Source organism: Astatotilapia calliptera, chromosome 7, assembly GCF_964374335.1.
Source record: "Astatotilapia calliptera chromosome 7, fAstCal68.1, whole genome shotgun sequence".
In the NCBI taxonomy this organism is placed as follows: Eukaryota; Metazoa; Chordata; class Actinopteri; order Cichliformes; family Cichlidae; genus Astatotilapia; species Astatotilapia calliptera.
In genome coordinates, this window is record NC_137428.1 from 45059645 (window position 1) to 45166986 (window position 107342).

The window sequence follows — 107342 nt, forward strand, 5'->3', positions numbered from 1 at the left end:
GATGCCCAGCATTGTTCATAATGTCCATCAGTTTCTTTAATGTCCTTTTCTCTGCCACTGTCACCAGAGTGTCCAGCTTCATGCCGACCACAGAGCCAGCCTTCCTGATCAGTTTCTCCAGCCTGGATGAGTCCTTCTTTGCTGTGCTGCTCCCCCAGCACACCACAGCATAGAAAAGTACTCCAGCAACCACTGACTGGTAAAACATCCTCAGGAGCTTCCTGCAGATGTTAAAAGACCTCAGCCTCCTGAGGAAGTACAGTCGGCTTTGGGCTTTTTTATACAGGTGCTCTGTGTTGCATGACCAGTCCAGTTTATTGTCCACCCACAGCCCGAGGTACTTGTACTTGTTGCACTTCATGTCACTGTTGGCTCTGTCATGACTTTTGTATCTTGCCTGGATTCCGGTTCTTTTTTTTTTCTAGTACTTTAGACCATTTGTATCTCTGTTATTTTTATAAACCATTAAAGGTTCAGCTTTTTTTCTTTAGACCATTTTCTGCATATAGGTTTTCTCTCCTGTGAAACTTCACATGTTTCCTGATCAGTATAACATAATGGCACTAAAAACTATCAAAATAAAACTATGAAAGGTACAAAAAAAAAAACCAGAAAAATGAAATGAAATGTTTTCCGACACAGACAAATATAGTAAAATCTATATCTGACAATAACACCTTTTCCCCCTTTGACTTAAAGAAACATTAAGCAGCATTTAAGCTGCCTGGTCTGTTAGCAAATAATTCATCTGAATGACAAACAGGACATAAATGAATATTACAGGGATAACAGGTAAATGCAAAAAGCAGCCACTGGTTAATTTGACCATTCATAGGTAAACTGGTTTATGGACAATTTTACTTTTTAAATGGTGGCACTAACCTCAGAGAAAGCTAAACCCATCTGCTGCTTCCTTTGGGAACAAGCACGTTGGTTCAAGGTAAAGCAATCTTATCGCTTGTTGCAGGTGTGTTTATACCTCATATCATTCACAGGAACTGTTTACGGAGCTGCAGAGAATCACTGACCTAACTTATTCAGCACATGTGGTGTAAGTGTGAGCTGATAGCGTTTGTTTTTTGCCTGAGATTAACTCTAGTTCTTCTCTAAAGACTTTCGTTGGTTTAAAATGACATTTGATGTTCAGTTTTAAAGTTAAACCCATAATTTTCAGTGACGGAGACATTTGGGACAATTTTGAAATAAAACTGGCTTTTTCTATGCCTTAACAAGGCAGCTTAGGATTTACAGCGAGGTGGCAGAGCGGTGTGGGACAAAGGACAGCACTAAAACTGCATTTCAAAGACATTTCAAAACCTGGAAAATACTGATTTAAGACGAGTGTGGCGTTTTGTTTGTTCATTTGTTGTTGTTGTTTTGTTTTTTAGAAAAACACAAAGCTTTACATCCTAACCGATTGTCCATTATAATATTTTACCTTGAAGTTGTTGATGTTTCTTTGTGAACAATATGTCACTAAGAATAATTCAAATAGCTTTTTAATCTGAATATTTGTAACAAACGCTCAATAAAAAATAAATTAAAAAAATATGTATAATAAGCCAGTGCTGAAAAATCCTTCAGTGGAAAAATTATGCATGACTCTATCTGCAGTTCATGAACAGAGATGCACAAGTTTCTCAGTAGCAGCAGTTGCCAATCAAAGCTGGCATCATGACATTGCACCCTAATTGTATAGCAAGTAAGAAATTAAAATCAAATCTATCTAAAAGGTGACTCCTTAAACCCAAAATAATGACAAAAAGCATCTTTGGGATATTAGTGGACACAAAAATAACCCCAATTACTTTAGAACAAGGGTCTGAATAATGTCCCATAACATGTTCAGGGTTACCCTCAACTTCAACCCAGTGTGTGTGTCCTCAAAGCATACACTACCTAGGTCCAAGTCTCAATGACTATAGTCGACTTTGGTTATTGTTTCAATAATGACTCTCACATTCTGAGTTCTGTTAGATTCATTATTCTGTTTGGAGTTCACTCGTGTTCTGGTTTTAATTAGTCTGCCCTTCTTAGCATGTTTGCTATCAAATCTTTGTGACTGTCGTAGGTATTTCTGAGTTAGGTTTCTACCTGTCTTATTTTGATAGTCTGTCTCCTGTACATTGCATTTCCTTTTTTTGTCACTCCCCTTAAAATCTTCATCATCTTAGAACCCAAATTTGTGTCAATTTTCCAGTAAGGTATTGACACGCAGTTTGTGGGTATAGGTTAATTGATTAATCCAAATTGCCCATAGGTGTGAATGCGGGAGTGAATGTGAGTGCGAATGGTTGTCTGTCTCTGTGTGTTAGCCCTGCGACAGACTGGCGACCTGTCCAGGGTGTACCCCGCCTCTCGCCCTATGCCAGCTGGGATAGGGTCCAGTGCCCCCCCACGACCCTGAAAAGGATAAGCGGAAGCTAATGGGTGGATGGATGGGTGTATTGATTATCACATTTAATTAGAAATCACAAATTCAGTGAAACAACTCTAAAGATCATTTTATGCTTTTCTAAGGTACCTGTTTTGTATTTCCAATTGAGGTATATGTCTTCGGACTATGGGAGAAACTGGAGTTCAAAACACCTCACAGAAAGCTCAAAGACTTAAAAGCTAAAATAAATAAATAAATAAAAATCTGTCAACTTCCTTCTCTGAGGCAGCTATGCTGCTTTCTTTTATGACCCTGTTCCCCAAACAGTGGGAAAGGCCACTGAGCAGGGTGTGTGGCTGAATGATTGTAAGCTGTTGCACAAAGAATTTTAAAAATTAAAAGGAAGAAGAAAAAACAATTTCTTGATACTTTGAGTGGAATCAGAAAGGGGGCGACACTTTCTAATTATGATATCATAATTTATTAGAGTTTAGAGGCGCTTGTGTGATATGTATGGCTGAAAATACACTGAAACCTATTTATACTCCAGCAGAGGGCGACACATTCTCACATTGAGGAATTTGTTAGAGTCTCAGTTTAATCTCTTTTTTGCATCTGAATATGTAAACAATGTAAACAATAAATATACTTGCTGCGAAGGCAAAAAATGTTTCTGCCATGATCTCAATGCAAAAAATACAAAGAAAAATATATTAAGTAAGATGGTCCTGTTGGCAGTTCTGCATGATATTTATTTACATGTCTCTACTGCAAAAATTGCGCATTTACCAGTGTTGCCCTTTTATTTATTTATTTTACATTTAACCATAGTACTTACCAGAGGAGGAGCCAGACATTTGAAACACCCGGGGCTTAGCCCTAAAGGGTAGTATGCATGTGGGATTTTTTTTTTTTTTTTTTGAGGGGGGGGGGGGGGGGGGGACTTAACCAAGACATAACCACAATCAGAACTAGATGATAGTAGCACTAAAAATCATCATAGACCTGCACTACACTTATTTATTTAATTCTACCAAAGTACAATATTTAGATTGAGAAAAGTTTATATAATTATTTAGCCTTGTTGTGCAAACAAGCCTGCAGAACTTAATAAATATAGAATTTGAAAAATAACAAACCTAAAAAGAAACACTAGGTACGAGATACATGAGTACCTATGATACAGTGATACTTTTAGTAAGCAACCATTTGACTAACATGTGTGTCTCACCTGCTCTTGTTCATCTCTGTTCTGTCCTCATTCTCCATCTCAATCTCTGCTCCTCTCTCTCTCTCTTTGTGCTGACAATCATCAAATATACAGTTGAAACCAGATATTTACTCTTCAGATCAAAACAAACACTTTTTTAATTGTAACATCAAATCAGACTAAATGTTTATTTTTTTAGATTGATAAATATAAAAACATATTTGTTAACTTTAAGAGTAAAGAGAGAAACTGTCTGTGTTTTTTAATTGCAAATGGCACCAAATTGTATTCAAACTGAGCCACACTTATGGAGCTCCACAGTTCTTTTCCTGGTGTTTTGGTTGACATCTCTTGATTTTCCCATGTCACAGAAACAGGCTCTGTGTTTTGCCTTATATGCATCCACAGCTGTGCCACCTGTTTACTCACATGGACTCTACTAACCTATCAGAAGCTTCTTCAGCTCAGAATGGAATCCTCTGGAGTTTTCTTATTAATTAACAATAAACTTAGTGTACATGTACTCCTAAATTTGATGAAAGTGATAAAAAATAGACAGCTCTGTCTCTCTTTATTCTGACATTTAACTAATTCAAAAGATATTTCAATATTTATCTAAAACAAAAGTTTACTCTAAATTGATGTTGTACAGTAAAAATGTTTTATGTTTTCTCCCTAAAGTGTATGTAAATATCTGGTTACAAATGTGAATATCCTGCTGTGTACTGAAATCCCTCTTGTTTTGCATAGAAATATACTGAACAACATACAAAGCATAATATATAAAATAACATTTACCTGAGTTTTTTCTTTGAAAGAACCCTCTAATGTCCATTCTTATATTTCAGTACATAACTGAAACCGATTTAGTCGGGGAGGGTAAGAACTGAAAATATGAAATAAACACACATAAGCTAAGACTCTCTAAAAAAATAGCATTTGTTCGGCTTTTCATTTCGCCATTTGTTGATTCACTTGAAGAGCAAGTAAAATAATATTGGTCAAGTGATCAGTTTCATATCAATCTTTCGTGATGCACCGTCATATTTACATTATTTGTACGGTACGAATGATTTGCTTTGGTACCTGGTCAAACTTAAGCTCTCCTTAGTATGGCTGGCTCCGTCTCTCCAACAGCGCACTCACGGGCAGCAGCTGCCCCCGCCCCCTCGCTCAGTCGCTTAGTGCCTGAGCTTGGATCATACCAATATCAGGGGGGATTCACGCTCAGTCGTAAATTCCCACAGTGTGCACTATGTGCTTCGAATATTGTGTGTACTTTTTGTTTTATACAGTTGTCAGCCAGGCATCTAACTATGAAAAAATTACACTCCAAAATACCCCGGGCTTCTGACAAAACAACCCGGGCTTAAGCCCCGTAAGCCACCCCCACGCTCCGCCCCTGGTACTTACGATGTCTAATAACAGGACATCTTAACATTAGCTATAACTCTTTATCACACTCAAGTTGGAAAACTTGGATTTAAATTCTTTACTGCCGACAACTGTAACGATAAAATAAAAATATAGATCAGTCATAGATTTCAGCCCAAATATTGAACACTGAAAAGATATAAAGTGAGTAAGACGAAATGTCTGTGTTTGAATATTATAAGCTATGCATGCAAATATCGTTATGTGAGTCTTTCACATATGTATGTAGCTGCAGCGCATTCTCGGAGGGATTCAGGGAAAGTGTGTCAGTACATCTAGATCTCCACAAAGGTACTCCTTAGGTCTATTTTTTGGTCCTCAGAGTAACTGCACCTTTATAAGGATTGAAAACCTCATATAGCGTAATATATGCAATATTAATTCCAATGTTTCCAATGTGCATTAGGTGCAGGAAACGGCCTGAATTTCACCAAATAGAAAAAACGAATTACACAAATTATTGTTTTTACTCTTAGATTTTGAGGTTTTACTTTTTTTAAGTTTTATTTATCATAATCTGATCTTGTGGTGTTAATTATTAAAGACAAAATGTGATCCAGTATATTTGTGGTTTTACACATTTACATGATAGCACCAAAGAAGCTATCACAAAACACATTCATATGTTTCTAGTGTTAAACTCAAACCTTTTAATGAAGACATGGTAACTTATTTATCAGATAAATCTGACATAAGTCTCCATTGAACACAGAGTACACAGATGTGATACAAATATAATGTTACATTTTTCAAAATTTTAAATCGTCTTATAATCATTGTAGTGTTTTTTAAGTTGGATTCGGTTTCAGCGGTCATCATATTAAGGAGAGTACTCAAACCAATCTGTTACATATATGTGAAGATATTCTCGGCCATTCATCACAGACCTTCTTTGCAGTTTGTCTTTGCTGGAATGATTTTATTAAAATCATCCAAAGTTGCTTTGCTGAATGAAAATCCATCTATTTCTAGTGCAACTGTTACAGCGTGAAAAGTCTTCTCCTGTTTATCTATAGTATTTGGGGAGGGTACACATCATTGAACCAATGCTAAATCCACACTCCTATCAGCCTTCTTACCCCTGTGCACGTACTGTGGTCATTCTACCCATATGGAAAAGAAATAGAAAAAACTTGCATCTGATGTGCCCTCCTTCATATAGTGAATCATATAAGGCTTATATGATTTTCTCATGAACATACAAGTTTCATTTATATGATTCTTCAAGCAATCTTATATCTGTTTTCACTCTTGTATGCTTTTCGTACAAGTTTCACACAAGACAGATACAAATGTTATAAGATTTGTATATATATATTCTATATGGGTAAAGCTAATGCCCAAAAAGACGTTTAAATTTCATCTTATCATCTTTATCTGTCATTATTGGCCATAGAGCTTCAGGTACCTCATAACCAGTGTTGCAACTGTTTTAAACTTCTGTAGCTACTGATGCTCCTGCACCCGCTCCTATGTTTTATCATCATTTTACCCTTTTAGTTACAGTCCTCGTCAGTTTTATTGTACGAAATAGCTCATTGTAGACAATGACGAACAAACATCAGAGCACAAGTTCATCCATTTTTAGTGAAAGAGGCCTTTAAGGATATTACCCTTACAAGGACACTCTTCTCCTTCAGATTTTAATTCATTTATACCTTTCCTCTCTGGCTAGTTTTGCTGAGTGAGTCTTTAAAATAAAATTGGGGGAAAAAACCCACAGAGAATAGAGCCTTTCACTATTTAGTACAAGCACCTGCTCCATCCACTCATGAGCCATGGGCTAGAGATTAAACAGAGGGAGACAGTGTGAGGGAGAAAATGAAGGGAAGATGCAAGGTGAATGGAGAGACTGGAGCTCAGTGAGAGAAGAAAAACAGTTCAGCCAGAATGGTGACTGAACAGAGGTCTGGTTCAGCTACTGGCAGCCCCTCAGGGACAATCAGACAGAGATGTGGCCTAGATCCCAGAGCTTCATGCCCACCTCCTCCTCCTTCCATTTCCTCTCGCAGACTGTAGAGTCACTATCTAAACCTTCCATGTCCTCCTGTTTGAAGCGATGGCCAGGATATGGGATCCAGGGCTCGTTGTATCCCGTCTTCTTGTTTTCTTTCCTGTCTCCCTGCTGGCCGACCAATGCCTCAGAGCACACAGGCTCCGGTGATGGCCTGGCCTGTAAGTCCATTACTCTATCATCAACAAAAAGGGAGTCATTGTACTTACTGTGTGCCCCAACAATAAGCAAGTTAATATGAGCCATGTATTCCCGCAGGGATTCTGATGATCATCATTTACGCTCAAGGCTGCTGCACTGTCTTCTCATCCATGATCTCCCTTCCTGTAATAGAACCCTTGGACCTTGTTTATGGGTCAAATTGACACGTAAGTAATGAGGCTGCTGCCACATCCAGCACAGAAGAAGCATTGAAACACAGCCTCTTCCCCATTACTAGGTAGTTTTCCAGTAAATACACAATACATTTACAAATGATCATGTACGGCTGAGGCTAAAAAATGTACTCAGTTAACCTATAATATGACACTGTACTCACATTAAATGTGAATTATAATCAGGCAGCCAAGGCAACTATTTGAAATAAAAATAGCCCCTAAAATAGGACTAAATGTTACTCCACCCTCTTTCTACTCACATGTAAAAATTTGTACTTTGTTGACTTGCATGCTCCTCACATTGAAGAGACTTTCATGCATTAGTATTCACATGTTTTCATATGCTACTGATGTTATTCAGGTCCTAACATCATTACAGAGGCTGAACTGGAGGCAATGTTATCCATATACTTCATACCTCATATCAGTGACTTCCCCCGTGATGGTGCAGGCCTCCCTTCTACGCTCCAGTCAGGCCAATTACAGAAAATATAATTAGACCAAGCTGGCACTGAGTCAGTGTTCTGTTAGATATAGTGAGCAAACTAACTGAGCTGCCTTCAGCTGCTTGTAGATGATAAAGTCTGCACATGACCTTGCACATGCAGGGTCCTGAATAGCAGCACTTAAAGTACTTGGAACTATGTGAGTGAAATTTAAACTAAATAGATAAATAAAAAAGGTAGGAATTAATTATTACCAGGAGAAAAACACACACATATTACTTATTTTTAGGAATATGGGTCAATTTCTGTCCCTATAGGTACAGTCCACACAACTGTGGTGCCTAGAGCCAGTTACTGGACCTAAAGATAACTGTGTTACCTTTCTGAGATACAAAAAGGTATACATTCATACTATGATACCGGGAACTGATGTTATAAAATAAGTATTATTTTATGCTCCCATTTCAAGGTTTTACAGTCTGTAATTAAAGTTTCATTCTGTTTCAGTGGAGGCAAAGTAGTACAATGGTTAATGCTATTCCCTCACAACAAAAAGTTTTGGGGTTGAACTCTTCTGCTGAGCTTTTTTCTCCATGTTCTTTGCAGGTTTTCTTTGAGTGAGCTGCCAATTGCTTGATACTCCAAAATATAATAAGATTCCTCCACTGCTATTTCTACGTCTTCTATTTCTTCGAATTCTACAACCCCAATTCCAAAAAGGTCAGGACGTTGTGTAAAATATAAATAAAAAACAGAATGCAATGTTTTCCAAATCGTATAAACATATATTTTATTCGCAATAGAACATAGAAAACATAAAATGATTAACAAAGCCATTTTAATATTTTCACGAAAAATATATCATGCTGAATTTGATGGCAACACGTCTCAAAAAAGTTAGGATAAAATTTCGATAAATAAATGGTACTTACAGCTGGAGGGATATTTTGTAACTAATTTGGTTAATTGGCAGCAGGTCAGAAACATTATTCAATACAAAAGAAAAATCTTATGGAGACAAAGTTTCTGCATATTTGTGGAACAATTCAAGGATAAATTTGGCCTTGAATATCTCATCATCTGCAGTACATAATGTCATTATAAGTTTCTGAGAATGTGGAAAAATGTCTTCGGGGACAAGGCTAAAAATCAGTACTGGATGCCCATGATCTTTTGGCTCTGAGCTTACACTACATTAATGCAACCATAATGCTATCATGGAAATCAGTGTTCAAAATGGATCTATAGACTGTTATGCTGGCAACTAGTAAACCAGACATTTAAATTTTGCTGGCTTAGATAGTCAGTGCCAGAAATACCAAATGTTACTAAATGTTAAATGTATTATCTTTATTTTATTAACATGTAACTTAACAGATAACATGCAGTACTTCACATTAAGGTACTGTTGCTCGATGTTAAAAATGACCAAAAAAGTAGTTATACATTGGTTTTTTCAGTATAATACACTGGTCAACTAGGTTTTGTTTCTCTTCTCTTTTATATGATTAGCAAATTGGACCCTACACATTTCCAAATGCACTTGCTTCTGGCTCCAAAAAAGCCAACATGGCACCAGCCATAAATCTAAAATCAAGGCTTCACAATCCGGAGTCCACAAAGTAACAGGTGATGTTGCAACAGATATGTAATCTATGGAAACAAGCAAAATCTTCACATTCCTTTAATGTTTTTCAAGTTATGTCAGTTGTCTACACTCACTGGGACTCAGCCATTCTCCCCTGATATCTAATGCCAGTGATCATAGCCTAAGGAGAATTGTCAGACTGCTTTGAGTTGATGGGAAAGCATCAGTAATTCAAATAACCACATATTAAATCCAAGGTATGGAGAAGAGCATACTTTGAATCCACAGCACATGGAACCATGGTTTAAATGTAACCATTTCTTTAAATGGTCACAATTAACTTTCAATAACGTCTCCAGAGTAGTCATGAGAGCTCCATGTGTGCTGCTCTACATCAGAGTGAAACACGAGTTTGGCATTTGACATATCAAGATAGAGTAAGAAAAAGAGGAAAAAAATCTCAGCAGGAAAGGGAGAATTTTATGTGTAAATTTCCCTGAGGATAACAGAAAAGTGGGAAACGTGTGGTGTAAATTGTAGGCGTGTCAGATCAAAGAAAAAAATTAAATCATAGTTGAATGAATCTGATTTTTAAAGTTCTGAGGTGAACTGTTGACATTTCTCCCATTTCTAAAAGATTGCTTAAAGAAGTTTTATGCTTCAACTTTAAATATCAGGAATCTATGTTTATTAACAGCCTACACAAAGGCTTTTAAGGTAGCAGTAATCAAATCACTACTTAAAAAAAGTCAATAATTGATCGATTTGTCTTATAAACCAATTCTTAACTTTCATTTTATTTCAGGAATTCTCGAATTCCTTTATTGTTTCTTTAATTCCTTTATTGTTTCTTTAATTCCTTTATTGTTTCCTCTATTCCTTTGCGAAGGAATAGAGGAAACGGTTTAGAGTGCAACAGCCCAGAAACAGCACCAGTAAAAGTTCCAAATGATCTTATGTCCCCTACAGTGGACAGATCCTGCTAGACCGACATGTTATGTGCAGCACTCAACGTCACTCACCACAATATTTTGCGGCAGAGATTAGAAAAAAACATTGGTAATAAAGAAACTGCACTGCAGTTGTTTGAATCATATCTATCTGATAGAAATGATCCCATCCATTGTGTAAATGGGGAGTCTCCTTCACACACAAAAGTTAGTCACAGCTTACCACAGGGTTCGATGTAAGTATTTCTTCTTCTCTCATCTCCTTCCACTCTGTGTGTTTATATGTCACTGCTTTATTTAATCATCTGTAGTTATTGAAATTTGGCTCTCTTTCCATAGTTTTGCAACTGAATTGAATTATTTTTCAACATTTAACAATTCCCAGATTTTCCTTAAAACTACTTGCAAATTAAGCACATTATCACACTTCTGGTGAAACCAAAATATACCTCATTAATCAACACACAGTCAAGCCCTCAATGAAACCAGGAAACGTCAATCATGCAACATGTGACCTAAATGGAGATTTAATAACATCATTCCAGAAGTCCAGGCTGGATCAGCATCAGTTAATCCTAAACGCCACATCTGGGAGCTGGGAGAGCCCCATCCTCTATCCTCTGTTTTTCTGGGATAAACAGAATCAGAACTGAGAGATTTGAACTCCGAGCATCAACTTGTGTAAGATTAACAGTGGGGCTTATAATTTGAAATTCTTTGCTTTTTGGCTGTTGTTGGTGTGTATTCTCGTGGCTATTGAATACAAGCCTGATTGTCTGTTTAAGGCTCATTTTTGTAGGTTTTTTTTGCTCAAGTTTGCAGCTACATTCAGCTATTGAAACATTTGTCAAATGTACATTGGCACTTATTTGTGTGTAGTGTGCTAAATATGGGTGCTTTTTAAGTCTTGAGCAAGAAGTCATTAAAAGTGCAGTTTACTTAAGAAAAAACAACTAAAAGCTTGTTCAGTGCTGCAAACCACTTGTCATGCAAGTATTCGCAGGAACGAATGAGCATGTGAGGTTTTGATGGTTTGTAAAGGGCAGAAGAGGACGGATGAAGAGTCACTGTACTAATTTAATGAAGGAGTGCACTGTGCTAAAGTACAATTTTTAAGTAGTTGTACTAGAGTTCTTTCCATTAGTTCTCCATTTACACTGACAGTAAAAGTTGTCAACTGGTATAACGTAGCGTTTTTAGCAGGACAAATGTTTCGTCACTCATCCAAGTGACTTCTTCAGTCTCAGCTGACTGTAGGTTTCCCCACTCTTATAAACACTACCTTTGCACATTGACTGAAACTAGCACCACTGATGAACAATGGACTGTGAGGTCAGTTTCTTGATCATTAATATGCAAATTGCCATGACCACTGATCAACAACCACTGATCAAAAACCATTAATCTATGGTCACTGCCATGAGTACCATTCACAGAGAGTTGGGGAATGGCTGCAATAACAGCATTGTGGCCTTAGGCCCCCTCCTTGATTCAGAGATGGTCTTTCCTTTTTCACATAAATGGCCTCCTTGACGCCGCGCTCAAACCAGCGTTCCTCCCTGTCCAGGATGTGTACATCCTCATCATTGAAAGAGTGTCCACTGGCCAACACAGAGGGTTAACTCCTCTGTGTTGTGCCATCCACGTCACAGAGGTTGTTTGGTTTCCCCGATGTATAAATCAAGGGAATCCTCCTGGCACTTAACAGCGTACACTATATTACTTTGTTTTGTGTCAGGGGACCTGATCCTTGGGGAGGACCAATTTTTTGGCCGAGTGGGTTTTGGGGTTTCAAAGCCACAGAGACTCAGTGTTTAGAAAAAATGTGTCCTAACTGTTCCGATACTCCTGACACATAATTGATCGCTGAGGGTTTTCACTTAGGCAGCAGTTGTCCTTCTTCTCTCTATGATCGCCTGGAGCTTTCTTTAGGTGTCTTCCCAGCTTTGACAAATGTCCACCTGGAATGACCAGATTTACTCAGGGCCTTCTTGATATGGCGTTCTTCTGCCTTCTTGGCCGCTCAGACTGTGGGGATGGTGTTCGCTCTGTGTTGTAGTGTCCTGATGACATCCAGTTTGTGCTCTAGTAGATGATGAGTCAAACCTTAGATACTGAGTTGTATGCGCTGGTTTACGGTACACATCAGCTTTTAAATGTCCCAATAACTGATGGACATGGGTCTCATTTCAGGGGTTTATAAGTATTTTTGTCACTGAGCAGTGAAATATTTTTCTCATGATAGTCTTTCTGGTTTTGCTAAACTGTGCACCCACCCTTGTCTGCCAGAAGGACATTAATGTTAATGTTATTGTCATTACAAAGTGATGTGAGAGTTTTCCTCTCCTCCATGCTGATGTTGGATGATAGGGGCTTTACATTGCTGAGAAAGGATAAACCTTTGATCCTCAGTTGCTCTGCTTCCACATTTGTATTTTTGTGTTTCAAACTGCTGTTACGCTACAACCAGATGAAGAGAATCAACTTTTTGGGGATTTCCTTACCTGGATGATTGAGCAAGCATCAAGGCAACATCATTGCTAGGTTTAAGTAAAGAAATGAATGAATTACATTATTGAAATACATATACAAATTGTTAATAATGATAATTTCACTGAAAGCTGTTTATGTTTTATTCATGTTTTTTCTTTATGAAGCTTTTCTATAGTGTAACACTGTAGAGTTATTACAAATTAGAATGAGACTTTCACTGATCTGTGAATCTCTTAAGCAGTAGCCTTTCAGCATATAATAACCTGAAATTCTGTTTGGACGTTATGAGATTGAGAAGGCTTTTCATTAAGTGAAAATTATGATGTCAAAGTGAAGTTGATTATTTATAAAGACTGCACACCATAAGTAGACTAACTATAAGAATTTTTAATGTACGTTTTGTGATTTCAGTGACCTTGACTTTAAACCTTTAAATTTTGGATATATTTCAGTCAAACTTTATTTATTTGCAAAAATATGGAAAAACCTTTAACTTGGACTTGCACTCTAAGTTAAATGTACCGAGTGTAAAACCTTACTGCTAGATAGATTCAGTAGATTACATTTTTCAGTCAGCTGGAATATGTTTTCTTACCCCTCCCAATTCAAGTACATAATTCCATCTATGGTGGCCTCTGTGTGCCTCGTATCTGGCCAGTATTTAGCCAGTGTCCATCTCAAGCGCTATATTCAAGATCGTAGGGTAACATGGGGGCTTCCACAAACTAGCACCGCTTCTATGTATTTTTAATGGATTAATTATAAGTTAATGAGAATGCATTAGCTGATGAAAGATGTATTTACATACTAATGAAACTATATTTATTAATACAACATTCTATTTTTGTATTAAAGAATCTAATAAAAAAAACTACTGTACTTTAATGATTGTTGACTCACTGCATTAGTTTGTGGTGTTACATGAACACCCAGCTCTTTATGACTGTCAGGTGATATCATTGTAATGCATGTCTTGGAAATAAGGCAATTTTTAAATAAAGACATTTTTAACATCTTAATGTTTATTATAGTTACAAAAGGCTTCTGATCAAAGTTTGAAAAGCACTCATTTGTTGATTTTATAGCTACAGTGGTCAACAAATGCTGTTGTCAATCAGCCTGTCAGAAAGCACCTCCTTTCCAGTTGGGAGCGCACCGGGTCTTCTCATCTGGATTTTACGCGTAGCTCGGTCCACGCCCACATTGCCCACCCCCTCCCAGCTGCAGCACCCCGCACGCATTCAGTTGTAGGCTTTTAACGACGGACACTTGTCATCTTTTCCCCTCACTTCAGATTGTCAAATCTCGTTTGTCTTTCCTCTTCCATGGCCGCGCGTGCTGAGATTTGCGTTCAGCAGTGCAATAGTTAATGAGTGCCGGATGCGCCCTCACTCCAGCAGACCGCTACAGTACGAAGATGGCGTCGGAGGGAGCCAGCGGAGAGCAGCCTCCCCCGGTACAAACACTGGCAACCACCGTGCTGGGCAGCGTTGACACGGTAGGAAGCTTTGGGAAAAAGCGAAAGCCACACGTGTGTTTTTATCGGCGTGTTCCTTTATCAGTCACCCAGGAAAGAGGGCGAAATGTCGCGCGCATCTATTTTCGCACGGGCTCGTGAAGCAACAGCGGTGGCCAGCGCGAGCCTCGCGACAATGTCTGGGGAAAAACAAGGGCTTCGTCTCTGCTTGGGCTGATGAATAACCCATAATTACTCTCAGTAGCCTCCGTAAAAGCCAGAACAGTGTTGGTTTTCCCCCCAGCAGTGAATTCTTTTGTTCTCCTCTAGCGGCTGCTTTAAAGGCAGGCATCCCTCAGTTGTAATGTAATCGTGTGCTTGATGGAAGAGAAAGCGTCGGTGGCTGTACAGGTTGATATACAGTATTACATTGCAGTAAATGAGTTAATGCGTAGAGACTTGGAGCGAGCTGTTCGCCTGGCTGCAGGAGACTTAAAACTGAGTATAGATTTATTAAAGCTGTCGTTTGCTCCCCCAAAGCTCCGCCGCTAGAGGTGAAATCTTTTTCATTCCATCTTGATTTTGTCTAAATTTTTCCGCAAACGATGAACACTTGGCATGTGGAGCTAAGTGTGGTGTGAAAGTGGTTTATTTAAATTGGCAGTCCTTAGAGACCTCACAGGCTTCCATAGATTCAGACTGTCAGACCTGAGGACTCAAGGCTTAAGCTTTTTTTCTTTTTCTTTTTTTTCTTCAAGCAGTCCTTTGTTATCACCAGCTGGTTTTGGGTTTCACATGTGTACAAGCACCTAGTTGTGATTTCTCTGTGCCCTTTCTCAGGTCACAGCAGCTCAGCACCCCCTATGTGCAAATGGATCGGTCTGTTGCCCCATCCGGCAGTAGGCCATGAAACCTTCCCGTCCTTTTGCTTGTTCCATGATATAACCTGTCTGACTGCTGTTATTGACTGGAACCCTGAGGCAGGATGAGCAGTGACACTCTTTTTAGTTTGTCCTTGTTTCAACTTTGTTACACATACAGCAAGTTTAGAAGAAAAAAAAAATACCTCTTTGGATGAGAGTTTGAAGAGGTAGGCTAGTGGAAATGTGTGGTGTTGCAATAATAGAACAGCAGCCACAGTCCCTGAGGTGGGTGGGTGGTAGTGTGGGTGTTGAGGAGATGGTGGGAGAAGAGCTGTGGGGGTGAGTGGAGGGCAGAGCCAGTGAAAAGGAAGAGGAGGGGGTGCTGGCCCCGTTCACCATACACCTTTCTAAATTGGTCTTAATTTCAGTGACTCAGCTGGCATAGCTGGGAGTACTGTGTCAGCCAGCCCCCACCCCCTCTTGAGCGTGCTCAGTACTGCCTGGAAGCTGCTTTACATTTAGCGTTGAGGCGAACAGGTGCGGCGGAGACATGGGAGTCAGGCAGCCACCTCACCTCTTCAGTACCAGTGCACTCTCCCTTTTCCAGGTTCCAGGGGGCTTCCGCCTTGATGGCCTCCCACTCCCCCCTTCTCACCACCAACACCAACACCATGCCTGCAGTGGTTAAATAAAGCACTTTGCTCTTTGCTTACCCCTGTCAGACTCTGTTGTTGGCCTGAGCGGGGGGAAGTTTCTCGTTTGTGAGGATTCTGAAGTGAGGGTGGTTCAGAGAGGCTTTAGAGGTCAGTGAAAGGCACTCTGCCTGTCACCTCCCACCCATTTAATAGATGTTAGTGAATCAGACAGTATGTCTAGAAACTGAATTCTTTAAATGTTTCATAAAAAAACATGAGCACATAAACAAACAGGATTAACCCAGAGTGAACTACTTAATTGGGCAGTGCTAGGAAATTTTGCTTTTAAAAGAAACTTGTAACTCTACAGGATTGTCACTGAAAAGTACGACATTGCCTACAGAGGACGGTCAAGTGTCATTGTAGAATAGTTTTGTGTTACCAGATATACACCTTTGCAATTCCTTGTGGATGTTGTCCAGATGCTCTAACTTAGACCTTTCTTTAAATGATGTAATGACTTGATGTTGGTAGCATTTCCTTTACCAAATAACAAACACCAATCCTGTTAGCTTCCTTCTGACTGACAGCTTTTGTTGACTTTAATGCTAACTGCTGTTTTGGAACTGTATCTTTCACCTCGTAATCAGCAAACACTGTTGAGGAGATGCTGTACTGCAGGTGTGGTTGTTAATTGGAGATCTTTGCAGCTGCCATGTTCAGAATACTGTAGATTCTGGTAGTTTATAATGTGTTATCCTTTCAGAAAAATGAAGCTAGCGTGAATGTTCAGTTCCTCAAAAGGTCACTTGAGGTTGACTCCAAAAGCGAATCAATCCCCATAGACTTGCATATGAAAAGGTCCAAATTTACAAAAGTAAAAACGTGTTTATAGCACAGGTATAGCCAGTTGGTGCGTGTTTAGAATCACCACTACTAATTGGAGTCACTAAACTGGACCTCTTCACTATATTTATGCCTTTTGAAACATTTTAATGGAATTATCTGAAAATCAATATGGCTTGTTGTGTGTCACTGACCATTTAAGATGTGTTTGTCAGTGCCTTGCTGTGGTGCAGTTTATAGATACAACTTGCTAAGCCACCTTCTAGCATTAGCTAATGATATGGTAACTTCCGGTACCAAAGAACTAACATGTTGCCAAAGCTGAGGCTTCAAAATGTGGAGTCTGAAACCAGTAGGTGATGTCACAATGGTTATAACCATCTTTTGCATACAGTGTATGGTTTCAGCATCAGTGTCTGATTACTTGTTTTGTTACAATCTGATAATGCTGTTAATTAAAGAAATATGCAAAATATTCCTTTAACTGTGACAAGATTGTCCCTCATCTTTAAATCTTACCATTGTTGTCTGGCAGAATTGTTGCGTAACAGCAGCCTAAGAGTGGCCAGGGGTGTTTATGGGGGATATGCTGCCATGTTGGACGAGTGCCATTAACATGAGTGGCTGTAATGTCGCTGCTGAAGCTTCTTCCTGACAACAAATTTGCTGTGCTCTGATATGGGGGAGTTCAAATGACCATGTAAACAAGTTGGAGAAGTCATCAGAAAAGATTAAACGTTATATTTGTACAACCTATTAAGCGGGGCATTTCACTCAAATTACAGTACAAAAATGTGGCTCCAAGTGAAATGACACAGGCCTTATTAAGTGGACTGGGGCTAACAGTGAACAAGCCTATGAATGCTGGCAAGGCTGCTCATGCCCTTGGTGCATGGCTCACGGCTCATGGAACAAATTAGAGTTTGCTTCTTCCCTCACCTGATCACTGTGCACAGATGCCAGACTAACCCCCCCATTAACTCTACTGCTTTCACCTCACACCACCCACAACCCAAGGTCTTGTGACAGGAGGACACCAGCTAAGGGTGGACATCCATCAAGGCCCCCTGACTCATCCAATTTGTTTGAGCGGTGAAAACACTGCTGGGAAAGGGGAACTTGAGGATCGATTGGAAGCCTGGATGCGAATCAATCCCATAGAATCTCTTCTGCTTTTATTTCCAGTCTTCAGAATAAAAACATGCTTTGACTAAACTGTGATGTGATTGACACACTACTTTTCAGCTTCTTGTTCTGAGAAGAGAAAGCCTCTTCTCACCAATACGGGCCTATCTAAAAGCTTTCAAGGACAAGAGTGTTCCTTTATAAGGCAACATTAGCTCATTTGTTAGTTGTTTGAGCTTGAACTTTCTCTATTAATAACAATGCCATTAGAAGACACACAGAGGTAGTATGTTACAGAAATCTCTGATTCTGATGTTCAGTCATATTCCTTGTGAGAGTGCTCTGTAGACATGTGCAAGACTTTGATGAAATGAAGAAATGTTGGCGGAGGTTTTGAAGGAGGATACTAAATCAGGTTTAAATGGCCGTCTGACAACTGACACCTCAAGAAAGAGCAGGCAGCAATCAGTCTGATGTAGCTGAAACACTCTTGCTATTCTCATTCGTTAGTTGCACTGAACAAATAGTCTAGTGAAAAGCTTCTATATTTTGCAACTGGTTGTGGTGCTTTTTAGCAGTTGGTTAAAAGAGGCCAACAAGGTAATTAGAATTTCTTCTGTCTGTCCTCTTCCTGGGAAGTTACATCATCGTATTTATTTAGCTGTCTGGCTAAAAATGCCGCTCATTTTTCTCACATTGGTTTGACTTTAAAAGAAGACAGTGACTTTAAAGGTTTCTTAACAAGACATTTTGACTCTTTGCTTTGAAATGCTGTCAGATCTGTTGGGTTATTCGGGGACGTGAGCAGAGAGTAAAGTAAAAGTAAAAGCAACAATGCAATGTTAAAAATGTTTTCCTGTGCACTGAAGCCTCAAACATTGCTGTCAACAGAGCTGCATGTGAGAGCTCACAGTTGCTCCCTAATATGAAGTCTGATTATAGTCATGTGCAAGCAAAGCAACCCACAAAAACCAAATGAATGTTTTTCTTTTACTGTACTGAGAACACATCTTAATCAGTATTTCCTGCTGTGCGCTACATGTGACGAAGGGCAATCTTGGTCACTGTGCTGACTTAATTCTCCCAATATTCTGTGGAGTTCACTTCAGATGTTCATCACACATGATGAAGCACAAGTAAAATCACAATCAGTGTACTTTGTTAATCCCAGAGGAAGAAATTACTATTAGCAAAATGTATCAGGATTAAAAAGGACTTTGTTGGCACAATGATCTCTTCAGCAGCATTATCAATCTCTAAATAAAAGGCTGGAACATAACTGTATTTTGTAAACTCCAAAAATAAAGTTCTGATTTTCTTAAATATTTCTTTTATCTTTGTAGCATAAATAACATGATTCAACATCAGGCAAAGCAAGAAGATCAGAGAACAAGGGGACTAATTCAAAAAGAGGGCAGAGGCAGTACATAGCAATTTTAGAAGTTGACCGGAAAAGGCTTGAGGGAAGCATGAAGTGCTCTGCTTGCTCACAATTACATCCATCTCCACCCATTGGCCCTGCAGTTACTACTGACCAAATAGGTGCTTAATGACCTACCCAAATGTAATCAGACCTTAATGGCTTGGAGATAGGATGGCTAGCCTGACTTTAGAACTGCACTTAACCCTCTCAGGCTCAAATTAACTTTTTGTTGCTAATGCACAACCAAGTCCTGCAGTGGCACGTCTGAGTAAAAAAACCTCATAAAATATGTATGTGGGGTAATCAGGTTGTTAGTTTTTAACTGTTGCAAATTGGCAACACCTGCCTCGAGAGGGTTAATGAGACCAGTTGGAGACTGGGAGCAAGTAGAACATTAGTTACATAGGCTAAAGAAGGCGCTGCCATTGGCTGCTAAAGGTAAAATATCCATCAAGGTCTAAACTTTTCTTGTCCCAGGTTGTAAACACGTTAATTTTATAGCTGGAATTGCATACGGTGGCATCCAAAGTGGCGTGCAGAAAGATTTTGACAGAATCTGTGGCAAGATCTGAAAACTGCTGTTCACAAACGCTGTCCATCTAATCTGACTGAGCTTGAGCTGTTTTCCAAAGAAGGGGCAAGAATTTCAGTCGCTAGATGTGCAAAGCTGGTAGAGACATACCCTAAGAGACTGGCAGCCGTAATTGCAGCAAAAGGTGGTTCTACAAAGTATTGACTCAGGGGGCTGAATAATTACGCACACCCCACTTTTCAGCTATTTATTTGTAAAAAATGTTTGGAATCATGTATGATTTTCGTTCCACTTCTCACGTGTGCACCACTTTGTATTGGTCTTTCACGTGGAATTCCAATACAATTGATTCATGTTTGTGGCTGTAATGTGACAAAATGTGGAAAAGTTCAAGGGGGCCGAATACTTTTGCAAGCCACTGTAAATAGAGGCGCAAAGATCCACCCCTTCATTACGCTGATAGAGATGAGCAGGATCTATTCTCAACCTTGTCCAACACTGGAGCATCTGCACTTTATGATGAGCCCGTTACTACATTGAATGTTTACTTTGTGCCACAAACTAAAATTGCCATTGTACACCAAGTTTTCTACAGACTTTGAAGGAACCAAAGGAAACAGTGCAACAATTTGTAATGAGATTATGTCACACTACCAGAGACAGTGAATTTGGTATTAATGTTAATAACCAAAACAAAGATGCAGTAGTAAGAAACCTGCACCTAGTGGGGACGAAAAGGAGAAATCCAATAAAGTGTGTTACAGATATTAACATATCTGTCTGCAAAGAACTCAATTGCACAGTTGGAGGACAAACATGTAGAAAATGCTATGGCGAAAAAATATTTGGGTCTATGCGTTTGCCATTGGAGATAGAGCAAACGAAGGTCACCATTACGTGGGGATTATACTTTCCGCTTTCGCAACTGCGCTAGAGTCCACTTGGGTCCTGGTAACAAACGGTTAGCACAAGGCTGCGTGTGGATTTCTCAGTAGAGTAAAAAACAACACTCATACTATAAACAAGACAACTCGGCTTGTGTGAAGTGTTTTCAGCTTGGCGTTGTGTACCTTGAGTCAAGTGTTTTGACCAATGCACAGAATCAAATATTTAGAGATATAAGATGTAGTTGCTGCTGTTGTCTTCGTGAGTCTTTATTATATGGCATGCTGCAGGGAAAAAACCTGTTCTAACGTTTGAGTCGGAGGTTTATTTTGAGCACCTGACTTTTTTTTCTCTTTTTTTTTGGTTCTCCTTCTTAAACTCTGTCCATACTCTTTCATGAGTCTTGCATAGTTGGTAGAAGATGTTTGTTGTGTCAGTGTCTATGGGACCTGTTTGCTGGATAATTTGCACAGTTCTGTTTTTTGCTGCCTATCAGACTTTTCATAACCGAACCATGTCCTTGCTTCAGAAGTAGCCTCTCATTTAGGAATGAGCTCCCCCTTTAGTTTTGGCTGGACCTTCTGTGGTGCCGTGGTGACTATTGCAAACTGTCATCTAAAGCAATGAAAAAATATTGCAGTGAACAGTGTGTCAAGATATTATAATAATGGATTGCATTTATATAGCGCTTTTCAAGGCACCCAAAGTGCTTTACAATTCCACTATTCATTCACTGTAGCCACAGCTGCCCTGGGGCAGACTGACAGAAGCAAGGCTGCCATATCGCGCCATCGGCCCCTCTGGCCAACACCAGTAGGCATTAGGGTAAAGTGTCTTGCCGGCGACCCTCCGGTTACAGATGCGCTTCCCAACCCCCTGAGCCACGGTCGCCCCATATTGTCATCCAATATATTTGATCATATCACAGAGCCCTATTCAGAAAGGCCACGGTAAAAGGGAAGAAAGCTCTAGTGTAAAGGGTGATTGTTAGGAAAAGAAAAGCTAGAATTAAATTTCATTTATATAGTGGCATCACAGCACAACAGTTACCTGAAGGTGCTTCATATTGTTAGGAAAAGACCCTACAATGAAGGGAAGGGTTTGAAAATGAAACTTTCAACCTATTTAAATCTGAAAATGATTAGTAATCATGATCTCAGTACTGACCAAAATAAGTCAGATCTTTGCACCAATTAAGCAGCCTTAATTGATCCTATTGTCTCTGACTGTCATGTGTTATCTATGGTGTTTTTTGCAGAAATGTGAGTTCAACATGGATAACCTGAGCAAACCGGAGCTGCTCACCCTGCTGAGTATCATGGAGGGAGAGCTGGAAGCCCGAGACCTGGTCATAGAGGCCTTGAGAGTGAGTCCAAACAACACATACATAACACTCTTACTGTCTATGCGACTGTTCGGTTAAATTGAAGTTACTGCAGCAGATTGCCTTTGTTAGAGGCTTCAAAGTGACATTATTAGCTGTAATTGTGATCCAGAACTGCATTAGTATCAGTTATTACGAATGATCATGACCCTTCGGGGTTATCACATTCTTTGTCTGCACCTGGGAACCAGCTAGGCTAGCAATGCTAACCGGATGAGTAATGCCCCTGTTTGTGGCACTTCATCTTCAAGGTTTGTCTTTGTGGACTGTTTGCTATTACACCAAGTGCACTGCTTTTCTACTTAAGGCTTGTAGATAAAAAAACAATTATTTACCCACTCACATTCATTTAGGTGCTATTTTTTTTTATACGTAAGCAGTTTCTAACATTCACACACTCCTGATGGATGCATCAGGAGCACTGGGAAATCGATCCCCCAACCTGGTGACTGGTAGACGTCCAACTCTACCTCCTGAGCCACAACTCTGTTCAAATTGCCATCAAACTGTGAGGTTTTCAGTTATGCTCTAATGCGTTCACTGGTGATTGTATTTGTGCCTATATGTTTATGTATAATGGCAAGCCGATGAAGGTTGGGATGAGTGTTAATGGGACAACATATTGATCTGTGGTTACTAAATGATGAACCTGTGTCACCCTCATGCTGGAGGTTGCTCGTTGTCTGCTGGGGCAGGAGTTATTATTCCTCTCTCTCTCTCTGCAGTTCAGTATTTGGGTCATCACTGTTTGTCCACATACTACTTTAAGGGTTTTTTTTTTTTTTTTTGGTTTTTTTTAAGAAGACACTCAAAACAAGGTTGAGCTGCAGGGGAGGAGAAGAATCTACACGTGCTGCTTGGCTGAACTGGTGACCTCTGGGTTGTGCGAAAGGCTTCTGTAAGCTTTTCTGTTGCTATTGTGTGTATGTGCTGTTAGCAAGCTGCTAATCTTTTCCACAGTTTGAGTTTCTCTCTCGCAGCTCTTCAGTTATCAACCGGGTTGATGCTGAACAGCTTCTAAACAGCTCAGCATCTCTACTTCTGCAGTTTACTAATATGTTTAACTCAGACTTTCTCTGGGTCGTCTGTCTTTTTGGCCATTGCCCTTTCTTTAAATTTAGAAAAGTCTGCCACCTGTTCTGTGTCTCTCTGCGGGCATTTGTTTGTTTTTTGTCTTGCTCCCTTGCTGCCACTTCACCCATGTTTTCTGCTGGCATAAAGAGTCCCTGCAGGCCCTATCTCCCCTGTGGATGGATATTCTATGGAGGTTTCAATGAAATAAGCCTCCTCTCTTCCACCCTCACAACTCTCACAGATACAGTGAGCCTATTTGCTCTGTCACAGATGAGCCCCATCCAAGAGAGAGAGATTACGGTAAAGGGGAAGGAATGGACACTGACGAAGAGAGTGAGAAATGATAAGAGACAGAGTTAAAGAGTTAATAGAAGTAAATCTAGAGTGAGACGCCCTTCATTGTGAGTTCAACTTGAAGCAAAGACAATGGAGGGTGGGGGGGATGCAGAAAGACGAATGGAGGCCTCATATTATCTCCGACAAAGCAGGACAGTGTGACAGAGTGGATTATACCCACTCCCACTGAAATAACCAAAAGAAAAGCATGAGCTGAGCCACCAGATGCAAGGCTGCCAGTGACACTGGACTGTGCATTATTTTTCTCCCCCAACCCTCCACCAATCAAGCTAACCGGCCTTAATGGTCAACATCCCTAAAGCTCCTTAGACTGGCTCAGTTACAGAGCTACACAGAGAGCTGAACCCTCAGCTCCTAATGTTTTTTGCACAGGTTCAATGTGTTGCAAATTCCCTACTGTACTTCTCTGATTCCACACCAAAAGTTTGGATCAAACTTCCTTGGCTTGGCATGAGTACAGTGATCATTTGTGGTGTTTGGGTGTCATTAAGAGGCTTTGGTGGCGCAGATTAATTAGCGTGTGGCTAAAGCTGGCTGAGCTGCCATATCTGGCTTCATCCCGGAGAAAAAGAAAGGAGGCTGTAAAGAGATTAGCCAAACGACAGAGATATCACATGATTACCACAGCCGACGGCTACACAAGTCACCTATTCTTCTGTGCCAGGAGCCTTTCAGGGGGCATGTGGAAACTGCATCTTTACACCGTTCTCAGTGCAGGAAACAAACTGTTTTTGTTAGTGATCACAGACCATGGACATAAGGTCCATTTCCAGAATGATGTGGCTGCTTTCACCATTTTTACTGAGAAGCTACTTGAGTCACTGTGGGTAAATTTTCCAGCCAGAACCAAGATGAAGTCTTTGGCTTGTAGCCAGTGGTACTTTCCCACTAACACAAAGAAATAGTTTTACAAAGACACCGTTTTTAAAGCCTCTTTAGCATTGACGAGAGAATAGATGTAGGAAATCTCAAGGTCGTTAGATCTCTTTAATGTTCTTGACATTTCACAGCCTGTCTCTACTTCTACACTGGCTAGAAATGAATGTTTTGAATGAGAGAAAGGAGAAGAAGAAAAAAAAAAACGCTTTCACACTAGATACTAAAATAGTCACTTAGTTTTGTTTGTTATGCTTTCAGATGTTCTCTTTGCATCAGTGTGAACTGTCAGATAAATACAACCACAAAGGAAAAAGGCATTTTGGTTATAATCATGCTTTACATTTAACTACAAAATCCTCCATTGCAACATCATTATCAGCAATCAAAACACAACGAGTTCAAGCACAAGTAACACACTCCTCATATTGTTTGGATGTGTTTACTACGAAGGATAAAAGATTTCTGCTAACGAGAAGTGAATGCTGATAACACATTATCATCATAAAGAGGTTGTGATAGATCACTGAGGATTGCCTCTCCTTCCCCCACCATTCACAACTCACAGGGCTCACATCATATTGTGTTGTTGCCCACCTGCAGTTTTATTGGACATAAATCTATAGTTCATTCTTATTAGCTGCATGAATAATCGTTTTAATCTTTTCTTGTAAATGACACTTGTGTTTAATTTAATTTTTCATCAGTCAGTGTCCATACATTCTCATATTATTTGACACCTGCAGTACATTCACCATTGATTATGTGTTTTCTTCTTATGAAATCAAAAATCTTTGGGTTCTTTTGGAGTTTAGCTGAAGAAAACTAGCACGACACGAAGAAAGAAACTCATGTAGAAAGGCACAATACTTTGTTTCTTCTGTAATCAAACGAACAATGACAAGTGATTCCTAAATTCAGAGGAAATACTTTTTTTGTTGTTGTTTGACTTTGTTATTAGCATAACAGTGAGCATCTACTGAAACTGTGGTACATTAGTCAGAAAGTATGCCAAAGGTATCCATGTGATGCTTCTGAGAGTCATCTTTAGCTGTGAAAAAGCAAAGTGTAGAGGTAGATAACCACTACATGAGTGTGAGTGTCACCATGCAATACTACTATTATATGGTTTTATTAGCACAGATAGACTTATAGTATTAAAATGAGCATTATTTTACACAATTTACAGATTCTGATTCTATTATCAGTATCTCTTGTTTCATCACTGAGCTTTCATTTGCTTTTAAGCAGCATATCAAGGACGATGCATTCTGCAAATTAATTGCATGCTGTGTGGTCAAATGTTTGTGCCTGTTGGAGGTATTTCCCTTCTTTGTTGTGATCAGTGTTGTCAAAAAAAATCTGTCAAGAACATTTAGAGCACTATGCACTATGTAAACCAAACACTCGGTGTGCTCTGAGAAGCTCCCGACAGTTGGACAGTTTGTCAGACGTTTTCTCGCTGTTATGTTCTTGGTCTCAGTGGGACAGAGAGATTGTACGGATGAAAGTGTGCAGATTGGACGCCTGTGATGTCGTGAAAAAAAGATTTGATGGGATGATTTCACTGGCAAGAAGCAGTTATGTGCAAGGCCATTGGGGGGAAAACATCCCACTAAGATGCCTTTAAAACACTGCAGACAAGCTCTGAATGAACGTTATTGTCTGTTCACATACAAATACAGAAAGGTAATGGAATTAGTCATTTTAAAATGCTCATCTTGAAGTTGGCAGTTATATTACATTATGTCTGTTCTGGCATTGAATAAAAAAAATCAAAAATTCAATTTATACATCATTCTTACTCAAATCTCTGAAGACGTCATTAATGATTGGAAATTGTTTCCTCCTTTCTGTTTACTGCAGTTTTAGGTCAGTTGGATGAATATGCAGTTTAACCACTTGAGTGGTCAAGAAGTGCTTTGAGCCTGGAGAAATGATGGAGTCATGATCTTGACTTGGTTGCTGACATTTTAAGGTTGGGTGATGCATTAAAAATTTTCCATCCGGCTACATCAAGCCAGATTTACAGTCCCATGGTTGTTTCCATTTTAACGGCTCTTGCGACTGGTTATGGGAACCAATGCAGTGGCTATGAAAACAAACTTGTGCACAGTCCTCCAAAAATGTAACCGTGGTTGCTCAGTGGTGTTAAAATGTTTTCTTTAAAAACATAACATTTTAATTGGGCAGGTAAATACAAAGTTTGTTGCTTTTTTGACAGATAAACCAAAAACCAATGAGCAGTTCATTCAGAAAGAATGTTTTTTCTCTTTTGAATCTTTATTATTGCTTTTTAATAAGAGAAAAGTACTTCCTATCCGATTAATCGATGGAATAATTGCTAGGTTACTCGATTACTAAAATAAACAATAGCTGCAGCCTAGACAGTTCTGTGCTCTGCTGACAGTGTTGTAGGTTAATATGATGGGCCAGACATTTGGTAGTCTTACTCACAAAGCTTTATCAATCCTCTCATCTGAATCCGCAACCAACTACAAATCAACACTTAAATGAAGGTGTGCAACATATCTTTGGACTGCTGGAGGAACCCAGATCACCCAGCTGAATCGTTCCCAGATTAAGTTACATACCCTGGACACAAATGCTTTGGTGGGCCCTAACCAGTTTCTTTTGATGATCATCTTATTTTTTCTATCTTCAGCTAATAAACTTATCATGCAGAAATGTATACGTACATTTAGACAGAATAGTTTAAAGTACAGAACACTGTCTCACAGAAACAATGAAAAACATACATCACAATACAGCTACAAGTACTTTATAATGAAAGGAAAATGACTCAGCTAATGCCTTTCCATGTTTTTTTGCAAGGATAATGTATGGTGTGTGTGTGTGTGTGTGTGTGTGTGTGTGTGTGTGTGTGTGTGTGTGTGGTTAGCTTGATTGGTGGAGGGTTGGGGGAGAAAAACAAATGCATAGACCAGTGTCACTGTCAGCCTTGCAGCTGGTGGCTCAGCTCATGCTTTTCATTTAATTTAAAGGACGCAACAAAAATAAAGTTTCTAGAGTAAATTAATCTAATCTAATCCCACTGTTTTGTGATATAACACTTTAAAAACTAAACGAAAATTTGTAATTATCTGTTTTATTGCTTCAGAACGAATATGTCCCTTTTTTTGAAAGTGCACCTACTTGCTCTGCGGCCCAGTAATTGGCCCTGAGGGGTGCACTGTGTACCCCTCTTTCTGAGAGTTTAATGCATTAGTCTTAGCATGAATTTTGTCCTCTTGAGGTGAATTTGAATAAAATTCTTATAGATGTGATGTTTGTTAATCCAGGCGGGCAGCCGGCATTGGCGCCATCCGGCCTCATACAGGCATGCTTCCTTGGGAAGTCATATGATTTTACCATATGACTAATAGATACCATGAATCTGCTGTCAGCAATGGGTTCATACATGCTTAGCACAACACATGCCCTGAGCCATCAGCTTTCTCCAGCGTCACGTTATCTTAGACCATCTAGCTATTTAAGGCATGCCCTGTTGCTGGGCTTTTCCAGCTCCCCCTCCTACATATTCACTCACTCAGTAGTGTTTGACATGTACATCTTCTTTTCTCCCTTTTTGTTCATGTAAATCTTGTATTTTAGACATCCTGCCCTCCCTTTTTGTTGATCTTTGTCACTTGCTGCTTCTTTGTTTCTATCTCTGTTCTTATCTGTTTGGACAGACAGCAGGGCAGCTCATTACTCATCGTTACCGTCTTTCATGGAGTCCCTCTCCCTCTTCATACAGCTTTGAATTTCTGTTCTTTTGCTGCATCCCACACTCTGCATCTCTCTCTATGGGCTGTACAGCTAATCCAAAATGTGTATTAAAAAAACAGAGTGCGCACTCTGAACTGCAGAAAGCTGCAATTTTTTTTCCCCCCTTCACCGAGAGATGCTTCAGAGAGCTTCCCCACTGCTTTGCAAAGAAATATAAATCAATGAATGGAAATATCTTTTTTTTATTCAGACCAAGCTTCATCAGCAGGTCCACCTGACCCATCTTTTTTGGTGGGGTTAGTAGGTATTGGAAATGAAATTATGATGAGAAAAGACAAGTCATGTAATTACTTCATTTTCTTCTTTATTGTGCTATCAGAGCATGTGCTGCATAATTGCCAGGGATTTATGTGACTGTTTAGAATTAGGCTTGATGCAACAAAAGAGCGACTATGAACTGATAACTGCTTTTGAGCTGATGTGGACGTATTTAACATTCAACCACACATCACAGAATTCTAGGAGGTTGTAAGTAGAACAGAAGATTTCATAATTTAGAACAGAGTGATTTAACGGTTGATTAAATGTTGAATTACTGCTATTAGATATAGCAGATATTAAATAATCTGGAAAGGTTTCTCAGAATTACTGATTTTGAGTGATAGTTGGTCTGGACTCTGCTACTTACATCCTGAAAACTGTCTAGCATAACAGATCAGCAATATGTGAGAAGGAGGAGTATTCCTAGTGTTGGCATTGGCAAGCAGTGATACTAATGCAAAGGCTTTGGGAGTTAAGCATTTAGCTACATTTGGGTGGCTATAGCTAAGGAGGTAGAGCAGGTCATCTACTAATCAGAAGGTTGGGAGGTTGGTGGTTCAATTCCTGACTGTCAACCCCCATTGAATGCCAAATACCCTCTGGCAAGATACTAACCCCAAGTTGCTCTCTGATTCATCCGTCACAGTGTGAATTTTAGGTAGAATGCACTTCTGCATAGGAATAGTGCTTGTATGGATGGGTGAGTGAGGCATGTTTTAAAAAGTGCTTTGAGTGCTCTGAGAGAGTAGAAAAGCACTATATACGAATCAGTCCATTTAGCTCTTTCTCCTCAGCCTTTTGCTTATTTGAGTCATCATGCTATCAAACACTTTATTTGGAACCTTCTAAAGTGGCATGGTGACATAGTGGTAACGTTTAGCCATAAAGCACTGACAGGCTTGTGCTTGTCCATGCTCTGCAGTCAGGTAGGTTAACCCTTTGTCTCCAGTTTCAGATACATCCACAAGCCAATCAGCATCAGGCTGTGATCTGTTTGCTGCCTAACAACCAGACCTTCCCCACTTCTCCAGCCTTACTTCACTCCCCCGACTCGTATTACACCACCGTCCGCTGATATGCTGCTTAGGAATGAGGCTGCAAAGACACAGCCACAACTGCCAACCCCCGTTTCAAGGAAAATGGTACAGCCTGATAGCGGGTGTAGCCTCTTTCTTTTGGCTTTTTATTTTTTGTGGGTGGGATGATTTTTGAAGTGCTGTCAGTCATTGCAGAAGATGGATCCAGTCCCGTGGGGGTGGACTGTCTCAGGGTTGAAAGAGCATGTCGGAGTGTGTGTGTAATGTATGTAGGGCAGCGGCTAAGGATCGTTTAAATTATTTATATTTTTGGCTTTTATTTCTTTGATTAAGTAGGAAATTTCTATTCTATTTAAATTTCTTAGTATTTGATCAACAAAATATATGCATTATACTTGAGCCAATGAAACCCATATTAATATACTTAGTGAATAAAAATGTTATTACCACATATGCAAACATTTGGTCACTAATTCATCTATGAAGAAAAAAACCCTTGTCTGACAAGGCTTTAGACTTCTGCTTCGATTGTTTTAGCCACACTTTGTGGATCATTTCAACATGCCTGCAATGTTATGTCATTGCAGCGCCATGTATTTTTAAACACGCTGATCTTTCTAGCCGGTAGGGCCAGGATATGGTCACAGAGAAGAGTGGCTCCTATAAGGATAGCCTTCAGATTTAATTCCTTTATCAATGAACAATATGTAGTGCTGATAACTGATTAATCTTATCAGTCAAATATTAATTGGGAAGAATATTTATTAGTTTTTTGTGTCGTGTATAATGGTTGTCTGCCTTTGGGTCCTCACTGTGGTGTCTTTGAAGAAGTCAAAGCTCCAACGGTTGCAGCAGGGTGCTTACGGATATAGATACAAATGTATATACAATTTGAATATGAAGCTGTCAGGTAGGAAAGAAAGAGGGAGTCCCCAGAGAAGATTCATGGACGTGCTGAAGGAGGACCTGCAAATGTGTTTTTTGTGGGCCATTCATGTACTGTATTTAAGTATTGTTCTGTTGTCTATCCTGTGGGGCTGTAATTTGGTAGCACTATATTCGGGGCATTCTGCTGAGCTGAAAGGTTGATGGACTGTATTTGGTCCGTGTGCTCCTGCAGGGGGATGTATTATTGTAGCTGCAGTAATAACTGTTCACAGAATGAATTTAAAAATAAATAAATAAATATATATATATATATATATATATATATATATATATATATATATATATATATATATATATATATATATATATATCATCACGTGACAAAATACTGGAAACAACAAGAGCTGCTGATGCAAACACAAATAACAGTAACCTCTACTTGTATTATCCGACCCTGTATAAAGGATTTATTGAAGCAAAATTACCAACAAAAAACAATTTTTAAAAAAAATGTTGTTATCTGGTGGTTCAGAAAATGGAACCATAATTTTATATCAACCCATCCCTAGTGCTCTTCTATAAATTGGTTGTTTAATATTTGCACATTAGCATTTCTGTGCTATGTGTGGCCCCGTTAATCGGTAAAACTCTTTGCTGTGAATTGCTGTGGAAGTAGGTCATAGCAACCATCCCTCTCACTATCTTCCTCTCGTAATCCTCTCCCTCCCTCCCGTATATTCCTCCTCTTGCTGCTTATGTGGGCCTATATTTCACCCTTTAGTCTTTTTTTTTCTCTCCATTCTTTCTTTACATAAATTTATAAGATAGACTGCTTTTATGGAGAGTGCCTCACAGCACTAAGAGTGTATATATTTAAACCATGGTTGGCCCCGTGGGAATCAAACCTACGGCTTCAGCCTGGTTCCTGCCACTGGGAATGTGGAATGACAGTTTATTTTGATATTTGTGCTGTCAGCGAGGAAGTGGCAATATTTCAGTTTACCAAGTCTGTGGTGTAATCTCTAGACTGTGTTCTTTATCTGCTGAAAGAAGTTTGATGTACAAAGATGTAGAATATCACTTCCCATTTGAGAAAGTAAAATCAATGGTTTGTTTTTTTTTCATTTGAACGTTTTGTCAGTCTAATGCTTGATTGACGGTTTTCGTTTTCATAATCAGCTTTCCTTCCATTTTGAAAGTGAACAGTAACTGAATTCAGTTTTTAATACTGGAAACCCTGCAGCTTTACTGTCACTGCTGATTTGCAAAGCTTATAAGGGTGGAGGAAGGATATGTGAAGAAATCACCCCATGCTGGCAAGTCAGCTTTTCTCTGGATGGTTAGATTTTCAGATGTGTGCTGTCTCATTTAGTCAGGATGGGTGCCTTTTTCCCTTGATTTCGTGAGAAAAACAGCCAGAAGGTAAGGGCGGGGAAACCTGTGCACATGCTGCAACTCCATTAGCATGTCATTCATTTCTATCTCCCTGTTTATAAAGAAGCTGACACAATAATGATGCCAATTTTCAATCTCAGAAATGACCATTTTCTCTTTGGTTAGTGTAGACATATTATACTTTGGCCCGTGCGTGGGGTTGTACCGCGTCAACGCGTTAGTGCGGTTAGCTTGTTAATGCGTTAGCGCCATCCAGCCCCACGCACGGGGCGATCCGCGTTAACTCACTAACGGAGATTTGCCGCGTTAATGCGGTTATGACGTTAACATCATTTTAAAGAGATTAACGCTGACAGCACTAGTATGTATGTATGTATGTATGTATGTATGTATGTATGTATGTATGTATGTATGTATGTATGTATGTATGTATGTATGTATGTATGTATGTATGTATGTATGTATGTATGTATGTATGTATGTATGTATGTATGTACGGTTAAATTGGTGGATGTATGTAATATGTAGCACATCCACAAGTTAAGCAAGAATCAGTTGCTCTGTCTTGATGATCCCACAGTTTTTGCTGCGTTGGTGTCTGTAGAAATAAAATCCTGTTTCTTGATTTTACCTCTGTAATTCGGTATAGCTCATCTTCACATTGTCACATTCTGATTCTCATCTTTGTACTTTGTTCTTTTAAAAATGGTTTTTAGGGCAGTAAATTTTACTATTTCATGCCTGAAGCAGCTCAGTCCAAAAGCTCTCTCTCTCGCTCGCTCTCTCTCTCTCGCTCTCTCGGTCAGTTGATTTGATGACATGGCTGCTCTTTGATGTGGGCTGAAAGCTCAGAGTTGGTGCTACAATTGCAAAAACTCAACGAGCTACAAAAACCAGATTTTGGGGGGGGGTCGCAACTTTGTCTACCAGGGAGTTGATTGGGGAAACTTAAAGTGGGACAATCAATGTGAAACCTTCCTTTTTTGACAAATGTTATTTCATTAAATATCTTTGGGTTTTGGACTCTTGGTCCTGCAAAACAAGCAAATGGATTAATTTGTGTGCCGTGCTGCACCGCTAAAATAATCTCAAACTCAGTTCTTGAATCATGATGACAGGACCCCTCTGAGATGTGGTGGGAGGGGAGATTCACATCATTGATATGCTGTGGACAGTGTGATGCAGTCATGTCAATGTGGACAAAAATCTCTAAGGAATGTTTCCAGAATCCTGTTGATATGCAATGAAGAATTAAGGCAGTTCTACAAGCAAAAAGGGATCAAACTCAATACAAGCAAGGTGCAACTAATAAAGTGGCAGGTGAACGTATGTGTAGAGTTTTCTACTGTTTATGATGTGATTGAGAGATGTCATTAAAACGGACATACAGGCAGAGACGGAGTAACTAGATGCATGTTCTGATGAGTTTTGGCAAACAACCATTTGACTAACATGTCTGTCTCACCTGCTCTTATTCCCTCTCTGTTCCTCTCTCTCCCTCTTTGTGCTGACAATCAAGCCAAACACCAACATCATCAAATATACAATTGAAACCAGATATTTACATACTCTTCAGATAAAAACACAAACGCTTTTTTAATTGTAAAACATCAAATCAGACTAAATGTTTATTTTTTTTAGAATTTAAAAAAAAAGACTCTAAAAACATCAGCTTTTCATTTCGCCATTTGTTGATTCACTCGAAGAGCAAGTAACGTAATATTGGTCAAGTGATCAGTTTGATATCAATCTTTTGTGATACACCGTCATATTTACATTATTTGTACAGCACCAATCATTCGCTTTGGTACCTGGTCAAACTTAAGCTCTCCTCTGTCTGCCTGGCTGCGCTTCTCCTACAGCAAACTCGCAGGCAGCAGCTTCTCCCCCCTCGCTCACATGCGTAAGTGCTGTGCTCAGTCGCCTAGTGCCTGAGCTCGGATCGTACCAAAATTTGGGGGAATTTACGACTGCGTGCTATGTGCTTCGAATATTGTGTGTAATTTTTTGTTTTATACAGTTGTCAGTCAGGCAACTAACTATGAAACAAATTACACTCCAAAAGACCCCGGGCTTAAGCCCAGTAAGCCACCCCTCCACTCCGCCGATGGATACAGGCACACACTAGTCCTCATTCAGCCCAAAGTAGTAGCTCATAAAATTGTTTTTAAAGGTGATGGGGTAAAACAGCTTGGTTTAGACAGAAGATGAACTGAAGAAGGGGAGAAAAAAAAAGCATAACAAGCCCCCTTCATATAGTACCAGTGACATTTTATTGTCAGGGCTTGCAGCAAAATACCACCAAAGTTGTAAACCTGGGCGTTTGGAAATTTTATGGCACATTTTCCGCTCTTTTTCTTGGCATTTTGAAGACCCACAAAAGTCTTTAATCATGAGAATAAACATTAGAGTTACAGCTCAAAAAGAAAAAAAACTCTTTTCTGAGCTGAAGCTTGAATGTTTCACAGTAAACCTCTTTGTATTGCTTAACTCTAGCACACTTTTTCACTTTGCTATGATTGTGTCAAACACTAGAATTTAAATGAAATTACAGCGAAGTCCGAAGTTAAGTGAAGGCGATGGTATAACAACGGAAACAAGAAGCTGTAAGAGCAAAATTGATATGCATAAGTCTTTCTATAGTAAGTGGACTTTTTCTCTTTTTTTCTGCTGGTCTCACATATGGTAGGTTAAAATTTTGCTTTCATTCAAACACACACAGTCCCTGTTGAAGTGTATGTGTCTCTGACACACACCATTTAATAGAGTGTGGGTGTTCAGCTGGAGCAGAATGAGAGCAGCAGCTGTGAGTGGTCGACTTCAGGTTACCATAGAGAGAGAGAGAGGGAGGGAAGAAGAGGGAGAGACAAATAGAGGGGGTTGCTTACAAAAAAAAAAGCAGGAGATTTGAAAGAATGTTTTCAGTCTTATGCTTTTTCCTTCTTTTAATCTCTACATATGAAACAATATTTATCTTTTGTCCAGCCAGTTGACCTGCTTCTTGCTGATGCTGCTGACGTTGCCAGCGGCAACAGAGAGGAGCGTGGGAGTCTTCCAGTTGTAACAGCAGCTCAACAAGAACATACCAGGAAAAAAGAAAGGGGGGAAAAAAAGAGTAATTAATGCAGTCTGCAAAATAACATTGGCTATGACATTTACAGTATGTTGTGACACTCTGAAGGAGGTTTAATGTAGCCAAAGTGCTTTCTGAATGTGATTATTAGCACACATTAAGCTCAAAGTTAAATGAGTTGAAAGCGCAGGTGTCTAATTGATTTTTTTTTTCATTTTTTTAAGCAGCTTTTCTGTGGCTTAACATTGTTTTCAAATAAAATTAAATAAATAACAGACTGACTAATTTTTGCCTGCTAGTAAGATAATTTGTTTTTTCTTAAATAACTTAAAGTAAAACAGTAGAGGAACCAACCTTTTCTTTAAGCCTTTTCTCAATTTAAGTCCATTATTACTGGGTGGCTTTCATAATGAATTCAGTTTCATATTTTTATTTACCCAAATATCAACTAAAATACCCTTAAATAATGCAAATTAATCAGAAACTGAATGCTCTTTCTTAAAACTATTTAGCAAGTAAGCATAAATTATTAATATGTTAAAAAACGTGACTCTTAAAATCATGTGGTGAAACAAACTAGAGAAAAGAGGCTTCTCAAGACTTCAGTGTTGCTACTACTCAGAATTTTCCACAAGTCCACAAATCAAAGTCATATAAAGGGAACATCTTAGTGGTGAAGGGAAGCGCAGTTACACTTGACATCCCAAATAAAGGAGAAAAACCATTGCTTTTTTTGTGTCAGTCATTCTTAAAAATTGGTGTTTTTCTCCAGTCATTTCCACTTCACTTTTTTATTCCTCTGTTCTTTGAAGCGATCACTTTGTAATGGTGCTGTTATGTTTAAAGTGCTTCAGGTAGCTGATTAAAATAGACACAAACTGGAAGAGAGTTCTGTGGAAGATCTTTAACTGGGCAACTTTTATCTCACAGGTTCAAATACTCAGACTCATCCCTGCTTAAGTGCCCTATAGCTAAATGCTGAAACACCTACCTGCTGCAGAGAGAGCCCACTCAGGGCTGGCAGGGTTGGTAGAGTCTAACACTTTAGGTGAATGTACTGTATGTGTGTCAGAGGGATTTTGCCAAGAATTGGATTCCTCGAGCTACTGTGCGAGATGGTGACAGAAAGATGGCGGCTGAGTCTCAACATGTGCGAAACAGGGAGGAGGTGTGTGAGAGCCTGTGAGCGGAAGAGACGCTCTAATCTAAATGTCAAAGAACGCCTCTGAGTCATTACAAAATGGATCGCTGTTCAGACCAAGATGTCGATGGTGTGGGATTGTGGGCCAGTGCCAATTTATCACAGGATGTTGGAGAGACTGCACCAATTATGTGAAGTTTTTTTTAACCATACAAGCTGCCTCAAGACAGTGATGGTGGCTGATCAAGTCCAAAAAAGCCAACAGACTTCATTGATTTTTTCTCCACACATGATGCCATGAAATCTCTTGACTTGGACTGTGATTAATTTTAACTTCCAGTTGTCATCAGGTCAGAGTTATACAGCTATAATTGTTATTCCTAAATTTTTACATCAGATACCATCCCTCCATTTCCTGCCAGTTTTCTGGGCTCGGGTCGTGGGGGCACCAGTCTCAGCAGAGAAGCTGTTGCAAAGAGTTGACTGGTGACATATGAAACCCTATTAATTAAGAATGGGATGTCACAAGTTCTTATGAACGTGAAGGCAGACAAACAAAGAATTTGACATCATAGTGAATGTTCACAACATTTGTTAAATTACTTCCCAAATTACTGGTTGTAATACCAAAATATATTCAACTAAAACCGAGCATGTAACATGGTTAAAAGCATGCACATTATTAAAAGCAAATAAATGTTGGAAAACTGCACCTTTAAAAGCATGCATGTTTGCTGTAATGTTGCCAAGTGCTTGAAGTTTGAATTGACTCAGTGTGGGAATAAGGGTTTCTACCTCCTTCAATTCTTCAGCCATTAATCGATCGTGTCTCCCTCCAGCCCAGCTTACTGTCTCCCGTTGGCTTCACAGTAATGCATTGTAGCAAAGCAATTAAATTTACCAGCATTCAGCAGCTACTGCAGCACTCCATCTGCGTTTTTGTCAGTGCTCACGAAGACAACAGCCCTAAAACCCCACCGCCCTCCCTTCATCTTCAATTCCTACATGGTGTCATCTCGTTTGGGGTGAACTTGAGTACTTTGCCATGGGAGGGGGCTGGAGGTCATGACTGATGTGGGTGAAGAAAGTGCTTTTGGGGGGTGGGTCTGCTTTAGCACAGTTACCTCTTTGTTAGATGTCAAGTTCCTGAGTAACACTGGCAGCTCTGTTCTCATCCTTGACAGCAATTTCTGGTCAGATCAGCCGAAAACAAGGGGTGTGTGCGTGTGCGTGTGTGTGCGTGTGTGCGTGTGGAAACTGTGTGTGTGTGCGTGTGTCTTCTCCTCTCAAGGCGGTTTGTATCTGACATTTGAAACTGGTGACAGCTGATCACACAATCTGTTGGTGCAGATGATAAATTTGTGGCCTAACTCATCGCAATCATAGATCTGGTAAAAAATAAATAAATTCATTGAGTTATCAATACAGAGCTTTTTTTTGTTGTTGTTGTTGTTGTTGTTGCTTTCTTAAAGTAAATCAATAGAAATTATGTGAATTTCTGTAGGCAAGGGACCAGCTCTGTGGCACTGGAAACTCTCTGGTTTCCTGAAAGCTTTACTCAGAGTAGTCGGTCACTCGTCATGTTTAAATAGGCCAGTTTCAGTTACTGTGAAGAGCAAAAGAGGAACTACGTTTGTGGCGGTGTAATCTGAAGATTAACGGCTAATGTCTCATAGAAATGTAGAATTTCAGTAGGCTTTAAAAATGATTTAAACTTATTTAAATTTGAACTTAAATGTCTCAGTTGCAAGAATGTGGTTCACAGCATATGTCAACATTAAATGTCCTCAAAGGATAATCTCAGTCAGTGTTTTTGAATCTAATTAGAAATCTTTTTTTTTTTTTAAATAAATTTTTTGACATCACTAAAATGCATTCCAGGAAAATATTCAGTTACAATAAAATGTGGTAAAACAAGATAATGTCTACTCTTTTTAGGTGAAATATAACAGTTTTGTACAGTAGGACAAATCTCGGTGCGTCACTTCCTTAAGGCAGTGGTTCTTATCCCAGTGCCAATGAAACCTGATTGAGTGCAGACTTGTTCTTCCATCCAGCCTCATTGCACTAATTAGTTCTTTCTCCCTGGATAAAGACTTGGTAATCAGCAAAATTGGACACTGTGGTGGTTTGTTGGAATGAAAACCAGCAGACTCCAGGGCTTTAATGGCACAGGGCTGAGAATAACTGTTTTATAGAGTGCCAGCTCATCTCGGTATGACTCTAACAAATTAGAGGGCTTACCTGCTGCTCTGGCCCTGACGCTGTGGCACTGGCTCTCTGTTTTGCCAGTTCTCACCTCTCCAACCAGCCACGTGCCAGGTCAGGATGGAGTGTATACAGTTTCCATTCTGGAATATGTCATTATGAACAACCTACTTCTTTTTCTAAACACTTCAGATTGTGTTAGCTTAATCGAAAAACAATGCAAATAATAAAGACTGCTAAAGTTATTCTTGATGGGGCAAAATGGAAATATTATAGGTTACAAGGAATGAGAATGTTCAGAGAGATTTCTAGAGATACAGTTATGTGTTTTGAAAGGTCTTATTCTTAACGTCTCATCCAGGATCATTTGTTAAATGGTAAAATATTTTCAGCTGTCTCAGAAAAAAACTGTAACAGTAAGTTTTTTTTTTTATGTATTCTTTTTGTTTTTGTCCATTGAAAAACGTGATGTTTTGTTAAAAAAAAGTTTATTGCCTCGTTGTGATATTTTAAAGATTAATTACTTAGCCTAGAAATAGGACAAGTCATTGTGTTATAGCAGCTATTTACTAGATGCCTTTCAATGTACATTTAAATTGATTGAACAAAATTATTCTTAAAACTGTTTTATAAGGTTTTTCGTCAGGGTGAATAAAACATTTATATCACATGGACTTGCAGAATATATAAAATTACACACAAGACATTATAACCAGTGGACCGGTCATGTTGGTTGTTTGTGCCACAAACTGATACATTGTTATGATCTTGTTATGATTTTTTTTCTTTATATTTTAGCCTGCTGGTGTTCCAGCAGTTTCCAGTTAGCAGGCTTGAGCTTTGGCGGTTCCTAGGTTGTAACTGAATATCATAACTAATTTCCTCTTATCTGTATAATTTATGTGTGTTATGTATTTAGAGAAAATCTAAAATGAATTCAAACGTCTGCCACAAAATCTTGTATAATACACCCAGTAAATATGCATGCTATACAATCATTCCCTCCTGGAACCCCCCAAAACAAACAAAAAGAAATCATTAAAAACCCCAGATGTATGACATTTATGCCCATGAGTACATGCAAACGTCTGACCACAACCGTATGCAAAGGTTATGAAGGTTAAGTATTGCCAGAATTTATAAACTGTATGATGTGTGTACATAGTAAACAACTGAGGACGGACAGGAATAATAAATTCATTAATACAAATTTTGGAATTAAATACAGTTCCACAGCATTCTCAAAATCTTGTGATAGTCAAAGCAAATAATTGTTGATCATTGCAAAGCTGTATTTAGCTATTATATATGAAAGTACCTGTGTTCTCTTCATCTTAACTAAGCATGTCAAATGTTTCTTTTTCTTTTTCACCTTGTCTAAGAGTGAAAAACTTTTTTTTCTGTGTTTCTTTTTTCTACCTCTTAAACACTGAAACTTCCACTTTAAAGAGCACCTGCAGAAAACAGTAACAGGTAATCTGTTCCAACCAACCAACCTGAAGAAACTTCAACTTCCAAAAAAAACAAACTAAAAAACCCTCATTTGGAAGTGGAGGCCAACACAAAGGGGGCTGTTTTCACTCAGAAGCCAACCTCATAGGCTCAACCTTGACCGCAGGCTTTATTATTGGAGGTTTGAAGGTGCAGACAGAGAAGATTGAAACCGTGGTAGTGCACTATAGCACAGGATTACGAACCCTCGACTGTCTGGAGGTAGAAAACCTGCACAAAAATAGTTAGTGATTCTAATTATTTTTCTGCAGGTCCATATATGTACACCATATTTTCACTTTTCTTCTTGACTAAAGGCTTTGGGTTTTTTGGGTTGTTTTTTTTCACACTGACTTGAGTTGGTGAGTTTAGGCCGCCAGTGTTGCCAACTCCTCAGTAAGGAAAATCGCTATTGGCTGTCCCAAAAATCGCTAAAGTCGCTAAATGATGTCATTGCCTAATTTGCATAATAGGTCATGCTAATGTAATTGTAACCTACGTTGTTGGAGAGAGAAATAACATCGTGAAAGAGACATAAAGTGAATAAAAAAACGTCCTAAATGCATTTAGAGTTTATTTAGAACTACAAATTAAATTTATTTTAGCAATTATTGTTTTTTTAATGTCACAATTCCAACCCTGCTCCTTTACCCGGGCTTGGACCGGCAAAAGTGACCCGAATTGGCACTCTGGGAGAATTACTGTGTGTGTGTGTGTGTGTGTGTGTGTGTGTGTGTGTGTGTGTGTGTGTGTGTGTGTTTATCAGTAGTTTTAAACCTTGTGATCCACAAAACAGCATTACAGTAAAAGAAGAACTGACTGCGTTACAGTCAGTGCGGGAGCAGCGGTTTCGCTCATGCGCGATTCATTTGCAGTTTGGACGCACAGGTGTGAACATCTCCTTCCTTTTTTTTTTTTTTTTTTTTTTTTTTTGCCTGTCCCGTTTGGTTCTTTTGCCATCAGAATGATTGTCTAAAGGCAAAGAAAGATGCCCAACGGATTTACTTTACCAAATTGACCATCCCAGCCTTGCCGTAATGGTCTAATTGATTCACCTTTGCTTTTATTGTTTATTTTATTTTATTTTCACTTGCTAAACACGGGACAGACTTGACTGGGGGAAAGAAGGGGAGAAAGAAAGAGGGAAAGAGAAACAGCTGAGAAGAGGGACGGGGGAGAAGGGCAAAAAACAAAAACCAACAGAATGGGCAGAAAAAAAATGCATATATCGATCACCTGGATCACCTGTTGAGAAAGAAAAAAGAAAACAAGCAGAAGAGAACAAGAGTAATAGAATAAACAACATCACAATGATATATGGGAATATGACAGTAAATACTAAATATTAAACATTATTGTGCAGCACATAAGATCAACAGAACACAGTGTGCTTTGAGGTAGGAGCCAAAAAGGGTGTAGTTTGTGGGTGTGATCACCCGTGTGTACACCTGTGAGCATGGACGCGCTTGTTTTTTTAAAAGGTTCCTTCATGTAATGATCTGCTAGAGGGTGTGGGGGGGCCACAGCCCCGTCCTCCAGGGCATGAAGCAGGTGTGGAGGAGATCAAAACTCCAGACATCCAGAGGCCCTCAGAACACAAGAGACCAAGGAAGACCAACAGAGGGGCAGCCGCGCCACTGTCCCAGAAAGAGCTGAGGAGAGTCCCAGATGAGGGCTCACTCAGCAGCCGCGGAGCAGAAGCCAGGGGGGAACATCTCCTTCCCTGATAGCAGCGGGGGGAGGACCATCCTCCACCTGTGAGCGCTTTGGCATGGGTGAGGTGCACCGTGCCAAAGTGCTGCTGCTTGTTGAGAGTAAGAGCCATATGCGCTTTCACGTCAAAAAGTTGTCATAAATATGTCTCCAATAACACCAGAAAAAGTCTCCAGATTTGTCGCTTTTTAGAAAAAAAAAGTCGCTAAGGGGTCTGAAAACTTGCTAAATATAGTGACAAAGTCGCTAAGTTGGCAACACTGTAGGCTGCCACAGCTGAGACTCACTGACTCAGCGAACAGGATTTCCAATAAAAGGGGAAGAACAGATATCGTCTTATATCATCATTATGTTTTATTGATTATTTCATTTGTTAAAAACATTTGAATATTTCAAATGTAATATAAATATAAGTAACATTCTTCTTCTTCTTTAGCATGCAAAGATGGTTTAGCATACTTGAAGGCGTATGCTGCCTCTGTCAGTATATGCAGCTGTGGTACATATAATACTGTGTGTGGTACCCAAATGACAAACAGTACAGTTACGATTTCAGAATTTTGGTGACATTCTTAGTACAAAACCAAAACACTCTAACTGTCGAAATATTTATGGATCTGATGATATTTGTTTAACCTCAGCATTGAACTCAGCAATAGCCAATGGCCTGAATTCCCGCCTGCATTTTTTTCTTTGCATATCACTGAATAAAACAACAAAGAAAAAGGCTGAAATGTAAAACGCTGCCACATACCCTGTCAGTTCTCATAAGAGGGATTATACAGGCAGACCAACTCAGAACAAGTGTATGGAGTTGTTGTCTGCTCGGGGCACTTTGTCACTGGGAACATCATCAGGATCTCTCAACCGCCGCTCCAGACAAATCACTGCCTATAGATGGAGATGGAAGGGAGAGCTCTCGGCCTTTTTTCTGCCTTTCTCTTACTCAGCTGTGAGACAGAATCTTAGCTTTTTTTGACATTTGAACTTTTGTTAGACTTTGTCCTTCAATGTTCATCACTTGACTGAGTTAATTTCCTACATCACTAACTTTACATGTGACTGAGTGTTTGTGAGGGTCACAGCCATTGTGTTTTTATTAGACACTTGAAGTAGACGCATAAATGACACAAATGAAAATAAATATTCTCACTATTTTCTTGTTGTGGTGAACTCTTTGAAGAAGTTGTTGAGATCTGTGTTTTTGTACATTGTTATCCTATTTAATTAGTAGTTTAAATAAGAAAAATAATTCACAAAAGAATTTTTTTTCCCTCTTTCTCTCTGGATCTTTGTTTTTTTTTTTTTTTTTTTAAATGTTGGTTTGTCTTTTGAAGAAAAGGAAACTATCAATGTCACAGTCTACTTGAGTGTTGTTACTGATCACGTCCATCCCTTTATGACCATAATGGACTCCTTTTAAAGCATACCTGATAAAGTTGTTGCCAAGTTAAATTGTCAGCCAGGAAAATGTTGTAGACTAAAACAAATCATGAGAAAGAAATTATGTGCGTAATAAGTGGTAGTTTGAAACAAACTTGTTTCTCAGACACCTGTGGAGGATTTTGTCTTATGTAGATAACCTAAAGGTTAACCCTGGGTTTTCTGTGCCTTGCTTATATGTATTTGTATTGTATTAGACATGGACAGCTGGAGACACTGCAGCCAAGTAGTCAGTCCCGTTTTATTTTTATTAGAAGTCCTCTTTACACCTGGCCCACACGCATAGTTGGTGCATGGCAACGTAAATTCTCTGACTCATCCATGTTGTCAGATTATTTTTTGGACCCAAGCAAACTGTCCTGTCCTGCTTTGGAGCAGGTTATGTTCGAGATTAGCCATCAGCGGGTATGAAACAGTCTACTAATCAGTTCTGTAGAAAATGCATTACAATTCCTGGAAGATCCCTCTGACATCTGTGCACAGATAGCAGGAGAGTCTAAAGTGTTTTTAATTGTGTCTAAAGTCTTTTTTTGTCCTTGATCAACATCAGTAATAAATATAAATTGTTAAACTCAACTATTGATTTTTTTATTTTTTTTTCCTGCTGCTGGCCGCAAATTAAAACTATTTTATTGATCTATAAGCCTTTTGGTTCCGAAGTGAGACATCATTTGATCTTATATTTTCACATAGACCATGTTTGAATTACATTTTAATATTTATGCTTTACTTTCAGACCATTAAATACTGTCAAGAAGAAAAACAAGAAATGTATTTTAAAACTTAAACTAATTTAGCCTAATGAAATAATGCTGCTCGATTATAATCGATTATAATGCATCAGATTTTCTCATCTCTTAATAGAGTTGTGGTATTCAAGCGTACAATTTCTTTCTTTTTTTGCTTTACTCCCAAAAAATATTGAGTCTCTTCAAGTCTTACTTCAAGTTTAAAGCACCCATGCGTTCATACAACACTTTGCTTTGTCTGCAGTGTCTGTGTTGCTTGTATTATGTGTTTGCCTTCATATTTTTCCCATAATATTTTTTTTCTTCCTTAGTAAAATCAGCTGCTCTACTGCCAGTACACTGATCCATAACCATGATTCGTTAAATGCTGCCAGCTCCACCCCTTTATTGTGACCACAAAGGGGGAACCCTGGGTTATCTTAGTCGATAACCAGCTTTGTGTGACCACTTAGCCTGATTGATGTTACGATAAGCAAAACAAAGTCTCCTATAAAAAACCATTTGATTGTGGATGTGTTTTCTTAGGTAACCACTGTATCTCCCTTTTGTTCTTCTTTTTTTGAGTGAAATTGCCTTTATGGTCTTCTGTTGCCTTTTCACAATTTGACTCAATGCCTGCAGCATTTTTTTCATCTGCATTTGACATAATTTGTGATTGGGCAGCATTACCGTGCGTGCGTGCGTGCGTGTGTGTGTGTGTGTGTGTCTGTGGTCAAGTGTTCAGGGTTGCTGAGCTCTGTGATTTTCAACTGATGTATGTTATCAGAGGAGCTGTTGGACACAAGCCCTTTGGCTTGTGTTCGGTGCTTTTTCATTCTGACTTGCTTGCCAAAACTGGTGATAATACACACATTTAGTATGTTTTGAGTGCTTCTATGTGTTGAGAAATGTGTGTCTGTGTATGTGTTTGTGATCATTTGTCTCCACTCGTTTTTGATTTAGTCTGAGGAGTGTATCATCTACATCGCTTTCTTTAAGTGTGCCTGCATGCTAAGTGTCTTTTTTGCAATTTAGAGTTGTGTGTTTATCTATGTGTATTTGCTTGAACGATTTCCTTTCATCAGCTGGATATAATGTGCTGATATCTACTTTATCAGAAAAATAGACATGCACCTGACTTCTCCCAAAAACTACCATTTACACAGACATACAGACAGTAAGTAATAGACACACTTGCGGCCCTATCAGATGTTGGGGGGAGCTGTTGTGCTCCTGCCCACAGGGACTATAAGGTTTAATCAAGCAGCAGCCCTGTGTTGGTTTACTGTAGCATTGAGGATAAAAATAGCATGTAAGGAGCTGACTTTACTGCGTAGCTGAACCCTTAAACACAGCCGCAAGTGATGTGGTGTGTGTGTGCGCACGATTTAGTAAAAATGTATGTTTGTGGGCGTTCTCTGAAGCATTTCTTCAGTATGTTATGTCTGGAGTTTTTTTTTTCCCTCCCTCACATTACATTATTTAAAAACCGTATTTACATATAAGTGACTGACAAGCTAATCGGCTCCAAATGTGTAGGGTTGTGTGGGTGTGTTGTTGTGAAGCCTGAAAGTCTTTTTTTTTTTTTATAGACTTTTCCTTTGACTTTGATTTCTTTCTTTGGTTATGCTGTTCGGATTTAAATTTGAGAGACATGGAAAAATTGAAGAGATGAAAATATTTTTTAGGTTAGGTTCTTTTTTTTCTTTTTTTCTTTTTTTTTTAGAAATGCTGGCATGAAATACTTCATCTACATATAGTTTAAAGTATCTGTTGCTTTATCAAACTTTCATTGAAATTGTCAGCGGAGCTCATTAAATATGAGTGATGGAAGCTGCCACTGAGTGTGAAATATCACTGCTATAGGCCTCCATCAGGCTTTAGTCTACATAGTAGCACATAAAGACGCATGAGTGTTCTTGTTTACAAAATGTGCCAAGTTCATAGTGAAGCGATTTAAGAGTCATGTTTTTGAAATGAGTTGGAAGAGCTGTAATATTCCCCGAAGGAAATTTGTTTTGCAGATTTGACATATTTGGAATTGATTGAATTTCTAGTTTGTCTATTGTGATATATTGAAAAAGGAAAATGATAAAGTCATTGGTTATTAACTATATAGTGATGTAGCTACTTAATGTGAAGACACAGCTTGACTTTGCACCACCTTATGCTCTGGTTTGATGCTACTCAGCTATATGTGCTTCTTTTTAAAGTCTAAATAATGGTCTCGGTGCCTGTGTTTCATATCTAGTGTATTTTTTTTAAGTAGGCTATAGTTTGTTTGAGCTTACTGGCCACAATCTTAGCATTAGCATTAGGGTTTGACAGCCCAGCATCCTAGACCTATTGCTGTCTAACTAAACTCTGCCTCTCATTCTACCTTCAGAAACTCTAGGAACCACAAATGAGCCAGCAGTTTGAGGTCGAAGGGCTTTTTTGGGGTGTTCCTTGTATGTGGTGAGAAAGATTTTAAATTCGATTTTGGATTTAAAGGGATCCATAGAAGAGAAGCCAGTATGGGAGGAATATGTGCTCTCTTTCTAGTGCCTGTCGATATATTTTAGATCAGCTGAAGGCTTTTCAGAGTTTTTAGGGCATCCTGATAATGAATTATAGTAGTCCAGCCTAGAAGTAATAAATGCATGAACTAGTTTTTCAGCATCACTGTGAGACAGGATGTTTCTAATTTTAGAGATACTGCATTGATGGAAGAAAGCAGTCTTACATATTTTTTAATATCCGCATTAAAGGACATATCCTGGTCAAAAACGACTCCAAGGTTCCTCACAGTGTTACTGGAGGTCAAGGGTAATGCCGTCCACAGTAAGCATCTGGTTAGATACCATATTTCTAAAACTTTAAACGCAGAGTACAATACCCTCAATTTTATCTAAATTTAGAAGCAGGAACTTAGACATCATGTAATTTGAATGAAAAGAGAACAACGTCACAGAAACAAGTGGCAGAAATTAGCTTTCTCTAAAGGGTGAATGAGCACTCAATCCTTAGCATTGAGTTCAGTCATTCGAGAGGGGCTCAAAGTAGAGCAACTACTTCTCCACATTGAAAGGAGCCAGCTATGTCGCATGCTGGGTAAGGTGTTCCAGCTGTGCATAGCCTGGGAACTTCAGTTTTTCACCAGATAAGCTGGAGGAGGTGGCTGGCAAGACAGAGTTCAGGGCTTCCCTCGCAACCTACAGATAAGCTGAAGAAAATGTCTGGATTATTTATTGTTTTGTTTTTCTACATTTTAACTTTTAAAATAAGCGGTTGTCATGAATTGCAGAACATTATACCATGCATTGATAATGCATGTAGCAGTACCAGTTTGTAATTGATATATCAGTGTGGTTCTGTTTTGTGATGGTTCCTGAAGATAAGATGATACAACAAAACACTGGGGTGCATAATATGGACAATTCTGCCTGCAGTTGTTGGGTTATGACACATGTGCATCTGACCTCTAAAGCTGCATCACAATACAAAATGTAGGGGGTGGAAGCCAGGAGCCAATCATTTTAGTTCTGTAACTGCTGGTGTTATCTCTCCTCTGCTGGATTGGTTATGTAAGAGTGGCCTGGTTCCTCACTGATGTCAGTGTACAGTCAGTGCTATGCCTCTGCTAACAGCACTGATGGAAAGATAAATGAGTGATGGATTTTTGAATTGCTCCCACTGACACCAGTCAAGTTAAATAGCCTTCAGATGTGATGTCACGCACATCATGATATATTTGGCTGTGCTTTCAGCTTTCATTTCATTTTAATATAATTATTATTTAGCGTACTGTTACATATGCATTGGAACAATTAATACTGTGCTTGCCACTCACTGTTTGGTGGAAATCATCCTGGGTTTCTTTTAAATTAGGTCAAGCTTGTACATCCTCATCAAACTTTAATTGGCTTCTCATGTTGGAGCAAATAATCAGCCAATGCCAAGGCTATACATGCTGCACAAGTCTTAAAATATTTAGTGCAGCTACACATTTCATGCACAGAATGGCATGAAACAGGGGAAATTTCCTAACTTACAGCAATGTTACCAGCTGTGAGGTAGGATACAGCTGATCTGCTGTAGGACTGATCTGGTCACTTTTACCAGTTTCAGGGACGGGTGACAGTAACCTGTAGTGCACAGAAAATAAGAAATATACATAACCAAAGAAAGTCAAAAACAAAGAAATGAAAAAATGGCAAAAACTCTTTTTGTTTTTAATTTGTTTAATGTGAAACCATAACTGCTCTTGTTTTGTGAGAAGTAACTTTAATTCTAGTCCAGGCAAAAAAAACCATAAATATTCATTATGGTCTTTTGAAAACATACTAGGCTTTTCTTTTTTGTTTGTTTTTAACCCAAACACTGACTCACACATCATCAGTTCATGAGAAAAAAGAGAGAAAAACTCATTTGAGTCTGAAACTCATACACAATGTTGAATCTTTGCCATACCTTGAAATGCAGGATGATCTGTGTTTTGGTTGAGTTTTTGTTGGTTGACAACATGATGCTGTTCAAGTTCTCCGAAGCTTTGAACTGTCAGCTCATAGTGGGGTCATAGCTGCGTGTGAACACAGCATAGGTGACAGCTAACATCTGCTTTGTTGGTTCTCACCTGTTATCATCTTTCCCTTTTATCCTCCCTTTCTTTCTCTCCTTTAATGCACACATCTCTCACATTCTCTCTGATAGTTACTTTTTTTAAAACATTCTGTTTGCCTCTCTTTTGACCTCTGAGTTTCCTTTCCTCTTTTATCTTATTCTAATTTATACTGTACATCCTCCATCTCCCCTGTTTATGGGTCCACCATATCTCCTGCAGCGTGCAACAGTCATCTGTTCTTCTATGTCAGATCTAATCCTTTTGCACATATTGATCCCTGCAGCAAAGATAAATCCTTCGTGACTGTGGGTCATCAAGTGTCAGATGCTCTTTCTCACTCACTGTGAGGATAGCTTTCTAATTCAGTGTTACAGTAAACCACCACACTTCATCATTCTGTGTGCTGATTGGGATTCATATGTAGTGTTTACATTTGACTTAAAATGTTGGGGATACCCCTCGCAGCTCTTTGAACCTACATATTCCTTACCTTTTTCAGCATGTATGAAGAAGTTATTAAGCAACAGTTTTAAAATATGAAATATTTTGCAGAAATAATAGCTGGGCCATGAATCCACTATATGACATCCATCCATCCGTCCTTTACCGATAACCGAGAGGCTCAGACCTCCCCCTCCCCACCCTTACTTGACTTACATGGTTTAACCAGGAAGCACTCTTATTAGATGCCCAAACTACCTCTGCTAGCTCCTTTCGAAGCGGAGTAGTAGCAGCTTTACTCTCATTTGGGAGTTCAGTCATTTTGAAGGACTCCTTCTCAACCTATCTCTTAGGCTGATTCCAGTCACCCTTTGGAGATAGCTCAGTTCCACTGCTTGAATCTGCGATCTTATTGTCATTACCTTAGGTTAGGTTAGGGGCTTAGACTGCTTTTACTCTCATCTCCCTCTTTACCCCATCAGACCAGTACAGTGTCCACACTGCAGATGCTAGAGGCAAACACCAGAACAGGGTGCAACCCCTCTCCGGGACACTAGTTCCAGAGCTCGAACCATGTGGTAAGGTGAGCCCGAATTATATCTAGCCAGCATCTATTAACCCTCAAACACAGCAACTCAGGCTCCTTCCCCACCAGAGAGATAATGTCCCAATAGCCAGCTTTAGCAGCTGACCAACAGACCCTCTGCCCCAACCGTTGATAGACACACACTGCACCCAATCCATATGGCATGAGCCTGCCCTCCTATGGGCTCACCACCCACCTCTTTATTCTGTGCCTGGTCAGGCTCCATGATTTAAGACCAGCTGAAGATCTCCCTCGATCTCCCTCCCCAGGCCTGGGTCCATAGTGGGGACCTGGTAACCATATCCTAAGTAGAATGAATTAGTTGAGTTTCTAAAGTTTATTTATTTTTTCTTTTTTTTCCCCCGTGCATTGCCTTGGTCCTCTGGAAACAGTTGGCTATTAACCTCAAAAATGAATGTGATGTACAGTTTAGTGAGACATTTTAGATACACCTAATGCCACAATTCACATCCAAAATGTTTACATTTCCACAGTGTGAATGCAGGCAAGATACACATTCAAACATTCGTTGTAACTTCCTCATTTTAGTATAAAGCCTCACCGACACAGGCCTACAGACTACTTAAAGGCCATCTGCAACCACCAGAAGGGAAAGGTGTCACTTCTTCGACTGCTTGTGGAGGATAGAGGTTGTTGGCAGTTGCTGTGAAACTGATTGCCAAAGCCCTAATCAAACAGGCCCAGAGACTGGCCATTGAATTTTATCTTTAGTTTGCTTGTTTTGCATTGAGTTACTGGTTCCGTCTTGCTAACATAACCTAGGTTTAATACATGAGGTTAGGGTCCTCTGGTTTAAATGTGACACCCAAATCAGCTCACTGATAGATAATTTGAGAGAAAACAGTTGAAGTGAAGATTACTTAATTGGTGTGTGTGTGTGTGTGCGTGCATGTATGTGAATGACAGATGGTACTGCAGACATTTTCCATCCTCCCCAGGGTCAGTTCATCCCGAGGGACTATCCACACCCCCTGGTGACAAATGCACACACAAACAGACTGGAGAGCTTTTCGATGGTATGATATCCCCCTGCCAACACCCAATGTGTATGATGCGAGCTATACTATACAGTATTATGTATCTATGATCATCTTATACTTATGCATAAGGACTGTAATTAAAATGAGCCAAAGGTAGTTACATGGCTACATTTTAGAAAATAAACAGGACAATCCATCAGAACAAAATACTCTCATGAAGACAGATAACCTAAATAATGGCAAATGTTTGAATATAACACATGAAAGGAAAAGAAATAATTTTAAGGCAGAGTGTGGACTAAACAGCAATCTGACAGTAATGATGAATGTGTTTAGACTTAATTAGCAGCACTTTTATTAGATGAAAACAATTCAATAAATCATGTTAATTGTTAGACAAAATTATATTTTGGTTTTTTACTCTGTTTAACGGATCTAATCCTTGAGTGTCTGTTTTCTTATGATTATAACAAAGCAGCACTGACACTGACTTTTACTGTTTATTCTAACAATTAAATAATCAACTGATTGACTGAAATAAGACTAACCTGAGTGGTTAAAGCCAATATTTAGAATGCTCTTTGATAGCTCTTCAACTTAGGTACAATTGATCGATTGTACTGTTCAGGGAAGGAAACTGCTGCCACAAATCAATCATCTGATGTCATCCTATTCAACCCAACACGCAATACTGAACTCCAAACAAGAAAGAGAACCAGCAAATCATCACATCTGAGAAGCTGGAACTAGAAGGTGTTTGGTGTTTTTTGGTGATATAACGATTGAATACATGAGTCACTTTTCAATAGGGCAAAAAACAACCAGCAGCTGGCTGTTAATGACAGGAGGCTTTATAAAAATGTGTGTGTACACACACACACATATATATATATATGCGCATGCTAAGCAGAAAGAGCTGTACAGGTGTCTTTTGGAATCTAGACACATGACTGTGTTTATAGTTCTTGAATCACTCATCGGAATAAAGTTAACCTTCACATCAGATATATTTATTTATTTTAAAAAACCTTTCATTGAAACAAAGCCTTTTAGGATATACCTCCCATCCAGGTGTTCATGAATCATGTGAATAGTAGTTTTTTATCAGTTTATCACACCCCTTTTTTGACTCCCGAGCTAAGCAGCATCTCAAGCAACACACACTCAAATCAAGTGCCCTCAAAGCACATCCCTCTATTTTGGTCTAATGCTTGTGTGTGTTCTTCCGGACATGAACAGCTCCTCTGTTTGAATTTTTTTTTTTTATATGGATTGAGTTGGGAGCCAACTGCTGACTTGATATTCACAAGTCACAAGAATACATGCTGCTTCTTTCTCCACCATGCAATGTCTGGATTGCCCTCTCCAGATTTCTTTTCAAATAGATCTTTTCTTTCCCTCCTTCACTTCAGTGTTTCTCTCTTTTTTCCCTGATTTTTATTCATTACAACTCTCCTTTTTCGTCCTTCTCTTCTAGTCCATCCCTACTGCTCTTCTGAGACCATCTTTCTTTTTCTGGCCACAATTTTGAACCCCATCTCCCAGCGAGTGCAGCATGCCTATAAAGGTTGATGCTAATAATACTGACATCTCACTCATAGCATACCACCAATGCTACACTAGTAAATACTCTAGAGTTACTAGCGCATAATCACCCCTCTGTTTTTCCCAAACCAGAATATATAAACATCTTATCTTAAACCTTAGTAAACCTCAGGGGTATGGCTCATGACATGTACTGTAACTAAAATATAGGGATGTTAGCCATATTTACATCCTAAAGTCACTGGAAACTTACAGTTCAAGGGTGATTTAGCCCTACTTTTATTAATTTATTTCAGCATGTTTATTACAAACATTTATTCTAAGAATATGTTTAATATTGTCTCCACTATTATTCATCAGCATTATCAAACAGGTGACCAGAACATATTGGTTAAATTTTTATCTTTTTTAAGAAAAGAAAAACAGATTTTTTTATCAATGGATTTGCTCCTAAAGCATATACCCCTCAAAGCCTATTGTATGTTGTAGCTTCCCTGTGATAATCAATGTATCTATGGAATTAAGAGCCTCGGGGGAGCTTAGCATTTGACAGCTGAAGAGGTCTCAAAGGATTCGTGCTATTGGTCCAAGCCCTGACTCTGTAAATAGGGTGACCTACGATCCTGAGCCCCCGCCCCCAATCAGGAAATCTTGATGATCTGGTTCACAGGTTTAAATATGAAGGGAAAACAGAGGTGATTGAGGAAAAAGTTGTTGAACTACTCACGTATCATAAACGGCTCTTTTAATAATAATGAGAAAGGAAAGAAACAACATGCTAGCAAGTTGAGGCTTGTGAAATGAATAGTTTACTCATATTTAATGGGAATGCTCACCTAACCACCCAAAAACCTTTAGCCTGATAAATAATGTTCCTAATGTGAGCATAAAGAGCCGCTGACTGACTGAACTGGACTTAAATGGCCCCTGGTTCTATGTGAGCATTTACAGGGAGATCCTGAGAGGTGAAGGGAAGTTTAAAGCGCCTTGAGGCGACTGTTGTTGTGATTTGGTGCTATATAAATAAAATTGAATTGAAAGATGGCGCTACGTTGCTCCTAATTATTTCTTGCTGAGCTTTACAGATGGATTCCCTTAAGATGGTTTAGATGATACGTTCACTGAAGCTGGATTATGTAGCTTCAGAGCATAAGCAGCTATGGTATGAGGTCAAAACTCCGAGTACTCACCCAGCTGATGTTAATAAAGATTTTTGAGAGTAGAAAATATATTGTAATAAGTATTTTTACTAAGATTTTTTTTTTAAGATTCATCCATTTTAACTAAAATCTTCCCTCTGGTGTGGAAACTGAAGAATGTGACACTGGTGCCATTTTCTGCACTTTGCTGATTTCTGTGTTCTGGATGGTTTATTTTTGAATTTTTGATTTTTGAAAGGTTAAAGACATGAATTTTGAGTTTTTAACAGCTGTGAACCATTTTATAGACACTTTAGAATTAAATTAAATACAGAAAACTGCTTGTTTTAGTTATAAGTGTGGTTTTTAATGTCAACTCAAAGTTTATTGAAAGTAGCAAATTATTCCTGCAGGTATTATCTTCATGTTTGAAGTGTTTGTGAGAAAATTCAGCTTTTTCTCAAGTCTTTCCTCTTTCCAGTCTTTCCACACGGTCTTTTTGTTGTTGTTCTTCGGTTCCTCGTGCTCTTTCTTCCTCTCTGTCACGCACACCTACCTTTCCTCGGGGGCATGTTTATATTGGCCTGCTCACAGTCGGCCATCAGTATCCAGACCTGCCTCAGCGCTCTTAGAATTGACTATCAATCTCTATCCTCTGCGCTCTTTATGTGAGCGTGTTACTGTTTGACTCTGCAGACTTACTTTTCCTTCTTTGGAAACGCATCTTGCAGCTCCGTCCTGCCATTCATTCCTCTCTGTCCCTGCTGTCTGTGGCTTTGTCTTACACTTGGCTTTCCCTCCCCCCACATAAAATTTAAGTCCCAACCCTTTAAGTAACCCTAGTTATTAATTACTCACCATTTTTCTACTGCTGATCAATATGAATCATGACTGTGAAATCATTCCAAAACTGCAATTCAAATCTTAGATTAAGGCACCTCCTTTTTGCTTAAAGAGCACATCAAATGGTTTGTCCTTCATAAATGCCTTGACTCAGTTATATGTTATAGATCGAAAGACGACCTTCACCCAACTCTGATGGCTTTTGTTTTATTGCAGTGTATTCCTGAAACATGTATTACTCTTTCAGCACTACTTATGGTCTGTGCAGGTTTGCAGCCGCTTTACTGCCGCCAAGTGGATTTTGGTTAGGCAGTATTTGGCCAATCGATGGTCATTTGTTTTCGGTCAGAAAGAAGACCGGTTCAACAGGGGTAATGTTACTGAGGCTAATAAATGCCAGATTCTGCTTGAAGCAGCTGTGAAAAACACTGGATCTTACAGAAGATGTTTCCCCTCTATAACCTGCAGGATTTGATGCAGTGAGCTGTTTCAGGGGAATATACATCAAGAAAAACAAATTCCTCTCTGAAAATATAGCATGCAGGCTATTATGCTAATGTATTGTTAACTAATATATTATTAGCACTATTAGAGTACTAATCAGGTGGAACCATATGATCTTCCGCGGCACACCTGATCATTTCTGACGGCACACCTATGTGCTGCGGCACAGTGGCTGGGAAACACTGAGTCTTTAGGGTCGGTCCAACTGCAAAATGAGAGTCTATGAAGAGCAACTGGTCAGCCTGGTGGTTGCTGGCAAAAAAGATAAGTTGGCAAGAACTGTAACGTAAACAGGAAAGTTGTGGCTATGACTAGAAAAAATAAATAATTTAACATAGGTACACACTGACTACTGAACCCAACACAAGTGTAGAGTCGCAGTTTTAGTGCTTCACTCAGAGCACATTGCCCCTGCTGTGTGTACAGCCAGCTCTGTTTGATAGCTTCTTCTTTTCTTTTTTTTACCTGCAAAAGTGTACACCCAGACTTTCTAAAGCCACACGGATAATGTGAATTTTTTCCCCTGGTGTCTGTATACACTTGACAAAATTTTGCTGAAAACAAGTCAGATGTTTACTACCGCTGTTAGCTTTGTTTTTGTTTTTTGGCCAATCACCAGTCTGCTGCATTCATATACTGTTTGGAAAGACATGCTATCTTGGGACGCTGATTTGCTGAAGCATTAAGCATTCTGTTTACATTCTACTGGAAGTCCAAAGCTGGAAGATGAATGATAAACATTAGAGTGTGCAGCTGAAAAGATTTTCAGCCTTGCTTGAAGTTTGTAGTTAGCAAAGGATCTTCTACGTAACTGCAAAGGCACACCATGTTTTCAGTTAAGAATGGAAACAGTCATGCCAGTATAGCCGTGTTCTCTTATTATACCACAGCCCTCCTGTGTGTACAGTCTTCCGAGCTGGTCAGAGGTATCTCCCATCGCCATGTACCAGTGTAACCTGAGCGCAGTTGTGCCTGCTTCAGTGCTGAATGCTTGTGGAGTCATGCGGTTGGGGTAATAACATTTAGGGGGGAAGAGTTGGTTGGTTCGTAGTTCCACAGCATGGCCTGAGCTTCCTTTTATTTTGCTTGTTGTTTTTTTTGTTTTGTTTTGTTTTGTTTTGTTTTTTGAAGCACTGTGTAGGGGTAGGTTGGGTGTTAATGGTGGACTGGTAAAAGCTTTGAGCTCTCCAAATCACCATAAATATGTCCTCTCCTGCTCGTTAGCTGTTATTTACTGTAATGTAATTATGGGTGAGTTTGTTTGGGACACAGTGTTGCTTGAGCTTCAGTGTTGCTTGAGCTTCAACCTCTTTGGGACATACATTTCCCATGGGTAGCAGAGAGCTCTCCAAATAAAGTTGAGGAATGCTTAACAAAGTGAAGAAAATAAACCACAGTTTGACGCCTTTCATGTTGTTACCCCGTGTGCTTTTTTGACACGTACACTTTTGATCTAGGTCACTGGATGAGGTTAAGGAGAGAACGTCATTCCTTATCAAAGGCTTTTTGTTTTTGTCTTACATTATACCAATGTCAAAGTACTGTTAGTTAACGCATTGTTTTCTGGTTGTACGCTAATTCTATAACATATCTACAGTATGAGATTATATGTGTGATTCTGGTTGAAAACCTGGAAACATTCTATATATTATTTTTCATCAAAATCATTTTACTCATGTAGTGTAAACAAGTTGAATAGCACCTTTTCTGCTTTTTTTCTATATCCCCTCCAGGCTCAGCGGAAGGAGGTTTTTCTTCAAGAACGGTACAGCCACTACAGCCTGACTGACCCCTACCTGGCACTTCAGAGGGACTTCGAAGGCGGGGTCCCCGGAGGAGACAAGGAACGGGGTCCCCTAGGGTCCAGCCCCATCTCCATCTTGGAGGCCGTCATGGCACACTGCAGAAAGATGCAGGAGCGCATGTCGGCCCAGCTGGCTGCTGCCGAAAGCCGTCAGAAAAGGGTAAGCCATTGCGGGGGGGGGGGGGATTTCTGTTGGTGGAGAAGGTTGGAGTTGAAAACAAAAATAGAGAGTGCATGGCCTTGTGACCGTGAAACTAAAACGCCACCTGTACGGTTGCTAAGGAAAGATTTAATTTCTCACATGAGATCCAATCTCTTCGCTTCTGCTTTTTTAAACCAGAACTCCCAACCAGACACAACAGTGGAAGCTGAACGTCTCAGGATGTTTACTGCAGGCATTGACAATAATTACTGTAACTTAATTGGATTTTTGTTTTGTAAACAGTCCTTGTGCAGAAATGCTTTGGAGAACTGAATCTACTGGAACGATTATCAGCTGCTGCATGGCGTCGGAACAAAATGGATTAAAGAGCAACTAGCGCATTTATTTATTTATGGTGTTGCTTCCTGCAGCACCGCTTATTGTATAATTAGTCAAACAAATGTTGACATTATTCATTTAGAAGAGGTTCATGAACTGCCCATTGATAAATGTCACATGATATCCAATCATTATAGGAGGGAAACACATAGAACAGTGTTTCCTGTGCTGCCAGACAGTTACAAGGTTTGTGTGTCCAAAATGCCGAATGGTTGTTAAATCTGAACGCGTGAAAGAAGCTTTGATTAAATTTGTGTTGTATCCTTTCCAAAAGTATTACTTTGGATTTGATATAAAAAAAAATTCTTTCCTTTAAATGGAAGGAGCTGTATGTGCGTCAGAATTTGTAGCTTGTTCATGGACTTTCTTTGGTTGGGAGGTGATCTACAATGTCTTGAAGCAAATGCTCTAGTATGTTAAACCATGTTTTGTCATCGGTTCTGCATTGGTCATATGACTGAAAGATATGAATAGTCACTATGTTGTTACATTGACTTAATAGTATATTTATGTCTTAAGCTGCCTCTGAGCTCACATCATTTACTTACCAGCAATAATACTGCAGTGTTTAGCATTACTGCTTTTTAGCATTAGTCTTCAAGTGAAGCCAAGGCTGGCACAATTTTTTTTTTTTCTTTTAAATCATCTTGTCATAAACTGAAGTTGTGCTGCTAGGAAAAAACCCAAGGGAACACCAAGATAATCAGGAATCGTGCCCTGTGGACGGTGAAAGTTTGGAGAATTTAACTGCAAGCTACTGAGATATTTCATTGTGAGCTGGACCAGCAGAAAAACCAACACCACCATCATTAGAGCCGTGTAGCTGCGGTAGCAGAGACTGGTCAGTCGCATTTTCCAAAATGTCTAATTTCTGAGCTTATGTTTGTTTCAAGTTAAATTGTAGTGAATAGGTGGCTATATTCAGTCAAGTTTAATGAAATCTATTTGCATCTTCTCTTTGACCACAGATTGAGTTTATTTACACAGAATTCAAATCTCTGAGGCTGAAATCCTCCAAAGGAAGTTGTGGGAAAGGGAAAATTCGACGCTTGTCTGTGTATATTAATGTTTCTCCTGAATGCATGGGTATTGTATGAATGGGGGAAGAGTGGAGTAACAGTGTGTCTGTGTTGTGTGCAAACCTAATACCTATTTTCTGGTGTGTCAGTTCTGCTTTTGTGTACAAACTCATATACGCACATGCAGTGTGTGTATTTGAGTGTGTGTTTGTTCGAGGTCTCTTTAGGATTAGAAAGCCCTGATTAACTGGGCAGCCAGATGTCTGCTATCCCTCTGTCCCATTTTCGCTGTTTCTCTTTTTCCTCTCATATATGTGTTCAGACATGAGGCTGGAGGACTGAGTGTGTGAACAATAAAGAAAATACTCTGTTAAAGTGTATGTCCTGTCCATGAACCCTGAAACACAGATTTAGTTTGAAGCCACACTGAACCTTTGTAAGTAACCACACACATAAATACACAGAGAGGAGGTATGGACGAAGGAAGGAGTGGAAGGAAGGGAGAGGTAGGAGTCGGTGTTTTGACAGGAAAGCTGGCTAAATAGAGTGTGTGTGTGTGTGTGTGTGTGTGTGTGTGTGTGTGTGTGTGTGTGTGTGTGTGTGTGTGTGCGTGCGTGCGTGCGTGCTCCTTAATGTGCAGCCATATGTGGATTGTTGAATTATTTGGCATAAAAATATAAACGGTAACTTTTAAAAGAAATTGAATTTTCCAGATCTTAAATAGAAAAATGACAAATGATGCTTCTGTCCATGAAGTTAGAATCAGATGTTACAGTTTAGGAGCAAAGATTAGAACATTTTCAGGAAGTGAGAGAAGTAACCTGTGACATGTAGAGGTTGTCTTACTATTTCTCTGTTACTGACAAGTGTTTGTTGTCATCAGGTGAAGATTTAAAACCTCTCTTTAGGGGTTTAAGGAGGAAAAGTTTGTGAATGGAATTTCAAATTAATTAAAAAAGGATTGCAGTAAAAGTATCTGTTTGGCTGGGACTGGCTGCGACAGGAAACTCATCCAAAAAACAGATGGTTTAATGCAAAAAGAAGTCTCACAATGCCCCAGTGTCATCACATGCCCTGCAGATAACTGTGAAACCAATATTTAGTTTGCCAAAGAAGATTCAGACAAACAATTTATGTTCTCTGGACAGGTAGACCAAAGATCGAGTTATATAGGGACAGTAACTGTAGGCATGTTCGGCGCTGATCAAAGGCAGCTTTTCAGAAGAACAGTTTCACACCAGCTGTACAGCAAACTTTTTAAAATCTTCGGATTCTCAGGTTGATTTGCCAGTCAGTGAACTATGAGAAGATGCTGTGAAGCCATCTGCTGGAAAGCTCAACCAAAAAAGTAAATAAAAATATATATATTTTATTAGAATTAGAATAATATAGAATTTCCCAGAATTTAAAGCCATTTAAAATTTTGCAAAAAAGTTAAAAGACCAATGAAGTTTGTTTGTTTGTTTGTTTGTTTTTTGGTCAAATGTCAAAAGGACTGGTGAAAAAAAGTGTTTTTATGAAAGGGCAGGAGAATAGCTTCTGGTGATATTTTGGTTAAATAAATAGAAATAATTAAAATAAAAATAATTTAATAATAAATTGATCATCTTTACTATACAACAGTTTCATTGAGTTGTACCACAACATCTGAGGTTTTATTTCAGTCCACTCTGGTCTTATTTTAAAGGATCACTTACTTGTCGTGGGTTTTCTGCGTCTAGTTTGGTCCCAAATAAGTAAATTGCACCGAACTTTTATGGATACTGCATCTCTTCACCATGTGAAGCTCTTTGGTTTCTTTGGTTATGCCTTTAGAAATGTTACAAAACAATAAGAAATGCAGACTGAGTGATGGAGCCGCCAGAAAGTTCACCTATCTCCTAATTAACCATGTGATTTGTACCACAATGCCAAGACTGGTATTTTGATTTGGAATGTACCATTTTTGTAGTGTTCTCTACAGTTAGGTTTGCAGAGTCTTCTGGAATTGAGTAAAACTGAAAATTATGGTTATTTTCTTAGGATTGCACAGTGCATCACATGGCAGATTTAATATTCTCACAAGACAGTTTGGCCTGAAAACAGAAAGTGCACCACTTCACCTGTGAAACCACTCTCAGTACTGCTGAGAAACATGGTTGTATGACTTTGAACTACAGCGGTTTTGCTTCTTTTTAGCCCCCCAAAACACACTTAAATATAAAAGAAGCAACAACAGACAGCAATGTACTCTCATTTGACATGGTGAATATAAATTGGTGAAATGGAGATTTGTATGAGATTGTTCCTTAAGTTTTTTGCAGTTGCTGTGGTGCTACATTATGATTTTTGGTGCAACGTACTAGAAGAGCGCATCCTCTTCTAAGGTGGAAGCTGTGTACTCTTTTTGGTGTTTAATAAATCACCATATCACCACTGATTGCCCAGTTGTAGCCAAACAATCAATCAGCAAATGTGTCAGGCAGGTTTCACTGGAACTCTTAAAATGACCAGTGACACAACAACAAACCAGCACTGCTAAAAGACACAGGCTTAGCATGCTTGGAGAGATCTTCTGGTTGCTGGGTAGAGTGAATTTCACCTGGCTAGTTCGTGCTATCTTTATCCCCTCCGTCTGTTTCCACTTCTGTTGTCCTCCTGTGAGTAAGCTACTGAATTATCCATGAGGTCTTAGCCAAGCTGAAGACAATCACGCAGTTAATACATAACACACTCTGAACTTGTTCATGGGAATAATAAAGGCAATCCCCAAGTCCTGCTATCTCCTTCTCCATGAATCAGTCATGAAGTTGGAGAAAGACCCTATCCAACCCTACAACTAACACCCTACTGCCACTTTAAAGGACCACCATTAACCTGTATAAAGAGATTTTACATAACAATTTGTATCATCTGTAGGCATAGTATAAAATTTCTGGAAACTCTTTGTAGCCCACTTGTATTAAGAGTGCTGTTAGCAATAGCAGTAATTTAAAAAATCATCATAGACAATCTATAAGATAATTGAAAATCACACCTACAGTAAAAAAAAAACTTGGTGTGGTATGGTGCTGGTGGGGTGTGAGTCTGAATCTGGAATTTAAAGAAATCTAAAGCTGGGAAGTTTTCTATCTGCAAAGTATTCTGTCTGTTACACCATTGTCTACAATACGCCAAACCATTTAGAAATGAATATAATAAAAGACTGTAGCTTTTTCAAGTTGTCCTTAATCGGAGACATGGAGTCATGCATATTACAGAGTTATCTTAATCCCACATGGTTTTAATCTAGTCCTCCCAGTGTGTTTCGACATGTACAGCGTTCCTAAATGTTTTTCTGAGGCATTAGGCTGACTTACAGCAGACATAATCCTCACCCAATTAGCAGCTAGTCGTAACACCTCCTTTTGAGTAACAACTGGCATTCCCCTGGCTCTCCTCCTGCTTATAAAGCCCTTACTTCTCCTCAACATCAGCTGGTGGTGATATCTATTCCCTGATGGTTTGGAACAGCAGGAGTGAAGGAGTTAGCTAAGGCTGGGAGGGGTCTCACTTGGGATAGTAGCTGCAGAGTGTCAGCTCTATTGTTTGGGGCTTGTTAGAGAGATGGGGTCAGTTGGGTCGAGAGCCCCAGTTAAGCCCCCCCTGTGAAGCCAACTCTGAGCTAATAATAGCAGCGATGCTCCAGATATAGAGGCCGCTGGTCTGACAAGTCATCGAAATTCAACCGTGTGTAGAGACTCTGACATAGAGACACATAAATTCAACCACCCTGTAGAGGAATAAGACCTGTCTTGTCTGTCTGTTTTAATTCAGCTACTTTGTCTGGCTGATTTGATTAATCTGGGTTAAACTATGTTCCCTGTTCTCCTAAAAAAAAAAAAAAAAGGTTCAATTTTTGTTTGATTTATTAATGCATTTGCAATTGACGTGCTGCATTGCCTCAGAATGTAAGCAGTTGGATTTTCAATTCAGGTTCAGCTATTTGAACCTGAAGTTTACTATGGTATTAAAAGACGTGTCAGATTGCTTTATAAGATCATAACAAAGACATGGTGCTGGTGAGGTGTGAGCTGGGGATTGGATATTTGACATACGTGTGACGCTTACTGAGCTTGTACAGCACATACAATCTGTGAGTTTTGTGGTATGCTTGATCGCAACTGATTTTTTTTAAAGATGTCAGTGAATTGTCATTATGTCACATGCCCAGTGGTAAAATGCTTCGAGAAGCTGGTCAGGGACTTCATCTGCTCTGCACTACCCGACTCACTGGACCCTCTACAGTTTGCATACCGCCACAGCAGGTCCACTGATGATGCCATAGCCCTGACACTACACACTGCCCTGTCACACCTGGAGAAGAGAGACACGTATGTGAGGATGCTGTTTGTAGATTACAGCTCAGCATTCAATACCATCGTTCCCTCGAAGCTGGACAGGAAACTGCAGGATCTAGGACTGAGCAGCTCCCTCTGCAGCTGGATCCTTAGCTTCCTGTCTGACAGACGCCAGGTGGTCAGACTGGGCAGCATCACCTCATCCCCCATCACACTGAACACTGGTGCTCCACAGGGGTGTGTACTGAGCCCTCTCCTGTACTCACTCTACACCTACAACTGCACAGCCACTAATAGCTCCAACATCATTGTGAAGTTTGCGGACGACACTACAGTGGTGGGTCTTATCACCAACGGTGATGAGACGGCTTACAGGGAGGAGGTCAGCGCCCTGACCCACTGGTGTCAAGACAACCATCTCACCCTCAACGTCGCAAAGACAAAGGAGTTGATAGTGGACTTCCGGAGGTGCAGAGAAGTACACACCCCCATCACCATCAACGGCGCTGCTGTGGAGAGAGTGAGCAGCTTCCGGTTCCTTGGAGTACATCTGGCTGAGGATCTTACGTGGTCAGTACACACAAACAAAACAGTGAAGAAGGTGCAGCAGCACCTCTTCTTTCTCAGGAGACTGAAAAGATTCGGCATGAGCCCCCGCATCCTCAGGACCTTCTATCACTGTGCCATTGAGAGCATCCTCACTGGATGCATCACCACCTGGTATGGCAACAGCACCGCCTACAACTGCAAAGCTCTCCAGCGAGTAGTGCGGTGCTCTGAATGGATAATTGGAGGTGAGCTTCCCTCCCTCCAAGACATCTACAGGAAGCGCTGCCTGAGGAAAGCGGGGAGGATCATCAAGGACTCCAGTCACCCCAGCCATAAACTGTTCAGACTGCTTCCATCAGGAAGGAGGTTCTGCAGCATCCGGTCCTGTACCAGCAGACTGAGAGACAGCTTCTTCCATCAGGCCATCAGACTGCTGAACACGTCATAGACACCTCAGCTTCACTACTGGAACTTCAACATTATGCACTCCATACTGTATATAAATGCCACTTGTTTTGCACATATTCAACTCTGTATATTATTTATTATTTATTTATTATTATATATATATATATATATATATATATATATATATATATATATATATATATATATATATATATATATATATATATATATATATATATATATATATTTTTTTTTTTTTTTTTTTTTTTTTTTTTTTTTTTTACTATTTAATTTGTAAAAATGTGTATACACACACACACACACACACACACGTAGGAAAATATTTAGTATACACATCCAGAAATGCATACACTATTATATATTGTACATATATTTATTAGTTTCAGGTTGGCCATTCTTGTATTTTGCTCGTTTGTGTTGTTGTGTTTGCACATCTCTGTTGCTTGTGGGGCTCGCACACAAGAATTTCACTCGCATGTGCTGTGCCAGTGTGCCTGCACATGTGATGTGACAATAAAAGTGATTTGATTTGATTTTGATTTGATTTGTAATACTGTCACTAAAGACGTTGTAGAGGTAAATTATATCCTCTTGTATCTGCACACATGTAACCTGAATTACTTAGCGTGATTTCTTTCTTGGTTTCTTATTGTGTATATATTCAAGTTTCAGCTATAATGTCTGTGATCTGTAATACTGCTCTCAGACCTCGTGTGTCTTTTCTTTTCTTTTTCAGCTGGAGATGGAGAAACTGCAGCTCCAGAGTTTAGAGCAGGAGCACCGCAAGCTGACGGCACAGCTGAAGGATGAGCGTGAGAAGAACAAGCATATTGTCATGATGCTAGTCCGAGAGTGCAAGCAGCTTGCCACACGGGTCGTAGAGGAGTCACAGCGCTTTGATGAACTCCAGGCTCGCCTGGATGAGGAGAGTCGCACCTCTGGCCGACTCCAGGAGGAGTTGAGCTCTGAGCGCCAGCGCAGCCAACAGATGGAGGCAAAGATGGAGAAGCAGCTGTCAGAGTTTGACACGGAGCGTGAACAGCTGCGTGCAAGGCTGGGCCGTGAGGAGTCAGAAAGCCTGAGTCTGCGGCAGCAGGTGGAGCAGCTCAGGACTGAAAGGGGTGAAGGCAAGGATGGAGCTGGTCTGCCTGCTGCTAGTAGACCAGAACCTGCTGCTGCCACCAGTACGCCACCCAAACCTAAAGCTCTGACGTCTGTTTCTGTAGCTACAGAGCCCATTAGTTCTCGAACAGCGTCTTGCCAAACGGACCTGCCTCCCACAGAGGTGGAGGGTCCTAAGAAGTCCCCTCTCACTATACCTGTCAAACCAACCCCTGCCAACTATGTGGGCCTGAGCCTGCCAAAGACGACTGGCCGGGGGATCGTCCACAGCAGCTCAGGAGGACTGGCACAGACAGAAAATGGCTCAGAGGGCAATGCCCCCCACGGCTTACCCAGCGGGGTCAGTCCCCGTGTCCAGGCTGCCCGCTACAAGTTCCAGGAACAGGACCAAAATGGCACGGCATCCCAGAGTCCTCCAGCTCGTGACCTTTCTCCCACCAACCGCGATAACTTTGCTGCCAAGCAGCAAGCACGTCACACCGTCACGCAGGTCCTCTCACGCTTCACCAGCCCTCCTGCAGGAGGGACTGGACCCCTGCGTCCAGGCCTGCCCCATTCTGCCTCAGAGGGAGGCCCTTTTCCCAGCCGCCTGAGCCACCCTATTGGCCTCAAGTCTCCCACGGTGGCCAGGATCGACAGGGGAAACCCTCCTCCTATACCTCCCAAAAAGCCAGGGCTTTCCCAGACACCTTCTCCTCCTCATCCACCCATCAAGGGAGTGGGGGACAGCAGCCGCACCCCTGGGGCTGGGTTAAAACCAGCCACACCCCAGCTGCCGCCAAAACCGGCCTTGGACCTGGTCCCAGCCCTGACGGCCTCTCAGGTGGGTGCCTGCCCCCCGTGCCGTTCCCCAGGGCCTGGCCGGGGCCCTCAGCGGCATCCAACAGCAGCATGTTCAGAGTGCCCCCCAGTCATCAGCTCTGCCACCACTGTCAGTAGCCCCTCCTCCATAAACCCCCCCTCCACCTCCTCCTCCATTAGTGCTCCATCCTCCTGTAGTCCCCGTGCCTCATCAGGCAGCCCCCTGGCAACAGCATCAGGTAAAGGGGCTCCTTTTTGCTGCATCTCCCTCCAATTCTGCCCACTGCCTCTTTTCTTTACCTGTCTTTCCAAGATCCTAGCCTTGCCTATCTTAGGACAGCATAAGGATCAGTTCACAGGAAAACTGGTATAACTGCAGAAACGACACATGGGTCAGCTCGGTTTATGTTCTTGCCCCCCCAACCCTGAAAAGCCTTACAAGATCCAATGCTACTCACTGCATTTTCTCTCAACTTATCTCTCCTTCTCTGCCTTTAATGTGCCCTCCCCCTGAGCACCTTTCATCTCCCATGATGTCACATTAGACATGTCAGCATCAGTATCAGCAGCAGACATTTAGATCATGTCACTAGGATGTGTCTGACTGTTGCTCAGAGACAAGAGGTTAACAAAAGGAGAATTTCAGGGTGAACTGAGACAGGCCAGCGCCCCTCCCGATGCTCTCTTGTATTCATATTGGTTTGTTGGGCTTTCTAAAAATAACCCCCTATCCTCTCTGAAGCTGATGCCAGAGGCTGCTCTCTCCTTCCCTTCCCCTTTTCCATCCTCCAGTAGCATGCAATGATTACTCCTCCACTTCCTGCACTCCTTCCTGTTTCAGCTTCCATTAACTAGTCTGACTGACTGTTTCCCATTGACAGCACTCTGTATGCAACTTGTTCGCTTTGATATAAATGTTAGCTTTTATATTCACTGTAATGTGATTTTCATGCTTTTATTGGTTGCACTGTGTGGTGTGATTAAAGTTAGATCCAGCTTATTAGAACTTTGGTATTATTTTGATGTTTAGGTTCAATATTTCTGTATTGTCTGGTTGAAACACTTAGTAATGTCTTTTTTCCCAGATTTCCACCAGGGTATAGCAAAAGCTACAAAACCATGACCATGATATATATTTAATATATATCATATATATCATATATGCATTATATAGTGATCTATCTGTTCATGTAACTGTATGTTTTGGCAAGAGCAAAATGCCTTAAATGGAAAAGCACCTTATATTTAAGAATCTGTCATGCAGCTGAAAAACCTGACTATGTTTTTATGGCCATATCTTACTTTTTTTCTTCTTTTTTTGAAAATAGCAGATCCAACACCTTTATTGCCAGCCTTTATGAAATTCTTGCATTCGATTGCAGCATGTCCCACTTACAAATGTGACAAAGCTGTGGAGTAGTATGAAAGAAATCCTTCCACACTTTGACATATTTATCACAGTTATAAGCCAAACCATAAAGTCAGCTGTCAGCATACATGTTTCTGTAGCTTTTGTTTTTATCCTACTTTTGCACCAAAACCACAAAAATTCCAACCAGAACAACTGCTGGGGCTTTCTTCGTCTTCTTGAGATTTGATGCTGCATTTTTTCTTTACTCTTTTTAATCTGTGTCTTTTTGTCTTGACACACTTCAGCACGCAAATTCTTCACTCTGACTTTCTTTAGCCTATTTTTAACCCATGCTGTTCAGAAATTGCCACAGTAAAATAAGTATGACAACTCTGAACAGGCCCAATAGGCCCATGGTTAGTAGTCAGAGCGCAGTTGTTGGGGTTGGTAATTAGATGTTTTCTCTTAACTTCATCTGTTTGTCTTGTTTGCAGTGGTAATTTTTTAGTCCGTGTATGTTTTCACATTATCTGACTAAATAATATGTGTATATATATATATATTTGTCTATTGTGTTTGTGGTACTTAAAGACCTATCTATCTTCTTGCTGTGTATTAATCAGATGCGATGACAGGCTTTTCTGTCCAGACTGCAGCTTCACAAGCTGATTAAATCGCAGACGTTTTTTGCAGGCTTCAGGTTTGTCACAGCAGGGTAACAAATTCAACACAAAAAATGTGAAAAATATGTATATAGTAAAAATAAATAGTTACCTCAAGAATTCTTTCAAATCCTCTGGTAAGCTAGACTTTAAAATTCAAATAATCAAAGACACAACAGAGGGATGTATAAAATATGTTAAATTAATTGTCATCAGTGCAGGCCATTATTGGTTAGAATTTTTGCTTAAACTTTAAAGGACATTTATGGAAACTGTTTTAGGTTTTAGAGTTTAGCTTGCTTGTAACAAGAATAATGTTTTAGGTATTACAGTTGATCTCACGTTGAGAAAAGTGGGGCCGAGGAAACCACAGATTCCTGGAACAAAACCGCAGGATGTAACTTTAGTTGTTACTCACACACACACACACACACACACACACACACACACACACACACACACACACACACACACATTAGGGGTGCAACGATACACAAAATTCACGGTTCGGTTCGATACTTTGGTGTCACGGTTCGATATTTTTTCCATGCAAAAAAAATGTTCATGCCTTTTTAATTTGTCATTTATTAAAATTATAAATATATATTTTAACTCAAAAGTACAGTTTTTAAATTTAACCCTAACCCTTGTGCGTGTTTTTTATTTTGACAGCGAATGCGCACCTGCGGACCACTTATGTGCAGCCCTGGTTATTTAGCTCGTCATATTGCAGAAATAATTTTGTCCATGAAACCATAAAGCTGCACTTTCTTTTTGCCTTATAGTCTGATTTGTCATAACTTTTCCGTTTTGTGGTAAGCTTTTCTTTGGCTGTCACTTCTTCACCCTGACCTGTCTTATTTGGCTCAGCAGAACTAAAATATATATCTGTCTTTGAAGGTTCTCAGTCATCCAGGTCATCGTAGTCAAATATAAATCCTGCTGCTTTCACACACGCACTCACATAAGCTCAGCGATTCTCTGCGCGATCAACCTCTCACATGTTTAAGCTGCGGGAGATTTCACTTGTCATGTTTGCATAGTAAGCTAACGATTGATAAGACGATGTCAGAGGAATTGGTGCACAAATTATCATCACTCACAGATCAGTGCTGTCGCTCTCTATACACAGTTCGCATGATTGCAAAGTGAAAGCAAAAAAACAAGCGCAAATTCAAACGCGATTTCAATATGTCACATATTGACAGTGGCTCACCCAATGACATAATTACCCAGCTACATTTCTGAAAGAATGCAAAAGCATTGACATATGTTTTTCCTACAATAGCCCGATGGGCAGGGCAGAGATAGATTTTGGTAGCCCGACTGGAAAAATTGCTAGCCCCGGGACGTCGGGCTAGCGATATTGCGAGCCCTGTATCTGATTGAGGAATCACTCATCTTTGGAAAAGAGAGTTTATTACAGAGAAATGTCTCTTTCCAAAATAAAAGCTATACTATCCGCTTCTTCTGGGCTATATTCTCAGCAGCATATTAAACAGCTGTCTAAATGACTCGGCTAAAGTTAGTAGCATGCTTGTTGTTTTTGTCTTTGCACTAGGATGATGTCGGCGTAAATGTGCAGTCATATTCGTTGTGTTCCCACTAGTGCTTTCAGGTTAATCTCGTTGAAATGACCTTAACGCCACAACACGGCAAATCTCCGTTAACGAGCTACCGCCGATCGCCCCGTGCATGGGGCTAGACGGCCAACACGTTAACGAGCTAACTGCGCTAACACACTAGTTCCCACCCATGTAATTGAGCATTGCATGGCACATCCAACATACTGTTTTACTTTAGTCCATGACTCGCTTACCTTCAGGGTCATACGTCACATGAAAACCAAAATAATTCCAAACGCCAGATCTGAATGAGGGTGGGGGAGGTCCATGTTGTAAGGAGAGCTTAACTTCTGTCTCGCTAGCTTGCCCTGCGCTCTTCCTTCTGACGATGCTGTCTGTGTTGAGCGCTCAGGTTCGACTACTCCGCCTAGGCTGCACTGTCGAGCCTAGGCGGAGTAGTCGAACGCAGATTCACTGAGCGCTCAACACAGACAGCATTGTCAGAAGGAAAGTTGATAAAATAAATTACAAATTTTGTATTGTTCGATACATATGCGTACCGAACCGAAAGCACTGTATCGAACGGTTCAATATCGATACGAATATCATTGCACCCCTAAAATATATATATATATATATATATATATATATATATATATATATATATATATATGTATATATATGTATATATATATATATGTGTATATATATATATGTGTATATATATATATGTATGTATATATATATATATATATGTATGTATATATATATGTATATATATATATGTGTGTGTGTATGTGTGTATACATATGTATATATATATATGTATATATATTAGGGGTGCAACGATACACAAAATTCACGGTTCGGTTCGGTTCGATACTTTGGTGTCACGGTTCGATATTTTTTCGATACAAAAAAAAATGTTCATGCCTTTTTAATTTGTCATTTATTAAAATTATAAATATATATTTTAACACAAAAGTACAGTTTTTAAATTTAACCCTAACCCTTGTGCGTGTTGTTTTTTAGCTCGTCATATTGCAGCCACAGAAATTCTTTTGTCCATGAAACCATAAAGCTGCACTTTCTTTTTGCCTTATAGTCTGATTTGTCATAACTTCTCCGTTTTGTGGTAAGCTTTTCTTTGGCTGTCACTTCTTCACCCTGACCTGTCTTATTTGGCTCAGCAGAACTAAAATATATATCTGTCTTTGAAGGTTCTCAATCATCCAGGTCATCGTAGTGAAATATATATCCTGCCGCACTCACATAAGCTCAGCGATTCTCTGCGCGATCAACCTCTCACATGTTTAAGCTGCAGGAGATTTCACTTGTCATGTTTGCATAGTAAGCTAACAATTAATAAGACGATGTCAGAGGAATTGGTGCACAAATTATCATCACTCACAGATCAGTGCTGTCGCTCTCTATACACAGTTCGCGCGATTGCAAAGTGAAAGCAAAAAAACAAGCGCAAATTCAAACACGATTTCAATATGTCACATATTGACAGTGGCTCACCCAATGACATAATTACCCAGCTACATTTCTGAAAGAATGCAAAAGCATTGACATATATTTTTCCTTCCTACAATAGCCCGACAGGCAGGGGAGAGATAGCCCCGGGACGTCGGGCTAGCGATATTGCCAGCCCTGTATCTGATTGAGGAATCACTCATCTTTGGAAAAGAGAGTTTATTACAGAGAAATGTCTCTTTCCAAAATAAAAGCTATACTATCCGTTTCTTCTGGGCTATATTCTCAGCAGCATATTAAACATATCAGGTCTCCATAAGGAGAATCCTGTGCTAACAGCTGTCTAAATGACTCGGCTAAAGTTTGTAGCATGCATGCTTGTTTTTGTCTTTGCACTAGGATGATGTCGGTGTAAATGTGCAGTCATATTCGTTGTGTTCCCACTAGTGCTTTCAGGTTAATCTCGTTGAAATAACCTTAACGCCACAACACGGCAAATCTCCGTTAACGAGCTACCCTATACAGAGGGGCTAGACGGCCAACATGTTAACGAGCTAACTGCGCTAACACACTAGCTCCCACCCATGTAATTGAGCATTGCATGGCACATCCAACATACTGTTTTACTTTAGTCCATGACTCGCTTACCTTCAGGGTCATACGTCACATGAAAACCAAAATAATTCCAAACGCCAGATCTGAATGAGGGTGGGGAGGTCCACTTCTGTCTCGCTAGCTTGCCCTGCGCTCTTCCTTCTGACCATCCTGTCTGTGTTGAGTGCTCAGTGAATCTGCGTTCGACTACTCCGCCTAGGCTGCACTCTCGAGCCTAGGCGGAGTAGTCAAATGCAGATTCACTGAGCGCTCAACACAGACAGCATCGTCAGAAGGAAAGTTGATAAAATAAATTACAAATTTTGTATTGTTCTTTTTTTTTTCTCCCCTTTGGTTTTCTTTCTTTCTCTCCCCCTCTTTCTTTCATTCTTTCCCCCTGTCCTATCCCACAGTCATGTCTGTCCCGTTTGCAACTGAAAATAAAATAAATTCATAATTATAATAAAGGTCAATCAAATGGACCAATATGATGATCCACTTAAAATAAATCCTCTTGGCATCTTTCTTGGCCTCAAGACAACAATTCTGATGGCTATAGATCCAAACGGGACACAAAAAAAAAAAAAAAAAAAATTGAAAAAAAAAAAATTGAAAAAAATTGTATTGTTCGATACATATGCGTACCGAACCGAAAGCACTGTATCGAACGGTTCAATATCGATACGAATATCGTTGCACCCCTAATATATATATATATATATATATATATATATATATATATATATATATATATATATATGTATATATGTATATATGTATATATGTATGTATGTATATATGTATATGTATGTATATATGTATATATATATATGTATGTATGTATATATATATATATGTGTTTTGTAATATCTTTGAGGTAGAATAGCAGAAGCTAACTGAGAGCTTATTTTAAAAGGTTTCCTTTCTGTGGTGACAAACTAAGCAATTAGCAATTCCAGACATTCTGATATTAAGTACAGTCTGTGTCTTGGTTTGAGTTGAGTAATTTTAAACTATACATTTTTAAGATGCTTCAGTTTCATTAGACACTAATCAGACTTTTTGAGATTTTGTTTTCAAGATATTTGGTGATCTAAAAATCCAGTATTCTGATATACTCATCAGTCAATTTTTTTTTTCTTTTAGACACGAATGTTTCATTAAGGAGGGAGTAGTTATTTATTTACTCGTCTGTCCAATTGGATCAGCTTGTTTTTGTGTTTGCGACATCTAGTTGCAGAGTGCCCTCTGATGGACACACTGTGCAACGTCAACTCTTATAACATGACTGAAGGGTGTTTCTTCCAAATTCAGCTTTCGTTTTTATTATATTTAAAATTGTGGGATCTTCACAACAAGAAGAAGAATGAAGATTGAAGAGTTTGAACAGTGTTTGGCAGCATAAGCTGTTTACAGCATTTATTCTAGGATTCTGTGGTGGAAATGGTAAACTACTGCAACTTTGTCTGCTGCTTTGACAAAGCAGACTATTTTGAATGAGTGAAACAGATATGCTGTCCTTTCCTTCCACCTTCTTACACCCTTGCGCTCCAACACTTAGCACTTCTAGCTGTTTCCTCTACCTCCTGCTCTTCCTCTTCCCAGTTTAACCTGTCCTGTTCCTACTCCTCATTCCCCTTGCAGGCTGGTGTCCCTCCGTAGTCTCCTCTCTAAGTGGCAGTGGGCCTGCTGCCCTGGACGGCGGGCGACCCCTGCTCCTCCAAGCTGCTTCCCAGGGAAATGTCACTTTATTGTCAATGCTGCTTAACCAACCAGAACCAACCACCAACGACATCACCACTACCACCACCACATCCATCAGTACCACCTCTACCACCAAAATCACCTCTACCACCACCATGGAGAAAAAATCCAGTCATCTTAATCAAAACCATGACCTCAACCACAACCAAACCTCTGCCTTGTTTGCTGCTGCTCAGAATGGACACACAGGTAAGTGGAATTTGATTCATCAGCCCTGGGCCCTATTTCAGGAAGCCGGTTTAGAAAACTCAGAGTGAAAAACGATACTCAGGGTTGAGTAACCCCGAACTGTCCAACTCGGAATATTCGGTTTCAGAAAGGCTGATAACAATTGGTTCAGTCAACGCGGAGTTGCTTTAACCCCAAGTGAAGCGCGCGCACGAGGATACATGAAGCCCTGATTAGTGGAGCACAGATTAAGCAAGTCACCATGGAGACGGAGGGAAAGAAGGCGCGGTCAATGTATTTTACAGCGCTTGAGGCCGAAATTCTGATGGCAGCATATGCCGATAACATGCAAATTTTGCGGGAAAAAAGTAACACAGCCTCAGCTGCAAAAGAAAGTGAGCATGCATGGCAAAACATAGCCGACAGAGTCAATGCGTGAGTGTTAATTTAAACATTGATCTAGGGATTTCCACCCATTTAACACGTTATTTTATTATATATTATTTTATTTTATTTTTTATTTCATACATTTTATTTTGTGATGTGATGTGAGCGCAGGTGCAACCCAACAGGCCCCAAACGTTCCTGGCAGCAAGTAAAAATGAAATGTAAAAATATAGTCCAAACAGGTGAGGTGTAATTGTATTATGAGCCATAGTGCTTGGTCTGTTTGTCCCATGTAAATCAATTGCAGTTAGAGGCTACATTAATTTCCCCTCTGTAAGCACTTATTGAAATTATCTGAGCACATTACAAGTACATATTTGCTTACTCTGTATGCTCAAATGTGACCCGTTATAGCCACTAGAAAAAAAGCGGAGGCCCGAAAAACAGGTGGGGGTCCTCCACCACCACCACCACTCACAGAGGCTGAGCAGTTGGCTTCCACATTTGTGATAATGTTGGCAGCATCACATATGATCTTCACAGTGCAGAGAACACAAATTAGCATCCATTACTATAATGAAATAATTTGTTAGTTTGAAATGCTACAGGGAACTATGTACCTGTACATTAATGCTGTGGAAAGACTTCCTGTTCACATAGTCTCCTTCATTTACTGAAGGAGCAATGATTGGAATGTGAGTGCCATCTGTACAGCCAATCACGCCTGGGAACCGTGAGAATAAATGTAAAATTTAAGTAGTAGTTCAAGTATCACCACATCATGAATTAAGTTTCGTTCATCCTGATACCTGCAATTTTGTGGAATCCCTCTTTGATAAATCTTGTGGGTCTATGACCGGGGAACACCACAAACGAGTACAGGAGACGTTTCAGTGCAACTGTAACATTCCTGACTGCCCGACAGACGGTAGCCTTGGAAACGTGCTCAGCATCACCAATATTATACAGAAAGCTCCCATTTGCAAAAAACCGAAGTGCGATACAAATAATATGTACAGAACTGAGAGAATGTCCGCGATGTGTCACATGAGCAATATTAGGCCTGAGCATGTTATTCAAATCAATTATAGATTGTGCTGAAAAACGGTAACGTTCACACAGGAAATCATCAGGAAATGATAAAATGTCCGAACGCGGAGAGCTCTGCGGAGAATTTGGGCTTCAACATCTACTGGTTCTTCAAGGAAGGGGCACGCCATGTCTGACACTTCCTACAGTCAGGTTTCCGACAAAGAGGCGGAGAAGGTCAGGGTTAGTTGAAGTAAACCTGCTAGGGGGCAGGTTAGCTTCACGGAGTGTGTCGTCATAGTAACTCACTCAGAATTAATCTAAACTCGCTTTGTGAAACCGAAAACCCAGAGTTTTCGTTAACTCAGGGTATACTTACTCAGAGTTTGCACTAAACCGGCTTCCTGAAATAGGGCCCCGGGGCCCGTTCTTCGTACGTCGCTTACTACATCCAAGATCAAATGAAACATCCAAGATCAAATCATCGCGCTAACCGTGAGCTCGCTAATCCGGTTCCCCGAACACACCTGCTGTTGACGATTACTACAGCTGGACGCAGTAATGTGACATCACTGGGTGTCGTAAAAGGGGCTACGCATCGATAGTAGAAACATTGATCGGCAACCCTCTGATTGGTCGGCGAAAATGTCGACGGAGCGCGCTCGGCTCGGTATTTTTCGGCAGCAGAGCAAGAACTCTTGAGTGAGGGATTTCAGGAGTTTCAGAGTTTAATCAGAACGCAAGGGAACACTGCAAAGGCTGCAAAAGCAAGGAGCGAGGGCTGGCAGGAAGTTGCTGACAAATTAAACTCGTAAGTAATTTAATAATAACAATAATAATGGAGTGGATTGATATAGCGCTTTTCAAGGCACCCAAAGCGCTGTACAATGCCACTATTCAGTCACTCTCACATTCACACACTGGGGGAGGCAGCTACAGTTGTAGCCACAGCTGCCCTGGGGCAGACTGACAGAAGCCAGGCTGCCATATCGCGCCATCGGCCCCTCTGGCCAACACCAGTAGGCGGTAGGGTAGATTTATTATATTACACTATATTATCCAATATTATATTACATTATATTATATTATAATATGTTATATTTTATCCTCTGTCACATTAGAGCCACGACAGGACCCACTAGAACATGGGAACAGGTAAAAGTGAAATATAAGAATATTCTACAGAATGGTAATATTTATCACTTATATTGCTTTTAGTCTCTTGGAAAGAGACCCTGGAATAATCTGTTTGTTTATAACAGCAACCAAGAAAAGGGCAGAGCAACAAAAGACAGGTGGTGGTCCTGCACCCCCTCGTCAACAAGTTGGTTAAGTAAATAATACCCTCACGGGAAAATCGATATCTCTCTATGAGCACACTGTCGCGCTGAGCTAAAGGATCCTATCTATCCCGCAATATACGCTGAATTCTGAACACTCTCCTTATCAATCTTGCACCTTCCGCAATGGGTGGCTCGCGTAAACGGACAGGACATGGCTGCGACAGACTTCCCAAATCCACCTTCGCTTTTATAGCCGTGGTCTCTCATCTTGATTACACGAAGTAATTTACAATTGCTACTCTGAAATATGAATTAAATCTGTAATAATCACATACATGTAATAGAATGTTAATAGTACATTTCCCTTTTTTAGGAAATGACCTGTGTGAAATCAATAAATGGATCAGGTGCTGCATTGTCTTTAGTTACATTGATGTTATTTATTTATGGTGAAACAGTGGTGGAATATCGCTGTTGCTTTCGTATGAATGACGCGGACATACCTGCGTGGCCGCGATCTAATCCTGTTTACATAAAGTAAACCTGCTCCCGAGCAGGTTTACGCTTACGGCTCTGTTGCTATGACAGCAAGTCCCGGATGAGCTTCGGGGAACCGACTGATCCAGGATCACGCGAAATCGTCAACAATCTAATCCGGCTAACCTACTTAGCGAGGTACGAAGAACGGGCCCCAGGTGTCTGAATCTGATTTAGCTCTGTTTGAATTTGATACTTTTTTGCAGCTTGGGAGATGTAGATGGATAGTGTGGCTTTTAGACTCAGATTTTTTTTTTTTTTTTTTTTATCTTTTTGGCAAATTTAATATAGTGTGTTCGCCCACTGTCAATGGAGATCTAATGTGAGGTTTGGTGAGTGGTTGGCTGACGGGCTGACTTATTTATTGATCGTTAAAGAGTTAAGGAGCTCGTGATGATTTGTATTGACTGTGAATAAAAGGTGATAGGCTAAAATACAAACAAAGAATTAACACTGGATTGATTGTGCTGAACTGCTGATCACAATGATGCATAAGGTTTTCAGTGAGTTGTCTAGTTAATGACATTGTATATGTAAATAGCGTGCACCATAGTTAAACAGTGCATTTTTCCTTCTGCTCCTAGTATTTTCTTTTTTCTGCTCATTAAAGTAAAATAAAAAGGTAATGGCTTTGAAAGTGTGATTTGCATTCTGAGAGACGGTTTACCAACTGAGGTTTGTTCTTGTTTGCTTTTGTCTATTTTGAAGCCTTTAATATTAGTTTAAGCTTCGGTTACTCAGACGTTTTTCTTGTCCCATTTCAAATAACTTCTAGCTTATCAGCATTTCTATTCACCGTGTATTTTAACAAGCACACAGTTCTGTTAGTGGACCTGTGCCTTCATGGGTGCCGTGGGATGGAATAAAATGAACAAGCAAACTCGATAAAGGCCCTAGAGGTTGAATTAACTGCGAGATATGCGACTACAATAATGCTTTTCCTTTCCTGTAAGCAGCCATCTAGGAGTTGCATTTGAATAAGACGCTGAAGAGGGTTCCTCACTCAGATGTGACCATATGGAACAACACAAAGGCTTTGTTCATTTGCCTCCACAAATTAGGCTTAACTGATTTAGTGACTGAGTTGCTGCCCTTTTCCTGTTTCTTGTAAAAGTATGTAGTTGTGACATTACTTAAAAACTGTAAAACAGTTTAACCACAAAGCCTTCTTGTATTTACTGCAGCTAATACTCTGCTGACAGTGTAAGTGATTAAACTGGTCAAATAAACTGGTAAAAAGCCCAAGTAACATATCAGTTTAATTATTCAGTTTCACTTGGCTGTCACTTCCATAAACTGAGTTGGACAGGTTCGCATTGACATTCACATTCTCACAGAAATCAGTAAAAAACAGTAAATCAGAAAAATCAGTCAAATCTTAAGGTATACCATTTAGAGTGCCTGCATGTTTTAATAAAAGTGTTGGTGTTTGGCACCAGTGTATTTGTAGTTTTATCTCAATAAGAATCTCTAGGCCCAAAACCTAGCAAAAAGATGAGCTTATTTGCAAACGTTTCCTTTGTTTTACATCCACTGTGTATTTAGTAAAACTGCATGTATTTGGAGTGATTTTAGCTCAGGTTTGGTCTCCTCCACTTTCAAAGGGAGCTGCCTAGCTTGCTAATTGTTCCCCAATTTCACCAGCCAATTTCGGACATTCTCTGCTGTTTGTTGGTGAGAAGCAGGTATAGAGTGACAGTATTAGGGTCTTCGTACTGAAAAGAGTTGATAGCTGTAACCCAAAGGAAAGTATACTAAAACAGAAAAGCAAGAGCTGGGAAGCCAAAACCATGAACTGAAACATTCTAAGGGGAACTGCTGAGTTAGGTCATAAGGTGTAGCATAGCAGTGGCAGGACGTGCTCTTTGCAGCAGCTGTATGAAGATGTAGTTAGGACAAAGGCCTGATGCTGATAAACACTTAGACATGTGCGGGTGAGCTGTGACTCATCGCATTATGTTGGCTGCCATTAAGTGAGATTGTGAGCCTTTCATGTCAAGGCTGTAACCTCAGCACAGAGTATATGCTCATCCACCTGACACAAACACAGTACCCTGCATACAAAAACAGAATAATTAATGCATGCAGAATAATGACACACAGACATGCAGGCCTTTTATGATCTGCTTCCCTGCTGAGATGTTTAATAATACCCAGTTGTCAGCTGAGGATCATTGATCCATGAACATGACAAATGCAGTTGAAGGACAGCTGCACTGAAGGCTTATATTAGGTGTGCCACCACAGAGAGGACACTCTCAGAAATACCCAAATGCACATAAGAGCTCTCCTTCTGATTTGATCTAATTATTTGAATAATGCCCTTTACTTATCCTCCTTCACTCTTCTACAAATTGGACATTTCCAAAGCTAAAGGCACATTTGTGTATTTGGACTATATATACGTAGTTGAGACTTTGATAAGGGAACATATACCACAACATACCTGCAGGTACTTTAACATTTTGTTTTGGCAAACAGAGAGTACAAGCTTTCAAAACTGTAGGATCTCATTAGTGGTTTCCTTTATTGCTTTTTTTTTTAAACATACAACATTTTAATGGGATTTTCTTTCTATTTCGTTTAAGATTGACAGTACAATAACAGTACAACTTTTTTTAAACCACCCCTATAGCTAACACTCGTGTGAAAACAAATTGATATTGTTTTTAGTTTATTGTCCTTTCTTTGTCCAATATTTGCAATATTTCAGAATATTGGACATTTCGGAGGATCTGGTGATAGAAACTCTATGATAAATGTTAAAAGGGAGAGTTGGTTTGAGTTCCCTGTTTCAAATATGTTTTAAATATGGCTGGCTCAAAAAGCCTCCAACAACCCAGGACAGAGCACAAGGTTAGATGCAAAGATGAACAGTTTATTCACCAAAAACAAAGTGAAAACAGAAAACGGTCTTGTGCGACAGAGAGGGAAACAAAGAGAGTGGGCAGAGAAAGCAGCTGTTCACATAGGGCCCAGTTCTCATCTTCACAGGTATACGCAGACTATCATCAGACTGAACAGAGAACTCGGACAGAGTAAATACACCCAAGCCGGGATATGAGAGTTTGATCATATTGCACAGCCCTACCCAAGCCAAACAAATGCATAAGATAGAGTTACTCGTTAAACCCGTGACTTTAAGATAACAACACCTTTTCTTGTAGCATATTTCTGGAGATTAAATTTCTGGTCCGTAGTAGCTGATAATCGCTATTATAATAATACAGTTTTTTACAGACGCTAGGACACATTTCTCAATACTTAGGTCACGTTTGCAAAACTCCTCACACAGTGAGCACAACAGAAGTCTATGTGGGCTAAACTGAGGACCAGTTATCATTGTTTTGGCACAAAATGCATTCAATGACTACATCTCTCAAATTTCATGAATTATCTTCTCACTCAGACACAACAACTGCCAAAAATCTTTGTACGGACAGGACATTTTGCATGTGCTTACATACTGTTTTCAAAACTTTTAAACTTATGGCCAAAACAATAACATAATGCAAAACTTAAAAAGACAGCAAAATTCAACAACAATATTTTATTGAAACATATTTTAAATCTAAAAATGCAGTTTAACCAGCCACAGCTGATTCTCATTGTAGATGAACATCTACACAGATGTTACTCCTTCAATTTTTCAACTCCTTCAATTCTGGCATCCCAGAAGATTATTTCCTAGGTGTATTGCCCTAGATGACATGAGATGTGATGTGGATGAGAACCTGTGGCCAAATGGAGAAGACCGAGTAGATTAGCATTACTATTGTATGTGTATCAGTGGATGGTGTGTATACAAATTCTTATATTTTGGGATTACTTAGTGCAAAAAAATAAAAATACATAAACAAATATTAACGAATTCTGCATGATGTCTGATTCATTCCAGTAACATATATTGAAATTATAAACAGAGATGTGTCCTTGTTTTACACAAGAAAACACTGTGTAATGCTACATGTTGTTAGTGTTTTTTAGGTCATTGTTTTGTGGGTGACAAAGTGTGTTTGTCGGCTGTCAACCTTTGCTAGTGTTCTGGAAGAATGAGGTTATTTGAGACCTGAATGAAGTGTTTTGGTAGTTGTAGTGCATTTTGAATGTGAAATGAACTGCTTTGCCAAGCTGATGGTCAGTTAGGAGAATTGTGTGAAGTGTTTTGCAAAAGTGACCTAAGTATTGGGAAATGTGTCCTAGCGTCTGTAAAAAACTGTAATAATGGATTGGATTTATATAGCGCTTTTCAAGGCACCCAAAGCGCTTTACAATACCACTATTCATTCACTCTCACATTCACACTCACTTATTCGTTTTATTTCAAAAGATGAAAGGGTTTTAGAAATGACTGCTTTCACATGAAAATAGTGGAACTAGAGGGCACTTGTCATGGATTGCACAAAGCTCCAAACATGAAATGGAAAAACTCAGCACCATTGTTTACATGCCTTTCCCAGAATCATGACCTGGATGCACCAACCAACACACACGTGCATTTTGCTAGCATTAATCAAACACTATCAATGTTTACATGATGTCATGCTAAGATGAACCTCTCATTCCTTCTGCACAGGGACACTGTGTGTGTGTGTGTGTGTGTGTGTGTGTGTGTGTGTGTGTGTGTGTGTGTGTGTGTGTGTGTGTGTGTGTGTGTGTGTGTGTGTGTGTGTGTGTGTGTGCGTGTGTACTTGAAACTGGCCTCCCAAGGTTTATAGAATTTTGAGTTACTGGCTCATGATTTCTGATATATTTTTATAAACACACATACATTTTGGCATAAAACAGTGCCAATTGGTTGATTTTAGGTAGATATTTGTACATCAGTTACCCCAAACCTGAGCACCGCCCCCCCATTTAAAACAAAATCTATATGGACAAATGCTCTACAAAATGAAAAAGATTTTTGGAGTGAAGTGTCTTTGTAACACAAAACTGTGTCTTTGTAATAAATACACAAGTTTCTTTTTTAAAATTCCAATTCAATAACTGCGAAGGGATTCAGTGATTCATAGAAGTCCTCTCTCATAATTGTTTTGCTTCTTTTTGTCCAGCGATACCATCCATATTACACTACCTACAGTATCCATGGCAACAAGATAAAGTGGCTTCTATGCTCTGAGTTCAGTGTACACTGTGGTTCTCACTCTGAGATGTTATAGTAGGTTTTCTGACATTGTAGTCCTTTCTCTGTGTGTGTCAAATTACAATAGAGCTGGACTAAAAAAATCAATGGCAACATGTCTTGTAGAGGCTTGAATCAAAGCTTGTTTCAAATTGTCAATACTTACAGAGGTGGTCAAGACAGAGATACAACAGCCAATCTACAGCCGTGAAACTAACATGGTGGAGGCTCTGTCATGGTGTGGGGCTGCATTTCAGGCAGTGGTGTTGGGAATCTTGTAGTGGTGCAACGGATCAAGAATCTCACCGTTCGGATCAGATCAGTTTTAAGTCACGGATCGGATAAATTTTCAGATCAGCAAAAAAAGAAAAAAGACAAAAATTTTACATTTACTTATTGAAATATTTTTTGCCTGTTAAAAGCATTCAACTCAAGACTCATTCCACGCAATTATTTAAAAAAAAAATTATGGTACAATATAGGGCAGTACAGGGCTTTGTATCTACCATTCAATTCAATTAAATTTTATTTATAAAGCGCCAAATCACAACAACAGTCGCCTCAAGGCGCTTTATATTGTAAGGTAGACCCTACAATAATACATACTGCTCATTATGTCGCACTCTGCTGTGATATAATGAGCTGTCACGGTCACGTAGCTTTCCGTTGCCCTGGAGGTCCACCCATTTGTAGTAGTTAGGGCAACAGAAGATGCCTGGGACAGTTCAGCCATAACTTAAAATTTTTCCTGCTCATACATGCTTGGAACGATCTTGCCACTAAAGTGGACGCGAACGAGATATCATAGCGTGGCTAAGCACGTTCATCATAGTTTAAACCCCTTGTTTTGCACAAGGGAATACGGCCTCCCGTCTGCAGCTAAACACCCCAATAGCTTTTGTAATAGCTTTAGGCCGGTCGGACTGGGCAGCAAAGGGCTGCTTAAATACCGCAAACTTCTCTGCTCCTCCACTTGGACCGCTAGTGCTGGCCATAACTATCGCTTGACAGACCCACCACGCGCACCATACACATACTTTTTTTTCCTTCTTTTTCGAATCTTCGGATCACGTGCGTGCCGAACCGTGGAGTGGGATCGGTTCGGATTACGAATCATCCGTGATCCGTTGCACCACTAGAATCTTGTTAAATTGGTGGAAATATGAGCCCAGAAAAGTACTGTTAGATTTTAATCTGCAAAGCTATGCCATCTGGAAAGTGTCTGATTGGCTTCATTTTTCAGTAAGAAAAGATCACAAACGCACTGCCAGTGCATAAAAGCATGGATTGGCTTCCACAGAAGTCTGAACTCACTATTATTAAAGCAGCGTTGGATCATCGAGACAGGGTGGAACAAAAGGCCGTCAACATTAAAAGGAGAGTTTTGGAATGTTCTTGAAGAACCCTAAGACCGATTCCTGAAGGCTGCTTAAAGAATGTATAGGAAAGCTACCTAAGAGAGCTCAGGCTGTGCTAAAGAATAAAGATAGTCATGCCAAATATTGACTTTCAAGCTGGTTAGAATTGTACAAACTCTGGTTTTTCCTTATATACTGTATTTCCATTTGTTTGCTTATGTTTCAATACATCATTGCATCTATTTCCTGTTTTCCAACCAAAATATGCTGAAATGTGGAAATTGAAGGATAGTTCAAGACTTGCACAGTTCTTTGTGCTTGTTGTGTGACTGTCCTTGCTAATGACAGCACTGTTTTCACAAACACAGATGGTAACTGATCTCCAAACAGTGAAAGCAGAGCCGTGTCTGCTTGTTTATGTTCCACATAAACCTTTCACAATAAAGCTCAAGATCCTGTTGAGACTTTTCAAAATAAACTGAATCACGTGAAAGAGCAGATTATTATCGGATGAGAATTAAAAAAGAGCCGCCAGGTGCTAAAAAATAGACCTTAGACTCACACGTTAGAACAGGCTTTTCCCCGCAGCACACCGTGTAATAAATACTCACTAAGAAAACTGGCCTTTACAACTTATGTCTAAAAATGTATCGTTTCATGCATCTGTTAAAACACTCGACTCCAGCTACATGACGCACAGCTGGAAACACTTGCCGCAAGTCGAGCTGCCGGAGATTCACAGAATTTACAGAAAATGTTGTGATTTATATCGTTATCGGACAATAGAATTCTTATATCGGGTTATGAGATTTTGGTCATATCACACAGCCCTAATGCAGATGTGCAAACAAACAAGCTTGTGGCCTCTTGGCCTGCCCAGCTTGAGTCTGTTAACAGGACACGGACATAACCATCAAATTTAGATTGCGGTAGAACTGGGGCAAGCAGAGGTCCAGACACAGTAGGCAACTGTTGCTATAAGATAATATAGTAATTTAAAGGCTAGTGCATATGGGGCAGAATACTGTTTAAGACTGAGCTCGATAGATTAATTTCACTCTGATTTTCTTTGATGATTTATAGACTTTTAGAGAAGTGCTGCTTGCCTTGCTTGCCCTGATGGATCGTATTTGTATTATATGTCATAAATATTTTACAGTCTTTTTGTTAATTCTGTATGCTGTTACAAAACTTGAGTCATGTTTGTGTAGCAGCAGACTACAAAAGATTCATCCATCTTCCTCTCTCTGTCAGATTGTGTGGAGCTGCTGCTGTCTTCGGGATTGCCTGCTGATGTTTCGGATGAGAATGGATTCACACCTTTACACTTTGCTGCTGCCCATGGCCATAGCAGGTGAGCTCATATGGTTTTAAAGCCTTTTAGCCAGAGTGGTCACAATTTTGTCACTTCTAAAAAAAAAACCAGATATGCATCAGTTTGGTCAATTGTGAAAGGTTTCCCAGCTGAAGTGCTTGTTGTATTTCACCAGCAGTCCAGAAACTAGACTACTCACTGCGATGCACAAAAGAAACAGTTTAGGTCACGTTTTCATTAATGGTCATGCATTTAAATAAAACATGAAACATGCACTGAAATGTTTTTTTTTTCAGCTGCTAATGCATCTCTGGTACAGGTCTTATCAGCTCAACTCTAATCAGATTTTCTCACTTTGATTTGGGTGGATTTTTATGTTCACATACATTTAGAAAAAGGTGGTGGATGTGCGCACAAAGAACACAGCCAGCATTTAATTAGTTTCCATGGTTAGATGGTTGCATTATTTTCTCGTTGGATTATGAAAAGGTTTACTAAAACCCCCAAGAACTCATTGGTTTGACCATGTAACGTAGCCACCGCTGACTGTTGACAGATCATGGTTGGTGAGAAGCAGCAACACCAGCAGTGTGTGTCTGTGTGTGTGTCCATGTGTGTGTGTTTATTTAATTACATTTAAGTATTATTTTCCTTTCTATCTGATTCAGTTGGCTTTCACAAATTAAATTACAAAAAAAGATAATGTAGCTCAGTTGGCACTTTCCTGACTAAAACAAGTGTCAAGTCTCAGAAACCGTGAAGTGTGACTTTGTAGTTATCCTGTTTTTGTTTACTGCTATTTTCGGGACTTGAGCTCTCTTTTTTTTTTGTTGTCACACTGGTCCCTGAAGTCAGTTTGTGTGTTGTCAATTGATGACTCATTATGCATACTTTGCTGGAAGACAAGCACAGCTGGAGCCTCCCATGTGTGAAACAACCGGTAGGCAGATGCTGCTAACTGTGCTGGGTTCCACTGCCCAGAGCGACGGCAGCTTGTTTGCTCAGTTCTGCAATGACACCAGTTCAAACTGGTAGTTTGGTAGAGCATAGTTTAACTTCTAAGAGTAAGAACTTCAATAATGCCTGAAGGGAATTTTCTAATTAATCAAGTTGAGACTAGCTCTGCTCCTCTTCTGAAACCAACTGAAATAAAGTCAGCTTGACTTGGCAGTACCTGTTCATGTTTGCAACTTTATCTAATTTCTCCTCTTCAAACATTACTAGATCCTTCATTATGAGCTGTGAAAGATGAGTGAAACATCTGCTTCTACACGATCTTCACTGTCAGTTGCGATCACTCGTATTGATTGTGATGTCTTGCCAAGATGAACCCAGTGCTTAGAGCCAGGCTGTGTCAGCCACAGTGGACTGAGCGAGGATGCACAGAGCCAGCTGGGGAATGTGCAGTGCTGTAATATCTGATCACCATGTTATTTATAGAGTAGGATATCCAAAAGGCATCCTTACACCCACACACACACACACACACACACACACACACACACACACACACACACACACACACACAGCTTGTTTTACAGTGTGAAGTCTTTTTTCCCCCTTGGGTATCATGACTTAGTCCCAGTGTTAGCTGACAGGCTTAGTGTTCCTGAGATGATCTGGACTCCCATCAGTTTTGTAGCAGACTGATGTGTATGATGTCTTCCCATGGCTGTTAACAGGTGGTGTACCATAAGGAGTAACAACTGTAAATGATTAGTAAAGAATAAATGCAACAAAATATCTCGAATAATTACCAGAATTTGTATACATTAATGTAATTTAATCTTTGATTGCTGTCATTTGAAGCACTTTGGTTTTATTTGGCCATAATTTTGACACGTAAATTGATTTAGATACCCATGGGATACCACCATTGTTGTTATATGTCCTTTATATCATTTGTAATGTTTCACTTTTAGTTTAGTCAGCTGAATGAGCTGAATGATAATGACTACTTTCCAAGTTTATTCGCCTCTTGCGTTACTAACATTGCCTAACTCTTTTCAGCTGTGTGGAGGTGCTGTTGACTGCAGGAGCTGCTGTAGACACAGTGGCAGTGGGGGGGCAGACATCACTCTTCCTGGCCTGTGAGGCAGGAAGGCTGGACTGTGCCCAGGTCCTGCTAAGCACTGGAGCTGATCGCTCACTGACTACTGTGGTAAGTATAACTTAAGACTCAATAATGAATTTGTTTGACTTCTACGTAATAGGAAAACCTGGTTTCCTGTGACTTGTATAGATAGCCATGCTCATTTGTCTTAAAAATAATAATAATATCCACCAACTAGATACTGTATCTTTTTTTGTTTACAGATTAAAATTACTTGTAAGTTAGTAGCATGTGTTTCACTGCAGTACAAGTTCACAACAGTTCAGCTCATGTAGATCAAAATAAACGAGCATTCATTTCATTTAAAAGTGTCATTTAGCTATATAGGCTTTTTTTTTAGGTTGTTGGCTCATGGTAATATCTTTTTGTTTTTTTACATCATCAGTTCCTTACAGATGTTTCAAAGTGATATAAGATGCTTTAACGCTAATGTTTTAAATTGCTTGCCGATGTAACTGATGTTTGGACAATTTTCAGATTTGAAAGTCATAATTTGCATAATAAGTGAGAAGATGTACCGTTCGCATATAATATTGTGTTAAAAGTTCATAAGTGTGTGATTTCACAAAAACCACACTTTGCTACAGTTTTAATCCTCGTTTAATAATTTTGCCCTGAGCGTATATTCTGGATAATACTGCACAGAATGTAATCCTTTCATTAAAACACACACCGCTGTCCCCCTTTCCACATTTTTCCATTTAGTCACTTGTTACTAATGATGTTCACTGTTAAACACTTTGTCCATTTCACATAAAGGATCGCAGCTTTCTCTGGGGGGCTGTTCTCTGCTGAGAGCCCTTTGATGTATGGGCTTTCTGGATTTCCATGGTAACCATAGGAGCCTGCTAGTTACTGTGACAGTGTGTGACGAAGCCCCTATATTTAGTTACCTGCTTTGGTCTTCATTTAGTCTGACTTCCCTGCTGAGCCAGAGAGCTGCCAGAGTCTCTATAGCATATCTAAGCTTTTGAGTGTGGAGGTATTTTTAGCCACAAGAAAATGTTGGCCAGTGTGTTCAGTCAAATGTGATGATTTACATTGAGGCCTGAACTGGGTTAAGAGTACAGCTTGAATGTGTAGTATGTCAGAGCTAATTTTCTTCAAAATCTTTTGTTTCATTGTTTTTTTTAATCCTGTAATTAGAAAATGCCAAAAAAGTCTGAATTGAATTGTCTTTAGGTCTTTTGGGTGTTTGTGGGGTTTTTTATTCTTGTTAATGCTTCGTATAAACTGAAACCACTAAAACTTAGTTAAACAAAATCACCACCATCTATTATTCTAAGCAGCAGAGTTGATATGCGTGTGTAACACCTTCACTTCACTTGAAAGGTGTCAGGTATCGCTAATAGATTCTGTCAGTTGAACTCCAACACAACACAACTCACCTTTATCTCTCTGCAGGACAACTGCACAGCCTTACATGCTGCTGTGCGCTCGGGACACGCCGACATGCTGCGTCTCCTCCTATACCACCCACCCCAAAGTGACCCCACTGTGACTCCTGCCACCTTGGCACTGCCTTCTGCCCTGCTGAACCAGGCCAACAGTGATGGCTGGACGGCTGCACACATGGCTGCTGCCCTGGGCCTTAAGGTAACAATTGTAAAAATATGTATATGATTATAACGAGTCTGCATGTGGAAGATTCCTGTCAACTCCTCGCATGTTTACAGAGCTTTTCAACCTCCTCCTACTTTTTTTTGGCTTTTTGCATTCATATTCACTCTATAATTCCTCATATGAACCTGCTGATGATAAAGAGGACCTGCTGAAGTTCAAACTGAGCATCAGAATGAGGATGAAAAGTGACTTTGGTGTCAAATGTGAGGATCTGATTATTCAGAAACTGCTGACCTGCTGGAATTTTCCCACATAGCCATGTCTAGGATTTATAGAGAGAGAAAATATCTAGTGAGTTCTTTGCGTGAAAGTGTTAATGCCAGAGATCAGATCAAAAAGTAGCTCAAATAATTGCTCACTACAACCAAAGTATGCAGAAAAGCGTTTCTGAATGCAGAACATGTCAAACCTTGAAGCAGACAAGCTACAGCAGCAGATGACAACACTGGGTACCACTCCAGTCAGCTAAGGACAAGAAATTGAGGAATACAGGCAGCCCAAAACTGAATAATAGATAGACGAGTTTGCATTTCTGCTAGAATATCTGACTAGTATAGCGATAAAGACAAAAAAATAATGTGATCGCATCCCCGTAAAACAAATTCTTAGACTTTCCGTCGGGGTGGAAAGTCTCCGGTATGTTGAGAAAATACATTTTTTTGTTTATTCTTATTGTTTTGTGTGTATAGGAGTGTCTGGAGGTGCTGTGCAGTCACAGCGAACAGGACATTGAGAGGAGGGATAAGTGTAATCGCACTATTCATGACGTGGCAACTGATGACTGCAAAGATCTGCTTGAAAACCTCCGTGAGTAGCTGCCTGTGTTTGCTGTGTGTCTATCTACACACAAAAACTAATCCTGATTTTAATTTGGTTGATCTGGAGGATCATCTCCTTGTGCACCTCTGAACCACATTATACTTATCCAGGAACTAGGTTTTGCAGTTTGGGGCATCATTTTTATTGGTGCAGTTGAGGCAAGATACACAAGCTGGTTGAATCTAAGCTGCCTGCTTACATTCAAACAAAATTAAATGTAGCCAGTTGATGCAGAAAACTTTCATCTGCAGGTAAAACTGAAAGTTAGCTGTAGTCTCCAGGTTATTCCCCCACTGTGCAACTGAAACTGTGAAAACTGCACCCAGTCACCATGGTGTGATGTGTGGGGAAGGAGGTGGAGTACTTTATCTGTTTACTGCTGTGTTGGTTGCTTGAAGGCTTTTTGGGTAAGCCACTGCGTTGCTCATTTTGTGTGCAACATTAAATTAAAAGTATCACACGGAGGTCTTCTTTTCAGCTTGTGTTATTATTGCAAAAATGCGTGTCGTAAATGTGGCTTTAACTCCTTATGTAATTGCACACATCGCTGATGTTCTTCCCACTCTGTGCACATGCTTTTCTTCTCCTTTGTCTTCACAGAATTCTATCGGGTCCAGGTTTATCTCCAGTGTTCAGGAGGAGGGACAGGGTCCATGTGCCCCATTGAGGCCTTAGAAGAGGATGTGGCGAAGGGGCTCCCCGGTACCCACTGGGTGCTGGGCAGAGTGTCGGTTGATCGTTCAACACACTGGGCCCAGCTAAGCGCTGCCCTTAGCCACACCTTCACATCCCACCTCCAGATCCTGTGTGGAGAATCTCAGATGGCCAGAGAAGAGATGCAGCGCCCCCCACTAGGCCTCAGTCCTGCCAGTATCGCCTCCGTCCTCATAGGTGAAGAAACACTCTATCCTGTTCTCTGTATTTCTATCCCTCTGTTGTTCCTTCACTGCTTTGTCTTCCTTGTCCTTCCTTTGCATCTTTGCCTCATCTTTCTCACCTTCCTAACACACTTAGAATTCTTACATCTGTTTTCTTTCACTCTTTACTCTTTTTTTTCTTTTACCTGCCATATATCCTTTCTTCATCCTTTCATGCACTCCCGTCCTTGTGTACATCCTTTAATCTTCCTTGAACTTGGTGTCACTTGGCTCAGTAATCTTCTCAAAGTAAAAGGAAAGGACAAAGAATAGGACTCATCTGTGTTTTCGTTCTATTGGTGTAAAAGCTGCTACTCTTTCATGTATCTGCTCTATTACAGAGGCTGCATGCCCTTAAATGGGATAAAGAGTGCGATAGGGTTTAGCTTGTTGTGCATCTGTCTCATTTAAGTACAGATTAATGTCGGCAGTGGCTGTCCTTGCAGTGTAAAGGTAACAAACTCCTTGAATTAATACACTAAAACAAATAGAAGCTTCGTTACGGTCATATGAAGTAGTCATTAGCCACTGTATTGCATTATTTTTCTAAAACTGCAAACTTTTACTTGCATGAAGTCTTTTTTAGCTCTGATTGTAGTAAATTTGCAGTCCGAGCAGTAACACTGCTATCAGTGGGTGTACTTTGGCTACATGCAGGTAAAAAGTCCATATGGAGAACAAACCATTGGCTATCACCTAAAATAATTAGATTTAAAAGCACAACTGGAGAACAAACAATGACTGTCACATCTAACAGGATTTCCTGGTCTGGTTGTTCATTTGGAGATATTTACTGATTACACCTGAAGCTAAAGTTATTCAGTCAGTCAGATCAGCTACATCAGCATGTCAATAAAAACAATTTCCAAGGTTTTGTCATTAGTTCAGTTTCTTACTTTCTTACTAGTTAGTTAGGCTTTGGGTGCTATTTTTATTGGAGGTTGAGCTCAGAGGTTTTGGAAGGATTCTTTACTATTGTGCACTTGAACAAAATTAGAAATTTCTTATCACATCCTTATAAATGCATATTAAATTTGAAAAAAGGAAGGATTGGGTGGCATTGTTTTGATGTGCTCAAGAAAAAAACATTCTGGGTTCAAAATTTCATGCATGCAGTGGAGGCTTTCAGCCTTGGCAGAGATGTCCATCCCCAGACTGCTTGTTTTTTATTGCTACAAACTAGTCCAGAAGAAAAAGTGGACAATTTGTGTAAAAGCATTCTACTGAGTGCTTGTAGTCTGTATAAATGTATCCACAGTAGAATCTTTTATCAGCTTCCTGTATGTTCAGCTGTAGCCATCTGCTGTGAGACTGTATTTGTTTGGCTTGATGCTTAGAGCTTCTCACATGATTTTTTTCTTCTTCTTCTTCTTTGAAATAATGAATATTTAATCTTTTGGGAAATGTGGAGAGTCTATGTGCTGCGCCTATGTTTGTGTCCTTTTTGGTCCTCAAATGTCACCCTATGAAGCCAGTCCTTTCTTGAGCTTGAGGCTTATTCAGGGCTAGAGTTACGTGTGTGCGTTTGTGTGTGCGTGTGTTGCAGTAAAGGTCCCTCTGAATTCCAGACTGATAAAAAGGAAATCGATGTCCTCGGCCAGCAAAGGACTGCTCGTCTCTTTGCTGTAGTCTCTTGTTACACCTCTCTGTCACACATTTACTGTCTCTCGTGCTGTATCTGTCTCTAAAGAGGCTTAGCGACTGCTAGGCTTCTGTGTGTGTTTTGGGGCTGATGATGAAAGAAAGCATGAGCAGAAGAGGGATGCATAATGCATGAAGTTGGGGGGGAAGGGATCGAAGAAAGGGGAGGAAGACGGCAATTTAGGAGAAAATGCCAGTCTTCTGTGTCAACCGGGATCAAACTTAAGACACAGAGACACTTTTTGGTGTCTGACTTTCTATCTGAGAGTCTCCATCCACGTCTCATTTGTTTCAGCACATCGCATACATTTCCCTTTGTGTTTTTGTTGCTCAATGCTGGGCTTTTTAGCGGGGTGTTTACATTGAATACCTTTATGTTGAGCGCCGACTTCTGCAACTATTTACACGTCTCAGTTTTTGTGATTTATTGTTTTATTAGATGAGTGAAATTTAATGACGTTATAAGTTGAGAGTTGCAGAAATATTCTGCACAAGATCAAATTGCTGCATTTGCGGGGAATTCGATTAATATAGCTGATTAAAAAATTAGGGACAGACGCAAATCTGCTCCAAGTAAGGATGTTGGCATTGATGACTTGCTGATACAATGGCATTTACCTGTATCGGTGCTGTTGTGTCACAGCAAAGATGGCGTGATGATAGTATGAAAAACCTTTATTTAACAGTTTATGATTTAACAGTAACATGACATTTAACTGTTGTTTTTGTTTGCCTGGGGCAAAAACAGAATGAATAGCAAACACAAACAGGGAAACTAAATTATTGGTATCTGAATATTTGAATACTAATCGCTTAGCTTTAATCTTTGTTCAAATTTAAAATCAGAAGAAGAAGAAAAAAGACCGCTCCCAGTATTTAAATTGTGAATCTGTTTTTCTTTGTGACATTTTTGAGCTTTTCAGAACACCTAAAAATGGCAGATATGTGTTCCTTTTAGATTCAGATGTATGTGTTGCTTTCCTAATTTCTGTTTTTACTGCAACTAAATATTTTGGGGGTTTGTACTGATGATTATTGCTATTTTTACTAATTAATTGAAAAATGTACAAATAATCATCACTAATCAGGTTAGTATCAGCTACTGCCAGGCTGGTCTGGGAGCAGTGTTAGTCCCATGCCTTACATCGTTCATTTGTTGCCTTTGCTGTGGAAACTGTTGCTGCAGTAGTGTGAAAATATTTTTTTAAATATAATTTTAAAAAAGGAAGTTGGATGTCCAGTCAGTGAGAAAACTCTCAACCCTTTTCCTGAACAGTTTGTCTCTGGGTTGAAGTGAAAGTGTAGCTGAGTCTCAGTTTGCAGTACAAATGGAGACTTGTACAAAAGCACAAACTCTAGTCAGCACAGGGCAATTTAGCCCCAACTTCTGGCAGTTTTACTGAACACTGTTCATCGAAGTCATCTGTCATTGGCTCTTTAGGTGAAATGTTAGCCTCACAGCTGCGTTTTAATGTCCCCAAACTTGGTGACTACAGAATAGTATTGCAAAGCCACTACAGTAGTACAATCCTACAAAAGTTGCAGTGCTTTTGTACTACCACAGCTTTACTACTACTAATAATAATAATTTAAAAAAATGTGCCGCACTGTTTTTATATTGAACTTTTTACGTGTTCCACATTCTTTAGTTCACGTTCACTGAATGTTTATTCAGCCGGCAGTGGGACAGCTTTCAGGGCAATTGCATTAAGCTGCTCCTCCCCTGATGTTATGAGAATTGGTTAATACGTATGAAGCAGTGCAGTTACTGGTTCGGTCGGAGACTTCTTCCTGTGTCAGAAGATTTCTTCCTGAAAGGTTTTCTTCTGCAAGTGCTTGCTTGCAGGAAAATGCTGCAAGCATGTTATATGACTTGAGCACTCACAGTAAGCATAGTTGGGGTATACTTTCATGTAATTTGAACCACAAGATCGGGCAATGAATCAACATAGTCATAAAAATAGATTCTTATTTATGGTAAATGGACTGGTTCTTATATAGTGCTTTTCTACTCTGTCTGAGCACTCAAAGCGCTTTATACACCCAATCACACCCATTCACACAAGCACTTCTAAGCTTAAGTGCTAAGTATCTAACATTCATACACATTCACACTCCGATGGATGCATCGGAGAGCAACATGGGGTCTTGCCCAAGGATATTTAGCATGCAGACTGGAGCAGCCTGGGATCGACCCACCGACCTTCTGGTTAGTGGCTGATCCGCTCTGCCACCTGAGCTACAGCCACCCGTTATGACAACAGGGAACGCAATCAAGAGCCACAGTGTCTTGGAATGAAAAAATAAATTTAAAAAAAGTTTAAAGAACAGGAGCACTCCTGAAAAAATGTCAGCACACTCACTGGTAAAACATTGCCCCCTGGTGGTGAACATTTTGTTTAAGGTTATTGTGACGCAAACTGGGACGATCGGAGATATTTTGAAATCAATAAAATGATTTTTGTAATTATAATTTTGTTTTCTTTTACATGAATGACATTCACAAAAACATTTGTATTTTATTAAAATACTTAAATTCATGGTTCGTGTCTGGTGGATCAGCTGGCCGTTGCCTCTGATCTTTTGGCTGCGGAGGCTCCATCTGGGGAGGGCATGCGGTTATCATCAGGACATGTGGCCTTGGTTCTTCAGTGCTGATGGGGGGCTGTGGGCGGTCCGGGTCTCCTGGGGGGTGTTGTTATGGCTTCCCACCCTCATTATCAAGTACGTTTCGTGACAAACAGTCACACCCACACACACAGAGAAGATCCTATGTTTGTTTGTGCATCTGTTATTTTTTCAGTAGCTCTTTGTCTTTTGACTGTTGCCAATGCACCAGTTGGTGACCTGTTATGCTTTATTTGCACTTTCTTTTATTCTCATCGTTTCTCCTGTTTTGCCCATTTTTCTTCTTTCTACTCTTTTCTTCCGTCTCTGGCCTTGTTATATTACACGTATATAAAATTCCCATCTTCTAATACACGTATGCCACAAATAGGCAGAACAGATAAGGACAACTACATAACATGCTGATAAACTACACAATAGGCTGCTTATAATTGTGTATGCAGTCCTTTTGTGTCACCATATGAGTAAACTGTTTGTTTAACAACTGTGTGCTCAGATTGTGTGATTGTAATGGGTCTGGTTTTATTTTTTCTTCCAGGAGATACTGAGTGGTTACCAGGTCAGGAGCTGCCTGTATCCCCCTGGGACCTGGTCAGGAAACCTCTCAGCCAGTGCATCACCATCCGCCTCAAAGGTAACAAAAAAAAAAACGCAACACGAAAAAACCTGGCAATCAGAGTCGGTGCTCATTCAGCAGCTCAGAGCACACACCAGAATCAGAGCTGCCATCACTGGTAACAAATGCCATTTGGTGGATGAAAGGGCCCAACAAATCTGTTTGGATGCATTTGCAGCGTAGGCAGTGTTGTAACAGGCTCTACCTACTGAGCCGCACCACATGAAGGAAAACTCTAGCCAGAACATTTTTCAGAATAATTAGTCTCATGAAACAATACCCATTTTAAATGTAATGTTGAATAAATAAAAGATTATAATTAATCAAATTCACTATTTGAGTGATGCAACACCAGCTCTGTGCTCAGGCCTACATTTAAGTCACGATCCCTACACAGTGAAATACAACTTTCAGCTTATGTTAGCAGGTATTAATGATTTCTTTAAGCTGCTGTTTTTGCAGGGTGGAATGATTGTATAGCAAACATCTTTAAAAACATTCCACCCTGGAAAAGGAACAGTGCGATCTTTAGATCATCATCACCTGAATCTTTTTTGGTCTGTTTCTTTAAGTTTGCATCCAGGATTCCTATGTGTACTGTAGACTGTGTGACTAAAGCAGTTAGTTGACACTTTTGTGTGCTTTTAGCAACGTCTGGTCTGTATTCTCCTTCTGGCTTTCTGCTGTATCTACCATCAGATCTAAGGAAATTCAATTTAGGTTGATCCTGAAATAACATGCATCCAAAATCTCTCTCTCTGTGCGTGTTCTTTTACATATTTAATCATAACTGCTTTCTTTGAGCTACTGAAAGGTTTGTGCTTCATCGCTTTTCTGCAGCTACGCTCACTGATCCTCTTTAAAAAAAAAATGACTGCAATAACCTTTTTAATCAATGACAAAATTCCCATGGAAGTAAATAAAACAAATAAAGCAAATACTCAGTGAGCAGATGAAGGCTGAAGCTTTGGCTTATTACACGTTCTTTTTTCTTTTTTTTCACACAGCACATTTCAGACAGCAACGCTTTTGATATCACATATCATGTAAATTATGCTCTCGAAGCTTCAAAAAGCCCCAAATCCTGAAAAAAATATACAAATTTTAACTATCAGAGGAAATTTGGAAAACAGCCTCTACCACAAAGCATACCGAGCCCCCCAGACTCGTTTTCTTTTTTTCAGATTAACAGCAGAAATGTGTCGGTCCTTTCATATTTCATGGTTTTTGGGAATCCGGGACAGGACGAGACTGAATCAGCTCACTTTTTGGAGCAGGACAAATCATATGGAATCTGAACCTGTCGGTTCTGATTGAGTCCAGACGTGGTCCCATATTAGATACGGCTCTAACTTTGATGTTTCGTTGTCTACATTTCTTTGTACATTCTTCACTTTAATGCACGTGAGATGCTGGCAGACATACCTAAAAGCAGGTTTTGATGTCTTGAAATATCCTTCACATTATCATCCCAACGATCCAACTCCACAGTACTGGCATACGTGCAGCCTTATTTAAATAGCTTCTGTTTCTGTTTTTACTTTGCCCTCACAGCCTTCGACTCATTGCCTGCAATTGCAAATTATCTTGTAAATGACTCTGTAAACAGAGACAGCTGACTTCACTGACCCCTGTGTTTACTCCTTATGAAGGGCAGACTGGGACAACATCCACAGTTTGCTTTTGAAGCAAATGATCTTCTGTATTTTATATGAAAGATCGTAAAGATTTAGATTCAACTAATGTTTAGATATGTTAAATATAGTGACAAAGCTTTCAGAGATTGTGTCGAGAATTATTCCAGTTCATCTAAAAACTGTGGTTTAGGTGAAAATCTTTGAGGAAGGATGAGTGACTGAGATTCCTCAGCGTGTGGATTTAAACCTCTCACAACTGTAATTCATCCCGCTCACTGGCAGAAAGCATTAAGAGCTATTAGTAAATATCCACATAGACCATACCCTCACTCTGCTCTGATTTACTGACAGCAGTGTTTACATTTACTGTATTGCAGGCCTGTAGCTAAAAGCACTGAGGAAATAAATAATGTGGCTATTAAACATGCTGTTTTTAGTTTTTAGGACATTCTTATTCCAAGGGCACCTTGAGGTTCGGCTCGCATAGAGGAGCCTCGCATGTAAAGCAGATTGGATTTGAGGATTTATTTGTGCGTCTGTGGGGTTTTTTTTGACAGGTCTGTCTGAGTCATGCCTCGATGAATTGGCTCTGGAATCCCTCTTCCCCCTGCCACTGCTGCACAACTATGTCCGCCTGGTAAGCGCGCACATTGCACACATTTATGCAAATACACACAAAGGAGTGTGAGGGATTGGGGGGATTTGGTGAGTAAGATGCTGGAAAAATACAGAGGAAGTGATACACCATTAGTGAGAGAGATGGCAAAGAAAGAGGAGTGGGTGATGGACAGATGAAAGGAAATGGAGGGTGTGGTTTTCTAGCAGCTATGCTGCCCCCTGCTGGCTGCATCAAAAGCAGGCATTTTGTCATCACAGATGTTTGTTTTAAAAAGGGGGGGGAGGAGATAATAGCATGTGTAGATAAAAGAATCCATGGCAGAACCCCGTATACAAGCAAAAGAATTTGAATGCTTAGATTCGTCCAGCAGCTTTTTGGATAGAAAAGGTTGCTGGTTGTGGTGTAATGGTGTGGGGTGTGTCTCCACAGCCTACCTGAGTATTGTCGCTGACCATATCTATCCCTTTATGACCACAGTGTACCCATCTGCCAGCAGGACAATATATTAGTCACTCAAACTGGTGTCTTGAATGTGACAGTGAGTTGACTGTATTCAAATGGCCTCCACAGTCACCAGATCTCAATCCAATTGGAATTGTTATTAAACAACAGGATTAAATGTAGACAGACTGTCATGCTACCACATTATTCTCTCTTCTTGTCAGCTCAGTCTTTGCCTGTTTCTGTGTCTGTGTTTAGGTGGAGCAGTATGGTAACCTCATCTTTCATGGGCTTCAGGGCAGCTGTCAGGAGTACATCGCCGGTCTGGTTGCTCACTACATCAAGGTACCACGGCTTAAACGCTGTTTCGGAGCGCTGCGCTCTCAAAGAAGTGCTACAACCCCTACTTAAAACCTGACCACTGTGTGTGTTCAGCCAGTCATGTGAAGGGAGGTGTAGTGTTGAACAGCTGAATGTGTGAGAGAACATGGTCTTACTTTGAAGTAAAGTTTCATGAAAGCAAATTCATTCATAGCTGAGGTGTAATTGTGAGTTTCTTCCATGTCAGGGAGTGCTGACAGTTAAGTCTGAGGAAAATCTTCTACTTTACATCTTTAAACAAAGTTGCATTTGGCTCTGTTGCACAGGCTGATGCAATGAAACCGAAATTGCTGGCAAACAGTAATGCAATGTCTCATTACAACATGATGAAACACACCAAAGGCTAGCCACTGGTCCTTCCCACAGGCCACAGATTTAATAGGGATAGAGGGAACTCACACAGTGGAACTCAAATTCATCATCAGTGATGCTTTTTTTTAAAATTCTTAAATATTTGGCCAGCACATGGGCAAAAACTGTTTGAATCACTGCTGCTTTCACATTGACACGTTAGTCTGGTAATGGCATCAGAAACTGTATTTTTCCACGTGCACACAAAAGAAGATGTGGCTACATGAAAAAATAAGGTTAGGTTGAAGAATTGTGAATTAAGAACAGAAGCCGAACTGTCCGACTGTTAAACTAGAAAGTGAAATTCTCACTCATAAGAGCGGTATTAACCATTACCTACATAAACACAGGGAATCATGTAGATGAAAGCCCTGTACAGTGTCTTGTGTCTAATCAGTCATGTGGCAATCGTCATTCTTCTGTATTTGTGGTGCCTGTTTTGATGATTTCCTTGCTTTAGTAATAATTATTCTTTTTTATTCATTTACTTATTGATTTCTTTTTTTTATTAAAGCTGTGTATCACAATGAAATGCCACGATATTTAAAAAGCAAATGAAGGACAGAGGAATATCTTTGATAGCTCTGATGTGGAAAAGCCCTTTTCTCTCATTCAGAATTTCCTCCTGCTCCATTTCACTCGGCACATAGTAACCGTACATTTCCTTTGTTTCCATGACAACGGGCTCCCTTCTTACCTCTTTGTGCTTCTTCACTCATCTCCCCCCACCCCACCTCTTCTTTGTATCTCTATCAGTCGAAGCAGAAGGCAGGGGGGCTCAGCTGTGACGTGGTGAGGGTGGAGGTGGAAGAGAGCCTGACCAAAGAGCATCTGCTTGAGACTTTCATCAGCTGTGGTAGGAAAACACACGAGCAGACACACCGATGGAAAGCTTCATATTTAAAAGTCATGGTTTAATTAAATCAGCTACATTTATTGCACAAAAGAATTTTTTTTCTGTCTCTTTATGGTTGATTCTGGAAGGGTCGGGTGGGAGGAAATCACTCATTCTTCCACTCTCAAAGTGCCTCAGATCAACTCACAGAAATACAGCGATTTAAAGCAGTGACAACATTTAGGATCGTGCAGTTTCCCCTGTCTTTGTATTGATGGTGCTTTATGTTGTATTGCTGTTTATTTTCCTTCCTCCTCTTCTTCCAGGTTTCCTGGTGCCAGCTGTGGGGTCAGGGGTCAGCCTACCAGCTCGACATACTGGTCACTGTGTGATAGTCCTGCTGGAGGGACTGGAGAAAGCTGCATCCCTAACAGGCCTGCTTGGAGACCTCTGCCACAGTCTGGACAGCAGGAGCGCTGCTTCATCACTGGTCCTGAACACTGGTATGGCTGCAGACAGAGCCTGTAGCACAGATACAGACAGTGTAGTAAAGCACACACACATAAGGTCTGGTGTCTCATACATAGGTGGAGGAAACTTTTATGTCAAACGTTTAGTCCCACTGCTGTTTGAAATTTGGTACCAAGAGGCACAAAAATCCTCTTGAATCCCTGCGCTAAGCCCAGCAGTAAGTTGACTGATTTTGGGGGTGGGGGTGGGGGGGTGTATGAGTTTATATGGGATCAACTTCACATTTGGTCAGTCTCAACTGCTGACGTTGGCCAAGCTAAATTACAAAGCTTATGAGTTCTCGTTGAAGGGCATGTCCAAGGTGCCATGGAAAGTTTCGATCAGAGCCCTGTCATTGCAGCTTGCAGCTGTAATTTTAATTTGTTTTGTACAAGAGTCTGTGCTCTTCGGTAAACAGGAAGTCTTAAGTGGGGTTTATAGTCCTGCAAGTGTGTCTGTCTGTACACAGCTTTTCAGACAGAAGGGGACAAGGGGTTTTCACCCACACGAGACACGCAGCCGTGCACTCTTTCAAGATCCTGACTGCATGCCACTGGAAGTGGATGACATATGGAACTGCCTAACTTTGATTGGTAGGTATGTGGGCCAGAATACACCAGGTAGTGATAGTGGAGTTCACCGAGAAAGGGAGAACGGCAAAAAAGCGTAAAAGATCATAAAATAAAGCATGAAAAGCACAGACAGTGACTGCAGTGGACACTTTTCATTGTTTTTAACACTTCAGCTCTTTGTATGTTCGAACTTCACTCTGTGGCTGACTCACAGACCACAGACTGGTTGTAGGACATACTTTGTACACCGCCTCCATCTGACAACATAGCTCACTGCAGGCAGACAGGCAGGCCCTAGAGTGGAGTGGACAGCGAACGCGCTCCCTGTGCTCAACCACAAAACCAACAGTCAGATAATAACAACAATATAAGAGACTGACTAGGAAGATGATGCCAAATAAATCAGCTTTTTTGTCTTGTCCTTCCTTCCCTCAGGTCCCCACCACTTCCGAGAGGGGAACTTTCTGATTGCAACATTATCGAAGCCCCGCCTGCAGGGAGCAGAGCTTCGTCTCCAGCAGCATTTCCGCTGGGTCACTTTTCGTTGGGATCAGGAGCCACTGCACAGCCTGCTGGGAAGGCACCTCCGCAAAAAGCTGCTTCACAAGGTCGGACAGAGGTTTAGCTGCAGCTGCCAGAGAGACTGCATCATTTTGGTGGATGGCCAGATCGGTTTTGTTTTAATCACAACCAAAATTGTGTTGTTGTTTTTTTTTCCACCTGTAATCCCAAACAAGCTCAAATGTTAGGAAATGGATCATTAAGAGTAGCACAGGGAGACGTGATCAAAAACATAGAACTGTTCACAGGAAACCCAGTCTGTGATATTCCTTCCCATATGTCCTTTTGATATTTCACTTTAGCCACATGGTGTTTTATCATAAGAGCAGAACATATTCAGTTCTGTTGCCCTGCTTCTTTCCCCCAGATGGGGACTGGACTTTGGTCTCCTGATGGCGTCATGGAGCGGTTGGTGTTGTGGGTGAGCCAGGTTTGGCAGCAGCTCAATGCCTGCCTGTCCCGTCTGGGGACCCATGAGGCTTTGCTGGGACCGCAGCTCTTCCTGTCCTGCCCTGTGGTCCCAAACAACGCGCAGGTCATTGTAAGGTGTGTGAACATGTCTCTATCTAGAAAAAGATTATAGTTTGTTTCCAGTGCTCATTTGTGAAGTGAAGGAGTCTCGATTTGAATTAAAGCTGAAGCCCTGCACTGTTGATTGTTTGACCTGTACAGAGGCACAGTCCCCCTCTTGGTGAGAGTAGTTTAATTTGCTGTGATGAAAAACACAAAATCAGTGAATATTTGTACATAAGTGACGGAATTACTTAGTAGATCTGTTGTAAATGAGCTTTTAGTTGATTTGGTTACATTTTAAAAAGTGCTGCTTGCTCTACACATTAATGATTTATGATTGTTTTCATATAAAGTGTTTATCTTTCAACCTTCATTTATGATAAATGAACATTCTAAACTGAACTGAAACGACCTCAGTGTTGACCAGATAATCTGCGGCCAGAGGAAAAAGATCAGGAAACGACTTAAGGGAAGAACTATGAAGTGTGTGCGTGCTTGGAAGCTTACATGTTTGCGTGTGTGCACATATGTGCAGGTGGCTGGCACGTCTCTGGAATGCTGTGGTCGTCCCCCGTGTAGAAGAAGCCATCATCTCCCGGGTAACAGCCAAGCGCTCCTCCTCTTCCACCTCTCACTCTCCAGCCCCCTCATCACAACGACCATGTCTTAGCAACTGTGGGCTGAGTGCTGGACAACAGGCTGTGGTGAAAGCCGCTCTCAGCATCCTGGTCAACAAGGCTGTACTCCTGGGATGCCCCCTGCCTCGACACGGTGCGTGTGCGTCACATGTGATGTTTGGCTGTTGATTCACTCAAGTTCCCAAAGGAAATAAGTGAGCAGGGAAAAAGACATGACATGAGATTAAAAATGCACTGATCGACAGTGTTTCCCTTATTCCTCAGAAATCGACAGATACCTGCTAGAGTTTCAGGGTGGCACGTTCCCTCTGTCAGCTGTTGGCCCCTATAAAGGAAGCATGTGCGGCGGAGGAGGTAGAAGGGGATGGGACAGTGGCAAGTTGAGACGATCCAACACCAGCCCTCGGAAGAAGGGAAGCCCCGCCTTGAATTGGAGCAGCAGTTCCTTCAGAGAGGGTAAGAATGCTGCTCTGCATTGGATCACAATGAACAATGTATTTGTACTTGTGGGAATATTCTTTTAAAAATCTGTCATTTTGGAGGGGCAGGTTTACTTGAATAATTTAAAGGTATCAAGGCGTGATTGTATTCTGTAAGTGTTAACTAAAACTGGTCCATAACAGTAAAGTAACTGGTGGCACCACCCGGCACCTGATTGTGGATGCATGCTGTTGTTTTTAACTTTGTTATCTACTGCCATCGTTCACCTTTGCTTTTGTCCAGGTTGCAGCTGTAAATGCTTTTTTCGATGATTTTCCTGATTAAATAAAAGTTGCATTGGTTCGCTGGTACCATCTTATGGTACAAACTGGTATTACACGAACGTGCGGCCCAACCCAAGTGCAGACGATATCTCTTCACCACAACACATAGATGTTTTCGACATTGTGTCATAGTGGTTATTTCTTCACATTCAGACAGCTTTAATTATTTTGTGTTTTAAATGTAAAATCATTACACTGTGACGTTCTGGATGTAACAGAGCAATGAAAGTCCTCAGATACTTCAGATAAAGCATTTTTTCAGTCACATATAAAGAGCTTGTTAAAATACAATGCGTAAAGCGTTAGATTTAGACATTTGAAAGCCCGGATTAAGGACACATGTCTTCAATCTCCACAAGGTGGCACTGTTTACCAGCCCTAACATTTGCTGCCTGCCTCTTCTTTTCTCCTTTTTACTCTGAAGAAACCACAAATCCCCATCTTTTATATTTGAAAGCAAGTTGTTTCTAATTAAAACTATTGGTAGGTCTGTTTGTGTCCACGTGCACAGTTTGTGTACTCATCAGCTCACCTTCCGTGTTTCTATAGATAAGCCTTTTTAATAAAACCCAGGCTTTTGGCTCTGTTCCTGTTGCCATTTAAGTGAACTGCCGTTTTTCATGTCGTATGAATAAAGCTGTACATTAACCTATGATTTCAGGTTCTCTCTCGAGCTCTGATGTCAGCTTGATCTCCAATGGCAAAGTCCAGAGGTTGGTTCTGTGTCTCATTAATATAAATGTGCAGCAGTGGTAATAGCATTAGCATCAGTACCTTATATTAATATGTGGACAGACAGAACCTGCAAACATATTTTTATTAAATAGCTTAATTAAGTGCCTTTGCATATATATTTTGTAAAAATTATTGTTACTATTATTAATTTTTTAAATTGTTATACTTTTTTAGACAGCCCGAAGGTCTGTCTGTTTTCTCTGATGATGAGACCGATTTGATCAGAGAACTGCAGACGATGTGCTCCAGCAAATCTGAGCCAGACATCACTAAGGTACTCACACTCACAAGCCTTTCTCCACTCACTCACTGACACAATGGATTTACTCCGACTCTAACTTAAAAGAGACGTTTCAATGCTGGGAAGTCAGTTATATTATCAATCCAGTGGAAATGTGCCGTTAACAGTAATTTATGACCAGGGCTAACTGAAATAGTGGGGAGACCGTTGACATATAATTTAGTGCTGTCAATAGATTTAAAAAAATCTAACAAATTAATCGCACAATTTTCTGTAATTAATCGCAATTTCTTGATCAATAGCCTGGTTGCAATTAAATTTTTTTCAACTATATATTTAAGCTTGTAACTGATATTTATGCAATATAATGAAGTAAATACAGAATAAACACAACGATTGGATGCTTAAATTCAAAGAGAATTTGAATAGTTTTCTTCAATCTTGTAGCACAGATTCTCTTCTGTGAAATACAACTTTTTAAAAACCCTACATACTAACAGGTAAGTATGCACTAATATATAATATATGTATTAGTGCTCTCAAACAATTACAATTTTAAATCAGATTCATCACAGGGTTACTGTGGATTAATTTTGATTAATCACAATTAAATATCATTCATTTTTATTCTATATTGATCACATTTCATTTTGCATGAGCAAACAGACTCGAGAAAAAGGGAAAATATACGGACTTAACATGTTTATTGAACATCTTGAACATTCGTGTTAACAAAAAGAACTGTGTAAACATTTATCCACTCTCACTCTTCGTGAGGCACTTCAAGTCCTTGAAACGTGGAGCCAAAGCTATGTAAAGCGCCTGTTCTCAACGATATTAATAGGTCTGCAGTTTGTTGCAGTCCACTTGGCAGTTGTGTCGGTCAATATTTGCGAGGTAGACTTACTGAGTCCCCGATGCTCCGTGAGTGGTTTGTCGCAAGCTGGGTGACCCGTTAGCTAAAGTCCTAGCAGCATACCCGACTAACGTATGCTTCGCGTCAATGTGATATATTTTTTAATACTCAAATTTCCCATCGAGAGGTGATAAACGCCAATGTGCGTTTATCATCTTCCATATTGAGTTGATTGGTTCAGCTGCCCGTCACTACCAGATCAGCTGCCCATTTGCGAAGGTAACTCTACTTGGACAAACTGCCTGAAATGCGTTGACAGAAACATTTCAGGGATTTTGAGTCATTCTGCAATTTTTGACATTAATTGCGTTAAAATTTTTGATCGCGTTGACCGTGATGGCGGATTAATGTGCGTTAACACGTTCATTTCGACAGCACTAATAATTTTATATAAATACTGCATGTGAAATGTTGTCAACTACTGACTTTTGACCCAGGAAGGTTTTAAAAACTTGAAATGTACTTCCCACCATTTCAGTAAGAACCTAAAGTTCACTGCACTGACATATAGATCGCTGCTGAGTGACCAGACTGGTATTTAATGCTAAAAATGATCTGGATAAACTAAAATCATTTTAAATATAAGGACTGTTTTGAATTTTAGGGTGAACATGTTTTTTTTCAGTGAGTTACTGCTTGAAGTGTGGAACTCATGGACATCAGATACTGTGTTTCATGCCTAGAAACACTCTGCCAGGCCTTTCCTGTCGCTGCCTTCAGTTGTTGCTTGTTTCTGATCTCTGTGCTTTCACTTGTGTCTGCAGTAACAATGCAAAGCATGTTCTGTTGGTTTGAGATCAGCCATTGAAGAAGATCATATTTTTGCAGCTTATAAAACTTTTGGGTTGCTTTTGCTGTATGATTTGGGTCATTATCCATTTCCACAGTGAAGCACTCTCTGATCAGTATTGCAGCATTTGGCTGAATGTTAGCAGAGAGTAATTGCCCTGAACACTAAAGAAATCCTCCTGCTACTTCTGTGAGCACTCACATCATTACACATTAGTGGTCCAATTCCACTGGCAAGCATACAAATTTCCCCCTCATGCTGGACAGATACTGTGGTATTCTTTGGATTATGAACTGTTGTTTTTTTTTTCTTCTCCATACTTTTCTCTTCTTCCCATCATTTCTTTTGCTAGCTTTCTGATAAGTTTATTGTGGTTTTGCAGCATAATGATAACCTCATGAAACTTCTCATGAAACCATACCAATCATACGTCATATGTAATTTGGCCTCACCTGACCATAAAACTGCTGGTCAGCAGGTGTCCAGCGACTTTTGAGCCTATGAAAATGGCTGTGTAGAAAAGTAGGGGGGAAAAGTCAAAACTTACACTCCTCCAGGTATGAGCTGCTGCTTGAAATACTCTTCTCTATCTCTTACAGATCTCTCACACCAAAGATGACATGATCCTGTTCTCCAGCTTGCCCAGAGAAGCAGTGCTCCCACGAAAGGCTGAGCAAGAAACCGCAGTCCAGCAACGACCACAGATGGAAAGAGTAAGAGGCAAAGGCGATTAGCAGCTTAACACTGTGATAAATAATAGTTATAGTAAATAGCATCAGAAAGCAATGAATACATTAGCCTGTGAGTCAAACGCTAGTGGTGGTTTGATATTTAACGAGACCTGTTCCAGTTAATTTCCAACTCTCTAGTTTTGTTCTTTCACTCAACTAAAGCAACATTGCACAATTAACAGTTGTAATTAATCCTTTATTTATCTTATAATGGGCCTTGGTGGAGCCTTGTGCTGATCCGCTCACTGAAACATTTAGCTCCTCTCCTTTTAAACCATCACTATAACTTTTGGCCCTCCACTGATTCTAAACGGTCTTGCAGCAGGTGCAAACCACACTTTTTGATGGAAAACAGAGGAAGAGTAGAAAGCAATGTCTGAATGTAGCTGTGCAGAGCAGTCTGAATCCTGAGCTTTTGGCTTACTCTTGCTGCTAATCCGTCTACTACACCACAAACAGGTTACTTATAACTAGAAGTAGTAAGAAGCAGTAACTTGATTACGTTTCACATCTCCTCTGTAATTTCATGCATTATTGCCCCCACCAGTTTTGTCCACTGACATGAAAACGTTAAAGCGTGCTCAATCTTTGATCCCGCAGACCGTCAGTCAGTCCAGCCGCAGCTCCAACCAGGTGTCTGTCCAGAGCAGCGATCGACGATCGGGCCCACGTGTCAAATCACAGCTCCCCATCGCCAGCAGCCGAGGGCAGCACACCCGCGTCTCTGCGGCCACCCCAAGCAGCAGCAATAACAATAATGGCAGCAACAGCCCCAGCCGAATCCAGACGCCCCACAGCCGCAGCAGAACTACAAACAGCAGCACCAACAGCAGAACAAAGCAGGCTCCATCCAGCAGCAGCAGCAACAACAACTACTACAGCAACATTGACAACAACAACCAATCACATGAGGAGATCTGGATTCTCCACAGAGACCTGCATGAAAACAAATAGACATTTTCTCCCTCCTCCTCCCCACGATTCTTCCTGTCATGATGTAAAGACTAAGTACCTGACAACCTTTGACTCTTAGTATTTGTACTTGTTACTAGTACTTGTTACACTGTAATACAGTTGTGTACTTGGGGACCATAGTTTCATTCTATTACAGTATTTGAATTATGTGATTGCTTGGGGTTAAAGAAAAGTGGCTTCTCGTGTGTGGGAAACAACACAAGGTAATGCAGCAGGTTGTTTTACTGTTGCCTTAATTCCAGTGCATCAACCTGCAGCAAGTACGTGACAGTATTCAGAGACGGGTTAAGAACTGACTCACCTATAGTATTTAACCTGCCTCAAAACAGCCCTGGCACAGTATTCTTGTGTACTTAAAGTGAAATGCTGTACTTCTGAAGCCACTGAGTGTTTTTGGATCAAAGAAGGAAAAAGCAGGTTTTTTCTCTTTCTTTTGTTTTTGTTTTTGATTTTTTTTTTTTTTTTGCTTTCTTTTGGGTATTAAGTATTTTGAAATATTCACGTGTTTTATCTTTAAATAGTTGCAAGGTTGGTTAAAATACTGTTGAAATTAATCAGGGTTTTACCAAATATTTGTACATAAGAATTAGTAAGTCTAAATGCTCTATAGATCGGTGTATGTGGTATGTGGATGCTTGTACAGTGATATAAATCTTAAAGCAAAACAGCTGAGAAAAACAGGCTACTTGTATATAGTGTTTGTAAATTGAGTTTTGGTTCTGAGCCCTTCACTTGTTTCATAGTGAAGGTGGTTGTGGCAATAAGTAATAGAACTGTAGAAATACAGGATGTCCTCTGTCAATTGTAAGCCATAATAAATATTTTCAAAGCTCATCAGTTACCCTGACTCGTGTTCAGCTGATCCCCAACTCTGTAATTCACTTTTTATTCACGCTTCCCATTATTATTGTGTGTGTTTTTATTTTTAAGGACATGTTTTATCGGAAGCGTTTATGTACATATATATAAATATATCTATACATATGTACAGGAGAGATTTTAGGCAACATATGATTTTGATCTGTACGATAGCTGTTTGAAGTTTAAAGAATTGTCTTTTTTGTCAAGCACAAGAATTAAACACAGCACTGTCAAAACCCCCGTCAGCCTTTCTCGTTTTTTATTTGTTTTTGCTTTTTCTTGTTATTGTTTTTTGTTTTTTTATCTGCATTTTTTAAAACTGGCACACTGAGTCAAAAGACTTAAGAGTTGACCAACCATGTCATAAAATATGGTGAATTGTATCAAGTATCAAGTGTTTTTAAAAAAATTTATATTATTCTGAATATTTAATATTTTAACACCTCTCCTGACTATTAATTATTTATTTATTTATGTTTATTTATTACACTGTCCTTATAGTTGTTGGGCTATTTACAAGATGATGAGTAGTAGTA

The 107342-nt window shown here is 40.0% G+C and overlaps 1 protein-coding gene across 1 annotated transcript; it reads left to right on the plus strand.

Annotated features, from left to right (window-relative positions):
* The first annotated feature begins 14113 nt into the window (after nucleotides 1-14113).
* Nucleotides 14114-107046, plus strand: cttnbp2 (cortactin binding protein 2). Its single transcript, XM_026174721.2, has 23 exons — nucleotides 14114-14387; nucleotides 21913-22020; nucleotides 55911-56141; nucleotides 63575-65000; nucleotides 72057-72365; nucleotides 83318-83417; nucleotides 85389-85539; nucleotides 86896-87087; nucleotides 87804-87921; nucleotides 88534-88824; nucleotides 93658-93753; nucleotides 95930-96009; nucleotides 96691-96777; nucleotides 97921-98020; nucleotides 98326-98502; nucleotides 99517-99689; nucleotides 100010-100188; nucleotides 100691-100926; nucleotides 101058-101249; nucleotides 102219-102270; nucleotides 102467-102566; nucleotides 104839-104952; nucleotides 105571-107046. Exons 1-23 carry the CDS (start codon nucleotides 14259-14261, stop codon nucleotides 105922-105924), a joined length of 4995 nt encoding a protein of 1664 aa, XP_026030506.1. The 5' UTR covers nucleotides 14114-14258; the 3' UTR covers nucleotides 105925-107046.
* Nucleotides 107047-107342: the final 296 nt, after the last annotated feature.

Coding starts and splice junctions, on each gene's coding strand:
- cttnbp2 (XM_026174721.2), top strand. CDS start 14,259: ATGAGTGCCGGATGCGCCCTCACTCCAGCAGACCGCTACAGTACGAAG. Junction 98,503..99,516: donor ATCACTGGTCCTGAACACTG/GTATGGCTGCAG, acceptor TCCTTCCCTCAG/GTCCCCACCACTTCCGAGAG. Junction 101,250..102,218: donor CAGCAGTTCCTTCAGAGAGG/GTAAGAATGCTG, acceptor CTATGATTTCAG/GTTCTCTCTCGAGCTCTGAT.